Below are 143,822 nucleotides of genomic sequence, written 5' to 3'. Positions count from 1 at the left end.
CCTCCTCTGACGCTCAGGGAGAACAACGGCTCTGACTGGTTTGTTCCTTCATCACCTCTGTGCAAAGGAAGAACATTGCTTGGTGCTACCAAGCCAGAGCAGAATTTGAGCTGCAATGTCCAGGTAATAAATCTTCACTGGCAACTTGACCATCCCTGTTTTCTGCCCCAGAATTTACCCCATATGTCTCTGTGGGCAGTGAAAATGGGGCAACTATGAGCTTGGTATTTTTACATACAAGACAATGTGGGAAATGGCTATTTCTACCTTTTTTGGTTCCTTTAACTCCTAAGAAGAGGACAACTCTAAACACAAATTCTGTTTAAATGCCAGGGTTTTGAAGGGCTCAGTAGGATTCAGTAGTGTCAAGACAGAGATACACTAAGGCATGCCCCAAAGTCTCTTAAAATCTCTGGCAGTCCCTTTGGTAATCTCAAAGGGCCATAGGTGACTCCTCAGGTGACAGGAGAGCTTCCTTAAGACAATCTCCCTGGCACAGGAGCCCTCCTGTAATGATACGGCTCTCCTGACTCCTCATCTCCCACAGCTCCTACAGGCAAACACACAGGGCTGACGCAGGGAGGACTTAGAAAACATTCCCAGGTTTGTTTCTAGCTCAGCTCCCGGTGTTAGGGTGACAGTAACGGGGAGCCCTCAGAGCAGGGGCAGAAGGACACTACAGCAGTGCCTGGGAGGAGATGTAACAGCCAGTCTCTGTAGCAAGAGTGGCAAGAGCAAAGTACATTTAAAGTACTAGTGTGAAAAGCTGGTAGCAACCCTCTTTCTCATGAAAAATGTGCATTTTGACAGCTGCAGTCTGGAACAAAAGGGACTGAGGTGACTTCTGTGGGATCAGGGCAATGGCTGCAAAGCAAGGAGTGTGCAGCCAGGGCCAGCCCTCATGGGGATTGTGCCCCGCGGGGTCCTGCCCTGGCCAGCCGCACAGGGAGGACATCCCTTGGGGACATGTGTGCGGGCAGGAAGGTCGCAGACCTCCATCCTGGCCCACGACAGGAGGGACAGAGCCCACAGCTCTGAAATCAGTCAGCGTTTGAGACACCATTTATAATGTCTCCACTTGCAATCCCTGAGGAAGCCTCAAGCTTGCTTTCAGCATCTAGTACATTTTTTTTTTAGTTCTATTCTTTTTTGCATAAATATACAAAGAAAAGAAAAACATCCTATAAAAACTTAAAAATTTGAAGACGGTTGTTGGATGCACTTTGCCGCAGATGTCATTATCTTCCTTCCCTGACCTTAACCTGCCACCATTTCTATTTTGCTTTAAATGGACCTGTAATTTCACAATGTGAATTCAGCTGGAACTATTCTTTTTGTTTAATAAACTTTACCCTTGCGCTGACTGCTCCAGACTCTGAAAAGAAACACTTCTTGTTTGTGAGTGTTCCAAAACGTAGGTCTGAAATTCAAAAAGAAGCGTTGGTAAATGGGCTGTAATCACACTGAAGGCCAAGCGAGTATTCCTCCTCTAAGGCAGGAAAAAATAAAGGAAAATCTGCTTTGCTTTCTGCTGCCTCAATGCTGGTAATTTTACAGATCAGAGGACTTTTTCAGAAAGAAGCCTGCTGTGCTGCAGTGTTTCAGAGTTGAAATACCTATAGTCGTGCCTTTACGGCCACACTTGGAAGTGTAAATCGGGGCCTTGTTTCTACAAGCACCATGCACCTGGCAGAACCTCCCTCTGCCGGCAGTGGAGGGCCCGTGTGGTGGCACCCACCACCAGCAAGCCCCAGCAACTCCAGATTTACCATGGGGAAGAGCATGCAATGTTAATGGCATATCTATCCTCTAACGCAGGCAGCTGTGTGCGAGAGCTGTAGGGATGTTGTATGAGAGCTTGATGGCTATGACAAGTATGATTGAAACTGGACACAAGGGTCAAAAATTACCTCAGAGAGGGACCATAACACAAGCACAAGCCACCCGTGTGCACAGCAGGGTCGCAGTCCCCTCACTGCTTTCCGCATCAGGCAAACATCTCCCCCACTCTGACGTCTGTCTGGCCTCGGAATTAGTTTTCTTCCTGAACAGGACAACCACAAACCCAAAGGAGTTGGGCAGCTCTGCCAATGGTAAGTGCCACATCACTAAAGCTGAGCAGAGACTTAGTCATCGCCCTGAGCCCTGACAGCACATGCAGTTCTGTAGTGACTACCAGCGCACTTTTTGACAAACCAGCCAGTCCTTTCCTGCACCCCCTCTGTGCACCTACCAAAGCATCCTTCAGCTTACTGTAGTCTCAAATAACCGCTGTTCTTCCTGTAGGTGTGATTGCCACTGCAGCACTCCTAATTTCACACTCACGTAACTCAGAAATCCTTTTAAACCACACCAACCTCCGTGACTCAGGCTCAAGCTATTTGCTAACTAGGGCTCTGTACTTACTGAGCTGTGGCAAAGCAAAGGATCCTCGGGCAGCTGTCTGCAAATATGGTTCAGGTCAGTTATAAGTCTGTGATTAGTTAATTTTGTTTAGAGGATCTGCTTAAATTAAACATCTCTCTCCCATTCTCACCCACTGTTCTGTTTTTAAGAAGTATAAGGTGCTTAATAATCTCTGCCACCTGAAATAATCACTGCCAGGATGAAAGCTCTCCCCTTCCCACCCCATCATCTTGTCCCACTGCAAAATGCATAAATTAATCTCATGCTAAAATTAACATACATTGCTGAGGCAAATGAATTGGCATCTCCATGTATATCCATTAGCTTCCAGCATTTCCTGAGAGGGGCTTTCATTTAATTACCAGCTTGACAGGCTAGCTCACTCCAGAACTGCAGCCGCATTTATTACTTTTATCTCCTTGGACACCTGCCTCTCTCCATGGTTTATCAGATTTCTACTGAAGAGAGGGACAAAATATTTTCTATTGCACCAGGTTATTGTTCCTTTAAAAGGCACTTACTAGAGCACTGACCTCAAACAGGGGGTTTTTTTGGTTGGCTTTGGATGGTGGTTTGTTGGGTTTTTTCCAATTATCAAAGCAATGCAGCAGCATTAACCCCTCACTGCCTCACCACACACCTGCAGTTCAGAACAAATCAGATTACAGATAGGAGCTGAAAACCTCACCGCCAGCTCTGTGTGAGCAGCTCACCACCCTTACCACCGCCCATAAAATCCTTGCCTGCAGTGGGACTCCAAATTCTCAGATGCTGAGACTACTTTTCATCCTCCCATGTATGAAAACTTCAAGTGGAAACGCCGAGAGATGCCTAAGCACATGGCTCAGTGCCCTCCATTGCAGTCCGGTGAGAGGGAGCTGCCTGAATTCCTCTTGATGGTTTAGGCCATGCTTCATATTGTCAATGATGCCTCTATGACTGGTTCATAAAAAGCTAATGTAGATAAAAGGAACATTATTTTAAAAAGCTGGCTACATGCATTACCAGCATAGTCACAGCCAGAGTTATGGGTTATAAGTCACCTGCATGACTACGCACCACTCAGTAAGCGGTGAGTAAAGCAGCTCTTACCCCTTATTGCCTCAGGCAGCAGCTCAGGACATTGCTAGTTCAGGTGTTGGCTGTGGCCACAGGGCTCATTCAGCCTAGTTCCAACAGATAAATACTTTTCTTTTGTTTTTCTCTGGGTCACACTACCTGAATTTGTGGATATGCACATGTCCCCTGGGCAGGACTCGTGTGAGCTGGTGTGTTGTGACAGACACGACACGTTCAAACCACTGGGGTGTGAAGCTACGTGGTGCTTCGGCCAGTGAGGCCTCCATGCGTGTGGACCTAGCAATGCATCTCGCGAACAAGGAGAGCGCAAGCTGACTCATTTTATTAAAAAGAATGGTTCACTCCTGACAGCCTAATTGTGTTACCTCAGAAGAGTCTGGCAGGAACAGGGCCTTGCTGATAGTGATGCCTTTGAGAAAGACACCTCATTACAGAGGAAAAATGAGAAATTTGTATGTGTTTAATTAATGAACCTTTTCAACTTCCTTGGGATTTCATCCCAGTTCCCAGCTCCATGCTGGCAGTTTGGCACGCAACAGCTGCTGGCTGTGAGCTGCGCAGGAGACGGCTGCGCTGCAGACGCTGCCCTGCATGGCTGGAGTCTCCCGCTCCTTCCTGGGCCGGGGCGGCAGAGGCACCCCTGAGCTGGGGGTGCCCTCTGCCCGGACTCTGACCCAAGCAGTCAGCGCTTAAGCACTTTCTGGGAAATGGAGCAAAAGGTGCTTCAGTGAAACATAAATTATTTTAACATAAGCCTTGTGCAAAAAGTGCCTCTTCCTTCCTGTCACCTTAGTCCTAGTAAAAACTGCTGCATCTCACTCCAGAGCCTTGGGGCTGAGTTACACACAGCACATGTAAAACTCCTGTTTATGTTTAGGAGCTCACTGTGTGCGGTGCCTGAGCAGGTGTGTGGCCTGACAGTGCCGGGAGGTTTGGAGGTGAGCAGAGGAAGCACCCTGGCTCACAGGGATGCACAAATACTGCAGCAGCCACAGTATGGCAGCACAAAGCTCCTCCAGGTAACATTTTTTCCATTGCACTCTATTACAAATAGAAATAAGCAGTATGCAGTAACATATTTTTGGCCAAAACTTACTTACTATGGGTAAAATGGCAAGTCGAGACCACCAAACCATGTCCCACGGGCTTGCAGAGTGTGACAGCCCTTTTCTAGAGAAGAGTGTAAACATTTTTTGATGAAAAGCCAACATAATTGATTTTTTTGAGCCAAAAACCTTTGTATTTGTATTCTTTTAAAATTTTAATGAATAGTTAAATTTATGTAGTTTAACCAAAACCGAATGAAATACATTAAACTATTCAATCTGCTATAACTCCATTATTACTTTATAATTTACCATTTTTAATACTCATTTTGCATCACACATCCCTATCACATATGAGCCAATGAGGTTAATTATGTTTTAAAATAAAATATTCAACAAGATCTAAATGAGACTCAAAGAACAGCAAAAGTAATGACTGTAAGACAGACTGTCATGGAATAATACATGAATGCAGAATGCTGGTATAATTAGTAAATACAAGCTGTTCAGGAGCAGCAGTGGTGTCTGTCATTCTGATGTGTGTTTGGCTCATATGTGATCTCAGCATGCAGGGAAACCAAACATCAGCTGCCAAAGCCTCAGCCTACTGACTCCTCGTTACTGTTTTGGGGAGCAAGTGTTGCTTTTTTAGCTGGGTAGGGCTGGGTAGTTCTAGTTTGCAGTAGTCGTCTCCAGGTATTCTAGGGTCCCTCATATTTTTAGTATTTTAAGAAGGATATAGCTTCTTATTTTGACATAAGAATATATTGGTGTTTAAAAAAGTGGCCTCAACTTGTGGTGAAATTGAATTCTTTCAAAATCCTCTTTCCACAGATAATATTACTGTGATGCAGAAAAGGTTGGGGTATGGGAGAACCGGAGTCCTGTGTGCTAAAAAAAAGCTGCAAACAGGCAAATTTCTTCCACAAGAGGAAGCAATACTTAATTTCAGAGTTGAATCAGTTAGTTGAATGCCACCCACCCGCAGCAATAGGTAGAGAAAACACCGGGCAGGCAGGTGCCCACCTGGCTTCGCAGGGGCAGGACGGGCTGCAGGCAGCTCCGGACTCGGGCTGCCCTCTAGTGAGAGTTTTTCACTTCAAAACCCAGCTTCTAAATCACTGACATTTTCTGAAAACATTTGGGCATTACCATTTGCCTTCTGATTTCTGTGCTATTAAGTTACATAGGATTTTTGTCTCCAAGCTTTTTCTTATTTTCTTCACGCCCAGAAAAGCTAGTCTTTTTTATTCACCCTTATATGGTATCTGCCAGTTGAGATGACAAGGAGCTGGGACTGTAAGGAAATAACGCACCTTCAGCCAAAAAGAACAGTTTATCAGCTGCCGGGGGGGGGGGGGGGGGGGGGGGGGGGGGGCACATCTCATCCTAATCCATGTGTTAAAGACGAGCTGGTAAAGCAGAAAAATTTATGGAAAATATATGGAAAAGAAGTATTTGTGAGATACAGGGTACATCCAAAGATGACATTCATTAAGCAACTACAGCTAAAATTGGTCAATCAAACCCACAATGCAAGAGTTTGAGCTTCCACACAAAACCTACCAACTTCAGCAAATCCAGAATGACATAAAATGAAAATTCAGGCTACTAATACCAAATACTCTACCCACCCACCTGGCTGAACAGCAGTTCTCACCCTGCCCGCCCACTGCCACACCCTAGCCACGACCCTTTCCTAGATGTTTTTTTCCAGGAACCATAAGTATTGAGTGCCTGAAAAAGTTCCACACAGGGCACACCAGCAACACCCCAACGCTGTGCAGCAGAGCCAGGAAGAAGCCAAGCGCGCAGGGTATAGTTAGCCAAGGCGCCCAAAAAATGCTGCCATGGAGTGGCTCTGCACTCCCGGCCAGGCTGAAAGAAGACGTCGGCAGGAGGAGGCAAAGGCAGCAGCAGAGGGGCAGCGAGAGGCAGGCAGGGGGTGGTGGGACAGCCATGGGCTTACACAGGCTGGCTGCACGCTGCGTCGGCACAGCCCTGGGAATGGGGTGGAAATTGCATTAGCAGCTTGATACTTGGGTAGCGGAAATCAGATCAGAGGGTTTTAAATGGAAATTATTTTCACCAGTACAGACTTCCCTAGGGACCAAATTCAGCTGCTAATACAATTTGGCCAGGAGGAATAAACTACATTGATCTTGAGAGCTCAAATGCTTGCTGAGACCGTCCTAGAGAATTACGGTATTTATTTCTTGTATCAACGACAATCAGCAAAAGTATACCAGTGAATGTAGCCCAGTCACTTTTTACACACATCAGTTAACTTCACATACTTCTGCTCATCTCATGCTGCAGTTCATAATTACTCTCTTTTTTTTTTAAAAAAAAAAGCACTGATCTATTCCTGTGTTACACAAATATCTTTAAGTACTGTCTCTGGTCATGCTGCATCTCATGTTTTAGCTTTCTGTGGCTGTCAATATAAAGCTTTTTCTATAATTGCTCCCACATTAACTCAGCTTTCCCCAGGACACTGCTGTTACCCAGCCTGGCCTGCACACGGTTTTTTTCCCCATCACTGTAATCCAACAGTACCTACAGGTACAGCAATATGGCCCCCTAGTGCACACAGTTAGATTGCTTCAATGTTGGGGTTTTGCATAGTTGTTTTGTTTTTTTTTTTTTTTTTTTTTAATTATTATTTTTAGAGAGCAATAAATAAAGCCATAAATAGATTTAATAGAATAAGAAATGCCAGTGTTGGCACCTATAACTCAGTATTTAATAATAGATATTAGGGATTTATATCACTATAAACCTATTTTACTTGAAGTAAAAAGCTTCAAAAGTCTAAGACACTAAGACAGGCAAAGTGGGTGATGCTGCACATTCAGAAAAAAGCATTATAATTACTGTGTCTGCGTATTTCCAGTTGATTTTATCGTCACATTTTTTTACCCATCTTTCCTCATCTCTCTTTTTCTTATCTACAAACGGTCTTTGCATATTCTCTGCTTTCTTGATTTCTTCGCCTATTCTTTTTCATGTTTATTTGATGGGAGTCTAGACTCCTGACACAGAGCCTTCTTGCTGGGACATACGCTAATGCGCTGATCTCGGTCCCTCAGACATTATATCTGAAGATAAATTGGGAAATGAAGATGTAGAGCTGTTGGAAGAGACTGGCTTCCCCAGGCACCAGTTTAGCCTGGATCATTGGATTTACAACACCAGCACCGCCAACACTGATTTGACTATTAATCCCTGAAGTGCCCTAGGAAGTGCAGCATAAATCCAGTGAAGGAGCATTCATATGGCCCTAAAGACCCATAGCGCTTATCCCGGTACTTCATTCATGAAAACTGATCTTTTCTTAGTAGCAATGACAACTCAAGGAGTCCATGCTTTGTAAAACCAAGAGATCTGCTTGCTGTGGCAATGTACTTAACTGCCAGGAGGTCTATGATACAAACCAACTAGTGCTCACACTTAATGCTCTGCAGAGTATTCTCTCCAGCCCTTTCTTTGTTACACACATACAGAGAGATCTACAATTTCATTCCCTCTTAGGGATCACTTTAGTGCCTTTGTGCTCCACAGTAGCATTCAACAAAATCATCATGTTTCCTATACCCTGTCTCAGTAACTTTCTCCCACAGTATCTTTTACCAAGCAGTGCTTAATTATCTGCTAAACTAATATTCCCCTGTGACAAGAATATAAACCTCTTTTGTATTTGGAGAACCATCGTGTCTGAGCAGAGGGTAGCATGAGTTGGGACTGAGCTGGCAAGGAAAAGGAATTGGCTGTTCTGGTTTCTAAGCACCTCTGTGTTGCACAGTGAGCAAGGCACTGTCCTATCCCAGAGAGGCAGTGACTTATCAGAGGAGGTAAATCCCACAGTGAGCAGCATCTTCCTGATTTTTTGACCTTGATTGCTAGAACGACAGGAACAGACTTTAAACAAAGATCTCACATTGCTGTGTGACTACAGTAGCGTTTGACACAGTGTTAGCTACTGGGAACAGCTGAACGGGAGTGTGTACGAGTCAGGTACCTGCAACAGCTGGAGAGGCCTTGAAGGACAGGCTGGGACTGGGAAAGAAACTCTCTCCCCTACCAAGGGAAGTGGGATGGGAAGCACTTTGGTGGGGGGCAGAGAAGGCCTGCACCTGCCCGCGGCCTAGGGAGCTTGGACAGTGGCTGCTTAGACTGTTCAGTCACCTAAGAGGAGTTAAAGGTATTAAAAGGTCCCCATCTAGCTTAATCTAAATGACTAATCTAACAATCTACCCTGCTGATAACTGCCCCCCCCCCCCCCCCCCCCGCTTTGTAGAACCTCATGGTTGCGATAAGCAACGTCACTTCCCTGTTTTACATTCTTTTCTCTGCATTTTGATCTTAGCGATGGCTTCCCTCTAAACCAGAGTCTAGCACAGTTTGTGATTTAGGCGGGACACTGAGCTCTTTGAGGGCATTAGTGTGCAGACCCCAGTGCCAGCCCTGTTAGGCAATAACCCAGAAAGGCGGCTATATGCAGGGAGGCTTCTCTTCCCAGGACACACAGGGGTCTTGGTTACCTCCAGCAGCGCAGCCTCTGAAATGTGAGGTTAAGGCTGGGATTTACTACCCTAACCAGCAGTGGGAGAGATGGTAACAAGATGCTGTTTCTTTTGATATACTGAGTAGTATAAACGCTCTATAAAAGCTTTTAGCAAGCCTTTGGCTCCCCCTTGCTGAAAAGGCTTTGACACCCCTTTCCCTTCGTCCCTTCTGACTTCGTTGTGCAAAGGTCAGGCAAGGCCAGAGGGAGAGGGCAGGGCTCCCCCTTACCCAGGGCCTCCCAAATGGCTCACACGGGGAGCTGAGGCTGGTGTGTTGGTTACGTGACTCGTGTGAAGGGCAGTATTGAGTGGGTTTCTTTAAATCTGAACTCAACCCGGTCTCAAGCGCGCCCACAGCCTGAGCTCCCGTTACGCAGGGCTGGACGGGCCATCGCAGCGACACCTTCACAGGCCTGCACGCGCGTTTGGCACCTGTGGCAGGCCCTACGAGCGTTGCACGCCCCGGGGACTACCGGGAGATATTTTTAGCACACAGTAATTACAGGGAAAACCTGGTGCTGAGTCCCGGAGCTCCCCCCCAGGAAGACAAGGTGCTTCACAAGGTACAACGCCCCCGACCCCACGCCCGCCCTTAAAAGGCGGCGCAGCGCAGGCGCCGCCTTGCGGCCAGCCCTGGGAGCCGGCTCTCTGCGCAGGCGCGCGTCCCCTCCGCTGTCGTCAGCCGCCTGCGCCCGCAAACGCCGGCGGCCGCCGTCATGGAGGGTGAGCGCCGGCGGGCGAGGGTGAGTCCGTGCCGCGGCGGCCCCGCCTGACGGCCTGCCCCGCTCTGCTCTGCCTTGCAGGGGAGCTGTACCGCCGCCTGCTGCCGGAGGAGACGGGGGAGCTGCGCCTCCAGGTACCGCCGCCCGCCCGAGGAGCCCCGGCCCGACGGGGCGGCTCTGAGGAGCAGCACCTCTCGGCCCAGGCTCCCAGCCCGGGAGCGCGGTTGTCGGGAGTAACTCGGCGCTGTCAGCTCTTTCCTCACCCGGTCTCGTAACAACCCTGTTCGGGAACATGGGGAGGGGTGCGGGCCGGCTCCTCGGCACTGCATCCCCAGTGCGCTCCGTTCGGCTTTAGTGTGTGAAACTGGACGGAAAACCTGCCGTTTCCTCCCTAATAGCCGCGTTGGTTACACCGACGTGAGGAAACGGCGGGCGGCTGCATGTTTGTACCTGGCCTCGGGTGTGCGAGGCTTCAGCGTGTGAACGTTTTCCACTGGCTGTTACTTTTGTGTAGATCTCTAATTCCTATGGCAGTTTTGTCAGCCTGATAAAACTACTAGTCAGTGGCGAGTTCTTCATTAAAATTTAATATTTTAAAGTATACTTTAAAATATCTTTAGCCTCAAGGATCAGAAGAGGCCAAAGCATTTGTAAATGCCTTCCTGAAGCGTACTATGCCAAAAAAGAAAGATGAAGCTATCCAGGATATACTAACTCGGAAAGCTGTAGTTCTTGAGCATTACTCCAAAAAAAAGACAAAGCCAAAGAGGAAGAAAACAAAAGGGTTTACTGCCAAACAAAGGCGAGAAATGTGTCTTTTTGAAATCGAGCCTGAACAGCAAAGGTAAGTTTTCAAATATTTTCTTTGTGTAGTAAAAGTGGGAGGTACATTGAATGTCTATAAAAGCAGCAGCAGCGGGAACATGTGGATAGTAACCCTTCAGTATGTAACATCAGTCTGAGACTGTGGCATTTCACCATTAGAAAACAATTATTTTGTCTGTATAGCTGGAAAATTCATTTCTGTTTGTTACTGGTTCTCTTTCCTTTTGTATAACCAAATATAAGAAGAACTCAAATCCAAATACCATCACCTCTGATTTCAATTTTTAAAGTTAGACTGCCTGTGACCAGAGAGTTGGAATTGTGCATCAGGTTCCCCAAACTAATGCATGTTGAAAAAAGCCCCTACTGCTGCTAACATCAAGTAAGTGGGGAGGTAAAAGAGTAGAAACCTCTTCGGTCTCAGACATAGCCCAGTCCTCTAAAACACATCACTGGTTTGGGTCAATAGAGAGGAACATACTTAGTTTATGATTTTTTTTATAAAGCAAACCAGTTTCTGGAGTAGATTACCACACAGGTTAAGTTAGGACACGAGATTACAAAAGTTACAAATGTTAGTCTTAACTCTGTTGTAAATATGGATTACTTCAGTAATCAACCAATAGATTTTTTTATAATTGAGTTTTATATAATACTTCTTGTCTTTTTACTGCAGATATGCCATCTTTCTACCACTACATGAACTCTGGAAACAGTACATCAGAGACCTGTGTCATGGACTTAAACCAGATGCGTAAGTTTGAGATATTTTAAAATCAGTGTGGTTTTGATTTAGTAGATATTTCTGGGTTTATTAAGTTACTGCTTGAAACATCCCAGTTACTTGATAAGGATATGTACTATTTCTGCAAGCTTTGACATTATTTCAATAGTCATGGTCACATTTTGGAAACCTGACTTTCTGTATAATTTTCTTTCCCTCTTCCCTGATCCCACCCTCTTCTTCAAGGCAACCACATATGGTTCAGGGCAAACTGCTAAAAGCTGATCTCCATGGAGCTATTGTTACAGGTATTCTGTTTGTTTTCTTTTACAAAATCATCTGAACTTAAGTAGACACTCCTGTATTTCAAGTGCTTATTTTTAAATTCCTTTCAGTATCATTACCTCTAGAATCACATAGTTGAAATCATATGTTGATGGATTCTTTCTCTACTTACCAACACAATTTACTTTTCAACTGCTCTTAATCATGTGTTTAGTTGCAAAGATTAACTGCAAGTTTTACCAGCAATTACTGTAAGTGCATTATTTCAGAATGTTGCAAATAACTTTTTTAGAATGAGGAGGCAACTGTAGAAGAGCAAAGAAACTGCCTGTGTCTGAAACTAATACATACATACTTCTGTTCTTTCAGTCACAAAATCAAAGTGCCCCTCTTACGTTGGGATAACAGGAATCATTCTACAGGAATTTAAACATGTCTTCAAAATAATCACTAAAGAGGACAAATTAAAAGGTATATAAGAATTTTTTTCAGTGCTTTTCACAATTTGAATACTCAGAAATTTCTTAAACACACTATTCATCTTCACCTCTTGAGTACATTGGTTTATACTGGTACTTTCAATTCTTTGCACAGAGTGGCAAAAGTCAATGTCTCTACTGACCATGTAACAGCCCAATATCTTACCAGAAAAGTATCACACTAGAAATGAGCAATTAAAAAAAAAAAAGCATTTCCAATGTACCAAACATGATTATGCACATGGCTCGTTCATCTGATTCACATTAGATGTTCTCTGCAACACTGACTGCAAGCTCCTGAAAGAGGACTAACTTTAGTAATTCCAGTTTAAAATTTTGAAGGTTTGGTTATTTTTGTTCTCTTGCTAAAACATAAAAACCTTGAAATATGGCAAACCTCAAGTCTACATGTGAATAATATCCTCTGGCATGTCAGCATATTTGGATAACAGGGATTTACATTGGTCTACTTTTGTTAATTTCTTTCCTTTTGAATTTTCAGTTGTTCCCAAACTTAACAATGTGTTTAGTTTGGAGATTGATGGATTCATTTCCTACATCTATGGAAGCAAGTTCCAGCTTAGAGCAAGTGAGCGATCTGCAAAGAAGTTCAAGTTGAAAGGAACTATTGACCTATGATTTCATGGAAAGTCAGAAGTATTAATAGAAATGTCTGCTGTTTACTTGCAGTTTAAAGACCAGGTTTTCTGGCAGATTGGAAATGGAATAGCTATGTGAAATATTTCTAAAGCATGTCTTCTCACTGAAGAATGATTAGTATCTGTTGTCTTTGCTTTAAAGACTTTTCAGACTGTTGGAGTTTGTTGTATTTGTTCTGTTATTTGTATATAACATTTGGCTTTTATTAAACTTATATGATTAGTATTGATTACCTGACTTCTGTTTCAAATAATTGTAAAAATTTATGATTATGAAAATTATATCTTGTAACTATGATAAATGTTATTGTTGCCTTCTGTACAAATGGGGCTTTATCTGCCTATTATAGGCTTATGAGACTGCAGGTGATGATAATTGCTTTTATAATCATTGTTCCTGGGCCAACATGATCTTTGCCTGGTGAAAGCATATGCAAGTTGTTTCAACTGATAGGTTTTTCCTTGAATATCTCCTTCCTTGTGGTTAATAGTTGCAGATAACATATATATGCATGAAAATATATATATATACTAAGTATGTAATGCAGCCCTGCAAGCTGTTAGCTTACCAATAACATACTATAAAATTAAATCAGATATGTAGATATATATTGTCATGCTAGAGCACAGGGAACGCAACACATTACATAAGAGGGAAGCACTTGAAGCTAGAAATTCAAAGATGGAAACAACTCCCATTCAATCTGTACTTAAATTACAAAAAAAATGCTTTATAAATATTTAACCTCTATTCATAGAGCTTTAACCTATTTTGTGTATATTTAGTCATAGTGTCTGTTCTACACTTAAAAAATACCTTTCTTACTAAAATACATGTTACACAATTTTTTAAAAAGGCTAGTGTGGACAGCACTTAAGTTTATATTGGTTATTTGTGAGCACTATATCAATGGAACACAAGAAGTCAGGTAGTTTTATAATGTAAGTCTTCTAGACTCATCAACCACCTGTAATACAGCACCACTTGTGAAGAAGCTTCTAGTGTTTAAACCATCTATAAATACTTTTTGCAGCAGTCTGCAACAGTAGTTGTAATGGAGACCCCATACTTGCACCAGTGGAGACTTGCTCAGCTTTGAGTGCACATGCTTTTCATGTGTCCTCAGTCTCTTTATCTCCTTTTTTTCATAATATTTTTACTATACATAGAATGGTTTGGGTTAGAAGCGACCTCAAAGATTATTTAGTTCCAACCCCCCTGCCATGGGCAGGGACACCCTCCACTAGACCAGGTTGCCCTTGCCTCAAGGATCCTTTTTTGACTGCCCAGATTATAATCTCTCATCAACTAAGCAAGTTGGACTTGTTTGGGAGGTGGTAGTGACCCCTGTATTTAGATCATTTAACATTTTTCTATTATAAGAGAGACTCTATGGTATTTGCATTATAAATGTAGCTTTCAGAAGCTTTCAGTGTAAATTACAAAGTCAATTTCAAGATCAAACAAAAGGCCCATATCTAGGAAGAGGAGTTTTTCCCACCACCATTCAAGTGTTCTTAGCCAACCAGGGTAATTTCTTTAAAGACAACATAGCTGTTCTCTCACATGTACTACACACCAAAGCCTAGTTAGTACTGGGGTTAGGAGTACAGCTCTAGCTAGAGCTCTTAACTGCACTGCAGGGCATATAAGCCATTTATCTGCCATGAGAGAGCTGAAGATCATCACCACCTCCAAGGCTTCCCCATCCTAAGAAAAAACTGGCTGTGCCAGCCAGCCCTCAGTCAGTTGGCCTCCAAAGCTCCTACTTCTCTCTGGACCTGGTGCTGGGAGAGGTTACAGGAGAGCTGCATTTCCCTGGCACGATCCCTTGGACACAAACTGGATTCAACATCACTGAACCAGGCTCTGATCAGGTGAAATCACAGCATAGGCAATACTGGTTTTCAAGAAGAACAGACTGCTACTCTGCCCACTTTGAAGTCAGGAAATAAAGTAGTTGATATAGAAATAAATCTTTGTTGCAATTATATGAAGTACTGCCCTTGAGGTGGGGAAAAAGGACAGTGTTTTTGCTAGAGATGTATGTTTTATACAGGAAAATACAGTCATTTCACACCAGTGGGAAATGAAGAGAAAAAATACTGGGGAAGCTTTTGAAAATCCAGATAAACACACTTGAAAATGCCAAAGAGTAGAAGCTTTTTTCAATGAATTTCTATCTGTGAAGTAAGAACAAGATGTGTTAAAGTTGTTAGACCTAAGTTATTATTCTACCTAGTACAGATTACTCCTCTCAATGTTCCCTGAAAGTAAATCTCTTTGTTTCCTGTGAGAGGTCAGAAGGAAAAACAAACAAAGTGGTAGAAAGCATAAATCATAGCAGAAACTTTCCTTTCAGGACAATGACCTAATTTTAATTTTCCTCATAGCCTTCAGTGTAACATCTAATTAAGACATCTGTTAAATGCCTATAATATTAAATTAATAGGGGGAAGCTAATAGAACTTTATTGGCATAGTCCGGTTAATTAACATTAAGGGCTTTTAATGGATGTCTTAAATAGACATCATTAATGGGAATGCCATACAAATTGGAATTAGGCACAATCATGTTTCATTGTGCTGTGAAGGACATACCATATTCTACCATATGGACACTCAGATGAACATGATACAACTTCCCATAGCTAATGGCATTTCCATTTTTAAAACTATTTCAGCAACCAAAAAAAGACAAACACTGCCTAGCAGTCCCTTTTGATAAATAACAGCAAGGTATTCATTATTTACAGTGAAGACTGCTGAAGAGATGTTCAAAGGTCTCCTCAAGGTAATCACATGCTAGTAGCACATAAAGACAGATGATAAATGAAGACTAACAAGACAGCCAAACAGCCAGCGCATTCATGATGCCTTTACTGCAGTTGGTAAACCACCTGAAGACGCCTTTTTGTAATGACTCAGTGAGGTGTTCCAAACAGCCCCCATAAATCACTTAAGCTACATCGCTCCTGCAGACCACTGGTATCACTGTCTACCCATCAGCTCCTTGAACCAACCCCCTGTCCCATCAGCTTTCTCCAGAACACAGTTCTGTGTTCATCTTTCACTAGAACACACTAAACTCCCCATTGCCTGTGAAGAAACTTCCTTAGAAACTGGATCATGTGAAAATGACTGCTCACCAGTCCTCCCCTGCTGATTCATGACCATTCCCCATCTCTTCATTAGCTGAGACAGTAAATACTTAATGGATTTAATATTAGGAAATTGGAGAACTAATCACAGCTGTCTCTAATATGCCTCTTCATATGTTCAACTCTGAATTGCATGCAGGAGAGATATTTTTCGTTATGATTTTTATACCTAAACTCTCACTAAAGAAAAGGCTAACCAGGGAATAACGAATAACAACAAGCAATATACTGTCTTACTGCGTTACACACATGCTTTCCTATTACTATGTATATATATTTATAACCAACCTCAACTGACACAATTGTAAATAATCCAGTTACTGAATTTTGAATGTTTAAACAAGAATGGGAAAACAAACAAAAAACCCCCCATAATTTCTGTTTGAAACTTCAGAATAATTCATTGTAGAGAATGCTTGCAATTAAAGCCAAGATATATCCAAGAAAACACACACAATTTTCTATTTGAGGTTGGTTGGGTTTTTTTTATACTTCATCTAAAAGATGGATTACACAGCAATACAATGGAAGCCCCAAAATACCTCCTGCGACTCTTCTTGGAAGACTCATATTACACCACTGAAATTGTGGCAGCACGTAGCTGACATTAACTCTTTATATTCAAGCCACCCAATGTTTTAGAGAAGCATGAGAGAGAGCATAAAATTCTGATCCAGACCAGAGCATTTTTTAATGAATTATCAAGTCTTGGACAAGTTCATCCCTCTGGCAGACCCTCTTTGTCCATTTTAGTATTTCAGATCTGGGAGGACTTGTGTCAATGCAAAAGGTTAGAAATCATTTCTAAGCATCTTACGACCTTGGACCAAGCAATTCTTGTTAAACAAACCTTAAAATAATTTGGGACAGTAATACATAGTCCTTAATAAGTAGCTGCATTTTGCAAAGGAAAAGTCCCAGCAAGGACAGCTACTATTTTTTACTAGAACAATGCCTCTCTTGAACTGGAAAAGAAAAGGTCAGGATATGGCTATGCCAGGCTGGTATGATCTGGAAAAGGAGGTTTCTTGTTCTGAAGTGTGTACATAAAAGGTAGGCAAACCTTGCTTAGCCATTTTCACCATAATTTGCAGATCATAGGTTTAAAAACCTTGACTGGTTTCTAAATATTGGTGGCATTTCCTAATAGAAAGGGAACAAAAATATCATGGGGTCAGAAAGAGTACAGAAGAAAAAACAGGATGAGTCAGGAGTTCAGACTGAGTAACAAAGGGAAGGAAAATCCGTTTGGTAGGGGAAATAAATCCTGCAGAAAAAAGCTGCAGGTATTCATTGGCGTGACACTGGTAATTCTGTGCAACCTCTGCAGGCTTCCACTTTTCTAGGGAAAAAGATACTCCAAATTTTCTACAGACTGCATGTGTCACACACTAACCAACTGGGGGCTACTGGTCCTTCTCCACATCAGCACTTTTTCTTTACTTCTGGTATTTATAAAGCTTTTCCAAAAGATTTAGAGATAACCTTTAATATTCTAAAAGTAAATACGAAGCAGTCCTTGAGAAGTTAACAAAATCCACTGCATAACATCTAGAAATTATCAAAATTTTTCACTTTCCAAGGAAAATGGTGTCTCTGGGCATTCAACAGTGTGATTGGGAAACACTAAGCTTGTGACAGAGCTCTTACAGCAGCCCAGGACCACACTCTGCCGGGTGTTTCTGTTGGTGTGCATGTGCCAAAGAACATTGACAGGTTTGCCATCAAATAACTTACATCTTTGCTTATAACTCCTTTCTTAAATAGCATTTTTTGCCTTATGCAACCAGAACAGTTCACTTATTTTTTCTACATTTCCTTCTACTCTTTTTAAAATCCACTTAAAACACAGCTGTGATGTTGGGCAGGACCCACTATACTGCATTAGACCTGAGACACCATCTTGCTTCTCTGCATCAGCAGCATGTTTTCAGGAAACAGGGACAAAGTCTTCTCAAAACCCAGGTGGCTTTTAGCTAAACTAGGCAATTCCTCAGCCCCTTACCTGAGCAGTTACATGTGCTCATTCCCCAGTTACAAGTCCCCAAAACATACACAGACAAGTTTTCTAACAAAAAGTTCTGGTCATCTGAAGACCACTGGATGACTAATTCCTAGCTCCTGCTGTTCATACTCCTCACTCAGCACACACTAATTTCCCTAATTAATCTCCCTTTGCCTCCACAGTGACCTTACCATAGGCAATGCAAGTGCAAGGCTTCAACAATCCACAAGCTCTCCCTTCTGGCTCCAACAGCCCCATGTTCTTCAGCCTACACACCATGTGAGGTTTGAGCCATGCAGCAGGATAGAAGATCCCAAAGAGCCAGTAACAGCTATATATAAGGCCAGTCTCCTGCACTATCGTAACTGAGGTAAATGCCCAACTGACCTTTTTATCAACATCAAAACTCCAAACATGCTCTCTTGAGATGGGAAACACCTGAGTACTTTGAAAGACTAACCCTTGTCAGCTGTGCTTCTTACCCCAGCTGTATTGCATCAAAGGTGAGCTCCTTAGCATGCAGGGCCTTGGTGAGTAAAGCGCTTTAGTTGACCTATATAACAAATGCTCACCTTCATTCACCTTGTTAGCCAAACAAAAACTGGATTTACAAGGCTTGTCATGCTACAACATTCACTGGACCACGGTCCTACGTACCAGGTCAAATTATACGTCAACAGTGGCCGATTCCATGGAATTTCACAGAGGTTTGACCTACCTTTGTCTCACACTCCCCTTCCTTAATTCTATCATTCCTATGGTATCTAACTCCAATTCTGAGTCACCTTCTCTACAGCAGGTAACGAAAATGTGTTCTTTTGGTAAGGCAAAAATCTCCCTCAGTGTACTGGTTTAATTAAATTAACAAGCGAATGTGAAAAATAGAGGATCAAGCATCCACTGCTGCTGAGAGGAGCAGTTACATCTGGCAAACACAACCCTCCTGGGCTGCAGAACAAACAGTACCTGGCACTCTACCTACAGATGGGTTTTGACACCTAGCTCTGCACACTCTGCCTGTTGGATAGGGATTACAGAGAACTACAGAGAACCCAGCAACATTTAATACTGAATTAAGAGCTCTCCCTGTTAACAGACTTCTCTGCTGCTTTCTATTACTGTATTAAGCAGATAAGGTACAGAACCTTATAACCATTAAGAAGAGAAAATATTGAGTATACAATTGACCAAAATAACATAACTGATAGTTTTGAGCCAGGATGCTGAAGGAAAAGGCACAACCTAACCTTTATGGTCTATCCTGACCTGCTCCCCAGCCTATTTTTAGGCTATTACTTTTTTTTCATCCTGCTAAGAACTATTCCCATAGCACCTAACTAGTGCCAAACAACACTGATTTAAAACATGTTATTTTTGTATACTTTCAGGCACTGACCAATCTTCTAATAACCATCACCTCCTATAGGCAGCTGAACAGCACATTAAAGATTTGTAGTGCAGGCCTCTTAATAGAAATCTGTTCCTGGTGTATTAGTTAATAAATTCAGCCTTACTTCTTTCAGCTCTCAGAATGAGCTCCTAGCCTCATGACATACGTGCATACTTTTGACTGAGGCACTAATCTTAAAATAAACAAAAATACATAAAAATATAGATAGAAAATTAATTATAATATTCATATAATATTTTCTGGGAAGTACGATATTACCAGAAATGCCAAAGGACTTTGGCTTGACCTCACAAATTTTAAATCAATAACCAAAATTGAATATAAATGCTAAAGTCCTCATATGCTTGTTAAAGGCAAAAGTTAAGACTTCAAAATCAAAACCTCAAGCATGACTACGCTCACTTGTCTGTGAGTCAGGGCTTCTCAGCCGAGCCACATGGCTCTGAGGCCCCAGGCTTGTAACAGAATGTTTAGGGAAATGTGCTTGTTGTGTATGCGAGTCCAGCTGCCAACACAGGCAGAATCACAGAATGGTAGGGGTTGGAAGGGACCTCTGGAGATCATCTAGTCCAACCCCCTTGCTAAAGCAGACCTCTGACTACAGGCCCCTTGGCCATCCTCTAGTGTACACACAGTCTCAGCCCCCAAATGGACTCCACTTAATAGCACTGTTATTCTGGGGTGGAGGGAAAAATAGGATTACGTGCTTCTTATAAATGTTAGAATAATCCCATAAATCTGAATAAAATGAATTTTTTTTGGTGAAATTGTCTGCAACACTCTGCCATGCATATTCTTCCTCTAAAGGATTATTTCAAAATTATGGACTCAGAAATGTTCAGCTGGATAGTTCTTGGGTGGCTGAGGTGCTCACTGAAGAATTTAAATGATGTAATAGCTATTGAACACCCCATTATATGGCTGCCTAATTAATGTAAATGATAGTTATGTCTCACTCACAGAGGATTATTTTACACGGAGGAAAATCTACTCACTGCCACAGTAGCCATTTCGATAGTTTTTATAGGAACAGTTGCATTATGGCTTCATTGAGTAAAAGGCAAGTAGCTGTCCTAAATAATGAAGATTGAAGGTTTAATACTCCCAATAAAGAATCCTGCAGGTTTTTTATTTCAAAAATTAGAGTCTGATTGCAAGCGTATGATAATGAGAGGGAAAAGAGCATTGGCACGTGGAATCCTTCTGCAGCCCAGGCTCCTTAGGAACTTCCATTTCTTCTGCACAGAAATATAGAAGAATAAGGAGAGAAAAAAAGAAAATAAGCTCTTTTTTTACTTTTCATGACCGCATGTCCAAGCTCCAAGCCTCTCCCTGTGGCAACATTTCAGTGGATAAGGATATGCTGGATTGTGCCTGTTATACTTAGAAGGCTGACATTACTGGAACAGCTGCATATGGCTGATCACGTACACACAAATACCCTCAAATAATGTGAAGAACCCAGCTTAGACCCATTTGAATGATGATATGCAGACATAAACCAGCCTTTCAAACTTGTCTCAGAACTGTAGCCTATTACAGCAACTCTTTTTTGCAAGGCAATAGTCAAGGGACTCGGCATTTCTGTTACGAGACCCTATTTCCAAGGTTATATATCAGAGATTATAACAGCTATAAAAATTCAAATGAGATTTAAAACTTGGCATAAGCATTCTCACTTGGGATCTAGTATTTTTAAGCAAATCTTTGCAGGAAAAGCTAAAAGTTTACTTGTTCCGCTTGTTATTTTAGGTGTCTATTGCTACATAATTCTCAATCTAGATTTTTACGTGCTCCCCATCGCAGTACCCAAGTAATCTCTTTTCACAGCTGCATTTTCAGAATGCCAGTTCGTAGCTAGGACAATTGATTTGACATTTGTTTCTCCAAACAGCAAACTTCCAAGAAGGGTTTTAAAAGAACTTCTGTTCCAAGGCAGACACTATTTTCAGCAATAAAGCACCACATGCGTTTTAGCAAGTAAAAAGTGGCAACAACATTAAGCTGAATTATGGTAACAATGCCTACAAAACAAGCTGGCTGGGGATTTGCAAATGCAATCTCCAAATGTCTGCAAAAGATCTGATTTATCAAACACACTCCAGGCAGGATTTGTTATAGGTTTGCACTTCCTAATAAAAGAGGTCTGTAGTATTTATTTACTGTTAGTGTTGGTGAAAGGTGCTACCCTTGTGACATCTTTCAGAAAGGTGAGTGGATACCTTCAGAATAATCCACAGGATACCACAGAGCACCACAGACCCTAGACATCAAAGCCTGAAATCTCCACTGAAATGAAACAGGATGAAGCTGAAGGTTAAATATAGGGAGGGAAGAAAAAAAGATTGTAGGAATCATAGGCAGCCTCAACAGGAAACCTCAGATAGTGCCAGGGGAAAGTCCAATGCACTCTGGCTGCAGGGACAAGTTAGAAACGCTAAATGCAAACCATGGAGGATGCAACTGTATATCAGCACAGCCTGTTGCCATTTAGAATGCTTCCCTCTGTGTGGGGCCTTACTGAGGAGTAAAGGCTAGTTCTACCTCTGGTTTTGATCCATAGCCTTGCTGCTGATGCAATGATGAGAAACCCTAGCTAGTGCTTTCTTTAAGGAAGATTTTTATTATATGATTCCCTGATACACAGGAGCTGGACTGACACAAACACACTCTTTCCAAGCAGGTCTCCACACAACCCTCCCCACAGATAAGTGCTGCATGCAAATAACTCAGCATTTGTGTTAGTGGAAGAGTGGCACAAGTATGGGCAGAAGCAGTGGGGCCATTAAATTTATGTTCTCTCACCTTCATTCTTATAGTTCTACCATGCAGTAGTTTGGACTGAAAACTAATGCTTCATACAAAGAATACACGGTCTCTTATATCCTAGCTCAATATCCGGGGGGGGGAAGAAAAAAAGAGACATACTTACATATGTACATGGAAGTAAAATAAGTAAAATACATGATCCATATTTTTAATTTTGCATTTACAGCGCAATACCTCCTATTTGCAATGACTTGTGAACAACACTTTTAGGACAGCACTGCATTAAGATAATTACCTTTGTTTCTGGTTAACAAAGAAACAAAGTTTCTTGTTTGTTGGGGTTTTTTTTAAAGCAACAAAGTTGGGGCAATTCTTTAGGATTACTTAGAAAACTCCAGGCTTTCCTGATGATAACATCTTCTGGTTTTGCACAATGACTTCTGTTTAAAACAAAATGAGTTACTAAGGTGAACAGATTGAGTAATCAAGCTCAATTAAACATGCGCAACATGCACTGTAACAACATTCACTGTTTAAGGAGTGATAAAACACCTTTATTTTCTTTTGACTTCCGGCAGACTACCTCAAAAACCATTCATTCCTACTCCAACCCAGCTAGTGTTTCCATGAAGATGTATCATCATTTTCAGCTACTTTGCCAAAGATGTTGTTGGAGAGGGTGAAACAAAGACAAACATCCTACAGCTACAAACAGGAGACAATATAGAGCACCTACACAGACATCAGGCTTTGCTGGTACAGTCCATACTCTGATCAAACACTGTTTTCTTGCAGGAGAGCAGTGTCGTGCTTTGGAAGACAAGCCACTTTTGGGGCTACATGCTTACGAGAATGTTTCAAAAGACAGTTTTCTTCCCATGCAGCAGAATGGTTTGCAGATTCAGGAAAAATACATTAATAACTTGTGGCTTGGCTCTGAGGCACAGGTATTTCAATTTATTATTATTGTTGCTGTTGGTTTTGTTGTTGCTTTTGTTGAAGCTAACATAAAAATGCTATAGAAATCTCACCTCCTTTTATTTTGCTTTGTTGCCAGAAGATGGAGCCACATGCTCACAGTTTTAAAGTGATTTTTTTTTCCCCCTGTTATGACAGGAAAAAACACCATGAAGCAGACAGTGCCTAGAAACTGCTCCCTTACCTTACATGAACTTGCCTTTTTACTGTGTCTATGTGTACTGCTAATCTGGTGCATGCCTCACCCTATGTCAGCTGCCTTTCTCAGATGTTTCCATAACAACTGAATTTTCCTTACTGCAAATATATTTTCTGAATTGCCTACTGTGTCAAAATGAAATCAGGAAACAGAACCAAACTAAGCCAGGCATTTCCAACTGCTAAAATATCACACTTTTCATTTCCTTCATAAAAGGATATACTCTTAAAGGAAGTCATACAGGTCTCAGAACCATCAACATAAGACTCAACTCCTCGTCTTGTTTAAAGGCCAAATAAATGCAGATATAATATAATGTTTAATCTGTGTCCTAAAGCTTAAAAATACATGCTCAGATGAAACAGTAGGCTAGATTTGTACTCTGCAAACCCTTCAGCACTGCTGCAGTCACTCAGAGCAAGCCATGTGTTTGATGCAACTGAGGCATGCCTTTGCCCACGCCAGCAGTACCCTGCTGCACAGTGTGACTGGTTGCCACAAGGTAGGGCACAGTTGGTTTTTCTGTTGAAGGGAAATAAATGCCCTGTTCTGCTTCAAAGCCTATGTGCCAAAAAAAACCCCCAAACCAACCAAAACCCAAACCCTGGGAGATGCTTTACCATGGCAGCTCCCTCAGGCCTTGCTCTGGGCAGCTCCCACCCACTGACCTGCAGATGCAGCCAGGCCGTGGCAGTGCCAGTGCCAGCTGCTCCACAGGCCAGGCAGGCAAGGAGCATTGCTGACCCCTCCGCAGCTCCATGCTGAGCGGTGGGACAGGGCCAGTCAAGTCTGACAGCGAGTCTGCTAAACGCTGCCCCTTAGCCAGAGTGCGTGCTTGTCCTACTGCAGCCAGCCATCTCCATGACACATTAAGATGAAAAGGGCCTTTGTAAAATGACATGCATCCAAGGGGAAGAGAAACTCTTCACTACCGATATTAAAGCCTATTAGGGCTTTCCTTTGTTGGCTGCTTGCTCCATGTCAGCCAGTCCTAGAGAGTTAGATCAAAGCAAGATAATGGCATTCCTAGTAACGCCAGCAGACATCTTTCAGGTAAAAATGTTTATTGTTCAAGAACACTGTCAGGTCCTTTCATGTCCTTTCCTGACCTGGCAATGTCCCAAGTTACTACAGAACTGTTTTAAATACACAGAGTTAATTATTCTTTTTGCCACTCTCTCAGACTGATCTCAGGCAGCAGCAGGAGGCGACTAGTTTTACTCTCATTCACTTCCTTAGTACAATGCCATAACCTCTTTCCAACAAATCCTCCACCACAACACTTAACACCTATCTAACAGGACATTAAAAATGAAGTCAGCAAAACATGCTAGCAAAGTGTTTCACCAAACAAAAAAATCATTTATTTTTTTTACAAAATCTAAATATGGGACAAAGTATGCTGCCTCTATACCCTGAATGCTGCAACTTGCTACCAGCAGTAGATATTCACATGTGGCTCAGCTCCCACTAGTCCTTGGGGAACCACCATTTGATGGTGAAAACCAGAAGGGTGTGTCTAACAGTGAGTGGAGCCCACAGCAGGTGAGATTGGCACAAGTGCCATCCTCTAGCCAGAGCTTGTAGGAACCACAAGAAGGCTTCAGCATGTGGAACAACTAGAGTAATAGTTACTATTAATTCTCAGGTTTTATTCAAAAAACTGTACTTGCAAGCTTATCTCTACCAATTCATTAAAAGCACCCTGACCAACAAATCTGAAGAAAATATCATACTGACCCTTTCGCCCTCCACATTTACTTCAGTGCTGTGGCCAAAAGCTCAATTACAGCTTTGGCTGCCAGGAGGGTGGATTGAGATTAGATACTAGGATGAAATTCTTCCCTGTGAGGGTGGTGAGGGCACTGGGACAGGCTGCCCAGAGAAACTGTGGATGCCCCATCCCTGGAAGTGTTCAAGACCAGGTTGGATGAGGCTTTGGGCACCCTGGGCTAGTGGAGGGTGTCCCTGCCCATGGCGGGGAGGTTGGAACTAGATGGGCTTTAAGGTTCCTTCCAACCCAAACCATTCTATGATTCTATGATTTCAGAGCAGTGTCTCTAGCATTCCCTGTACGATTTTTGGACAATCACTTAAAAATTTGGATTTGCTTCCTTTGCCTGTAATATATGAACAATACTCAAAGGCCCCAGGGGAGTATGCTAGATGTATCTGAAATACATCACCTGCACTGATCGTGCTCTCTCTGCTCAGAGAGGAATGGATATCCCAGACAGAAATACAGGATTCTTATTGAAGATCTGCACTGAAATGCCAGCAAGCTGAGGAAATCTCCAGGAGAAAGCTGAAAAGGCCACACTATTGATTGACTATTGTGTCTACAAGATGGACAAGAATTTTAACTCCTTTGTAAGGAGATCAAACATATCACTTAATAAAAACAAGGCATCCTACAATGAACCTCTCTTTCCCATATTTATTCCTCTCTAAACACAGCAGTGCACAGATTATAGGAAATGGTTTTACATTTAACTTCAACCCCAAGTGGTAAAGAAACGAATTGTATCTCACAATGTAAATTTGCATCTACCATCATTTAATGGATGTTTTATACATGCTATGTACTACTGTGTTTTTATGGAAAGGCAAAAAAATTACTTGGGAATTTGTTTTTAATTAAGCAATAAGGCTCAATGGGGTACTGCTATCATGCAATAAAACCACTCCTGGGGTGTTGTGAGGCATTTGGTCCAGATGAGTGCTTCAAATCACCCCCAGATTGTGATTAGATGATTACTCCCTGGAGTTAATATTAGATGGTTCTCTCTAGAGTTGTCTTATTGCTATTATAAAAAGTCTTCAACATGGGGAAACTAAGTAGCTTTTGTGCTTGAAGAAGATGAAGTTCGCAGTTTTGACTGTTGAGTGGCTGTCTGAGCTGTGTGGGTCCCATAGATCAATTTACCTATTTAGCATGCGTGAAAGATCATCTCAGTGCATTTCTTTGACCCAAACAGTTTTACAATTAAGTGGCTTTCTTTTTCTAGGAGATGGAAGGATATAAAGAATGAATAACTCCAAAATAAAGGAATCCCAAGACAAGGCGCTGAGGAATTTGACTCTGAGATATGTATTACTGGCTTTATCTTTTTGTTGGGAATAATGAATCCTAATCGCTATTATGCTAATTGTATTAATGAAGGCTAATGCATGCAACAGTGTTAAGAGATTCTCCCAAGTTGGATGCATGAGGAGGTACACAGCCTGAGGCAGTTGTGGGGGCTCCCAAACTAATGAATTCAAACAGCCCAAATGGTACAGAACCAAACTGCAGTGCGCTCCCCAGCCTCCCCTCCAGTCCTCTTCTGGGTTGAGGTTAGAGAAGAAACATTTCATTCTGAGAAAAGACAAAAAGAAGGGGGGGAAAAATAAAACCCCAGAAAACAAAAAAACCAAAGCTTCCTGCATATTTCAGTATACCAGTAAGAGAGAAATCTCAGGAAAACATTAACTCTTGCAGGTCCCTTCCACTCCCAAAAAGGCAGGACGGCAGCACACGCACGTGGACAATTTTTGCACAAGCTTGAGCTGAAGTACAAAGCAGAATCCTCAAGTTCTCCTTCAGATGTCCCTCAAAAGCCCACCACACACCTCTTATTACACAAAATCCCTCTGGTTTCCCAAGCAGGCAACAATTTTTTACACTTCACAAATTAAGGTGTGATCCTTCACACACCCTCTGTGCCCTTGCCTGTATCACATCTCATACCCTGCGCAGCCCAGGCAGCAATACACTCTCTAAAAGCCAATAAACCACTTCCACCCAGTAAGAAATCCCCATGGTTCTTCCTTCAGCTCAGTACCTCTCCATTTAAAGATCCAGCATGCCAATGGATGAGAATCCCAGCCAAGATGAGGTTTGCTCTCTTAATTTCCAGGATGTCAGCAGAACACTTTGGGGGAAAAAAAAAAAAACACACCACCTTTCTGTTTTCCCATATATTTGAAGAACACAAAAGGAAACAAGGATTTCCTTCTTTTTTCCCTTCCCCTTTCACAGAGCTCTCTGCAATACACACTTAGTGCATAAAACTTCCCTAGGCAATTGCAGCAGATGCCTTCCTGCACAAAAGGCATTGATGTGGGGCAAGGCTCGGATCCCTTACAAAGAGATGATTTTTTCTTTCTCAGCAACACACACACTCAGCCTGGGCAGCAGTTCCAAAGGAACTATAGAAGTTATATCCATGGGCAAAGCAGGGTTTATGAATGAAACTCTTTTATGTGTCTTTGACTAATCAGTCAATCATAGATGAACACATTTACATCTCTTTAAATTAACTGATGATTATCACACTCTTGTTCCCTGTGCTTCTTCTCCACTTTAATACTTGAAATGCCTAATCTACCTAAGTTTAGTGTTTGAAATACCTAATTGTTCACCATGATTTATCTTGTGCAATAAAAGCACACTCTGAATATGAGATCACTGTTTAAATAGAATAGCAATAGTAGGAAAAGAGTTCAGATGAAGAACATGCACAGAATGATGTTATTCTGGAAGGAAGGCTGAGCCCAAAAGATGCAGTACTCGCTCATAGCATGCTGCAATATATTTTCAGCAGCTTTTTTAAAAAGACACATCTCTTTTCCCCATTAATTTCCACATTAAAATGTTTTTCCTTTAATATTACACCCCTCTCCGCACTGAATACCCACACCTCGCAGTTCTGGTATTTCATACTCTCTTACCTCACCTCTTTCTCACCTCCCCCCTTCATATTCCGACTAGAACCTGCTCACATTACTGGGGAACACTACTCAGAAATAGCGGTCTGGCAGCATGCTAAACCTACTGATTGTTAGTGCATACTCACCCATTCCACTTCTCTGAAGAGAACCAACTTCTGAGCTTTCCCTGTTGTATGTCCCCATACTGGGCAGCTCTTGGGTGCAATGTAGAGACTCACAGCGACTGACCCACTTGATCAATCCACTCAGAAAACGAACACAAAGCTCACGCTGCTAAGGGTGAAAGAAAGCATGAGTCAGTGACACGTCCTGAAAAATCTGAGACGAGGTAACCTGGATTAAAAGAAAAAACAACCAACCACCTTTTCCACTGAAACAATGTAGCTCCTTTCTTGCTTGGACCTGCTCACTTTTCAGCTACAAAATGCCCTTGCTACCTTCAACCCAACAGCTCCATGGGAGAAGCCACAGAGCTGTCACAGGGCACGTGGCACTGGTGCTCCAGGAGGCAGGGAAAAGGCTGCCAGTGTGGGACGGCAAGGGTGTTTCTGTACCATAAGGTGAGGCACATCCACAGTCCTGGAGGCAGCGGCTTCCCACTCACCATTTCACACGCCCAGCACCAGAGGTCCAGCGTGCCCTCTGAACATCCACCTGCTCCTGCACACTCTCTGCTTGACCCCACGAGCATGAATCAGTGTATTTGGTTTGCTTGTGGTTTCAAGTTTTACCATGTCTCCTGCTCACAGTACACTCTACCATACAGAATGGTACATGCCGATGACATTACGTAAAGAACATTTCAGTGACAAAATACCTCAAGTATTTTACAGTTAAAAAGTGGGATATAAAATGGAACTACATATTACATGCTGATTCAAAACAAAAACTAAAACTTTTACCAAGCTTTGAAACAGATCTTCTACACACTTCTGTGATTACTAGAACCCAACCAAGAGCAAGTAATTATTATGTATCTATACACAGCATTTAAATTTAGCCTCTGCTGTTTACCTGCTTGGTCATTATCAGTTGGTCAAGACTTCAGTTCCAGCTCTACCTAAAGGCCACACACAGCACTGCACACACGTGACCAGGAGAACAGGGAAGGGCAACGTATAGCAAAAACATAAGCTCTTACGATGCAAGCTTGCAACTTTTTAGGACTTGGAACCATGAGTGGTTTTGTGCTCCTTGCACACCACAGTTTTTGCAATGATCACTGAGATATCTGACCTGGGACATGACCCTGCAGTGAGGCACATGGGGCTATGAGTCAGGAGCTCCAAGGGCTGTTCCTCAGCCTCCCAAGTGATTCACTCTGAGCCAGAGCCTATTGCTGCTGAAAAAAAATAGCAAATAACCCACTATTCCTATTTCAGTGATCAAGCTGTGTATGATCATATGTAACTCCAAGTTTCAGTTTTACTCTGTGAGGAGGGTACAAACCCCCACATGGTTATTAGAATTTATGCTGCACTTCAAGATCCTTAAAGTGCTGCACACATGCAAAGCACAGCGATGCCATTGTAAAAACAAAAGCACAGTGATTGTGTATTGCTTCCTTACGCACAAGGCAAAGGAGCAGGCAGGTCTTGAGGTTGCTTTCAGGAATACTTCCATCACTCTCTCAATCGTATTGTGGCCAGGCTCCCAGGAACAACTCAGGAAGTGGGTAACTTCCCGCACGTGGGCCAAGAGAAGCCCTGAGGACACAACGACCCTCTGAAACAGGTTTGTCTGGCAGCAGTTCCAATGTGTGTGGACTAGTGATATTTTGGAAACTGATGTTCTGAAGTTTCAATCTGTACTGACGGAGCCAAGCACGGCTCTGATTTCTGTGCCATCAGACTTGGAAGCACCTCATTTCTAAAGCATGCAAATGATGCTGGTAAGGCTTCAGAGTCACAAATCAATCATGGCAATTCATACATTTCTAAAATAGGCTGATTAGCTGAATCCACTGGGAGCCAGATCAGACAAACATTCATCCCTCCATGCACACCACACTCTCACAGAACGTAGGACAGAAGTTATTTGTGCTTACAAGTAACCCATATAACGAACACATGCTGATTTATTCTCTCATTAAATAATAGGTAATAGTAATAAGCTCAATTCAATAAAATCTCCATAGTTAAAAGCTGTCTTGTCCAGTGATGAAATACCCCATGTAGTCAATTAGTTAAAACCGCTGTCTCTCCTATGATCACAGTGGGTTCCTAACAGCCCAAACTGCATCTCAATATTGAGTTTTATTCAAAATAATTTTATCAAATGCCTGGTTTTTGTCTAAAACATGCACTAAACATACACTGAGCTCAGAATTTAACAGATGTTTTTGTTACTATTATAATCTAATCTTTTCCTGCAGGCTGTTGTAGTGATTTTGCCACTAGAAGATAATAAAAAGCCATTTTCTCCCCTGCAGAGCTTACCTTTGGCTGACTCAGCTGAGCAGCTGCAGTTTCCTTTACTTGCTTTGAAATTATTGCATCCCAGTTGGGCAAGATATTTCTGCTACTGAGAAACAAGTGGTTTTGGAAAAAATGCCAGAGGCAATAGATCAGATAATGCAACTGGAGCAAGGTACAGAGATTTTAAAAGCTGGTAAATTGGGCTGCAGCTTTTTCAAGTGGTCCCACAAATTTTTCACTTTTACAGCCAGGAAAAAAGAGCTCCTGAGCCTTCCTATCAAATATCTCTTAAGATTACTTGTTAAATGCTGAGTTTCTCTCAATAATGTATTCAAACAAGGATGTAACAGCTTTCAAAACAACCATCCAACAGTCAGCTCTCAAGTGCAACTGGTTAATACCGACTGCATGCCCAGTGCATACCTCGAGGCTTCCCTCGCCTCACGCAGAGTTGCCTGAACACACCTCCACTTCTGATTGGAGAGGGAGAAAGTAGAAACAACCTTCAAATCCCAGGCTATTTGGCTAACCCAACGCTACCTTTGGCCGACACGTAATGATTACTGCCCAGGGGAGCATATTGAGAAACAACAAGAAAAATAAATCAAAGTACTGCCTCTCAGTGGTAAAGACTACAATTAGGATAACATGAGAACAAATTCAGAATACTTTTAGCACATAAGGGAGAAAAAAAGTTTAAGAGTAATAACCTATGGCTGGTTAGATCTGAATTATTCTGGCAGCTAAGACAAACTGACAGATTTAGTTCAGCACTTTGTATATTTACAGTTAGCTTTATGGAAAAAAAAAACATTTTGTCAAGGATGAATTTCTAAGCTAGGCAGATCTCCCCAGACCTAGAATTCTGCTTGCAAGGCAGCCAGGACAGAGATGGCTGGTGTCCAGGCTCAACACAAAACAGCTCCCAGTTGCGAGAACTGGTCTGCAAAGGCTCTGCCCCTCCTTCCACCGCCAGACCCCCCCAGTCCTGCTCTCCCACAGGGACGGAAGAGACCCCACACTGAAGGACTAGCAATAACCTGAAAATCACTGCTCAGCCCAGCAGCCTGCCCTCTGTGGTGAGATCTCTTCTCCCAGGTGTTGACCTGCTGATGACCTGACAGCCCTCTCTGTAACCCTCCCTCACACACTGCCAGGGACTCATGGACTGCAATTAACTTAGTCCATGTCCACGCTCATCTGCTCATCTGACACAAAGTATAAAGAAATAAAGTCCCGTGGAAACTCTTATGACTGCCCAAGCACTTTAGCTCTAAAGCACGCCATGAGCTTCCCAGCCTACATTATTATTACCAAAGAAAACAAAAACCTGGAGAAAAAACCCCACATTTCTAATACCATGACAGGTCCATCAGTTCCCATTAAAAACAGAAAAGCTATTAGAGAAAGTGAGCAAGCACCTGAATTCTAGATCAGCACAGGCCCAGGTAGCTGGGGTTGTTTTAAAGCACCAGGCAAGGACCAGAGCTCTGCTCACCCACACCTCTGGCCCGGGGTGCCACAGCAGCTGCAGAGGGACACTCGTGGCTCCCGCTCACCCACCCCACCACCCTCACGGCAGTGACAGGCGGGAGAGGTGCTCGGTGGCCCGCGGAACACGCAGCCGCCGGGGAGGCACAGCCACAGCAAGAGACACCCCTGGAGTAACCCCGGGCGCCAGCCCCAGCGCTGACAGGGCGTCGGCTTTGGAGAGGTGGCAGGAAAGGCGCAAAGGCGCCCCAAGGGCCGCCCGGCCCGGCCCGGCCCGGCCCGCTCACAAACGCTGAAGGCCCCGAGCAGCACGAGGCAGCCCCGGGGAACGCGTAACGGCTCCAGCGCGAGGAGCAGCAGCGGCTCCAGCCCACTCCCACCCGTCCGCCGCGTAACCGCCCGCCCCACAGCGGGGAGGCCGCGCTCCGGCGCCCCCTGGTGGCGCGCCTCCCCCCCCGCCGTCTGCCCCGCTCCGCCATTGGCCAACGCCCAGCGAGGGGGCGCGGTCCCCCGCAGCGCCCTGAGCCCGAGCGGCGCCCATTGGCCGGCGGGCGCGGGGTGGGCGGGGCCGCAGGAGCGCAGCGGAGCGGAGCGGAGCCGCCTGGCGCCGGGCGGCCGGGGAGCGCTCGCCGGAGGCGGCCGAGGCTTTTCCGCGGAGGTACGGGGCCGGGCGGGGCAGCGGGGTGGGGGCGGCCCGGCGTGGCGGCCGGGCGGGCAGCTTGTGCGAACGGGGGAGAGTTTTGGAAGAGTCGAGGGTTTCCGCCGCCAGGCCGGTGCAGCGGGAGGTGCCGGCGGGAGAGGAGCGGTCTGGCGGCTGCGGGCCCCTGCTCCGCCCGCTGCCGGAGAGAGGGGTGGGCGAGGCCCTGCTCGGGGCCGGGAGGGTTCGGCCCTGCGGGCCCGCGGTGTGCCCTGCCCGCCTGAGACCCAGAGGTCTCCCGTCACGCGTGTGCGGTGCCCTGCGCACGGGGGAGCCGGTCAGCACCGGATCGCTGCCCGCCGCTCTGCAGCACCCTGGTGTCCGTGCGTGGCCCAAGCGCCGGTTAGAGTGACGATTTCTTGATTTTCTTTGGAAAGGACTCTTAAGTTACCAAGTTTGACCACGTACCGAAACCACACAAATTGATCCCGTTGTTCAGTCGCAAGTGGAAACCCCACCTTTGGCCACGCATGTCTTCTGACAGGCACTTCTGATGGCTTTCAGGCACTGGGACAGATGGGGAATTCATCTCGTCCCTTGGTGATTCCCCACCTCACCAGCAAGCCTGTGTATGTCATTTGTCATGAGTGCTTGCCCAGCCTGAGCCTGTAACCAGTAGCCTGACCAAATTCTGTTACGTTAGTTGTATCGCCTCCAACACCCAAGAGTTCTTTATGGAGGCCTTTTCCTTATGGCTGCTCACCAGGTTGACGCTGATGAGCAGCAGAGTGGGGAGCAGGAGGTGCACGTGGAGTTGGAGTACCACTTGCCGCACCGCCTGAGGAGGTGTGTGCGGACAGAGAGCAGGGGAGAGGGAGGGGGTGAGGCTCTTCCTTGAGTTTCAGGTTTTCCTTCCTTCCATACAAAGCTGCTTGGACACCTCTGAGCCTGGGTGGTATATGCAAGAGCCACAACTGAGCTCAGGCAACCAACTGCTGGTTTTGGTAGAATTAGTCTGAGTTCCTCAAAAGCCACCATTCAGCTGTCCCCTTGCTCTGGCCCTACATGCTAGAAGTCACAGAATCACAGAACAGTTTGAGTTGGAAGGGACCTTAAAAATCATCTCATTCCAACCCCCCCTGCCATGGGTAGGGACCCCCTCCACTAGCCCAGATTGCCCAAAGCCCCATCCGACCTGGCTTTAAATGCTTCCAGGGATGGGGCATCCACAGCGTCTCTGGGCAGCCTGTTCCAGTGCCTCACCACCCTCACAGAGAAGAATTTTTTCCTAGGATCTAGTCTAAGTCTTCCCTCCTTCAGCTTAAAGTGCTGGGCATGCTGAGCAACAGTGGCAAGAAGCTCAGCAGGTCGGTTAGTCCACATCCCGCCAGGACTGGTGGCATTTCTCAATCAAAGGCCTGTTGTGACAGTACTGAATTGGGTTCCTCCTGAGCATGGCTGGAAGGGGGCTGCCAGAGCCTGCCCCCCTTGTCCCCAGTGGCCCAGCAGTTACAGCATGCTGGGAAGGAGGGAGAGGCAAACTGAAATCCCCTCCCGCAGGAAAAGGAGAGGAACTATGTTTTACTTGCTCTAAATGCCCGTTCTGGCTAAAAGGGATCTGCATCCTGCTTTCCGTGCTGGGTGAGGAAGAGCTTATGCCAGCCCTAACTCCAGAGGAGACTTCTCAGCTGAGCAAAACAGAAAGAGGGAGTAATGGCAAACTGCAGAGAGATGAGGCTTGGGGCATTTTCTGCTGGTGGACCTCAGCAGTGAAATCTCAGTGCGCCAACAGTCACGGACCATCCCTTGCACGTGGCATGCAGTAGGTATGCGGTGGATACCAAGACTGTCAGTTCTGTTTGAGAGCAAGAATGGAAGAATCAGGTAGAACAGCTCACTACATTGCTATGCCTAAGCCTTACATACACACAGACTTGAAAAACATACCCCAGACTCGCTGACCCAGGAGCTTAAGTTGAAATGCTCCGCCTGGCATGCAGCAACATGGCTGTTTATAATCACAAGTGAACAAACGCTCATTGTTCAAAGACGTAGCTTGCTTACTTCTGGAGTGGAGTGCCAAATAGTATTTTTTTTTCTTTGAATATCAGTTGTATTCACTGAGTTATATATTCACTGCAAAATATTTGATCACATGCAGAACCAACAGATCTTGATGAAACAAACAACCCCAAAGTTTGCCATGCCAAAACCTCCCGTGAGAAGTAGCATGCCAGTAAATTACATCTTCCCACCCTCATCTCAACTGTGAAAGCTTCTGTTACACATGGCACACATGCAGACATATCACTTCATAATAAGCACTGTGGCCCTGCTGACCTGACAGGACAAACGAAGAAATGGGGAAAAAAAATTCACCAAAATTAATCAAATAGATTAGAATTTTTATCCTCATTTTTATATCTCATCACTGTTGTTCCAAAGGGAGAGGCTCTCACCTCCCAGTAAAGGAGACCATAATAACACTCAGCAGCTCGCTCTACTCACATCGTACTTCAATTCCACAGCCAAACTGAGTATTATTTGCAGTGAGTCACAATATTAACGTGAAATCAGTTTGTATGCGGTTACTCAAGCTGAGCGCTATCTAGAACTCGGGGCAGGATTGATCTTTCATGTGGTGGGATGAGGCGAGTCACCCTCTGCAGATGGCTGCTTCTCCCCTCCCTGACGGAAAAGGAGTGCGTAGATACAGTTAGTTGTCCAAGTCTAAAGGTAGGTGATGTGAATCCCACCCCTCCTATTTTTGTACTGCTTAGCATGTGTACGTGCTGTTCTCCAGTCATTTATGCCTGAGGGGAGAGAGATGGAAGAAAAATGCTCTGCTTTTGCTTCCCTGGGAAAACTCCTTCGGGACATACCCTGGGCTAGAGCAGCAGCTGACACTCTTAGTCTTGGCAGGGAAGATTTTCCCAGAACAGAGTTAGCTTTTCTTTGGTTAACTTGTGGCATTTTAACTAGATAACAAACCAGACTGTGGAGGAATAAGGACATACCCTGCAGGTGGAAGTGTGATGTGTCATGAGAGCCCGCTTTGATTTCTTTCACGTTGCAGGATTGTGTCCATTCCCCGTCCAGCCCCTTCTCCCTTTGCTCCATGCAACAAGTCCAACAGCTTTGTGGCCTATGCAGGGGCCCAAATCAATGCAACAGCTAAAGCTTGCACTGCTCTTTGAAAATGAGCTTATGTTTCCTGGCTCTTTGCAAGCACGGTCTTTATAGCTTACAAAACATTTTCAATTCCACAGGGATCCAATACATGGAGGTGCCTAGAAATAGAGTCGTGTCAAGTAGCATACTGGCTTGAGGGGCTGGACCATGTTTCTAAAATACATAAAATAAAAGCAAAAGCAGCATGCTAAGAGCTGGGGATCCATAACCCAGAAACACAAGGAAGCGAGACTGGTGGGAGCAGGATTAACTGCTTTGGTTTATCGCAGTTGGTGTTGCTGGTGCCAAAAATTCTTGACAGTATTTTGTTGCGTTCACAGTCTTTCCACACCAAACTTCCCAAGCTGTAATTTCAGGTTTTCTTTTTCCTTTATTATTTTGTGTGCTCATCTTGCTCTTTCACTCAAAATCTCCTCATCCAAGGATTTGTTTGTAGGAAACCTCAAGAGACCACATCCCACGATGGGTGAGTCTGGGTATTCGTAGTCAGGGAGTTTGGTGTTCAGTTGTGGACCATAGTTTGCCCTGCCTGTTTGTTCTTCAGCCTAATTTGTGTATATAAGAGGGAGAGAAAAACACACATGCTGCATTGTTTTCATTCAGAATAGATTTGAATGTACATCCTGCAGCAGACCAGCTCCCTTCCATGCACAGGTCCACTTGGGCTGACAGATCAAGGAGGGGAACGGAGCCTTTCTCCTCTCTTGACAAGTAATAAATCCCTTTGTACAACTTCTGCAAGTCTGTATGGAGGTTGGTTGGGGCATTTCTGCAGCTGCTGCTCATGGCATTGGTCCCCTGGATTCCCCCATCTGGCTGCAGCACGGCCCCCGGTCGGAGCATTGCGATTAATTGCCCTCCATGCTGGAGAAGACACACATGAGTGGATATGCTTAACACTGTCCAACTCCATCGAATCCATTCTGGTGCTTAGAGGCCCTGAAGACACATATCCTTCCAGAAGTTGGAGGCCTTGGGACCTTCCCTCTCGTTTGAGAGAGACCCTGAAGAAGCCAGCTCTTCAGGAGCACTGGCCACTTGACACTTCTCTGTGAAAGCTATTTCTGCAGAGTAGGTTGCTTCATTTAGGTCTCCCAGGGCTAAACCTGCATCTTAGATTTGTGCCTGCTCTAGAGAAGAAAATTCTGGGAACTCGGAGGAACTGACTGGTCCATCTGCCAGATAGCTCAGGCAAGAGGTAAACAGCACGCAGCAGCCTTGAGCAGCGGCTCTGTGGTTTCCCTTCTAGCATACCAAAGGGGTGATTTGGGGTGAAGGGCAAGGGAAGAATGTAAATCATCATTGTCCCAGACACACAGGACCAGGCATGTTGTCCTCCTCTTCCCTTTCCCCTCCAGCCTCCACAGCTGTAGGGACTCTGGACAAGGAGGACAGGGAAAACGGTGGAGGGCAGCTCTGCATTAGTGATTTGATGAACCGCTAACAGCAACCAGGGCGACACACATCCCTGTGATCCTGGAGCCGCCTCGTGATGGCTGAGCTACCTCGTTGGAGGAGGAAATGACTCACGTTCCCGTGGCCAGCCGGCCTCAGGGCAGCACCCTTCAGCGCAGGAGGGGCTAGGTGCAACGAAAAATTGAAATTACAGCATGGAGCGCTTTCCTTACTGCAAACTGCCAATAGGAAACATTTGCTTTCGCTTCAGAGTTACCCTTATCTAGGTTTTTCTATTAAAAAAAACCCCAACAGACTATCGAAACCCCAGATTGTATGAGAAAGAGGACACGGAGGTGTGGGGAGGGATGAGCATGCTGCCTTCCACTTCCCCTTCAGCAGAGATCTGACTGTTTTCAGAATGATGTGTCTTGTAACTGGAAGCACCGACAGCCCTGGCGTAACTGGGGTAATGGAGGAAGGGCTTGGCTTGTGTGGGTTTATTCACATAGCGGGTGTTTTTTTGGGTGTGTTGGGGGTTTTTTTTCCCCTTTTTGTCACGCAAGGAGGACCAGTGGGAACAAGTGATACCGCGCCCTTTTGGCCCTGCCTCAGCTCTGGCCCAAAGTGGCATTGTGGGGTGCGTGTGTCTGTAGGTAATCCTCAAGAAAGCAGGTGTGCAGTCAAAAATGGGAGGTTTGTTCCCGAGACCACACATCTCCCTGAGCCTGCATCTATCCCAGCATCTGTTAGCTCCCACTACCAAAAGGGACGGGGCTGTTGCAAAATGCAGTTACAAAGTTTGAAAATTAAATTTAAAAAGGTAACAAACTAAAGTGCGGAGTGGTAAGGAGATTACTCATAACTTCAGATTGCATTAGGAGCATATCACTTGTGCATACGTTTGCTACTCAGCCTCACCCCAGTGCAGATGTTTGCAGCTTCACCACTTCCCTCTTTATTTTCCTTTCCCAGAGCGAGCTGGAGATGGTGGACCATCTTGCAAACACTGAGATCAACAGCCAGCGCATTGCTGCTGTGGAAAACTGCTTTGGGGCTTCCGGACAGCCCTTAGCCGTGCCGGGAAGGGTCCTTCTAGGAGAAGGGATTTTAACCAAAGAATGCCGCAAGAAGCCAAAGCCTCGCATATTCTTCCTTTTCAATGACATCCTCGTCTATGGCAGCATAGTCATCAACAAAAGGAAGTACAATTCCCAGCACATCATTCCCCTTGAAGATGTCACTTTGGAGACGCTGCCAGACACCTTGCAGATGAAGAACCGCTGGATGATTAAAACTTCCAAGAAGTCCTTTGTAGTTTCCGCGGCCTCCCTCACGGAGAGGAAGGAGTGGATCAGCCATCTGGAGGAGTGCATCAGGCACCTGCTGACGAAGACGGGCCGGCAGCCCTCCACAGAGCATGCAGCCCCTTGGATCCCAGACAAGGCAACAGACATCTGCATGCGCTGCACACAGACCAAGTTCTCCACGCTCACCCGAAGGCACCACTGCCGCAAGTGTGGCTTTGTCGTCTGCGCAGACTGCTCCAGGCAGAGGTTCCTGATGCCCCGGCTGTCCCCCAAGCCCCTGAGGGTCTGCAACCTGTGCTACAGGCAGCTGCTGGCAGAGAAGAAGAAGGAGGCGGAGGCAGATTGCAGGCAGCCAGAGCCGATCCGCTCTGCCATCCCGGGCTATGAACCCTCCAGCGGCGATGACAGCGACAAGTCTGATGATGACAAAGCTGACCAGTGGCCAGCAGACACAGAGTTCTATACCTCAGAAGTATCCTGGTCATCTTTCCATAGCTGACCTTGGGAGTAGGTGACATTTAGACACCGGGAAGCCAACTTCTGGCCTCCAATGCATGTCCTTCTTGATGTTTTCTCTGGAGGCCATGCCTAGGAAGGTGGATCTTGGCCCCTGTGTGTGGTGTCTGTGTGGGGAGCAGAGATGGGCTTACTCCTCTGAGAACGTGTCTCATACAACGCAAGCACAGAGAGCAACAGCTCAGTGAAGAGCACGGACTGTGGCAGAGACCTGCGGATCAGCCTCGGCCAAAGGAGCTCACCCTTCAGTGCCTTAGTCTTCCTGTCTGCAAAAACAGAACAATACTAACTTCTTTTCTCAAATGCTTTGAGATCGGTTCTTGGGAGAAAAAGGAGCAAGAAATCCTGGAGTTAAACACACTTGACTTCCAGCAGTACGTTCCTCTGTCACGGCAAGGGGCACTGCGGATGCCGTTTTCCATGAGCATGGCATCTACACCACAGATTCTCATTGCAAGCGTGCCACCCTGAGGAGAGAGCCGCTCAGCCCTGCACGGTGACGTCGGCACGGGCTTCCATTTCTACAGCCAGGTCTCTCAACTTTGGAAACACTAAGGAAACGGTGCTCCGATTGCAGGGAGCTCATACGAGGCTTGGTGTGAGCAGCTGTAGCGAAGCGCTGGAGCATCCAGCTCTCTTGCATGGAGAGAGGCCATCGTGGTGTACCAGGCCAGGATGGAGGAAGGAGAGGGGAGAGGGACAGGTACAATTATACAGAGTAGTGAGATAAGGAGGGAGAGACTTACCGCAGTTGACTCCACTAAGTGCAGAGACCCAGATCTCAAAACCAGGCAGTTCCACGAGATTACCAGCAACTTGATGAACTCAGGCCTATCAGTTAAAAGGATAGCCCAGGGAAGACTTTTAACAAAGTCTTGAAAAATCCAGGAAAATGCCCCAAATTAAGATTCTATGAAGTACAGCACTTCAGCTTCCACTTCCCTCCTGCGCAGGCATTGAATGCTCACTAGTGGGCTCACTTCATGTCAGTCAGTCGCATGAGTCCAAAGTTAGGATCCTTTATGTACTTCAAGGATTGGAGGCCAAGACCGTACAGTTAACTTGAGATCAACTTTAAAGTTCCAACTAAGTTAGAACTAAATGGTGTTTATTCAAGTATTCTATCATAATATAGTGTGGAAGTAAATATACTGAAAAAATCAGACAACAGCAATTGTTTTGCAGCAGACATTTCTACAAAACTCCGTTATTACTTTTAGTATATTTTTGTATTGTGTATTTTATGCTCTGGAAAAGGAACATGGCTAGGAGTACGCTGCCAATGTCATAAACCGTTCCCTTACTATGACCTGTTCCAGTCAGTGCATTGCCTGCCAGATGGCCAGGCTTAGGGTTTTTTAAATTTTGGTTCAAAGTAATCATTCTTGCTGTCTTTTGTAAACTGCCACTGTTCCAGTGAATTTGTATCATTTGACTGTGTGTGAATAAAGATATGGCCGACAGGAAGAAGCCAGTAAGAGGACAATAAAGCATGTTGTTATTTAACAAGAGTCTGAAACAAGAACTGGAATTCAGGCCCGATCCGCTGGTGTGAGTTCTGACTCCTCGGCTGTGGGACAGACGCTCTGGGTTTCTGTTTACTGCTTGAAGGTAAGCGCGAGTGCAAAAAAATTGCCAAATCTGATGCTTCCTTTCTATTTATGCCATATTATCATCTGACCGAGTTTTCCCAAGTCTTGTGCAATCCCCTGCAGTAGTCTGTATTATTTGAAACGGTATTTTTCTGGTGGGGGCACAGCTTAGAGTAGGTCAACAAACCTGATGACCTAAGCAGATGTTTTTGGGTTTTAAAGCAGTAAGTACAGCGAGTTCTGTTTTTTCAATCCCTCTCCAAGCTTAGTTCATAACTCTGTGCAGCAGTGATTGCTTTTTAATGCCTCCCACCCACCAGAAGGGTGTACATGCTATGCAAACAGAAAGTGACCTTAAAAATAAACAGCCATTAGAACAGTTCACAAGCCAAAAATAGCCCAGCTGCTGAGTCCGCGTCCATAGCTGGCGTTCCAGGTCCCTGCTCCTGAGATGAAACTTCCAGTTTCTTCCTAGTAACTGGCTCCGGAAACGTATTCCAGTTCTGAACCTACTCCTTTGTTCTCTTAGAGATCAGCTTTTCTTTATCTTACATGTCCAAAGGTCAGTCTTACTATTATCAGCCCTGAAAGAGCTATGAACTGTTTTTATCCACTAATGAAGGACACGCATGCCTCTAACAAATGCCTTCTTGTTGAGCAAGAGCTTTTCTTAATCACAGCAGAGGAAAAAAACCTACACAAAAACCAAACAAACTCACTCCACCAGGAACAACCCAGCCCCTTTTTTCTGTGCGTGCTGTAGCTGACGGCCTTTCTGGAAACGCACACACCTTCCAGCAACTGGTTCCTTACGGGAGGTAGATACGGAAAAGGGTCAAGGGTGGAAAAGCTGCAACACTCTTGTGAATAATTGAGAATAAGGGCGACTTGCATCACATAGACCCACTGCTATTCTGAAACGTCGTGTTTCGGAGCAGAGGAGGTGCACACAAGCACTTACACTTGCAGAGGCTTCTTAACACGTCCGCTGCCTTGTCTGCGTTACCGTGCCTTCTCCCAGAGCTTTCCCTATTGCCAGACAGTCGCTCGGCGTTGCTCCCAGCTCCGCAGCCGCGCAGGCAGCGCCAGGGTATCGCGCCGCAGCTGCTGCCCAGGGGGGAGACCCGGCCAGGCTGGGGCTGCCGCAGCTTCGGGAGGACGTTTCACGTGGAAGCCCCGAGTAGCCTAGCGACTCATAAACTGTTAATGCCCATGGTAAAAGCAGCCTGGCCAGGAAAACATGGGCCTCTCCTCCCCCCCCTTCCTATCGTTTTATTAGCCAAGCTGGGGAGCTCAGCACTGGGATTAGAGCCTGGGGCTCCTGGCTTCTGGCCTGCTGAACACATGGGTTTTACATCACGGGCTGTGCTGTTACAGTCCAGCCTGGAGTTTTCCAGCCTGATTCTATCTGCAGTGCATTAATGGGGCATTTCTTGATGGTCTGGGGTTTTTTGGTTTTTTGAGCTAAATAAATGCCTTACCAGGGATTCATTCAAGTTTGCAAACCCATGGGACTAGGAAAAGCGGCAGCCTGAACGCTCACTTTGAAAAAACATCTGCAGGCTGGAGCTTTTTTGGGGTCACATCCTCCTCCTGAAAGGCTCCCAAACATGATGCGTGGGGATCGGTTGCCTGAAGGAGTTCCTTGCTCAGCCCCTGCCTGAAGGGCACAGCACCATGCAGCCATCCCCGCTGCACACCAGCCTTGGCACTGCCCGGCCCCGGGCTGCGCTGGTTCAGGAAATCAGATGTGCTGAAAACTGCTCCTTCTGCTCCCTTGAGCAGAAACTGGAGCCCAGGCACTTTCAGAAAAATGCAAGAGGTTTTTTGGCCCTCAGCAACACGATTCTGTTTCAGCTGAGCGAGAGGACAGTCCCTGTAACTGTCAGGAACAAGAACAGCAGCGTTAGTGCACTGGACACGGAACGCAAAACGTGAATGTTACCATCAGACCTGCTGAAACTGCTGGGGATTCTCCAGCAAAGACAGGAACCCAGAGTTAAGGGCCATGCAGCGAGGGAATCCTCTTCTCTTCTCCAAAGTTGGTAGGAAGGCGAGGAAGAGGATGGCACTACTGTAGCAGCCTGTGACAAAAGCCAAAGGAAAGGTAATGGGGAGATTTTCTCTGTGAATATGCTGAAAAGAGAAGATCAAAGAGGTTCAGTGAAACACATGTGCTCCGCCATCCCGAGGTGCAGCCGAGGCACACCACCAACTCCAGAGCACGGTGCTGACTCAGCAGTTCACAAGCATTTGGTGGCAGCAGGGTGAAGCGAGCCAGCTTCATGGTCACATTCTTGCTCCCAGTTACTCAAACAGTTTTTATCCAAGCAGGAGTTCTGGCGCTGCTGCAGCCCACGACCTCTTCCGACATGCTACTGCTGCAAGACAGTTTCTCATGTTCCTCAGCCAGGGATTTTTGATTAGCAGGAGGAACGCAGGCACAGATGGTCCCAACTACCGCTGAGTAGGTATCGCTTTAAAGGGATGTGTTTCCAATGAAAATACAGGCTTCCGTTTCTGACTCTTTCTGCTCCAGGCCGTGGATCTTTAAGAAAGGTGTCATCAGGAATGCTACTGTCACTTCCATGGTAGATACGATATGACAAAACAGCTCCAAGAAACCATTGCCTGAGACCCAAAAGCTGGAGATGCTCTCCAGAGCCCCTGGGGAGGAGCGGCGTGCTCCAGGGAAGCACAGGCTGCACACCATGGCGTAAAACACAGCGGGGGCAACACACAGCCAGGTCTGCATTACATCGCATGTCACAGGCAGGAGAAATCCCAGTGCCATGCACGTGTATGGGAAAGCGCCTTTCCTGCTCGCGCACATGTTCATAAAACCTCCGAACAGAGCCGGCGGTGCCGCGGTCCGGAGACGGCAGCTGGAGGAGGCGAGGCAGGCGGGGAGGAGGTATCGAGTACTGACCAACGCTGAGCGACTCCCTTTGAAGTTGGCGTTTGACTTCATTTCCCCTATGGCCCGGAAATGAAATTAAACCATTGGCAGGTTTTCCATAAACCTCTTGTCAAGAGGTTCACAGCCAAGAGCGAGTTACACAACCTCCCCGGTTTGCTGTTGTAGGAAAGGCAGAGAAAAAGGAGGAGGGGAGCTAGATACGAGGTTTTGCTTTAGCAGAGCGCTCTCATGTACCACCCTCTTTTGCATGGTCAAACCACCCTGGGGCAGAGCATCCGCTGCCAGCAACGATCCCGCTGCCCCTGAGCCTCCTGCCCGGGCTGCCCCACGCAGCAAGGGAGGGCTGCACCCCTGTTTGAGCTTTGTCTAGCCTCCGCTTAAAACAATGTCTTTTGGTGAGAACCTTAGAAAAAAATGGATTTCAGAAGAGTAAAGCATTAACTCAAGGCCAGACAGGCTTCTTTTCCTCCAACAGACAGCAACAGGGAGAAAGAGTCACAGGTAGTTTTTATCAGCAGAGTTACACATAAGGTAAAACTGGACCCTTAGTGGTTTCAAAGGATCTTCCAGAGACAGCAGAGGGAAAAGTGAGTGTGACACCGAGGCCTCTCTGCGGATTTGTTCCCTCCCATCAAAGCCCACAGGAGGAACCATGTCCTCTAACACACATCACATCCCCACGTAGCCATTAGCCTGCGACGACCGCCTTACAGAGCATGGGCCACCTGCGAGAAGGCAGCAAGGGCGAGCATCTGTGCTGGGGAAAACCTCTGGGCACCTGCCTGAGCTGCACAGAGAGTCACAGAATCATGGAATCATTTAGGTTGGCAAAGACCTTTAAGATTGAGTCCAGCCATAAACCTAACACTGCCAAGGCCACCACTAAACCATATCCCAAAGTGCCACATCTTAAATACCTCCAGGGATGGTGACTCCACCACTTCCCTGAGCAGCCCGTTCCAATGCCTGACAACCCTTTTGGTGAAGAAATTTTTGCTAATATCCAATCTAAACCTCCCCTGGCCCAACTTCAGGCCATTTCCTCTCATCCCTTCCATCACCCTGTGTGTGGCACGCTGGCTCTGCACGTTGCCGCAGAATGAGCCCTGTGCCCGGGAGCGCGCGCCAGGAGAGCAGCTTGCAGGAGCACTGTCCCGTCCCACTCGGTGGGTTAGGGTGAGGTTAACTTAAATTCTCTGCGCGGTAATCATGAGTAACAACAATTACTCTAGAGGTTCAAACAAATCACAAATTTACTTGAAACTCAGCAGAACTACAAAAAATAGAGGCTTGGCAAACGTTGTAACAATACTTAAAACTTAGCAGAACTACGAAAGGTAATGGCTTAGCAAAACTTGTGATGATATTATCTTAATGTGCTGAAAATGAAGTTAGAGACAAAGTATTGGAGAGGAAAAGAAAGAGAGAGAGAAAGAAATATAGAGAGAGATCCCTTGGATCTGGCGATATTCTCTGCTCGTAGTTGTAGCCCTCAGGTGGTGGGCGCGTGCCAAGAACTTGTGTTTCCCCTTTTTATACCCCAAAATGCTCCCCGCAGGGGGTGGACTGTCATCACAGAGCAGGTGCAGTATGTGCTCAGGAATGTTCCAGAAATGAGTCGGTGGGTTGGGGGGGTCTTGGGGGGGGTCTCACTGTCTCCCTTGCTCAGGGTTGACTGAGCGATGGCCTTTCAGGGGCACGCACAGGACACAGATGGTCTTTTGTCTACACGTTTCAGGAATAGGGGAAGGGGTGCACAAGATGGTATCCTGCCTCCACAGGTTCTGTTCTTGGCTGAGACAGATGTCTGCCACGTTCCCTTGTTATCAGTTTATCCCTACTTGGGTCAAGATGAATGTTTGTGACATTCACTTGTTATCAGAGCCTTACAAGCACCCCTTACAGTCGTCCTCAACTGGCCTGACAGAGCACGTGGCCTGGCCAGCTCAGATACCATGGTGTGAGCTGGCAAACCAAACTGTGTTGGGTTTATGTGGCAAGGTTTTGGTAGCGGGGGGCTACAGGGGTGGCTTCTGTGAGAAGCTGCCAGAAACTTCCCCTGTGTCTGATAGAGCCAAGGCCAGCCGGCTCCAAGACGGACCCGCCGCTGGCTAAGGCCAAGCCAATCAGCGCCTCTGTGATAACATATTTAAGAAGGGAAAAACCAGTTGGAGAGAGCTTTTGCAGCCAGAGAGAGGAGTGAGAAGATGTAAGAACATCTGCAGACACCAAGGTCAGTGCAGAAGGAGGGGCAGGAGGTGCTCCAGGCACCGGAGCAGAGATCCCACTGCAGCCCATGGTGAAGACCATGGTGAAGCAGGCTGTCCCCCTGCAGCCCATGGAGGAAGGATGAGGGGGTGGAGAGATTCCACCTGCAGCCCGTGGAGGACCCCATGCCAGAGCAAGTGGAGACACCTGAAGGAGGCTGTGACCCCATGGGAAGCCTGTGCTGGAGCAAGCTCCTGGCAGGACCTGTGGACCCGTGGAGAGAGGAGCCCACGCCAGAGCAGGTTTGCTGACAGGACTTGTGACACCGTGGGGGACCCACGCTGGAGCAGTCTGCTCCTGAAGGTCTGCACCCCATGGGAGAGACCCACGCTGGAGCAGTTCATGAAGGACTGTAGCCCGTGGGAGAGACTCACATTGGAGAAGGTCGTGAAGGACTGTCTCCCGTGAGAGGGACTCCATGTTGGAACAGGGGAACGATGAGAGGAGTCCTCCCCCTGAGGATGAAGGAGCGACAGAAACACCGCGTGATGAACTGACCGTAACCCCCACTCCCCGTCCCCCTGTGCCACTGGGGGGGGCGGAGGTTGAAGCCGGGAGTGAAGTTGAGCCCGGGAAGATGGGAGGGGTGGGGGGAGGTGTTTTCAGATTTGGTTTTATTTCTCATTCCTCTACTCTGTTTTCCTTGGTAATAAATTAGATGGATTTTCTCTCTAAGTGCAGTCTGTTTTGCTCGTGACGATAATTAGAGAGTGATCTCTCCCTGTCCTTATCTCGACCCACAAGCTTTTCGTTATACTTTTTCTCCCCTGTCTAGAGAAGGAGGGCAGTGATAGAGCGGCTCTGGTGGGCACCTGGCCCCCAGCCAGGGTCAACCCACCACACAAACCCACAAACAAGAGCCACCAGCACCCAGGTCACAACTACCTGGTTTCCATCAAAGTCTTTGACTTGAGAAGTGTTTGTTCAGCGGCCAGTTTCAGGCAAACAAAACCGTCTCTGGCTCCTTCCAAAAAATGGCCTTGAGCACACTTGTTTACTGGCCAGCCAGCAAGGTTTCGCTGTGCGTGGCTTTCTTAGTTGAAAGGTCTTTCATACACTCCCGTAAGACTTTGCACGCCCTTGGCAGGCCAGCCCTGCTCCCCAGCGGTACGCAGAGCAAGCACTCTGGTCCAGCCTCCACAGCAGCAGGGGACCTGCCCGAGCATCTTCCCCCGGCACAGCTCCGGCGGCGGGAGGGAGCCTCCCACCACTCCGAGCGGAGGCTGTTTTCACTGGCTTGGCAGGGCCCAGCTGCTCTCCCTGACACACTCCTAACAGAGCTGACTTTACTGAATCACCCCAGCCGGGCAGGGGAGGAGCGACGCTGTGCATTAACCCTGCAAAGGCCCCGGCTCCAGCCGCATTTGTCCACTCGACCAGTACCACGTTCGAGGCAGATGCAGTGCCCGTGCGCTGAGCGAGCCCCGGGATCTGTGCTGGGTCCTGACAGGCACTTGGGACGTCACACGCTGCAGCCATCTGTTTGCAAGGAAACGGCCTTAACGACGAGAAGTTCTACAACATCCGCGGGTAAAGAGCTATGGTGTTAATTTGGGGAGGATGACGAATGGAGACTGTCACACTTTGCTATTTCAAGCCTTCAGCAGTACCACTGCTGTCCCTATAATACAGCAGTTAGAGGTATGTTACCTTCATAAAATGAGGTGTGTCCTGCAGGTGGTGCAGCCCTCACAGCACGGCCCCGGAGCCCAAAGCCAGCCCTTTCTGGAGCAGCAGCGCTGCAAGAACCCTGGCAATCACTAAGCAACCATCCCTCAGCCAGCTGACAGCCTCTCTCTCCCCTCCGGGACATGCAATAGGCAGAGCCCAGCACATGGCTGTGTCACAGAAGGGATTCTAAAGGCTACGTTTGTTGGTTTAGACCTTACAAGTTAGAGACAGACTGGTAAAAATAGGGTTACTTCTCTGCACAGCTTCCGCCCATTTCAGCGCCCTCACCACTCAGGAGAATCATCTGAGCAAGCCATGAAGCATGGGGGGGGGGCCCAGGACTGCAGCTCCCCTTCCCTGGGGAAATGGGGGAAGGGTCCTGTGCTGGAAGCAGGCAGAGGAGCTGCTCATTACCCCAGCACGAGCGACGCAGCTCCCCAGACGCAAGCTTTCACAGGCAGCTCCAGAACCAGATGTGCTGTTAGCAGCTGTTTGGAGCTCAGCAGGCTGATCCATCTCCAGCACAGCTCTGCCTCCCAGCCAACACCACTCAAGCTGTCTCCTCCCTGCCCATCCTCCCCCACCAGAATTTGTCCCCTGTGTTTCGGAGGCTGGGGTCGCCTGGGGCCGCGGGTGGGACACGCGCTGCGACGTGGAGCACGCGGTGCGGGCAGGGCATCCCTCCCGGCTGAACCGGCCCTGCACGACGGGTACCTCTGCGAGCTGGGCGTTTGCTGGCTGCAGGGTCGGCAAGAACAGTGAGGTGGGGCAAGAGAGAAGGAGGGTTCTGGGGTTTTTTTAGAGAAACTTTAAATTAGTTCTGTGAGAACACTTAAACATGCCAACAGAAAACGTGAAGAACTTTTCAATCAGCATATGACCCATGCTGTCTCTCTCTGTAAAACAACTTTCCTTTCTGCAAAACAAAACAATAGCATGACCATATCTTAATAAAACTTCCACTGTACGTGAATGTGAATAAAGGAGCTTTCCTGCTTAAAAACACTGTCTAGTGATTTGGATTCTGGTGGCGGAGACATTTTCTGCTTGGTGCAAGCAATAAAGACACTTAATTTTTAAGCTGATACTGCAATTTCGAGAATACGAAATAACTGATTGCAACTGATGGACCGATAGAGGTTAGGCTGCCTACCTCTGCTTAATCACGTGTCTGTGCATGGGAAAGTGTGCAGGGAGGAAGGCTCCGCTCCTGAACGAGATAAGAGGCACAAAGGCAAACAGGCAGGTTCCCTGCCAACAGGAAAACCCTTTTGTACCATACAAAGCGTCCCACACTCTTTTCAGAACGTGATTGTTTTGGCAGCACATACATCATGTTTTGCTTGCACATATGTTGGCATAACACTGCAGAAATTGTGCGCTACATATGTTTGGGATAACATATGAAAGCAGTCTTAATAAACCGGAGCCAGAGTTCACCTACCCCAAAATCATGGAGGTCGGTGTGTAAGAGGCACCTGTAGAGCAGTCCTGCTGCTGCTTTAGTCCCTTGACAGTTTATGGTGAGAAACTTCGAGACAGTGGTTGATTCTGGACCAGTGCATTTAATAGTCCTCGCTGCCATCGATCTGCCTAATCGCTTTCTGAACACATTTTTGTTTGGGTACCTAGAGCATCCCGTGCCAACTGTTCACAATTCACCCTTACACTGCATGAACAAGCACTTCCCTTCACCTCCGCCAGTTCCGTGGGTGCACCCTGCCTCGTACCCCACGCTATTGTTCTCCTGTTCGCCTCTGAGCTGTTCACAGCCTCGACCAAAGCTCTTCCCACTAGTGTCTTTTCCAGGTTGAACAGTTTTAAACTTGCCTATCTCTCTACACAGATGCACTCCCATATCATGTTATCCTTCGCTGTATCCTTCCTAGCTCCACAATGCCCTTTTTGGCTCAAAAAGAACAAACCAGAGTGGATCGAGCAGACTGCACAGACTATTCAAATGTGTCTGTGACCTGGATTCATTCAGTGACATAACGACATTTACTGACTCCTTCTCGGTTTCCTTCCCCATCCGCCCTAACCTTCTCATTGCCTTCTGACCTGCTGCTGAGCACTGAGCTTGTATTGTCAAACACCCGTCCACAGGGACCTCAGGCTCTTTCCTGAGAGCAAATAGGTCACTCGGAGCCCGGCACTGTGACCGTATAACCAGGGTTACCTTTCTTCTGGGGGCATTTCCCAACGCTAACCAACGCCTACTGCTCCACCGCCTGCTGCCTCACATCGACGCTAGCAGCTGATGGCAGGCGCCGGAGCGCTGCGGGCAGGTGGCCTCGCTGCCCAGAAAGGCTTTGAAACCTTGCAGCTAAAGTAGAGCATCCACTCTACTCCTTGACGTGTCAGCACAGCACATGCACGCAGCGTGACCTCGTTTTCCTTTGCGACCAGTACACACCAGTGCGATACAGTCGGTACAACACGGCACCAGCAGCATGGAAACCAGGGCTCTCCAGTTAAACCCAGCAGTGCCCGGGTGTCACCGGGGTGCCAGCGGCACCGGGACCGTTTCCTCTGGGCAGGGTTCGGAGATGGGGAAGGCCACATGCACGGATGGAAACTGAGCTGCTGCAGGAGCCACTCTGTTAAACACTTGGAATATTTGAGGTTCCCAAAGATGTGCCAAGGCTAACCAAAAGACGCGGGGCAGCTTTGAAGCTGGCTCAGTTATCGGGGTGTGAGGAGCCAGCAGTTAGTCAATTGATTTCCTGATTGCTACCCAAGACACCATCCGATTTTGGTTTATTGCGTAACAATACAGTACAGTTAAATTATGCACAGTAGAAATACACACCTTTGTCACAAGGCTGAGCTTAATTAGTTAGTATCAGCAGAGCACTTGGAATATGTAAACCACTACAAGAGTGCTCCTTATCATCCTCATTGCTACTTAGCATCAGTGGCACAACGCGAAGGCTAATCTTCACCCTATTCTCAGGGGAGATGTGCTGCCACCATCGTCAGCAGCCCCAGTCCCACAGGGCCCGGGGCTGGGGACATGAAAGCCCAAAATTAGGATTAGACTCAGTGGCAGCACAGGCTCCTGCAGAGTTAAACTTAAGAGACAGCAGAAAGCCTCAAGTATGCGGGCGGCTGCCAGGCGATGGGAGGCTGTTTGCTGTGGTTACAGAACAAAAATTTTTATACACAGATTCCTGGAGAGAAGGGCTGGGAAAAAGCAAGCAAGCCCCTTTTATGGAAACCAGAAAATCAGATCCAAGAGCCTGCCTTGCCAGCACCCCATTTAGCTTTTTATTACTGACTTTGATCCTGCATAAGCAATTAATAAACAACAGTTCGGTCAAAAGTCTGCTGCATGAACTTCAGCTCGCAGACAGGCACAGAGCAGCCAGCTGATTCCTACTGGTACTCCAGCATGCCTTCCGCTTTAACACAGTATTTGTTAAACTGTTTTGCCCTGTCCCCTGCTTTCTTGAGTAACTTGAAACATTTGCTCTTGCATCCATCTCTCCCAAGCCCCAATATTACATTCAGCTGTTGTTTCTTCCGTATCCTTTGCTGCTCTAAAAGGGACCAAGGCTTTAACTTAGGATTTGAAAATCTGGTTATGTGGGGCTTAAAATTAACCCAGAAGGGTGAGGTAGAAGACTTATATGGCCCCCTCATTTTGGCCTGAAAAAGTAGGATACTTTGAGCCAGAGAGGTTTGAGTACATGCAGACGGCAGTCAGAAGTCAGAGCTGCCCTGACCTCCTTTCCTCTTGCAGGAAGTTTCCTTAGCATCGAGCAGAGCTGCCTGCCGGGGAGAGGGCAGAAATCGAGAGGAACTATCCACTGGCACAGTTAGCTGGGTGAGAACAAAAATTCACATTGGAAATCCATACAGTATCAGAAGAACAAGCTTACCTACAGTTCTGCACCCAGGACACGCTTCTGCAGGAGACGCAGCTCTCTTCCAGCTGGGAGCAAATGCCGGTGCGCGGGGGTATGGTCAGAGCTCCACACACCCCTGCCCCAGCTCCATGATCTCTCTCACCAGGAGCCCTCCTATCTCCTAAATGTTCAGGGGCCGATTCTGACTCAGCTGGGTGATTCTCCAATTATATTGTCCTAACATCTCCACACAAGGAGCAGCTCAGGGAGCTGCAGCAGGGTGAGGTAAAAATAAGACCTTCAAAGCCTTGGTTTTGTTAGATCAGGTTTGACCCCAAATTACAAAGATTATTCATCGTATCTTATTGACTGATACAGAAATAACAAACCCTTCATGGTGTCTTCAGATTACATGTACAAGGGAATATCTGAGAGTGCTTTACTTCGAAGCAGCACACCAGAGCACAGGATAGATTTCATTTTGCCCTAAATCACTCCTGCCCACTGAGGCTGAGCAGGAAAAAAGGAATACAAAACATTTGCATCCTGTTAGGCACTCCTCTGTGGGGTCTAATTAGTTAAGGTCAAACACCAGCGTAAATCTTTCATTCTCCTGCGACACAGTAGCTATATTTCACAGCCTAGCAGTTTCTCCATCCCCATTGCTGTGAACCTCTACTAACATTTATTACATTCCTCCTCCTTTGATGCTCTTGTCCTGACTGCAGGATCGGAAAGTGGTTAGCTGCATAATAGTGCTATTACATTTGTGTAACACACCATTTCCTATGGATAGATTGCAAAGTGTTTAACAAAGAATACATTGAGGAACAAGATGGGAAGTTACTCAAGGTCACCCAGCAATCAAGCAGAAGAGCCAGTGGAGGTGATGCCTCCTCCGAGGCCCGGCAGAACGGGCTTTCCACCAAGCCACGCGGCTTTCCCTGCTGACAGCTGAAGCGTTGTCTTTGTTGGGAGATCAGCAGTGACACTAGATGAAACCACACCACTCTGAGGGAATTGCAAAGGTACAGATGTTCAAACGCAGTGTCTTTACCAAACGTTGAAAGCCATAATGTTCATGTTTGCCTAAATCCTTCCTGCAGAACAGTCATCCAAAGAAATGAATGCCTTCATTTTTGCAGACTTCAGAATAATTTTATGTATTTACCTCTTAGGCTCTTCTGGAATTCATAAATCACACTTAATGAGAAGTATTAGCACACACTTACTGCAATTATGTGATGAATGTTTGATTTCTGGCTTACAGCCTGAAAAATACATAGATTTCTGTGATCTCTAGAAAGGTAAAGATGAAACCTCATGTTTTAATTAGGGGCTAATAGCTTTAGTTCACTGCAATGCAAAGGCCTTTGGTTTTTTAAAAGCTTTCCAACCCGGCTGAAAGTCTGCTATTCAATTAGTCTGGAGTTATACATCAGCCGGTCAAGCAATGACAGCCTTTCTAAGAAGCTATTGCTCTCTCCATAAGAGCTTTCTTTTACTCTGGGGGGAAAAAAATACATTGCTTTTACACCCTCTGGCTGCACGGGTGCTGCTAAACTGCTGGTGGAGACCAAGCTCAGCAGGTCCTACCGCTGCAGCTCTGCAGGATTAAACCCCTGAGCCTGTCACTGGTGAGCGCTACTGGAGCTGCTGCAACACTGCGAGGAGAAAATGGAAAAATGGAATTTCCACATGGATCCGCATAGGTTTTAACAGAAATATTAAGATTGGTATATATGACATATGACCGGAAATGTGTGTGCGTGGAAGCACCAGAACAATTAAGAGAGGCCCATGTGGCCAGTGAGGGATGTCGTTTCATCGAGCGGAGCGTGGCTGCTCTCAGCCCCAGGAGCCCCCGTGCTGGTGAGACCACAGCACCGGTGGCTCCGGCGGGGACACCCGCACTGACAGCAGGACAGTGGCGCAGGTTGCAGCAAATCACGTACGGCAGTCCTTCTTTTGACAGCCCAGTGGGAACTGTTCCCTGCCCTTACTTCAAGGTTTCTGTTGCAGTTCTCGTGCTCCTCCAGTGGATCAAGCCTGGGACCCTCCGCGATGCCACTGGGAATGGGACCTTTAGGAAGCCTGCGCTGTGACAGTCACCAGCAAAAGACAGAATTTGCACAGCCAAATACTCCTCAGCCCTGCAGGGTCCACGCGAGCAGCAGTTACACGTGGGCCGGTCGTACGCGAGAGGCGAGCACCACTCCAAAGGTTGCAGGGCTACTACAGGTGCAGACCTGAAGGTGAGAAAACTGAAGAAAGAAACGCAGCCCTCCAAGAAACAAGCGATTCCTCTTTGCTGGCTTGCCAATTCAACTGTGGTCAATCAGGCTTTGCAAACTGGCTGCTGCTCAGCTCACAAAATCCACTTGTCCTTCAATAATCACAAGGGTGAAGCTGCCCTCCTCTGCCTGATTGGGTATTTTCTCACCATAATTAAACGTGACATGCAGCTGCAGTAAATATTTGTGCAGCCATAGCTCACATATGATAATCACAAAAAAACCCCCCAACTTCAGCAGGGAATGTATATGAGTTCTAGTCTAGCCTGTCAGCTGGGCTCATATTTGTAATCTAATACAAATTCATTAAAGCCAGGAATTTAACAGATTAAGAGCAAAAAAAGAAGTTAACCCTGCTTTTCATGGGAAAAGATACCTGTGTTACCCATATACTGAGGCAGCCTTGATAAGCTGAATTTAAGAAATAATCTAATTGCCACTAGATGGCACATCTCAATTACTAATCTTTGAATTAAAAAAAAAAAAGATATTCCCTTTCTTTGCTAACATTTTATAATCATGCTTGCTTTCTATTTTAAAATCTGACAGCTTAAAAAAAAACACGTAAGAGGAAAAAAAAGAATTTTTAACTAAAAATACACCATCTGCCAGTGAAAACCTAGCTTGATTCTGTCACATCTACCACCAAACCAGGTCAATAACCAGCATCACAGATGGTTTCTTTATATAAATATGTACATCCCCCCACGGTGACTCTTTCAGCTGCTTCCCGAAACTGCTGGCACTGCATTACTACGTTTCCTAGGCGATGGCTGTGCCTTACGCTCAGCCCAGACGTTGTGCAGCTGGAATGGATGGCAGAGGATGCCGCCCCTGCCTGTGGCTGTCTCCAATACGGACAAGGAATGCAGCGGTGGACAGCCACGTCTCTACCAAAGAACGGCAACAGATGGCTATTCATACATTCTCATGCAGCTGGTCTTTTCCTCAGATGATCAAATCTGCTGAAGAGTTCTTCAAACTTGCTCAAATCCCCACATAAGGCTATATACCAACTATTGTGGTGACCTTGATACTATAGGATAGGGCTGTAGTCAGAGCAGTAAAGGTGGAATTTGGTCTTTCTGCAGCATTCAACAGTATGAACTGACAGAAACTACTAAAATACAAACAACAAAATCATTGTGGGGTGCCACGCTCATTCTCCCCCGATAGTTACGTATCAGGGTCTCCACACTCACAAATGGTCATTTCCTAATTCTTCTATGTCCAAACTTGAGACAGACACTTGAGCTGGATTCTGTTGTTCTTCTATCACCAGCAGTGAAATGTATTCAGACCAAACTGCAAACCTTGCTGCAAACCTATTGCTACCACTTTGAAGTTAAATTTATTATAATGACTAAGAGCACGCTACTCTGGCACAGAGTATAAAGCTTCTCAGGAGCTCAGCAGCAGCGGGGTTTAACGTAAGCTGGACTGATCCATACAGAACTCCGAGAGCACAGGATGGGACTCACATAATCTAAGGTCCATTTGTGACCATTACACTGATAAGAGTGATAAAAATCAATTCATTACCTATGTTTGGGCCCAAATTTATGAATACCTGTAAAATGGGAGTCATGATATTGATGTCTGAAATCTGCTAATGATCTGTTTAAATACTGGATACTATTATAAATTAATTGGAACCAACATCTTTCTTATGGCCTGCTTTACAATCAGATGTCAACTTCTCTCACGTCTGGGTTTGAACAGCTGATTCTAAGATGGCAGGCTGCATCCTACTGTATCATTCAATCATCTGCTGCTGTTAGCAGTGTGTGAATCAAGTTGTGAAATAACCAGAAAATTGCCAATAAAAGTAACTGCATTCATAAAAAGTAGTATTTTAAAATGGATATACAATGTAAAGTCTTAAAAAGCCAATTGCAGTGTGTGTAATCTGTCAACGAAACTGAACACTGATTTCAGGCTTGGCATTATGAACCTCTGACAGGGTAAGGAGCACGCACTTACCATTCACTTCAGCCTGTCTTTCACATCACTGAAAACGTGTTTTCAAATGATGAGAAGAACAATCACTGCCCTGCACTCCAGGAAGGAGTGAATTTATGAATGGCAAACTGTTCCTGCAGAAGTAAGCTGTACAATAGCAACTTCTGAGTTTAATGTTTCACCATTTAAAACTCAGCTTTTAGAAACTGCATTACACACAGAGGTAAATCTTTATTTTAGGGGAAAAATGAAATTATCAGAACAGTTTCACATGTTTTTACATACAAAAGAAGGCACACCTCCACACTTTTCTACTCACAAAGTTGTGTTACGAGTGCCCTGAAACAAACAGTGAACCACTGGCTGGCTGGGATATTTGGCAACACTGCATTCGGAGCTTACAGTGTTAACTGCAGCTAGCACGTCATGTCATCCCACGGCACCGTCACTGCTGCCAACTGCTGGCTATCCAGTACAAAGCTGCCTTCTTCCTCACATTTCAGTACCCAGTTCTTAAACAGTTCATTTACTTTAAAGCAAAACACGGGCCACTATGATGTTTCTTATGAGTATTTTAATGAAAACAGAGGACAAGCTGTTCAGTTGCAGTAAAGAAATCATTGATGAAATGACAACCCTAATTCTAGGGACAGTATAAAACCAGCAGATTCAGCCATTTCGGATTTTTTTAAAAGACTATTCTTGCCATGCCTTCCTATTCTAGGACAGCAGGAACTACTAATTGTACAGTTTGTTTACCTGTTGCTTTAAATCTTGTTTAGGCTTTGCCTTCACTTCTTACAGAAAGGAATAAATAACTCAAGAATTACAATCAGAATGTGACAAAGAATAAAGTAAAGATTGAGACTGTTGAGTTCACAGTATAATAATGTACTTTCTTATACCTTTCTTTTGCAGGACTGAAACAGACAGTAGGTAAAATTCTTCAAGGTGCCCCAGCTACTTTGGCACCTCTACGTCATTCACAGAAGAAAATTAAAGCACTTAAACAGGATTAAAGCTACTAAACAAAACACAATGACTTTGAAAGTTTTAACTAGCAATACATTAGCACAAGAGAAGCACAATTCCCTTCAGTGATTCTGAATTCAGTCCTAGCATAGAATAATTCAAAATTACATAGCAAGTCAGTGTCAGAATAATGCAGTAATCTAATACTATCTGTATAAAAAAACAAAACAAAACAAAAACCCCGAAACAAATCCCAACACCAAAATAATTCTTAGATCTGCCTATATTCATAATTAGTACTGATAACTAATAATTGCTATGTTGAAGAATCACACTTGTCAGAGTACAATTCATTGCACTAGAAAATGCCTGCTCTGGGAAGGTTTATTCTCCATACTGGATCTCTGCTCTTAGCTCTTTGGAGAAGTAATTTAGCAGCACTGCTGTCAACTTCTGCTGGAGACTAGCATTTCCCATTACAAGAGCAATCAGCTGAGCAATATCGGTCCAGTCTAAGTGCCTGAGAATAACAATGGCTTCATCATAGAGTTTCTGCTGCTCAGCAGGAGGCAATTCCAATAAAATCTGAGGGACCGGCCTGAACTGTCCACCAGTCAACCAGGCACCAAGCAGTCCACCAAATGCTCCTCCTAGAAAAGAGAGAGAAATGTTACTCTTTACCAGTTAATGTTAAAGTCTGAAATTCTATCCTCAGCCTTCATCAACAACGTTCCCACCTTTATTAGCAATCAGCGGAGAGTTGCGTATGTGTCTACTTTAACTAGGTTTATACCTGACGTTCAAAGCACCAAGAAGGATTTTTAAAGCTTCTTACATCCACAGCAATCACAAAGGAACTCTACACAATCAAAGCTACTAGCTCCAAGCTAGAAAGCAGAAACAAAATAACAGTCCTTAAGGCACTGGTCTCTTTAGGATAAGCTCCACTACTAAATAAAACCATGCCTAAGGAAAACACCTGACTGATAATTGCCTCATCAGTGCCAGTCACACATGCTCTCTTACTAGAGATTCCCAGAACGATTGAGCCAAGCTTTCTGGTTCTGCAGAAAAGCTTCTCCCATGAAGTCCACCCCTCAGAAAGTGCTCTCAGAGACCAATCCCACCCGCTTCGTGGGGTTAGACACACTCATGCTTTGGGATTAGACAGGGTCATGCTTTCACCTACCACCAGCACCCCACCTGTACCACCCACCCAGCTGGCCATGAAATGGTCTGGTGTGCAGGGTGGTTCCAGGTCACCAAGATAACAGCAAAGGGATCCTCTCTGCCTGACAAGATTGTGGCTGCTGCTGCTGAGAAACCAGCCTTACACTCCTACACAGTTGTTCTCTTTCAGTTACCAGTCTAACTTGCAACGCAGTGCTTTTCAACAGAAATTCACACAACTGACGTGGCTGCCCAGAGACACGGACATCCCAGTGGAAGGAAGGAAGAATTCTCACAATGGGGGGGCATCAGAACCAACTCTGCCTCCAAATTCCGACCCCCAGCACTGCTCCTAAAAAGTAATTTATGCACTCACAGGGATGCAGTTTTTCATTAGACCAAAATTTCTTAATTTGCACATTTTAGTCAGTTGGCAATTTTTCCCATGGTACCACAGAAATACTTGAGAGCCTACGATGGCTGAATTAATCTTCAAGGAACTTTTATGAGAACATCAATATCTGATTTAGGGGCCCTTAATGCAAAAGCCATGAGAAGTATTGATGTGTAAGTTCCTCGTCTATTGAGACAAGATTTGTTACATGACCACGCTTTTCCCCCCCCAAGCAACACATCCACAATCCATTCCTCTCAGAGCAAGTAGTCCTTAGAAAGCATGATACGCTGCAAGCTTCTCTGGTGACCACTGCAGATGGAAGGTAATTCATCCTCTAATTCTTGGTGCAAGGCAGCAATAAGGACAATCCCTGTGTTTGTGTAAATGAAAGTGCACTTAATTGCAAATGTCCCTGTAACTGTCCTAAAACCCACCAAAGACCCAGGGTCATTTACCTTCGCAATTTAATAGTTAAAGGAGGGTCTTCTGATTTAGTTGCACTGTGATCAGGACGCAGCTTTTGGTATACTTGGTACTTATTATATATACTATTATTGTATACTTTTGGTATGCAGTAATAGGTATACTTTTTCCAGGTTCTTCATCAGTGGCTGAAGAACACCAAGCTTGACTGGGAGACATTATGAAAGCTTAAACAAACACTTAAACAAAATGAGGAAACACATCCAAGAATAACTTCACTGCTTCTCATCGTCTCACTCAAGGATGGGGCCACGTACATTTTTACTTTTACTTCTGATTCACAGCTTACAAATTTCTTACAAATCTTAATTTCACTTTGTTCTTGATAACTTCAGCCATACATTTGTCAAAATATAACTTTTGGCTATCAATTAAGCTCTGTACTTGTAACAGGAGTAAATATACAGCTTCATTTTGCATTTTCTGTTATCGCTCCTCATATATTTTTTAGTTATTCTTCGTAACTCAGCCTTGCTAACCCTCACGCAGGCATACTGCAATTCACTCTTAATTCAAGAGGTACAGAGGAGAGACAACTCTTTCCTGGCCAGAAGACTCTGGCCTTCCTGTAATTTGCCATACATGGAATAAAAGCAAAGCAACAGGGAATAACAAATTCCAGAGGAAAAAACCAAGTTCACCAAGAAATGGATAGTAGGTACTTTTAAAATACAGAAAAACCCATCATTTTTAAGAAGATCATTAGGAAGATGATCCTGTCCCTTGCTAGGGCTGACTAAGAATACTTACTGACCCTCACTTTACACCCCAATTTTCTTTTTTCTGTGCCACCAGGTACCAACACCCCCCAACGGCTCCCATCGCCTCTTGTGCTCCTTTGCCCTTGCCTCACCCCCCCGCCCACCGCAGCGCAGGAGCAGAGCCTGCACTAGTGAGCTCAGAGCCTGTTAGTTTGCTCGCCGTTTTGTCCCACGCCTCGGACACTGGTGTACCTCAGCAGATGGGAACCAGGGCTCTACCCACCAAAAGCAAACAATTTGTTAAACGCTTGTTCAAAGGGTTCCAAAGGCACCACTATTGCAGCCTCAGGCCACCTTCTTATGAGCAGCACAGGAGCCAAGCCAGTGAAGTCACTATCATCCTAGAAGGAAACGCTGACACGTGCCTCCCTGATGCACACCTCGTTTCTAAAAAACCGACGTATAAAGTGGCATCTTGTTAAAGCCCTGCTACATGAAATCTCAGTGCTGCACGCCCCCGTCCTTCAACCCATACCTACTATGCAGACTTAATAGTTTCTTCACTCAAGGAGTTAACCACACTTACTGTTCCTGAAGTAGAACACACTTACCTACAGCGATTCCGGGTGGACCTCCCACCAGACCCCCAATAAATGCTGTTGCACCTGCCAGCAGTGCTCCTCGACCAGAGTGTTTGACAGCAGCTTTCATCCCCTTCTCCTGAGAGAGGTGGCAGAACAGTTGCATCACATCATCGACATTGATGGGCATCTTGGCGAGTTAAGATCCTGGAAAAGATATTTTAAGGGTTTTTTTGATCGCTGCAACAGGGACTAAATCTTGCTGCCAAATACCTTTAAGAAAAGAAGCAGAGTTCAGGATTCCGTGAGACTAAAAGGACAGAGGTACATACAATACAGGAAACAATAAACTTGCTTTCTCTTTTATTTCTGAGAAAAACAAACCCATTTGCCAACAGCTAAAAGTGACTGAAGCTGCAAATGAAACCACATGGTAGACGAGAAAAAAATCTGGTTTTATGACAAATTCTGAAGACCAAAGGAAGACACAAGTATCAGCAATGAAAGACTTAAGAAAGTTTCTAACTCTACAGTACATTGCCTTTGCCTTGAGCAGTTGCCACACACGTTCAGCATCGTTCAGAGCTCTGGGAAAAAGACAAAGCAGAGCCTCGAATTGACAAATCTGCCAGGTATTTTCTCCTTGTCCTAATTCTTGCTACAAATCAGTTGTTTGTTTTCACATTTCAGTTTTTCTCCCCATTTTGTTACATGCTTAAACAATTCCACGCTGATTTCTGAAGGCAGGAAGCTGTTTATAGCGAGTGAGAAGCGCTTGAGGAAGGGAACAGATTTCAGGAGTCAGAGGAGAGACCTGGGACTGGGAGTAAATGGGGACTCTGGAGACATGGCATCAGAAACACAGGGGTGCATGCGTACAGCGGTCGGGACTCAGAGCAGGCACAAGATGACTCTCATTTGTACGAGGAGGCAGAGATGGAACCTCAGCCCCCTCACGTGCTGTGACAAGTCCCCAGCATGGGACTGATACCTGCCCCCCAGAACGATCCCTCTGGGACCAAACCTTTTCCACCTCCTTCACTTTCTGCTGCTGCCCATCTAAGCCCACTCCTGACCGCAGAGGCCCACAGAGACCGTGGCTACCCACTGCTGCTGCCGCAGCCACCACCGACAGAAGGGGCAGCAGGACGTGCCTGGGTGAAGGTTCCAGCCCCCCAATCCTGCAGGCCTGGGAAGCCACGCTATCGCACTGAACGCAACCCTGAGAAAAGGCACATGAACATGACCTAGTTAAAACCACAAAACTAATACAGGGCGCCTTGTCAGAATTTCTGCATATGAAATATTCACTTCCCCAGGTTGCTTGCCTTGCCACAGCAGGTAAATCAGGAGGCATAACAGAAGCAAATGTGTGCCTCAGAGTTGCAGGTGCCAGCAAGTGCAGTGAGCAAGGAAGAGGCTGCATGGAAAGACAGTACAGCTTCTCTGCTTTAAAAAAGGGAAGATTCTACCTGAAGAAAAAGATTTTACCCCTTATTTCGCACCTAATGTTTGCTTGCTGTTAAGCCAGTCACTTGAATCAAACTTTTTAGAAACGGTTACTAGGTTCTAGCTTTTCCAGGCACCCATCCTGCAATCTCAGAGATATTTGCAAAAATGCTGACCCCTCAAAATAACAACTGAATTCAAATGCAATTCTGCTTGAGTTCAATCAATCTTTGGCTTTCAGTTAGGCAAAGCAAGTGGATACTTTTGACTTTAACAACTATTTTAATGACAGGAGAACAGAGATGCTAAAAATATTCTCATCTCATGTTGCAAAAATAGGTTCAATACTAACGAAAGACGCTGATTCAGACCAGTGAGATCACAGGAAAAACTGTAAAGTGAAATTAAGAAACTCCATCCCCATAGCAGAGTTGGAGGACTGTTCAGTAAGTAAGGCCTGAGGACTTAGCACTGAACAGTAAGACAAAGCTTGCTCATTAAGCAAACACCTTCCATTCTGCACACTAGTTGAGGAAAGGGCTTACAGGGAAAAACAAAATATTCAGTATGATTAAAAATAGAATCACATATACACAGAAGGCACAGATTTACTGTTGTACATGTAACGTTAGCACTATCAAACATATAAGTGTTCGGTTTTCCAGTCTCTAGAATACTTTTTATCCCAGTGCATGTGCAATACTTTCTCAGCCCAAGCCAATTTGTCTTCAAGTCTTTCTTCAGTGTAAAGTGAAAGTGGAGTTGTATCACGCAATTTTTCACATTACAAATTAACTACTGTGAAAGTGAAAGCTTTCTTTTACACTGGAACAGCTGACTTCAAATCATCGGTGCCACTGTAGTATCCAAGCACTGCTGACACTAAACAAAAATCTGGGTTTTGGGAAGGGACCACATATGCTCCATAGCTGCAGACAGGCACAGTAGGAAATTCATCAAATAGTTGCATTTCTCTCACTACTTCATTCATCTTCATGCCAGTCTAAGGAAAACGTCAAAGTTCTTCATTTTACCACCGTTGCTTTTGGGTTTTTGGCAGGCTTATGACACAGCAGTCTATCAGAACGGCAGCGCGTGCTGGTTAGTGACTGCAGAGTGACACACTCAGCTTCCAGAGTTATGTATTATTCAATCTGATTCAAGCTCAAAGTAATAAACAAATGGCTGCACTGTTTGTCCTAGAGCAGTAGGGGAAAAAAACCCAAATATATACAACTGGTACAGCTCACACTGCCAAGCCTGATAATGCTGGAAAATGAGAAGATTAAATATTTGGTTTTACCTTCTTGACAAAACGTGAGCAGATTGCCACTGAGAGTAACATTCACACCAGCACCGAGAAGCCTTAAGTGCTGCAGATTCCGTTCATCCCCTCAGTGAGACGGGAACTGATTTGTGCTTGTCCTGCACCTCCTTAGCACGACCTCGAACTAACCCAACTGCCTGAGTGCTGAAATGAATTTGCTGCTTCTCTTTGGTCTAAATCCAGCGAACATCTGATGCAAAGCTCTTCAGCATGAAGGCTCTGTGGCACGGACGGGACAACACAAGTTGGAGAGTTGACAACACAACACAGCTCTCGCCAAGCAGACTGACTGACTTCCACAATTTCCTAAACCAATCTAATTGTAATACATGTGCAATGATGTTTGTTAGTAAAGAAACCTGAAGCACCAGGTTCCTGCAGTGCGTAGAAGCTGGCTGCCCACAGAAAGCCACCCGCGTTACTCCATCCACCACGCTGCCAATGCTAGAAAGTTTCCTTATGGTGACATTGCGTCTCAGGCAGTGCAAAGCTGATCAGATACCCTGCAGTTTCTCTGAATAAATAAAAAACTCTTTCATGACTAGATTCAAAGTGTAATTGGTTTAAGAGTGAAAAAACCCCAGACCATAATGAAAGCAGGAATCACAGTGCTATCTGGTGGCTTACAAAGTGTGGCTAACGCACAAATTTGCAATAATGTATTAATCTTAAGGTCAAGCAGAAACATACTGGAACTCAAGCAAGTGTAAGTATTTTTTCCATAGTAAATTATTTTACTGCTTTACTCCCCTTACAACTTCCCCAAAGGGAATTTCCACTCACAAAATTAACATTTATTTGGGTTTTTTTTGGCTTGGTCCATGGAACAGCAGAGCTATTCCTGCTTAATTCTGAACCCGAGTGTCACACTCACAATTCTCAAAGACTTTACAAGGAGCGCTCATTTTCTTCCAACTCTTACAAGTATTCCTATGATCTCTGAGCATATTCACTATATTTTAAGTCCTGTACTGAACTTTATTGAATACAGTAGCTGATGCACGGCACATACAATTTTTTTTTTTTAAACTGTACATATAGAGCACTTATGGGAGCCATTAAAATATAAACAACGTATTACAACACACACACATAAAGTAATCCCAGAGATTCCTGTATTCAGCACAAAGGCACAGATGAGTGGATCAATGTTCCAGAGATCTTTTACTAAGTCACACCATTATGAATTTCTTTTACAATTTCACATTCTGATGAAAAAATCAAGGTTCTCAATCAGACAATTTTTCAGTGAGCATGTATTTTTTAACCATACACTACATGCCATGAAAGAAGGATATTTTAACAGTACATTAGCAAATTGCAGCACAGAGACTCCAGAAGAGTTTAACCTGCCACTAGGATAAGCAGCCACAAAAAAACCCCACAAAAGAAATCAAACCCACCAAAACCCCACCAAACCAGCACTTCCCCCTCTCCCCCCCCAAAAAAAATGTTAGACAGCCAGCTAGCTTTAAGTTGAGGAAATCAAACAAAAGGCTTATAAAGGTCTGCTCTAACACCTCACAGACTTGTAAGGTCTGCAGGAACCCAACTGCAAGAAGTTGTGGCTGACATCAACCTAATGATCAGAACCACTGGGCAGGCAGAATAGGAAGATAAAGGTATTTGAAAATGCCAGTGAACTACAAAGGATCAAGCATCCCACTCCGGATTAAAAGGACCCGTAAGTTTTATGTCTCAGAGGCAGAACCAGAAGACAGTCAAAAATATTTATAAATGTTGATTGTGTAACTGACCAGTAAACAAACACGCAGTTTGATGCTAGCAACAAGTTATTCTCTATGGAATCCACCCAGACCTTAAGAAACATGAGGAGTGTAAAATACTGGATTTGCACTAATGGAGGGATAGAAACGCCAATGACATCCAGAAAATGGGGTCTGGCTTTTGGAATTGCTGAGCCTCCACAGCTCCTACTGACTTCACATGGCACTGAGAATATTCAGCACTTCAAGAACAAAAAAAAAAAAAAAAAAACCAAGAGATTTGGAAACTGAAGTTGCTGAGAAATGAAGCTTTACTGTATAACAGACCTTCCTTTTTTGTTGCAATTCAGTGGCTCCTTCTCTCTGAGGTCTCCCCAAATACTCGTCTAAGATGTTAGGCTCTCTTCTCTCTCTCTCTCTCTCTCTCTCTCACCCCAGGGACTGGGGAGCAAAGTGAGCAGTGATCCTGCTCTACCTATCCAAAGAGAACAACATAATGTGTTTGTATCTCATCTTTGAGCCTACAACCAACAGAGTTTAGTAAAAAGTACATTCCTCTCAGAACTAGTTTATTACTTTTCAAGAGGAGAAATGCCATAGAAAGAATTAAAACAACAGAAGGATCACATTGTACCCAACTCACTGGAAGTCCTACTAATGCAAACAACCAGATGGGGTCCCCAGATCTATGGTGTGAGCATCATTTCAGCTCTTTCCTATTTAATGTTCCCATTTCATTATCCTACTTCCCCCTTCACAGAATGCGGACTTTAGACAGGCAAAAGCTATTTTATCCCCTGGGTTCACTGTCCCACTTACAGGTAAATGAACACACCCTCAAATGTCCACACGAGATATTCTAACCAGTACACAGCCTGGCCCACGGCTGAGCTGTCCTCACTGCTCCTCACAACCTCCTATTGAGTTAACGGAGTATACTCTTCAGTAAATGTCTCTACCATGTGCATGTACATAGAACAAAAGTCACCTACAGGACAAATTCCAAACCTACCAAGCAATGACGACATAGGTCCAAGTCCTCTTATCAGGAACTAACTTTATCTCAGTGGACACCATCCAGTCATAAGCAAGAACGTGGGGTGAGAATCTGCTAAAAAGAATACCACTGCTAGAAAGGAAACACATGAATTGCGTAGATCTTCGAAACTTCAAGACAACAGCAAATATTTCAGGCAGAGATACCCAGGACAATTTCTTCTGTCTCAATTGTACAGTAACAGCTCTGTCAGTGCTGCAACTTTTAATAATAAATATGAGATCAGCACTAGAGCAAAAACAAATGCAAAGTACCCAGCAACTGAGGCAGACTAAAGAACACAATTTCACAAACAACAGCATGCACAAAGATCTGACTTGATGATCAAACAGGCCAGAAGTCCATTAACTATTTCAATAACAGCTGACGGATGTGCAGGGAATCAAGATAACCCTACCTGCAAAGGAGGACAGTCTCATCACTGGTCCATCCGCATACCATTGGCTTGGGTAGCATTTGTGCTCCTAAATCATTGCTTTCTGAAAATCCTACCCTTACAGCCCAGCCTAGTATTTGAAATCTGCTAAGCAGATGGTTTGATTTAAATCACGACTGGCATCAGCAGCCAGTAAAACTTCATTTAAATGAAAAACTTCATTTAACCCTGCTCTGCATTTGTAATTTTCAGTTATTTTCCTAAGACAGGGTTCATTCCTACTTATTGGTGTAAATATTAAAAAGTGCCGATTGCCACTCGTTATCTCTGTATTTGGTACTCCTCTCTCCCAACCACAAGGATTCACTACATCTACAAATATTTATTATAATAATATAATCATGTTGCTGACTATACAAATCAAATGCTCATTTTTGTTTGAGTTTCAATTATATTAGAAGATGTTAAGAAACTCATCTATTTGCTAGACAATCTGAATTCAATTGAAATGCATAAAAGAGCATTTTAATATTGTTTTGTAAGAACTGCGACCTTAAGAGTGTTGCTTACTTTCTTCTTCTGTGTATTTATCAAAGCACTTAATTGGTTTATTTAACAAAAGAGGCAACAAATTTACTCATAAAAACAAACTACTTCTAGGAACCAAGAGGCTGATTGTACATGGCTCTCAGATGCTTGAAAATGCAGGTAAATATTCCGCGGGAATGATAACCTTCCACTGAGATTGAAGGAAATTTGGCGCCCAACCTGTCTACGCACTTAGGACACCCTGCTTACCTGGACTGGACCGTTACTAAGCGTCTGCGAAAGACTGGCTGAATGTCCTTCAACCCTTAAAATGTTTTTAGACCTACCTGATGTCTTTTAATTTATAAATTAAGGGTGGACTTTTTTTCATTTCCTAGCCAGCTTCTCCGTTTTGAAAGCAGTATTTGTAAGAGTTACAGGTCACTTGCATCAGCTAGCCGGCACTGAAGCCAAAATGATCAGACTTTCAGTTAAGAAAAAAGAGCTGACACTTGGAAAACACAAAAAGAGCAGAGCTGTTCCCCTGTAGAGATACCTGGCGCAGCACACTGCGGTGGCATCTTCAAAATCTGAACTAAGCTTGAAAATTAAAGATGCTTTCCCTGACTCACTACAAAAACGTGAACTTCAGCTCATTAAAATTAATCATGTTCTGAACGCTTTAAAATTTGTTAAAATCTTTATGACTAAAATAGGCTGAGCATAAAATGTAATTATAAACTCTTTCAAACAGCTGAAATCTAATTACGCTTCAGATTTTTAAATTTCTTTTCCTACAACGCCAATTTCAGGTGTACTATTGCTGAGACGACGATGCAGCCGCAATATAACTCGGGGAGAAAAGGAATCGGGAGCTAAAGCAGCGCAATGTAACTCAGGCAGAAAAGGGAGCTAAGGCAGCGCTCGATCCCATCTGAAGGTTTTCAAGGCCGTATCCGAACAACAAATGCAGGGGCGGCCCCGCGCCCCTCCCCACCCTCCCGGGGCGGCCCCGGCACCCGCCTGGCTATGGGCCGCGGTCCCCCGGGCCCGTTCTCCGGCTGCCGCTAGCCGGCCTCTTCTGGAATCTTCCCAGCCCCGCCGACACCGGGATGGGGTGGGAGCTCCCCGCCGGGCCAGGGGCAAGCGCCGCCGCGGCTCCCGGCCCCCTCGGGCAGAGCCCTTGCCCAGCCCGGCCGCGGCCCTTCCCTCCCGCCTTCTCCCGCCTCCCGGCCGCCTACCTCTGCCGGCAGCGCGCAGCGCCCGGCTCACGGAGGCCGGGCTGGAAACGGCTGCGGCGCCGGGGGAGGAGCGCGGCTCGGCGGGGCGACTCCCGCGCAACCCGGCCTCCTGCCCTGCCCGCCCCGGGGCCCGCGGCCCCCGTCCGGCATTGTCGGCCGCTCCGCGCCCGCCCGCCCTCACCTGGCTTGGGCCGGGGCCCCCTGGGAGCGGGGCGGCGGCAGGCCTCGGGGAGCGGGCCCGGCTCCTTCCGCTCCAGCCGGCCGCTACAGCAGCTCCCGCGCTTGCTCCATCGGGAAAGCGCGTAGCCCGGAGCGGCGTTAGGCAATCGGTGTGCCGCCTCCTCCTCCCGCCTGCCCCCGCGGCTGCACCGAGAGCGAACCCGGCCCAGGCCCCCCGAGGCGGGCGGTGCGCCCCGAGTCGCGGGATTCGCTCCCCGCCCGGCCCAGGCCCGAGGTCCGGCGCGGTGTAACCGCTCTCCTGGAGCTTTGTGGTGCTCACCGTGGAACAGCACAGCACACCCCAGGGAGCATCTGCTGCCCTGTGCGCGGACGCGGCCTTTGTGAAGGATGTTACAAACGTGACAGCGTTTGCAGGTACCTTGTTCTGGAAGAACACACCTCCCGGTCCCAGCTGAGCTACTGCAGGAGGAGGAAGAAAGGGACTGCCTGCCACAGAATGCTATTGAGACATCCCCGGCCCTAATCCGAGAATATCATCTGAGAGTATTTTTGCATACTTTTCATCCAGGTTTATTTCAGTCATCAGCTCAGTAAGGTGCAGCATGCTAGCCTGATACAGCACCATATGTAATCAAACAAGCTATGCACTGAAGCAGTGTTAAACAGCTGTGTCACATATGGCTCCTGAAATATCACAGTTTTTTAACACCAGTACAATCTTTGAAAAGTTACTGCCTAATGTTAAAAATGCGGCCGTTTCCCAAGAACAGATTATTAACAGAGGTGTTCGGTTTTGCCAACTAAGCCTTTATTATGATTTCACTTCTAATTTGAGGTAAACCATCTCCCCTCATTCCTTGTTGAGAAGATGAAAAAGCAGGATGAGAAAAAGGAGGAGGAATATAACTCACAATTTTTGTCCCTTTCCTGTGGCTGCACTGGGGACTTCTTAACCTCCTCATGCTTTATATGATCACATAAAATAACTCTGTGTAACAACTCAAAATGTTACAGGTCTACTGGTGCTCTTGATTTTTATGATTTGGATGTAAAAAGCAAATGTAATTCCTAAAATGAGCAAAGAACCAAAATGCCATGTACATTTTAAAAAGTAACACCCCACATTCCAGCTGTAAGCAGCTTTCCAAGGAGCAAAATTAAAAGCAATGAAGTCTGCCAACCATCAGAGGAAGGAATTTTTTCATTCTATCCCAAACTGAATCATTACTTGACTACTCCCATTAAAAATAAACACAGGTTATTAGGGCTACATCAGCAGGTATTCATTAGGCCTATTTTTTTCTATGGTAGAAGTTACTAAAATGAAAGTGTGAGATAACAGTGCAGAGTGTATCCTTTAAGGGGGTACATGCTGCTGTAAATCATACTACACTCAGAGAAAATTGACTCTGTTGAAGTCAATGGGAATCTCGTTATTGCAGTCAGATGGAGTAAGATTTGATTCTGTGCGTAGTTATCAGCCAGCACCTGATGGCTCGCCTGTATTCTCCCTGGGGAGTGTGAACCAATACACATGAATCAGCACGCCATGCTTTCCACCAAACATTCTGTGAGTTTGGGCTAAGTAACACACCAGAAGTCCTGTTCTTGGTCTTGCTGAAGCAGCAAGACCCACGATAGATTTTCTCCTGACCACATTTGCTACCCAGCGGGCTCCATCTGGTGGCTGCCCACACCTTGCCATCGCAGGGGTTCAGCTACACGCTTGCAGGCTGAGAAAAAGTCATCCTAAGCGCAAGAAGGGACAGCTCTGCTGGCTGTATTCTCCTGTACAGGATTGTGTATTCTGGCTGGATCTGTCACTGTAATTCTGGTGTATATTTATGCACATTTCAACACCCACTCTTAAATAAATAGTACCTGAGACAAATGTTCACATGCTTTTTAAGTTCCAGGAGAGCAGTTCAAGGTGGTTCTGCTACAAATCAGATCCTGCCAATAATCTCACTGTATTCACTGCAGTATGCTGGGCATACTCAATGTTATTGCTATAATACTCAATGTTATTGCTATTCCTGTATCATAAGTTCTCTTTGTCCCTTTTATCAGTATTGATTCACTCTTTAATTTCCTTTATCAGGATGTTTTACATCTCTTTCCTCTTGAGATTACTAGGAACTCTATACTTTTAAAAAATCAAGGGAAAAAAAAATTCCCTTTCACTCCCCAAAATCCTCAAGTCATCCATCAAAAGCAAGCATGAGAAATCAACTACTGCAATGGCATTCCAGTCTGGTGAGCCACTCGGCATATTTCTGTCAAGTCCTTCCCTAACATACCACAGAACCCAAAATAACAACAAGCCAGTTCAGCACGGCCTCAGCGTGCTGGGTTTACTGCATATTTTCACAGCTTTTGACATGCTAGGAGACAGGCCAAGGGGCACCAGGAACGATTTCAGCTGGAGATGGGCTGTTGCTACCAACAGAATGATTCACTCTGGCTTCTCCTTATGGGGTCTTGAGAAAATGCCTATCAGGAGCAGGCTCAATCTGGAGGAACTGCCCAGAAATACCTGACGCAATTTTCTGAAATACCCATTACCTTCACAGGAAACTATGACAGATTTTTTTAAGACAAGGCACTTAATATTGTTGGACAGAAAAAAGCTGTTTCTCTAAATTTTCTTCTGTGCCAGAGATTCCTGGAGAACACACAAGGATTATGCGACAATGCGACAGACTTAGTTTCATCATTTCATCTAGTTGCACTTTTTTTTTCCTCCTTTTTTCCTTAAAATCTTTAAATTTCTTACTATCACAATGGCAGGGAAAACAACATTCAAAACTTGAGGCATGTGCAAATAAGACAGATCCATTTGCCTAAGTTTGCAAAGCACCTAACAATACTCTTGAGATTTTCCTTTTGTGTCAATGTGTTAACTTGGATATGGATGAGGATGGTTTAATTTACAGTGTTACATCAAGGCAAGAAGAAAAGAGGAAAAAGAAACAAATATCATGTGTTCCCCAGAACACACGATGGGAGTGGTCCACAGAGATGAAAGGGGATGGGAGATGTAACAAAGCAGGTTTCTAATCATATCCAAGTTTAGGAAGGTAAGAGACTTTTATCAGTTCCCCAGAAGTCTGGGAAACCCTATGCTGCAGTGAAGAAAAGCTGCTTTGTTTATCCCTGTCTAACATCTAGGGCTCTACACAACCTACACCTCTCCCAGGATACTATAAAACCCAGTATGGGATGCTCTTACAGGGTCACGGGAATAACAGCATCTGTTCTCAGAGTCTGCCACTGCTGCTTCATATTGCATTTATAATTTGAACCTTCCCTTCTTGATGACAATACAGTTTTAGAACTTCTGAGTTCCTGATATTATACTCCAGATTACCAAGAAAATGGTGAGCCTCACAAGATCAAACAAGGCACAACCTTTATCAAAAGAGAAAATGAATATAAAAGTAATGCTATAGCATTTAAATCCTTAAACAGAGCCACTTAGTAAGGGAAGTTTTGCAACTGCAGAATGGCTGTTTAAAAGGAACAGTGCTTTCTCCAGAGCTCTGTGCAATCAGAAAAGGCAACAGTTCTAAAACCAGGAACCTAACTCCAATTTTCATCTATTAACACTCTTCACCTCTGTGCATGCAGGTGTAAATAATATAGTAAAAATGACCGAATTGCTACAGGAAGACACAATAGCAGGTTACAGAGATCCACTACAAGCAAAACATATGTTCAATGGCAAATCTTTTCCCCATTTCCTACATTAGATATTCATCAGGGTCTGACTTCTAATTGAATGCAAATAAAGGATATAACAGGTTTTTGCATATGAAGTGAAGATATAGAACATCTGTCTCTTCACAGCCTTTCAATGTACCTTATGTGACATTAAGCTAAGAGGTTTGCCTCATCAGCTTGTAAGAAACAGTTTGAATTTGAAGAACAGTGTGACTGAACTAAATCATTCCACTGCTGCTGTAAAAGGTGCTGCTTTGGTCTCCCCGCACGCTCTCAGGTGATAAAATGAGAAGTTGGACAAAATCAGTTTCAATGCCAAAAAGATGGACTACTGGTGCAGAAGGTCACAAAACACTATTAATTGTCTTATATCATCTCAGTCTTGAAAGATGATCCAAAAATATAGGCTGGTGCTTTGGAATAAAGCTCACATTGGTAGCTAGCACTATCCAAGCAAGCTGTTGAAGATATTTAAGGCATATCCTTAACTGCAAATGGTATACCTCTCTTCTGCTCTTTTAGACTCTTATTACAGTAGTCATTTATGCTGGTTTTCTACTTCCTCAGCAGCCTAATTCAGTAATTGTGGTTACTAGTGCAGTGTAGCCATTTTGTGACCTTTTCAGAAAAAGCTACAGCAAATCTGAAAGTAAAAGTCAGTGTCCTGAAATTAGCTTACATGTTTGTATTTTATAGCATGTACGAACACTGACATGAAATCAAATCCTGGTTAAAAAATAGCTACACAAAATACCTGCAAGGTTTCCAGAGCAGCGCTAAAAAAGAGACAATCTCCTACAACTACTTCCTCCACTCATTACTCTGTTACAGAATATATCTAAGAAAAGTGCATCTGAGCTTTCTTCCAACCTGTAATTAAAGGGCATACATAAAGTAGACAAAGTTCAAAATCACATCCAATATGTGTATGGTAGATTCAGGTAAGGAACAAAGCATTCCAGTATCAAGAATGGAAGGATAACATTTGAAGGTGTCTGGAATAACCACAGTGATAGATTTCCATGCTGATACTATTCAGTGGTGTGAGAAATCTGTACCATAACCTGGTGCTTGTGGAGTCTGAGAATAGTAAATGTTCAGCTACGTATAATTCTGGCCCCAAACACACAGTACTTTGGAGACGCAAAGAAGAAGCACAAAGTAGCTGATTTAAGTCCCATCAGCATCGAGGGTCCTGACTTCACTGGTGCTGAATGAAAGCCCAATTTTTACAAAGCTGTTAGACAAAGTTTCCTGTTCTTCTGGGAACACAGAAGACTCTTCAGCCTTCCTGGGTCTGAGTTCTGATAATGTGCCAGGCAAGAGAGGAGCTCACAGTTAGCTAGGTAGTAGGGTGGAAGGGCAGAGGCCAGCTAGTACAGATTGCATCACTGATTTTCTTCTCATGTGGAAAGTTGGAGGCAAGAAGATGGAAAGGTGAATTTGAATCACTCTCTACAATCACGGACCAGATTCAAAGCTTCCAGAAGTCACTGCAAATACCCAAATGTGTTACAAAGGGATTTTCAGATTTACACAGTTTTGTGTGTTGTATTTTAATACTGCCTCCAGGGCCACCTCTCTGCTTCACTTGCAACGGCAAGGGTGTCACAATTTAGGATCACATAATGCCTATGTGGCTACAACAGGGTGATCTAAATTGCTATTGCTAAGCTAAAAGAGCAGCAGGGCAGTGTTTATACCATATTTAGTTGTCCTATAACATGATCTGGATTTTGGAAACAAAAAGAACTGGAGTTTGCAAAGACACCCTTTGCTGGCTTTCTGCAGACCTCCATTTGGGAACCGCTGCCTTAACAATGCCATAAACGATTGTCTCAGGAGTAACAATGTGCATTCAAAACCAGTAACTGGCATAATCTATAAAGAAGAGCTAGTACCAAATGGTTTTACCTACAGCAAGCATATACACAATCACGAGAGACAAGTGCCACTGCAGTAGAGGGCACTGACCAAGCAGATGACTGAACGCTAGAAAAGGAAAGAACTGGGCAGCCCCTTCTCTATTTAAGTTCCAGGGGATCTTTCATTCTGCCCTAAGTAGACAAGCATTAAGTTCTTAAAAGTCTGTTGAAAAGACGCACAGCGGGACACGCCAATCTCTATACCAGGGAAGAATAAAAGGCTAAGATTTTGCTGCAATTAGAATAAACAACTGTCCTTAATTTCTGTCAAACAGTAGATGTCTCCCTTTGCCAGTATTTGAAATGTGTGTAAAATGTTGTTAGGGTACACATCCACAGCCAGTATTATTACTCTTTTTTTCAGCCTACATTCCCATCATGCCTCATAGAAAAATCCATGGGGGACGAAAGATAACACTGAGTCCCAACCCTGAGAACAGAGCCCCATGAAAGCAACAAATTATAAACTCTACTGAAGAGATTTTCTTCAGAAAGATCACAGGTCTCATGCTTTAGTCATGGCCTGTTCCTTTGCCAGCAGGTTCAGAGAGAGTGATCTGTGAGAGCTAAGTGATTTCTTTCAAGTAAGCTGCTCACGATGACTACAGAAACCTCAAGGATTACAGTGCACAAACAATGGGAGAAAAGCTGCTTCAAATAATAAACCCAGACAATGGAGTTGCCATTATGGTAGCAATGCAAAATATGGACAGGGATTTAAATGAAACGGGTGATATCTGTATACTTTGGAGGGCTCACGTGTGCCAAATTTGGCAGCATGAGTGTTCATATTGCTTGTTGCTCCACCCCTTGAACAATGAGGCTAAACCCCATATGTGCAGGAGTTGGTAGAGCACAAGCAGTTTTGCTAATCACACTGCATGCAAAAGCAAAAAGACAAAGGAAACTAGTAATGCTTAGACTAGCATTGGGGAAATAATTAAGCATGAATGAAATATTGTATGTGGATTTGAAATGAATGTTCTTGGAAACAATTGTGCTGTTTCAGTTGTGCTGCTTTCCCCCCAAGTTTCACAAAGTAATTTGCATGTCATTTAAATAAATACCATAAATTATTGCAAACTTTTTGTTTTATTTACATAAACCAAAATGCTCATTTCCATTATTGTTTGGATTACCTGACAAGAGTGAAATGCAGATGACTGAGAGGAAACTTGTCTCTCCCCAAAATATTACAGATTTCTCATGCGTGAGTCAGCCAGAAGACAGGAGCCCATCTTTAGCTTTACACAGGCAAGTAATGCTCTGTACATGTACAGAAATACAGGATCAGATCTTTCCGGTGAGGCAAGCTGGAGCTGCAAGCTAGTCAAGGGTGCTGGTACAGGCTGCCTTGCACTTGTCTGGGTTTCATGGCCCTTCATGAAAATAACAACAGCCTCAGCACTGCTTATCTGCCAGCCAAACCTGCGCTTTCTGGGATAGCTTAGTTCTTTGCAGCTTAAGCACACAGAGCAAACAACAACTGTACAATACTGAGCTTGCACAAGCCACCCGAGCGCTCGACAGCATCCGCAGTGGATACTCAGTGCAGCTTTCACATGCTGGGAGGTTGGGACACTTAACTCACATTTCTCTGATGAATTCTCTGTTTCTCTTTAAGAACTCATACGAGGGTTAACTTCAACTGCCATAACTTACAAGGCCTACACTCTTCTCTGATGCTCATATTGTTTTCACTTCCATTCAGTGGAATTCAGTGTTATCCACACATCACCAACTTGATTTCACCTCTGAAATATTTGCCTTCCCTCTTGACCATTTAATTACACTTCTTTCTCAGAGTCCTCAAACCTGCTTTCTCCTCTCACCCCATCAGGGGGTCAACAGCATCCAATTCGGAACTCTTGCTATTCTGTGCAGACAATTAAAGAAATCAAATGATTGAAATCCTGAAAAAGGTGAGTACAAGGTAGCCTAAAAAGTTCGGTAGAAGCACATCCCTCTGCAGGTTCATATGGGGCCTGTTGGCCACTGAAAACTAAATATAGGTACCATCACCTGAAAAACCAAGTGACCCAACCATCTGCAAAAGAAGGAATTGAATATCTAGCATAAATTTTAATGTTCTGGCCATAAGACAGTAAAGTATCATTCGGGCTTCTGACCTATGAAGACTACCTGCAGGTTTTCTCCATAATGCCTTATTTACATCTGGTTGCCCCTCCAGTCTAAATGGGAACCCAACAAATATTCTCTTCTCTCCTCACACAACTCTGGGCTGCTTTTCCCCATGGTCTGTTGTAAAATGCAAACCACATGAATTCATTATATGGATGTTCTTTCCACAGAAGAATATCCTGCAGTCTCAATTTCTAAGGCTGTTTTTTGTTTTATAAGGGATCCAGCCCAATCCCATCTTGGATACGAAGGCATTTACTTTCCCTAGACTTTGCTTAGCAGAGTCCAAAGTTTTAGCTTCACCACAAAGGAAGTAAAATTGACTGGGTCTAACTTCATGATTTGCAGATATCACTAGAGTGTGCTGTAGATCATGAAATTTCAGTAAAGCACAGTTAACAAGGAAAAATCTAGCTGCTATACTAAATATTTTAAATTAATTACAAACATAGAAGCAACTCAACACTGACTCAAATTCCTTTTAAAACAACATACACACTCAAGAGGTAACATAACAGGTTAATCACTTAAAACCATTTTTGTTACACAGGCTCAGTAAACAGTGTGGTACACAACAGAACTAACTAGAGTCAGGCAGATAATCACACCCCTAAACTGCATGTAGATAACAATCCAGGCATGCAGTCTGGTGGGAATTGACAAAATGGGACTAGAACCAATATCCATAACACACACATTGGTAACAAGCAATAAGGGACACTGGAAAACTTTGTTTGAAAAAAATTACGAGACTATTTAAGTCACTGGAACTCACAATGGTAAGGCCTGGGGATGCAGAGGCAGGGGCTGAATGGTAATGATTTATACCGATTAATGCATATAAACAATGGTGCTGAAATTCCCAGTGAGGATAACAGTAGAACTGAACCAAATTCATCACAGGAGACTGCACCTGTCAGGCATCAGCTCTTTGTGCAAGGGTGCCCAGCATGGAGTAACACTGGGAAGGGGATTGCAGCCTCTGCGGGAAGGAAAGCATCAGCTCCCAGCTCTGGGCTTCCACCCACTTCCAGCCCCTGCAGGAGGTGGAACCCTTGCTACAACCTGCACCCAACCAGCTGCTCAGCTCTTGGGAAGATGCATCTTCCCACTCCTGCACCTATAACCTTCAGCCTAGGAAAGAAACATATATCCTGGCACACTGTCCTTCAGTGCCCACCAACTCCCGGTATAGTCACAGTGTGGTGGTGGAATAACGAACCCAGCACAATAAGGATGCTGAATCAGAAGAGTTTAGGCACACCCTTAACTTTAAGCATATATTTACACTAACAGCCACAGACTCAAATGCAAATTTAAAAACAAGCACCTATTTAAACACTAACAAAAGCTTAAATGGTTTACTGGGCTGAAGCCCCAACTGTCAAGACACATCCAGTATGCCATAGTTAGTAGTAACAGCAAACAGAATTATCAAGTGATGCTTCAGCAGGCTGTATGAACTGAGTTTGGTAGCCTTACACCATGAACCACATATTCATTATTATAATAATTTGTATTACTATTTATAGCATCTAGGGAACCCCAATCAGGGCTCTATTGTGTTACAGACTGTACAAGCAGAGAAAAATAGGATGGCTCTTATAATGAGTACATCACAAGGCCCACTACCATAATTAACATTGATTAGCATCGATGCAAACAGCATGGGAAGACAAAGATTGAGCCAGTTTGGGAGCTGAGGTACTCTCTCACCCTTTAAGGTGGCTCCACTGGTTCCCAACTGCAGAACAGAGGGGAGGCTGTTTCAGTGGAGGAGGCTGCAGTCTCCAGCACTCCCAGTTAGCAGCTCCCATGAGCACATTCTAGGACATGGGATTCAAAGAGGCAAGGAATCTTTGTCACTTACTAATCCAGTCGCTATCACAGGCGACTACATCACGCAATCCTGCCCTTAAAATTGTCAAGAACTATTACAAACCAGCTAAGAGTACTTTTTCTTCCCACTCAGGGCATACATCTCTGTCAGTGTTACTCAGGTTGGCTGAAACAGTTGGACTATACTGTGTATCTTTACACATCAACCTAAATACTAAAGAAAGACTGCTATTTACTGTCACAGGTAAGTATCGGTCTGAAATGCAATGGCTAGAATTGACCTCAAATCACAAGAGTGACCTTAATGGACATGGAGCTGCATGTAATCAACTTCCTCCCTCCAACATACAGCCCTTGCTAGATCTGTAATGATCATATGCATCTTTTCCTCCCAGGCCCGTGGCATTTTCCCAGGTTTGCCTTGGATACTAAAGCAGTTTTTCCTTTGCAACTGTAGGAAAGAGTGTTGACAGTTCTGCAATGCCAACAAAAGAAGATAACATTGTGAAATATAAAGTGTGAAATTATAGGGTTGAATATTTGGATTGTGTTAATGAAGTTGTCTTCATTAACCAAATGACATTCAAGACACTAAACTTTACTGTGAACCACCCTCTCCCCAAAATGTTTTGCACATTTTTATTGCATAACCTAACAAAATACAGCCATCTTGAGTTTCACTTTCACATCCACTACTACGGAAAATATATCCACAGAAAATACATTCACACTAGAAATCTTCTTCAGTTCTCCATGACATCGCTCATGTCATAACCTAACCTCCAACCTGGTGTATCCTCAGATTCCATGCATGTCTCGAATTCTCACATGCATTAAAGTGAATGTGTAGGTAAATATTTTCAGGATTATACTATAGTCACAATTTCAAATGCAATTGGAATGGGTTTGCATGCTAAACTGTAGTTAGGTTCCAGTGTTTTGCTATTTTTTGCTGTTCTGATAAAGGTGTTTGGGTTTTTTTTTGTTTGTTTGTTTTTCTTTTTAAGATACTTCCTACAATTTCACTCACAGGGAAATGAAAGATAATTCTATAAAGCCTAAAAATAAGCTTGGATCTGCTAAAAAATTTCATCATTTCACTCCCAGGCTTCCACCAGCTGGGCTTCTCTGCTTTAGGTTTGACACTCCTAAGAGCTACAGGCATGACTTATAAAGATGAGCAAGTTTACATGAGAATAATGAAGAGATCCATTTTTTAATCTTTACTTTGCCAAAATACTGTCTGGGGCACTTATTACTGGAAGATAGGTATTTTTGGCAACTTCTCACTCACTTTTAATACCGTACTTGTTATTTGCAAATTTGGAGAGGTAATGTCCAAATACATACACTTATCTACATGTACTTCTTTCAAGTTTGCTCATTACGTTCATTAAACTATTTAATTCTCAAGGATCTACTAGAGATACAGTGAAGACCCCCTGAACACCAGTTAAGAATAAACCTGTAATGAGAATAAATTACACATACATATCTATTGCTACAAGTCCTGTAAAGAGTGAGACCTTTCTACATAAACATCTGCTGCAGAATTAAATCTGATACAGTAATAAAAGCCCGCCCAAATCAAACAATGGCAGTATAACAGTTATCCGATCAGTTAAGAGAATAAACCTTTTAAATAAATAAATTTGCGCTACACCAATTTATGTCACTGTGGTACTTAAGGCAAAACCTTTTAAAGGAACAGATTTACTGTGCATACAGATCTCCACTGGGTATGTGTAATTATGCAAAGGAAAGGCATTACTTTTAAAGTGGATGAATGGGTGATACTTTTTGATTTACCGCTAGAAACAGAAAAATGGTAATGGCATGAAATAAGCATTTGCAAAACCGTTTTGGCAGACTGAAAATGTTTGATTTACCTAGGGCATCCATCAGGTTCTACATTTTAGATCAAAGTAGATAAATGGAAAGGCAAATGGATATTTGGAAAAAATCTACAGCTTTTCTGTCAGCCCTGCAAGTTAAATGTTTGGAGGGGGAAAAGCCCAAGGCTCTTTGGATGGAAGGAAGTCATGATTCATCACTGCTCTGGCAACTACAGCTTTCTGTATTTACCTGGAAAGGTGAGAATTGCATGGAAGTAGTTGTAACTTGCTCATTCTGGGCCTGATTCTGAGATACGATTTGAAGGCAGCTGGCAAAGCTCAACATTTCCATCCGGCACTAGATAACATATCTGGAAATAGATAATGTATACTCTGGGTCGTATTTTCCTCTCAACTCCAAGTTGTTCACTCTTTTTCTCTCCTCTTCTGGCTTGAATTCACATTGGTGAAGAAAATATGTTCCAGTCAAGAAACAGAAACAGACACCCCCAAAATCAAGACCTGCTGCCTTCCCAGATCCTTTTGAAATCTACACAATAGGAAATCACACTGAAGGCAGGATAAGGTGATTTACTGAACAATTATCTGTGACAAGTCAGAAGACTGAAGAACCAAAAATCAGCTTCCTTCTATGGCAGAATTATTCCTAGAGGTTCCTAGTGAAAAGCATGACTTCTGAGTGTGCCATGATCCTGTTCTGAACTCCTCCGATACTGAAATACATCACCAGGAGCTGTGTAGTGTATGCATCGTGTCCAACCTTTAAAGTATCTTCAGACCTGTGGTACACGTGTTGCACAGATGGTCTGAAAATGCACCGTAAATCCAAAATGTTTGGGACACATCCAATTTGTTTTGCTCGTGAAAATCCACAGGAGGGCACATGCACAAGAGCCCCAGCCACATCAGATTTACCGCGAGTGTGCACAACATGTGCAGTGGGCATTTCCAGCATCAGATTTGCTACACATGCACAGTAGAAAGGATTTGTTCATGTGCCGAGAAAAGGCTGGGATTACTAGACATCTGGAAATCTTAACAGACATATAGAATCCTTGTATATAACCTCTCGACAAAATGTCTGGCTGGGGAAGGACACATCTGGAGAAATTCAACGTATGTCCCTCTGCCCGCTCCATCAGGAGATAATGCAGAGTGGGATATGGCCTTTCCAGCTCTCTCCACATCATTATGAACATGAACAGCAAATCTATCAGCTACTTTTGCATCCATTTATTCTATGGAACGGTTGCCCAGCTCTTAAGAAGCCAAAGAGCAATCAAAACTCTTTTGCCCAGATAGGTAAAAAAAGCCAGCAGGACTTATAATTAGACAGTAACAGAGAGCTGGCTGCTCTCTAGGATACTCATTTCATAGATTTATCACAACAAAATTAACAGATACCTGCTCCTGCTGATGTACATGGCCTGTGTTTTTAACTCAGTAGCTTATCCTTGAACACTGAAATACCAGAACAAGTTACCCAAAGAGGTTGTGGAAACTCCATCCTTGCAGATATTTAAAACCTGTCTGGACAAGATCCTGAGCAACCTGTTCTAGCTGACCCTGTGCTGTGGCTTAACCCATCAGGCAGCTAACACAACCACACAGCCGTTCTCTCACTCACCTGCCCCAGAGGGATGGGGGAGAGAATTGGAAAAAAAAAAGAAAAAAGGTAAAACTCATGGGCTGAGATAGACAGTTTAATAGGACAGAAAAGAATAATAATATTATTATTATAGAAAGAATATACAAAACAAGTGATGCACAGCACAACTGCTCACCACCTGCAGACCACCAGTGCCCTGCTAGCTCCTGAGCTGCAGTCCAGCCCCCGGTCAGCTTCCCCCAAGTTACATACTGAGCATTACATCATCGGGTCAGCTGGCCTGGCCTGGCAGCTTCTTGTGCACCTCCAGCCTCCTCGCTGGCGGGGCAGTACGAGAAGCTGAAAAGTCCTTGACTTGGTGTAAACATTGCCCAGCAACAACCGAAACATCAGTGTGTTATCAACGTTATTCTCATCCTAAATCCAGAACATAGCACTATATCTGCTACTAGGAAAAAAATTAACTATCACGGCCAAAACCAGGACACCCTGATTTGAGCTGGGGGGTTGGACTAGATGATGTTCATTCCAACCTCCACTGTTCTGTAATTCTGTAATGCAGATTTTTCCCTTCAGTTTTGAAGATGCACTTGCCTTCCAAGAAGTAATTAATTGATCATACCTCTCTACCATACTGTCTACAGAGAGTTCAAAGATGTTGCAGTTGTGGAGCAGGCCAGATCTTCTGCAATGATCAACAAAAACATTACCAAAAAATATAAAGTTTTACCAACAAGAGAGAGAACACAGAAACACCCAGAAAGACAATGCTAGCCCTCTGCTGCATTCCTGTATGTGTCACTGGTAAACAGCTTTTATGTAGAAGTCTTTACATACACAGCTCCACAGATGAGATGAAAGCCAATGCATCTTCAGACCAGGGTCAGCAGGCAGCATCCAGAGCTTTTGTGCCTATATGCCCTCCAGTCTCCTCAAGCTTATCTTTAGTTACGCCTCTCTGAAACCAACAGCAACCCTGCTACCGACTTCCACATACATAAACTCTCAACATCAAGACTGAAGACTAAGACCACCAAATGCAAGATGCATGTACACATATAACAGTCAATGCACTTATGTGAGCTGAAGATTTGTGTACACCCAGAGATATCTGAAAGTTATACACTTTGTCTGCAGAAAAAGTCATTGCAAGCTTTCATGCAAGGAATAAGTGTTAAAATACTGAGCTAGAAGTAAGGCCAGACTGTATTTCTGCTCCTGTAATAAATCAGCACTATATGTATATATTAAATCCAATCCCTTGATGTGTCCAGTTTCAGTGATAAAAACTTAGCAAGCAGGGCAAAAGTTATTGGGTAGAGATCGATATGCTTGCTTGTTGTCCTTGATTGGCACTAATGCGACATTTTCTCCTTGACTGTAAGAGGCGCTTTTGTGATTTGGGAGCATAAAGAAATTCTGTACTTGACAGATTTATATAGTAGGAATACGCTAATGTCCTTTGACCTGCTTAAGAATAAATACGACCTACCAAATTGTCATTTTTATGGGTATTTACAACTGAGGCACTTTGTAAACCTAAGAACTAATATTTCCCAAAGGAAATCTGTGCTCTCCAATCTTGATAAATTATTGAAAAATACAAGCCACTACCAGCCCTACAAATTTTCTCTTCTATTTCTCCTATTTTTAGTTACATAGGAGTTGTCAAAGCAGATTGGACCACTGATCTATTTCACTAGGTATGTTGCTGCAGCCATGGCTAGTGCTTCAGAGGAATCCTATAATGTTTTTGGCTATTTGATCAAGGCTGTGTTAAAAAAATTCTTTCCTGAAACTTGAAGGTTTTCAGTGCCCAATTGAAATATTAGTTCTATAATTCTTTAAGCTCTCAAATTACCATTAGAAAAATATTACAAACTCTAATTTCCACAGCCCAAATACCACCAACTGCATTTACTCTCATGAATGCTTCAGTTCATACTTTAAACAGATAGTGCAAGGAGTAAAATAAGCCATTCCAGTTTACCCAAACTCCAGTGCTCACCATCTCATGGGTATAGTGCAGATACTCTGCAAATTTAATAACTCATTACTGACCAACTACATCCCTAATTTCTTAATTCTGCTGGCCAAGTGACCCAGGAAGCATTCACTTGATTGCTGTATCTCAGCTCCACTTTATCTCACCTACCCACCCACTTGCCACATGAATTTCTTCCATCACCTTCATACTGCCTCTGCCCCTTTTCTTTTCAGAAAAGACTAACTACCTGCAGAGGAGATGGAAACTAATGAGATGAGGACCTTTGCTCTTCAGAATCTTCCTCTGGAAGATGACAACGCACAACTACACCTCTATAGTTTGGCCTTAAGCAAACAGAAGGTTTTGACACAAAACTGGTCATTAATATTGTCATCCATAACAGAATGGTTGAAAGCTATTTCCTTTTATCCTTATTCCCCAGCTGAAAGTTGATAAAAAGTCAACTCTATTCAGGACAGTATCTAAGACATGAGACTTGCAGTATTTTTCCAGCAGAAGCTCATTGTTTGTCCTCTTGGTTATGTCCCTTTACAACAGTGCAGATCCTCTCAAAGACTTTGAACACATCAGATTTTGACTAGAGCATCATGACGTAATGCTCATCTCTACTTTTACTCTATTTCTAAGGGCAGCTGCTTTTCTATTTTTCTTTGCACATCTGTGGACAACAAAATCTTTTCTCTATAACAAGAATGTCTTCATTAAGTCAGTTTCTGCCTTCAGCTTATTCTTAGTCTTCTGCATACTATAATCTATGTATATGCACAAGAAAGGCTTGAGAGGCAAACTGAAAAAGCAGGAAGCTGGAATAAACAATGAGGCAGGAACTGCAGGAAACTTGAGCATCTTTTCTTGCCCTGACTGTGCTGCCTTCCTTTTCATCCTTGTTTACTGTTGAATTTAGGATTCCTCCTACATTTGTATGAAACATGATTTCAATACCCTCTGTTTTGTGACCTCGTTCTGATAGCAGTACGACATGGCACAGCTAATACAGTGACTGCAGCACAAAGTCAAACAATTCTGAGTTTAACTACTATCTTGAACACTTAATTTCATATCAGACTTGACAAATTTAGATATTTAAATGTACATTTAACTTATACTTTTATGCATGTTTTTCACTAAGTAATAAAAAGGTCCTAAATACCCAGCAATTCATCAGCTCCCACCCCCTTCACTGGATATTCTATCTCCCTGTGCACAGGTAGGACAGGAGTTGCATTTTAACATACAAAACACCCAATAACCCAGCAATCCATGCAACCAAACAGCATCTCTGACCCACTCATTTCAAGAAGAGTGATGTCGTCTGGAAAAAGAAATTATGAAACACTAATGTTTGCTGTCTGACACTGAATTTACTTTGTGAAACAATGAAAGTCTGACAGTGACAGGAAAGAGGGAAGTTAAACAGAGTAGTAGTTTCAGCTCAAATCAGCAAAATCTCTTTTTGACATCTTGAAAAAGCCTACCTATTAATAAAATCAACAGATTTTTAATCAAGATAATTACCCTCACACATCTTTTCCTATCCTTAAGTGTTTAACAAGAAACATCTTCGGCTCTCCTTGCCTTTACTACTTTTAAAGCTTCAAACTGTAAGCAAAGAAACAGGCTATGTTGTGAATTGCAACCCTTTTGCCTCATGTGAAAGGCTTTCCTATTTGCAGTGCAGAAGGACTTTTTTCTCCCTAAAATTACCTGTGTGTTTAAAGATTGGTGTGAAAAAGCAACATTTTCAACTTAATATTGACCAAGTATGGACTTTTCAATAGAAGATTCCTAACCAGTCACCATATGAGAACAATAAAGTGAAAGGTATTAGCCCTAACACAGGTTTTTAACAGACATCCTAAGGGAAATAGGCTTTTTATCCCTAAAACAAGTGTTCAAAGGATCAAATAATCCTTGTCACTAAGAGTCAAACAACAGTTAAGAGGAAGGAAAAAAAAATGGAAAGAAGTTCCATAATGCCTGAACATGAACAATTTCTTGCAAGCCCCAGTACAAGCACTGGTTCTCACAAAAGCAAGAAGCTAACTGGGTAGTTTTCCCTGACTCCTCTAACACAGGAATCCAGCTCTGTCTCCCTCTGAAGGATTTTAAGTTCTAATGGTATTTCTGCAGCAGGGACCGTAGAGTGGAGGGGAGGGTCAATTCTACTACACACCATGGCACGTGAGCCCACAAAAAGTATCTCAGCCCAATTCTCCGCTCTTTCTGAACAACGTATCATTTAGGCTGCATAGATAAGTGCTGCAAGAGAAAAGGCACAGACAGCAAACACTGACTGGATGTTAGGGCCAAGGTGCAGAAGTAAGAGAGTATTTTGTAATACAAACCTTCAATGGTTTCTTTTTGAAGATACATAGATCTAAATCTGCTCTTAAACCAAGAACCTGTGAATTCCAAGCCTGGATTTTGCGACAGGTATCACCCCTTATTGCCATAATTATCCAGCAAAACTTCAGCTTTCATTTAGGAAAAAACGTCTCCCTTAGCACACATACCGGAGATGATCTTGGAAACATCACCTAGGTTGTGTGAGCTCTCGAAGTCTTAACTGAAGAGTCTGCAAACAACCAGAAACTACAGCAAACATCCGCATTCACTTCTCTCAAGAGAATCATGGACTTCGAGATTTTGCTAAAGCCAAATATTTTGGTTTCCTTCCCTCTTCCCACTCTGCCAGGACCTGCTGCAAATCCTTTATATTCTTCAGTTCTCCCCCAGTAAGGAGTTTGGTGGAATAGGTGCAGGAAACAAAAACCAGACTCCAATTTGTAATCAGGGAGTCTGCAGAGTCAAAATAATGTGATAAAAGAACAGCCTAGTGGCTGGATCAGCTGCCTAAATGACACAGGGAAGAAAAATCTCTGAAAGTTATCCATAAATCTTACAAGCTGACATATTTTCAGCACCAAAATATATAGAAAAAACATTTGTCTTATCAGGTCCAGATAAAAATACTTAAGTTTTATGAATGGAATAAGGGATTATTAAGATTTATACATTGATTTAGACCACAAAGTCTATTATTACCAGTGATTTTTATTTATCTATAATTTCACTAAAGAGATCCCCATTGTACTAGGTATCTTTCCTGTATTAAAGGTGATACTGAATCCTCACGTAAAGTCATTTTCCTGCACAACCTGACACTTACATTCTCTCTGCTGGTTCATAAATTAACAGTGAGAACCACATGTGAAGTTTGGGTGGGCAATTACTTTTGTATTTTCACAATCCATTGTTAAGTTTTTTCTGTTCAGCACAGAACGGACACCAGTAAGTACAGGAACTATACAAGAGCAAAACCTGAGAGAAAGAAGAGATCCAGCAGGAAAGGCAGGCCACTATCTGACATTTTAAAAGGGCAAATCGAAAGCAATCAACACCCAACAAAATGCTCAATGTAGGATGAGGTGATCGCTTAGGATATACTTAGGATACTGTAATGAGGCTAACAAGTGCTGTGTGTTTTAATGTAAATTAACACAAGATAATCTCTTCACATATTTAAGTGATGCACTTCAAATTAATTAATACATATTTAATAGAAGTCTTCTTGAACAGCTGTTATTTACTTCTGGAGTTTCTACACATTAGCACTGCCTGCTTTGTTCTGCTCTGAAGTTGTTCATGCTCCAAAGTACTTTAACAACTTGGGCTGTATAAAAATTGAACACTCTTCCCAAAAGAGACAGCCTTTCTGATAACTTAATATTTTTACATTAAATATTCAAACACTTTCTGAACAAAAGGTCAAATTCTACTTACAGCATCTGTGTGAAACAGGCAAGCAGATGCTTAATGCTGCTAGACAAACACTTTCAGCACAAAGAATGATAGAGTTGGCAATCAGTCACATTTCCAGGCTTTAAAATCAGCTTTCCTTTACTTCTGTTCTCTGAATTCTGCACTTAACCATTCGTATGTAACAATACAGACCCCTCTGTATTGGCCTCTTCCTTCCATAAGCGTTACACAGTGGTGTGTTAAATGAAATCCTGGCAGTGAAAGTGCTGTCTACAGTATTCATTGCATGTTACAAGTATTACCCCAACTCATTAGGGTTTTTGTCTTACAAAGACTACTGTGTCTGACATTATTTCATTTTGGCCTTGCATACAGCATCACTTACCACCCCTTATATTCAATGAAAGCCTATCCCAGTTCAGCCACTTCTGAGTTTTCAGGATGTGAATGAGTAGAAACCAAGTCAAGAAACATGTTGGTAACACATTACATTTTCACACTCAGTGATCAATGTGACTTTTGGTAACTGTAATCAGTTTCTTTAAAAATAATTATCATCACTGAACAATCCTTATCAGTGTATCAGTTGTAGTTTTCAGCTGACTACTTGATGTTTACTCTTGTTATGGCACTAGAGCACTGGCTAGTGCTCATCACTTACGTGTCAGCCTTTCTAGCTTACAGCTTTACTGAAAATAACTTTCAAAGTTGGAAACAATTGTATTGTAAAATATCTTTTGGGACAACCATCATTAAATCTTCTGCACAATGATGCAATGATGCAACTTGTGAAAGGCCTGAAAACAGTCCTAAATACACAAAGGTGAAAATATGTACTGATTTAAGCACACTGGTATTACTGATATCTAAATTCATTCTTTTTATTTAATGTGGTGTTTTTCACAATAAAGAGGACATAAGACAGCACTCATTGCTCAGGCTAAGAACTTAAAGACAACCAGATCAATGCTTTACCTGGTAAATATGCTGTGGGTGAATGAGTGTGTGGAAGACACATTTAGAAAGCATCTTCATGATCCTCAAATAATTCTGCACTGCCTATATGAGCAGCTTGGAGTTAGAGCTGCAGATGCAAGGAGTGAGGAAGATGATCTGCATTTCCCCTTCAGACTGTGGCCAGTACAAGACTGGGTTAGCTCTCAGCTAGAATCAGTTTCCTGATACCTGTGAAACCACATGAATGCTCCTGCTGGCATGAGAGAAACTGTGGGGACAAGTGGTTGGGACAGAACTGTTGGTTTTGATGAAGTCCAAACACGTGGCAGATTAAAATGCCTGTGTAAATGTGGACTTTGGAAAAAGTAGTGCTGGTGCACTAAGTAGGCACCTGGAGGGATTTCTGTGCATTGAAACTTTGTCAGTGTATTTAGGAGGAAAAGGGAGAAAAGCACAGGAATGTCAAGGTTGTCACAGGGTCTAAGGAATCTCTTTTCCAGGAGGTCAGCACTCCAAAGATATTTCACTGCTTTTGATGGGAGTCATGTGGGAGACAGACTAGTCCAGAAAGAAGAAACACGAGAAGACTTAATTCTCATGTGTGATGGTCTGGAATCACCATTATGTTAATGAAACTAAATTTCTTGAAAATCTTTTTGCCTTTGGAAGGAGGATGTATCTTTTGTTCAGAGAAGCAGGGGCACTCTGCCAGCTGACCAAAGAATGTGTTTGTATACTTGCTTTGATATCTACAATATAACTTTCATTAGCATCAGCAGAAGCCTGATGCATAGATGTCAAGGAAAGAGAGATCCCAGAAGACAAATTCAGCTCCCAGTCCCAAGAAATGAAAACATATGCCCACATTTTATACAGCCATGACATAACAGGTATTCCTTAGGTTACTTTAAACTTCCCTAGAGCTAAAAGATCAAATTCAAGGGGAATCTCTTACAACATACACAGTAGGACTGTCATATTTTTCCTCTACGTTCTACAGGAAAATTAAAATCTGTGTTTACCTGTCAGCTTTGGTAGAAAGGTTCCCATCATAATTACACCTTGTGTATTGGAAGGAACCTGGCAGTTTTTAACATCACTAATACTAGTCTGGAGAGGTACAAAGCTGTAGGAGTTTGCTGAAAAACAACAACAAACCTTTATTAAAATTTCCAATTTTTGCAAAAAAACCATTTTGACTAAATTCCAACTCTACTTAGAATGTAATTAAATATTTACATTTATTCTCTAGTAAGTATTGTAAGTAAATCAATTTCCCAATTATCTTAAATTTTTGTATGGTATACAATTACTACATTTTTGTAATAAATGCACAATTCTAATGAAAAAATAATCATCTTGAACTTTAATAGAGCCCTTCATTTGAGGAGATGAAAGTGCTGTACATTCATTCATTTATTATGTCTTACAACCCCCATGTGATGTAGGTACTATTATCATCATTTTACAGATGGGAAACTGGAAGGCTAATTAACTTGTCCAATTTACAATACTTTTAGCTGTAAACTTAGGGCATTCTATTGTACTCACAGGCAAAACAAAACACAGCTCACCTCTGATGAATATTTACTACAAATTCTTAAACTCCATAAGCATTTTACTTATAGGAGAGAATATGTTACACAAGCCTTCAGAGAGTTGGTTTTGCATTGGCGATGGCTTTCAGTGCCACAGAAATGTGCTGCCTAGAAACCAAACATCAGAGCACCAGTTTATTGTAAAGTGTCACCATGTTTCCCAGCTAGTTACGGAGATGATGGGTGTTTTCATTTAATGTTATTAGCCATTCAAGCACACATTTGTGCTTTAATTCTGTACGATGTATCAAACTGCACTTATACACACACAAAAAAATAGTTTGCTGACAAAATCATCCTCTCAGTTTACTTATGTGTTCCATAAATTTCTTTACTCTGTCAGGATCGACACCATTTGCCCAATAACCTTCTTTCTTGAAATACGAACCAATTATTAGAGCGTTTGCATCCAAGTAACTCCTCACATTCTCCAGAGTCACTCCAGACCCAATCAACACAGGAATCTTCACAGCATGTTTAACCTCTAAAGAAAAGAAAAGCAAAATTAGGATTAAGTCTCATCTTTGAAACTATCAAGACTAATTTGTGTAGTTTTTCAATGCTAAAGAAAGGTGAGTATCAAGAAACTCATGATCATGGTATTTCTTACTTGTACATAGAATGAAAAACTTCTCTAGAAAAAACACCTTTGGCTTTGAACAGCTGTTAAGAAAAATCTCACTTTTATTTTGCATTCTGTTGTTGTATGAAATGCTGCAAAAGAATATTCCTGGTCATATATCAGAGGATGGCTTCAGTGCTATGGAAGACATGAAAGTTGGCTCTTGGTACCACAGCTGTAGCCCTCTGTTCTCAAGGAACAAGGTTTAAGCAAGATTAAGTCGTATTGGCTGGTAGAGAATGTACTGCATTTTACTATATTCTCTCAAATTCATTTTTATTCCACATCACTGGTAAGAAGAGATGCGATGCAGGAAGTTTTTGCACAGCAGGACCAGACTCTTTCATTTACTGTGGCTGTTACCATCACGCTTAGAGGCTCCATTGTGCATGAGAAAGTAGCTATGTTTATTACTGTGTTGCAGTAGCACCCAGTATAGATTCCAGGCAGACCAGGTCCATTGCCTTGACAAAGGATTTACTGATGCTAAGTGACCATGTGGGCTCCCATGCTGCATGTGGTATCTTAACTGTGTTCTAGATTTCCCTCACCTTAAGTCATGAATAATCACCTCCCCCAATATTTCCACAAAGTAATCAAAATACAGCTACGAGGATAAGATACCATTTTTGTTTCCATTCATTTTATCAGCTCAGATTCTTTTTTGCTAGTCTGGTGAGATCATTACAGCAGCAGAACTATTCAGCAGAGCTGTGCTCATTACAATGCTTCAGTCATCAGTTTAAATCACAATAATGGTAGTTGGACTGGTGTGTATTTCTGTCAGGTCTCCTTGTTGAATTTATGCTATGTTGACAACTAGTAGAAAATCCTCAGCAAAGAAACAAGAAGGGCCTTATTCACAGGGAATGGAAAAGGAACATGCTCTCTACTTCATGATAAATTTCAGGGACATGGACATGGAAAAGCAAGCAGTGGTCTTATAGACTACAATGATTGCTCCGCTAGTTTACCAGAAAGCGGAAGACACTACTGATAAAGACTTCTTCTCTTTCTATGAATGGCAATGGAACAAAAAAGGCAATTATTTTTTCTATATACTGTATGTGTTACTTAATCATCTGACCTTTTACCTGGCTCCAAAAGGAGAAACAGACATATCAAAACCAGGGCTCAAAAAATATTACAGACCCCAAAATAACACTTCAGATTTCAGTCAATGGTTCAGGTGATCACATCCACTGTGAAACGCATGCATTCTGACAGATCTGACTGTGCAGCAGGTGATACATGGCTCAGTCACTGTACTTCACATTTTTTAGAATAAAACCAAAAGGGGATGGCTGTTTTGACCATAGAAAGGTTCCCCATTGATAAATAAAAGGTTACTAGAGTATTTTCTGCAGAACTCAGGTCAGTACTAGCTCTGGAAAAATAAAAGTTAAAAAAAATCCCAGTTGAAGAATTACTAAGCATCCTTCTCATCCTTCCATTTCACACTGACCATCCTAAGAATCACTCATAGGACCAGATGCTTCATCCCTTACTTAGAGAAATGTTGTGAGGCATTATTTCTGACCTTTAAAAACATAAATTGCTTTAATTGGTGATAAACTGATGTGATGTAAGATGGTCAGAGCTTGAGGTAACTAGGGAAAGCATATGCAACATACAAAAGTCTGCTTCAAAACACTATTTGTTTAAATGAAATTTCACCAGAACCCTAACTTATTAATTATGCTTCAGGGAAGACTAATTATTTATCACCTTCCTACTTCACTGAAGAAAGGGGATCAATTAAAATGCTCTTGAATCTCTTCTTAGGTCACATGCCCGATCATTTTTCCATCTAGGAACAATAATTCCTTCTTACAAACATTTTAACATGAAAATAAAACCATCCACACAATCCTTATTGAAAATTTTAAACAAAGTTGGATCATGCACATATGATTAAAGCTATAGTTATTTCTATGCATATTTTATATTCTTATAGTTGTCCTGCTTACAGCAACAAAATAATTCACCTTTAGTTATTTATAGCATTATTACTGAAATCCTGTTCTAGAAAAATCAGATTTTTATTTATACAGTATCTATGTGCTCTTAGAAATATCGTACCTGCTTTACATAGATACCAATGCATAATTAAGCTGCTATGACTGACCGCAGATTTGTGCGACAGTACTTTACTGTATTCCCAGAGGAACTGCATTCCAAGTCAATATTTGTTTTTACGACAAGTGCGTAAGGCACATTAGCAGGTAGTTGTTTTATAATTATTTTGCATTAACAGGAAAAAATGAAGAGCCAAATAATTAAACAGAGTGTGATCACATGGGTGAAAGACAAAAGCTTAGCCCTACAAGGCAAAGAGTAGAAACCAGTGAAACCCAAGACTGCTGTGAAACTATGAAAAACCCCAAAGCTTTCCAAAGTAGCAAGGTATCCAACTCCTGCTGAGATTCATACATGACATGCCGAGTCCACACACATCTCATGTGCTGGAGATTTATTCAGATTGATAATGTGAAGAATGGCAATGGGAGTGCTCAGCCTGCAATGAGTCTGGGTTACCTAATTAGGTATGCTTCAGATGCTACTTTTAAGTTGTTTCCAAGTACATCAAGGCCTAAAGTTGATTAGTAGAAGGTGATTTGTCTATTAGCTGTGTTACTACAAACTCTAACTTGTAAAAGAAAAAAGCAACAGCACTGAGATATGCTTTTGCATGGCAATGTTCAGTCACTGTCAAGATGTCTCTAAACACAGAGCCTTGCTTAAATAAAAATCTCTCAGCTTTCTTCTGATTATATTTTGACACAGAGAAAAGGAGACAATTTTGTGATGTTACAGTAACAAGATCCTAAAGTTTACACAACTTGCACATTTTTCTATTTCAGTAAACTGTAACTAGAGGGCACTGTGCTCTTTCTTGTGACAGTACATCTGCAGACATGTCTTTAATAAAATCAAATGAAATGGTGTTTGGTTGCAAAGCACAATGAAAGCATTTGAACTATGGTATGCACAAGTAACATGAAATAAAGGCCAAATGCTCCTAGCTTGAAAACAATGGCGAAGAGCAGCATAAAAATAAGCACCACTGTGCCAATAACTTGCTCGGCTACTCTTCTTTAACAGCTTTTTCATATGCAGTAATCACTGTACCATACACAACACTGTTTATGGTAATGCTCCACTGTAACACATTTTAGTTTTTTAATTCAAAGGACTCTGTCATTAAACCTAGGGCTTACAAGAAGTACAGACCAGAGACTCACATCTCCTGTTTATCTCTATGAGGGTACCACAAAGGCAGCAGCCTCTATTTTGACCTAAATGTACCAATGAAAGGTGCATCAGTCTTGATGCCCCTTTTATGAACAATAACTAAGGAGGAGACAGTCACAGCCAGCTGTTGGGTTTCGTGATGTACCCCATGTTCCACTCGTTACTCAGCCAAGGCCATTTGCCTTATTCACACAGGTAACTAGGCAGTCATGACAAAGCTTTGGTCACTAAAAATCCAGACTGGATGTGAAGCAGGTATTTCAGCAGTTATAGCCAAAGAGAAAACCCGATAGATTCGCTCTCCAACCAAAGAACATTTCACAGTGTAGCAAACTGGAACAAACTTCTATAACCTCTTAAAGGAAAATATGGTTTATTAAATAAATTAATTGTAATTCAAAACACTCGGCTATAATTCCTGCTCCTTAATGACCTCAAGTCTGATTTTAGGCCTCATACTCCCTCAACCACTGTTGCCCTGACATGCTCAGGGAGCCCAGGAGCAAGTCTGCCAGCCGCTGCGAGGAGTGATGCTGATGGTTGCCTACAAGAAGGCAACGACACAAACTACAAACAAAACCCTACTGAAGACAGTTCTCTGGCTTGACAGGGAAACACTCATTTCCCACACCCCATCACAAATCAGTCAGTTCAACACAGACAAAGGCAAAACCACTTCTATATTACTGCATGACAAAGCTGAAAAAAAAATGACAAAAATCTCACCTGTCTCTTGGTTCTGCTTTCAAGAGATGCTTTGCAGTGTGATGAAAGGTGCCCAATTGTGTATATCATCATAATACGGCACTTCCAGGGCTGCATAAGTTTGTGAAATGCAAAATTTCACTCACATCAACACCAACTTTGTAGACTGTAGATCTGATTCCTTTTAAGAATCTGCTGACATATATATGCCTAATCTGTCATTTCCTTATACTCTAGAATATTGATTCTTACATTCTTCTCTTAACTGTTTTAAGCCAACATAAGAGGGCCTGTTAACATCCAAAATGCTGTGACCTAAGTAAAATAAACCTATGATCTGCAGACTCTTGCTTTCATAGCATAAATCCAAACACAAAATTAATGTCTGTACTTCATTACAGCTGCCAACTGTGATTCATTTTGTTCTTCAGACCCAGAAAGAGAAAACAGCAGAGACGGACATGTTTGTTCATATGAAAGAAAAGCAGAAGCCATGGTGCTATCTGGTTGGAATCCTGTGATAAAAAAATGTGGGCCTAGAGGTCAGGTTTTGCTCTCTGATGCAGGAAATCAATGGAGGTTTCACATGTATATGTGAAAGCAGAGTTTAACCTAGGGTTTTGCCCTAAGACTTATGAAATCCTTACTTTCAGGGTCTCCTGTTCCATGTATCATTTCTAGTTGACTATACCAAGAGACCCAACTAATTCAAGAGCTCAGTGTTCACACCAAACCATCATCATCTTTTTAACATTGGTGACTGAAGCATAGTCATTTATAACCTATTATTTGTCACAAAGTTTAATATGTAAGTAGTAAGAACCCATTTTGACAAGTTCAACATTCATTTTAAATGCTGTTAAGCACGTATGATATAGATAAACCCTGAAAATGCTGAATGATTTCATGTTATTTCAAACGATGTTTCAGGTCCAGATATCTATGGCAAGTAAAGTATGTTTTTCATGCTGATCAGCTAACATAAGTTGTATACAATACACCCTACACTGGAACTTCAAAACATGTTAAGTTAGAGCATGTCAGCAAAAGTAAATTAAAAAAAAAAATTACACATTCTATTTTATGTAGTGAGACTCTCAAAATTCAAGCCATTAATCTAAATTAAAATTATTGATGAAAATTTAATGCCCCCATGACAGAACTTTAATTCTAGCATGGGAGCAGTCTAGTTTCATGAAGACAGCCCAAACTTACGCCAATATAAAAATATGAAAAATCATATAAAGCTTTTGCAAAGGTCAGAACTCATAGGTCAAATGATTCTCCCTTGATAAAAAGTCAACACTGTTTAAAAACTATTTTGATGTAATATCTTTCTATCTACCAACAAATTTGTATTTTTTTTTTAAATCTTCTAAGCAGTACTTTCCCTGGTATTACTGTTTGGAATGTTGCCTTATCAAAATGCCTCTTTTCTTGTAGGAATTCCGTTTTCATTGTGAAAAATAAAAATGCTTAACTCCTTCAATGAAACAATTTATAGTTAGACTTTTTTTGAATTAGAACAGGTGTTTTAACATAATTTTACATACTTTTTTCATTTAAGCTCCAGCATCAGTGTCATAAAAGCTTGAAATAATTTTCATTTTTGTCCCACCAAATTGTTGTTTAGAAACATATGACAGCCAATCTGAATAGCACGTCAATCACATTAGTTCTGCTGTATCAAATGAAACCCTACAGTGAGAGTTTCTTTTCTTCCCCTTAAGGAACAGCAGATATATAGATTTCTTTCTACATTAATCCAGAAGCTGATTCACTGCCTGTTGCCCAACCTTCGTATGACAGCTCTCACCTTTCAGTTCCTGGGGATCTGCAGGCAATCCGGTAGCCGTGCCAGTCAGTACAACCCCATCAGCCAGGAAGAGCTCGGCAGCCAAAGCGGTCTCAGCCACACCAACGTCTGCTGTCAGGGCATGAGCACTGTAAACAGTGGGAACATAACAGTGGTTACTGTCAGCACACACATTTGTTATCCATCTTGTTGAATGTTTAGACTGCATTTCTTCATCTTCCGTGCTGTCAGAACAGTCAAAGGCAGGCTTTGTGAGAGGGTAAGGGTCCTGTTTTAAATTGGGAAGTAAAATTGCAATATAAACAGGAGGAAAGAACCCAATCTTTTCCATCAGGGAACCATAATTGATCGGTCTATTGCTCTGGGTCTCCTGTCTCTAAAGAATGATTGCTAAGTGTGAACTACCAAGTGTCAATTGAGACAGCTGCTTACATGTCGAGCACCTGTATTTCAGAAGTGTTGAGCACACACAGCTCTCTGACTTCAAGTGGGAGCTGTGGATGTGCAGTCATTCATAAATCATACTCTGTTGCCTAGAACAGAATTAACACCCTTTACTTCATTTCACAAAGTCCAACTAACAGAAAGTATAGTTATTACCTATGATATAATCACAGGAATCATCTTACACAGCAGATATAAACATCAATTACCTCCAACCTAGCTTTTCAACAGCAGTCTTTGGTATATGGGTGACACACTTTGTCTGAAACCTATAGCAATAGCAGCTTTTAATTTAAATGGTTCTAAACTTTGAAAGAATTCCAGCCATTGCTGGTTTAACACCTGACTTTGTTGTTTCTCTATTTCCATTTAAGTAGAAAACAATGGCTATGGCCAACATGTTGCACTGATGAGTGGTGACAGAGCCAGCCTCTTTCCTAGATCAGACTAGATGGACAACACTGTTGGGGGTGGGCCATGCTCTGGCCATAGAGGCAGCACATGTGCACAATGCATTCCACTCATGGTGATGAATGCAAAAGGAAGTACACTAATTCCCTTTCTGGAGAAAGGCAGGCCTAAGTACCTAATGCGTACAATGAGGATGAAATGGGTCTTAAGAGTAGTAAGCACCCTAAAACTAGGGCATGGAAGGTAGTCATAACATAGCACATAGACTACAAAAATAGTTTCTCCCCATTTAAAGGAGGCTAGCAGCTCTCAGTGGCAGGCATATTTTTCTATATTAAAAAACTCAACCTACAAGTCCTTTAACACCTCCTTTTCAGCTTATGAATCTGCCTGAAAAAACAGCCTCTTTTCCTTTAAGAAGCAAATACTTTGAACAACAGTAAGTATAATCCAAATACCAATTCATCAATTGTCAAGACAAAGGGAAAAAATCATGATACAATCAATTTATTACAAAAAAGTCTAAAGCAATGTATTTTTTTTACATATATACCTAAAGAAATCATTAGAAATAAACTACCTTGAAAAGATTTTAAAACCTTAATTTGACCATGCTACGTTGTTTCCTTTCTATTTTGAAATTTATTACCTTTTATTAGGTATTTAAGATCTTCCAGACTTGGTTATTCTCATGATTATCCACATACTACACACAAACATTTTAATTAGGTTATTTAGCATGTATAATACATAACACTTGAGCAGTTCTTCTGGGGAAAAAAACAACCAAAGAGTGACATCTAAATAGCTGAAAGTACCATGTGACAGTTATGATAAAGTATCAGCAGAAAAGAGACTGGATTCATCTGTCATAAGTTCTTTCTGTTTGATAATCATAGAACATAATCCGTACATAGACAGCACTGATTTAAGTAGAAGAAACCAGTATTATTGGCATGAAGGAGAAAAAAGAGAATAGCTTTTTAAAATGCCAAAATATTATGATTTGGATGCTTTCATACGGCAACTGCTTGTGTAACTAAAAACAATGTTGGATGCCTTGCCTCTGGAAACAAAATTTCTTTAAACATAATAGGCATATACACAAGTATACAAAATCTCACCTAATACCAGATGCAAAACTTGTACAGTCTGTATTTATAAATCCTGAAGGTAAAACAACTGCAAACTTCACAGATGCAGCAACCTGCAGCTTAGAGGTGCAAATTTGGTTTTAAACATATACCTTAATATCACTGCGGGACTTTCCTTGAACTATAAAGTTCTCCCTATATCATTAAGTCTCCTGACACTAAGTAGGCATTTAAAAAAAAAAATCAGAAAATGGAAAAAATAAGATCATTATAACATTCATATTTACATAAAATATTGCTTGTAGTTACCTATGTTTCTTTTTAATATCAGCAAAAATCTGAATGTTCTCTGCTCCAACTTGTTTTCTGTACCGTAGCAGGCTACCTGCGCAGGCATTTATAATCCCTTCATCAGCAACATGAGAAAACACAAACCCTTCAGCCCGGATAAAATCAAGACCTAAAAAAAAATAATAGCAATATCTTAGTTAAAACTGAAGACTGAAAACCAGAAATACTCAAAATAAACAAAACCTCACCTTACTGCCCCTTTTATTTGATCCCAACACAAGTTGTTCCATAGGCTCTAGACTAACCAATCTTGGTTTTCCACACATTTAAGTTTTACAATCTTTATTTTCACCCATATTCTCTCAACTACTTCTTTCCATCTTAGTACTTTCAACTCCCTTCTCTCCCATGGAGCCCACCAGCCTTCTCCCTGTCCCTATGGTTCCCTTCTCTTTCTCAGCCCCTATCAATTTGTTCCTGTGCAGCACAAAACAGGTGGCTGCACACCCTGACCTGCCTCTTGTCATGACATGCCAGTGGGCACATGCCGACAGAGGAGCAGGTAGGTCAAAACACAGCTCCTCTGTTCTAATGAAGTGTCTTCTCTCCAAAAAGGGTCATTACATTGGGTCTCTCCTCTCTTTCCTGATACTCTTTCATTGCACTACTTCTTTCCCAACATCTATTCCCCTGTTAAACATGCCTGAAGTTGGCGACCAGGTCAAAAAAACCACCGAGGACACGGATGCAGAGGAATAGCATTAAGTCTTCTAATGTCTTAGCAACAGTTTTCGCCATATTGATTCACTTTTTGCACTAGGAAGGTTTTGTGGGGTGGATACTTTACAGGAAGATTATGAACAGCAATGACTTCACACAGGCCATTCATCTACCCTCAGGGACCCCCTGCACAGCCTTGAAATACCTGTGTTGAAATACTGAAGTCATGGGCCATGGTGTAATAAGCCCACAGCTGTGAGGCACAAGATTGAATTCAGACTCCCTTATTGTATTTCCCTCTTCTGTCCCGTCCTTCCTAGTCTTGAAGGTTATTTCACCTGTCACTTAACATACATGTAAAGGCTCTGCACTCATCTTGTGCAGCTTTCGTTTTAGAGGTCTCTTCCTGGCCCTTCTGAAGCTCTGCTGCTGCTCCAGCTTTGGAGTCAGCTGCACATTTAATTAGAGCTGACATCACACCACAGAAACCAATGCATGTGAAAGCAGCCATCAAGGATCCATCCAATCCCACCCACCAGAGAACTGCTTAGGCAAAGAGGCCTCACCTTATCACATTTCAAATGTAAACATAAACAATCTTTAAAATGTATTTACCAAATGATAAGGTGCCTGTTTATTTTATAATTTCAGTTTCATTCCAAAAGCCCTGAAGTTGCAGAAACAGAAGCTTATGCCTGATAGAGAAAAACCTGTACGGCTTAGCAACACAGGCTCCAGCTAACAAGAAACATCAGAAGGATGTCAAATCAAAAACGAGCTGTCCTGTGCCTTGAGATTAGGGGGTGGAAAGCATGGAGTCTCCTTGGGACCCAAAGACAAGAGCGTGCCACAAGTATAGTTACAGGTGCTAGCAGACATTGGGTAATAAACACAGTCCAAATAGCCAGATTGTGATTTCTCCATCTAGGAACAAAAACTGTATGTTCTATTTAAATCACCCAAGTTTACAGTACAATTCAGAGTTAAATAGGAAAAACTATTCCTCCTCTAATCATAACACTATTGATGAGTCCAGAGATATGTTCCATTTTTCACAGCAATCATAATGCCTAACTCAGGACAGAGGCTCTTCATTGAGTAATTTCATTTATTGAAGTCACTGCTTACATGTTGTTTGTTGATGCCTGGTTTGTCTTTCCTTAACTGAGGTATTTAAGACTTTCTGCTAAACATTAGGATTGCACTTAGTTTAACAAGGCTGCACTTTCTTTCTGGGTTTTTGGGGGCTATGAAAATACAAATTTTAACCAAGTGTAATAGGTGCAGGCACCAAATCATTACCCTTCTGTTTTATGAAGCCATAATCAGATTCCGCTAATGAATTCATTTTTTACACTCATAAAATTCTGAGAATGATACTATTGCTTATTTTCACATTTGGCAACTTGAAAAGTAATAGCCGTTGAATAGTTAATGGCTAGTTCCATTTCTGACTTGCATGGGAACAAAAAAAAATTTGTAATCTCACTGGAAAACAAGAACAGGAAATTTCCAACAAAACCTAATAAACAGAACCTCAAGACTATATTAAGAACATGGAATCAAGTAACCAGCCACTGCAGGGCCTGCTCAAGGAACTAGAGCTTGTCTCTTTTTCAAAAGTTAATGTTACTCCACTTACTTTAATCCTACTTAAACAGCTTTACCTAAACAGCTGTGAAGGTCTATCAATTGTAGAGAAAAGCTTTATTTTTTAGTTTCCTTTCCATGATAAGTTATGATTAAAAAAAAGGACAGACAGAAATGCTTTTGTTGGGTGAGAAAATATTGCAAGACTGAGTTGATGGAGGAAATAGTAATTTTACTTTATCCATCTTAAATGCTGCAAATATGCATATCCCTGCATTTTAACACCCCACAACAGGGCTTCTCAATGGTTGCATCCAATTCACTGTCTCAGGTATGTTCCCTCCTTCAGTTATAAAGTCAAGAGGACTAGCCAGGAGCTAGGATTTACTGCTTTCACAGAAATGAGACCTGGCCTCTGCAAGGCAGCAGCTCCTGGATGCTGCTGAATTTTGGACTTGAGGCAAACATCTTTGCCTTCACATAAAGGCAAGATGCAGCAGCTAACTCTACTGGTGGCATCTTGTTTTATACACACAGTAAATCCTGGCTCCTAGCTCTTCCTGCCTTCCTAATCCGAAAAGAATCCAAAAGACTGATTTTGTGCTGAAAATGAAAACTCAGAGGAGTAACGACTTTGCCTGCTATTGAAAATAGAAGCATACAGTCTCATGCTGCGAAGACCCTTTACTACTCAGGACACTGTCTTGCAGCAGCTCCTTCCATGCTCAGCATGAATAGCAGGCCTGGGAGAAGCATCTCCAGCAGAGCTCACAGCAGCCCACCGCGCTCACTGCCTTGCTCCACAGCACCTGCGGATGCTCCCAAGGCATGCACACCCCTGCTGCTGTTCTCAGCTTAGCTGCCTCCACACCACCACAGCATTAGTATGGTGGCAGTTAAAAAAACCCAAAAAACCAGCACACAATTCTGCCCAATTCTATCCCACCTTAAACAGTACCAAGGGCTGTAGCAAGTGAATTCCCATGGAGGATATCTCTGCTGGTGGTGAGGGCACAGAATTGTCTCAGACAAAGCTGTATTTCTAAAAGACATGGAGATATCTGGGTACCTGGTACATCTTCTGATATGAAGCCTCACTTAATCAGCTACCAACTGTGTCATTATCATTGATGAAGACTTAATTCATAAATGAGATTTCAGTAATGTGATCCTTAAAGGAAAAAAGGGCAGTTTCAGTCAGGTGGAGATACAGTCAGACTAGATGATTATTTTAAGTCTCTTCCAACTAACTATTCTATTCTAAATTTATGAGCTAAGATAAACTTAAAAACTGAGCGCTGATTCATGATGAGTATAACACAGGCTCACCCAGGTATAGGGAGGCTACACTCTACAGTAGACCTGACACTCCTTCCTCCCAGGTCCCCAGACTGAAGCTCTGACCAGAACACAAGAGCAGAACTTGATTCTGGCCCATGTGCTTGGGTTTCCACCCCGTGGAGTCAAGATACAACAGGGAGGGATACCTGGAATAGCAGAAGTGTTCAGAGATACAGCTGTGGGGACTGTTTTATGCCTCAAAGATCAGCAGATGGCCAGGCCAATATTCCACAATGGCAGTATTTCTTGAAATCCTTCTGACCATTAACTTTGTTTCCATTAGTTAATGATGGGTCAGTTATTTCTTTCACTGCTGTATGTTGGTAATGGAGAACACGCAGAAGTGCAAAATAGTAAAGGGAATATCACCAGCATATACACCCTCTATTATAAAGGCTCTGCATCTCCTCTGCAAAGACCTACACTGGTAGATTAGAACCAAGCAAAACATCTCACTAACACAAGGAAAAACACAAATAGCAGCTGAGGGCTTTTGGGCAATTCCTTTAGACACAACAGTCTCTTCTGATATGAATAGTGCTTCACAGTTAGCAAACTTTCAATAAAAGAAAAGCCACATAATTTGGAAGTAGATCAACAACAAACATGAGTACATGAAATTAACACAATGGTTAACTTCAGGAAACAAGACACACTGATAAATAAGGAAAACCAAACACTGTGCCTAAACCTGACCCAGACTTAATGAACATATTGTGGACATTCCCAAGCACTGAGAAATGATAACCAGTAATATTTGCTAAACAAAAATAAATTAGGGAGCATTCGTATTTTTATCTCCTCTACAAATGCTCATAGAAGCTGCTCATATACATCATTCTGTTTCACTCTCGAGCACATGTAGTTAATTAAATCAGAAACTACAAACAGGAAATTATACACCTCTAAAAAACACATGGTACACCTGTTAATAATGAACCAATTGAAAAGTAACCCTAGCAAACAAATTCTGACTTGCTTCTCCACAAAGAGCATTTGAGGAAAGAAAGAAAGATAATACAGTCTTTGGAGGATGTCATTAAAATGAACTGTTAAGAAGGGTCATTTTTCTGAGAATAAGTATTTGAAATTAAGATGGCTTCCAGTCAAAAATATAAATACAAAACTGTACTATTCTGTATTGCCTCTATGTTTTGCAGTCTATGGTTCCTTAGGGACATTACTGTATTTTAAATTAAAATGCCTACATTAGAAGAGTATAAAAATTGAGCAGCAGAGGACTTTAATTTTAAGAAAGATGTGACATGAATCTCCCTCACTATTTGTGTACACCCATTTTTGAGTGGGCTGACATTGCCACAGCTGCCCTGAGGAACAGGAGGAAATCTGGCAGCTTTCAACATAACTTCTTGAAGTCAAAAGCGAAAGCAAAAGGTCAGACACAGCGATGCCGGTTCGTGGGGCAGAGGGAGGGAGAACACGGGCCCTGCCACGAGGCCCACGGCAGGAGGAGGCCATGGCCTGCCGGATGGTTGCCCTTGGGCAACCGCCTCCTTCAGCCCCCTGTGGTGGGCCTGTCCATGCGCTGAACCAAGAGCATTCAGCACTGGTCTAACAGTCTGCAATAACATTTTGGAGCTGGGAGGATGTTGGCAACAACTGTTTTGGCTCAATAGTTCTTTTTTGATAACATGAGGAACTGCTTGTTTCTGTCAGAAGAGTAGAGACACAGCAGTTCCCTTTTTCCTCAAGATCCCCCACTATTTTCCTACCACTGCCCCATACCTTTGCTGAAGCACCCAGAATGAACATGTTCTTGCTGGCATTCCTCCCTTTAGGTGCCTAATTGAATAAATGTATGTCTCCTAAAGAACCAAAATAAATTAAAAAATACTCCACTTTCTCAGATGCCTCATCCCCTGATTTATTACTGTTATTTTCAGATTTATCCAATACCTTGTCAATATGCTAGGAAAATTCAGTAATTTAATCTCTTACTATTCGGCTACCCACAACATGTTTATTAGCATAATCACATGTTACTGTTGTTGAGCTCCTTCTAGCCACACTGTAGACCTGCTGACTTTTTTTCTCCCTTTACAAAATTACCTTCACATAGAGACCACTTACACTTTCCCTGTGCAGTTCTCTTCAGAGCAGTTATTTCTACCGGAGATAGGAGTTTCCACAGGGAAAATGAAATGACTGCATAGTAGCAGGAGATGCTACATATGCTTTTTAGCTAAAAGACCTTCAGCAAGTATTTTTTGTAGCAAAAGCATACAGGGCATGCTTTATTAATAGACACCTATTAAAATTGTATTGACATTAAAGCCACTACTAAGTTGCTAAAGAAAAACTACTCAAAGATTTGCTACCTACAGAGCAGCACTCATTTTACTATGGTTTTGCTTAAAGTGATTTTCTTTTCTTTTGCTTTCCTGTTCAATGAACTTGAGACAATCATTTTTAGAGAAGTGCAATGAAATGCATTAAGCACAGGCCCTTCATAGCTGGTGTTCTCCAGTTACAGAGCAAATAGTGCAGAACAGTAGTAGAGCTGAGCAAAACCCAAGCCCTCCAGGAATTTTCTCCCTCATTAATAATTGCTGAGAGGTAAGAGCAATACATTGTCCCCACACTATATCCCTTATTTAGTGATCAATTTTGCTCCTAAAAGGATGCAAAACTAACAGTTTGACTACTGCATTTAAAAATAAGAAGTGTAAATATTTTTGCAAATGCCTGTGTGCCTCAAGTATCCCACATGCATACAATCCCTAAAAACTAAAGCTTGGTTCTGTTAGCATTTTAAGTTTTCCTATAGGTTCTACTGCAGCAATAAATATTAGGTTTTGTCAGTTTGCCAAGTAGCTGGATACCTTGAAAATGGCAACTTCTGATTTTAAAGCACTCCAAACAAATTTGAATTCAAAAGACATCTACGAACAAGAATTCCCCCAAGAAAAAAGAAATTTAAGACCTATAGAACATATCCAACATAATTTGCAGATAAGTTAGCCTACATTATTTTACCTGAAGTATGGCTTTCAATTAACACCAGCATCTTTTAGTTTTGCATTCTTACAAAATTCTGCTTGTTTTTAAGATTTGTACATTCAAAAATGTGCATCCTTACTGTAATCACATATGCAATTTGGGTAAAACCAGGCATTAACCCTCAATTTATGAAGTGTTTAGGAAGTACAAGCCTTCCATATTAAACCAGCCTCCATCTTTAAATCATGGAATATTACATATGAAAAACTAAAATTGCTTCACCAAGCAGTAGGAGCAGAAAGGTTAGCAAGTCTAGGGTTCATGCAATAAAGATAGATTAATTTATATTTAATTCCCTCAAATGCAATTTAATTTTAAGTAGTTTGGCTAGCTGTACACTCAATTTTTTTTGTTATTAGATAAAAAGCTTAATTCCATCCATTCATTAAAAAAGGCAACGAAAACTTAGTTTTAATGGATAACACTAGTAGCAACAACATATAATTAGATGCTGAAACAGGATGCTCGACCACAGTGGGTTAAATTGATCCTCAAATATAATTTAACTGAAGTAAATAGAGTTACACCAAAGGTGGCTTTCAGACATGAGTAGGTTTAAACTAATCATTATATTTAGACAGGTTTCACCTAGAAAGCTGCAGCAGCGGCCTTGGGATTTTTAGCTGCCTCCAACTGAAGCAGTGCACAAGTATCATCTATTATAATCAAGCAGGCATCTTTCTCAAAATCTAATTTCTGCTTTTTCAGGGTACAGTGAGCTTTTCATGTCTCATTTTTCATGGTATCTATGTTAGTACAATGCACAATTTGCAGAGAGTAAATGCCATAGCAAACAACAGTAGTAACTGATGAGTCATTTCTATTACCTGCAGCAAGAGCAACTGCTATCGCCTCTTGGTTTGCAGCACACAGGATCTGGACACCCAGCGCAAGATGGGGGCACGTTTGTCTCACTGCAGCACTAATGACTGTCATTGCTGCGGTTACTTCAGGCCCAGGACACACTGTGTAAGGAAGATCATGCATATTTTCTACTATCAAGCCATCCTGTGGAGATTATGGTAAAGAAATATGATTAAACTGGGGAAAAAAGGAACTTAAACATGGCTAGTTTACCATTACGCTGTTTTGTATTAAAAGACACACGAGTTTAAAGGTTTTCCTTCAAAGGAAGGATTATCTACAGTAAATTGTGTTGATGCATACAACTACTTATAAAAGTGCTTTCATCAACAGCATGGTATTTTCAGGGAAATCATGAAGAGAAATAAATGTGATTTTAATTATACATTCATCAATTTGGTTTCCTTTGATCCCTCCTAAAATGTGAACTATGGGCAAATGAGTTAAATCTTATACCTCATTAAAAACAGTGCAAAGTCAAACTTCAATTATCCAAGTGGAATATAGGATATTGAGTATGTTTGGATAACAGAGGATTTAGAGATAATCAAGGCAATTTTCAATTCAATTAATGTCAGAAAATAAGTGTTATTTTGGATAAATAAAGGAATTTTTTGTTTGACTATTAATGTGCCTATTTGCAGTGTGCCTAACACCACAGTATTATATTAACTATTGATATGTCTCCCATTTTGGATTCAGAATTACTTGAAGGAAGATATTGCTATTTATTATCTACTATACCTCTCACTCCACATGGACATACTCTTAGCAAACAACAGAACGATGATAAAATACTCTGCTGATATAATTTATGCAATTTATTGAAAATCTTTGCACATTATCTGGTACATTGTACTTTTCCAATCATTGTATAGTATATACCAGAAAGTTTTCAGCAACTACAAGTCATACATAATTTTGTCAAGGAGTAATAACAAAAGCATAGCCTTGAAACATATTTCAAGCCTGATGTTTTGCATTTGAAGCAAGAATGTCAAAAGAATCTAGAAATTTCTCACCTGCTTCAATTTAAAAATACAAAAAGTTTAATAGACAAATTAACTACATATATAGAAAATAAATTCCACTCTCTGGAGATTTATCACACATCTTAATCCTTTAAAATGAGATCTTTACATTTCAAAGATATTGTAACTGAACCAGAATAGAAAGAAGAACATTTAGGGGAAAAAATACAACTAGAGATTAGACAAAGAAGTTTGGTTCATAATAATGTAGAGAATCACGAAGGCGGAAGAAAAAGTTTCCTTTTTAAAAAACTTTCATATGTAACGCTTCTTTAATCTTTGCTGTAGTGTAGAAGCCCTTTTGGCAGTAAAAGATAAGACAGTATATAAAATGCAGTCAGCATTTAATGGCTGAATTACAGGCTAAGCCACAGACATCATAAATGAACACCTAACATGGAGGAAAACTTGAGAACAGAAATAATCCAGTGGAACAGTAGGGTCAGTCCACAACCCACGTAAATTCAGTGCACCAGGGTACAGCTGCCTTTACCAAACGACTTATAGCTGAGTATTTAAATAAACAAAACACATGCTACCTTAAAAACAAAAGGATACAACCTCTCAATGGAAAAAGTGATCTAATATTATGAGCACTCAACATTAGACCTACACACTACTTGGTGCCATTCATCAGCATATTTAATTACACAATTCCAGTCCAAGAAAACTGCAAATAGGCAAAGGAAAGCCAGATATGGCAACTAACCAAAACATCTATCCTTGATTTTGCTTCTACGTCCAATTCAATGTATAATTTAACATCCACACTTCTCTACCTGTGATGGGAAGTAGCCATATGACAAAGACGACAACCAGTCCTCAGAAAAACCATGGCATTTTAAGGGGAAAAACCCATCACCACCTTTTAGCCAGTTTCTCTGGGATGAGGTCAGGACTGTTCCAAGAAACCTGAACTGACCAAATGGTGCTGTACCTCAGGCACAACTACTGAATCCTTTGTGGTACCAACAGAAAGAGAAATCCCTTAGCCTTTTGCCTTCTGTACACGTAAATACCTTAGGTCAGTTTAATCAAGAATGCAAAGTTGGTCAGTAGTAGTATGTGGCAAAGTGATTAATGTAGAACTATAATATTTTAACAAAAGAAAACAAACTCAAAAAATTATGATGAACCCTCAAAACCAGGTAATTCCTCGAGGCTACAAAACCTGGAAGCCCTTAGTCCTTGGCTCAAGAATGCTCTACTTGGCAGACTTCACCCAAACCTAGATAGCTAGGAAACGCCAAGCTTATCATAAGGGCAAGGAGCTGGGATCTACAAATCAGAACCCCCAGGCTTTCCAGCAGTCAAGAATCAACCTCAATAGGACAGGCAAGAAGAAAGGCATCTGGGAACAGGGCTTCAGATGCTCAGCTCCTGAAGAGCCGTGCTAGTAGCTGAAAAAGCAGGAGAACAGACTAGCAGAACTCCACAGGAATTCCGCAGTGAAACTAAGCTTTATCTGAGTTGCTACTACTTTGACACCTCAGGATTTGCATAAAGCAAACTATTCCATTAGATACATTAATGAAGTAATTCATTTAAAAATACTTAAAAACCCTAGACATACTACTGTGCATAAAAAGTATCTGATTGAATTCTAGTTCAAAATGCAGGCATATGGGAGGATTCCAACATTTCTCTCTTCTGCCTTAAACTTAGTATATTCACATTTCAGCAGTTGTCTCTTCCTATGGCCTTAACGTCCATGGTTGCACTGAATATTTTTGGTATTACTTTCTTTGGGTACCATCTGATAGACTATGTTCTTTTACATATTATGTTTTGTTTAATTAAAAGAGAATGACATACGTTCTACAATACAGAGAGCTGAATTACAGATGCATTAACTCAAGGCTTTCTTTCATATTTTATATAAAAATATAACACCACAGATTTCTGTGTTTACTGAATCGATATGTATATAAACCAGACTTCAGTACTATCAGACAGCTAATTAAAACAGTGGAAAGAAAACAGTTATGCTAAATTAAAGTTCCTGGAACTTAGGCTTATAGTTTAGACTATGGGAACAGCTACTGTATTACACCCTCCAAAGCAGAATTTATTTAGATAGTAAGAGATAAAACTCTAGCAAATACCTTTTCTGCTCCTTTTCCACTGAGTATTAAGATAATTTAAGTGTTGCTCATATATAATAGCCTTATTATAAGTAATTCTTAAACAATATATTTCCTTTTTACTTTGAATGACTTATGAAGTGCTACATATGTGCAAAGTGCCTCTTGTATCACAGTTAGCTACTGGAAAATAGGTCATTTAAATAGCTCTCCGATTATATAGAAAAATAATTTCCCTAGCTTTATTCCACTTACAGAAATGACCTCTTAAAACACTTCAGCCATGCACATACACATATCACAGCAGAAAAGCATCAAAAATAGTCACAACATTATAAACCACAATAGGTATAACAATCTTACAAGCTTTAACTCTGCACCAACTTTAACCCCAGTGTTTCGCCTAAAAGAAAGGCTTTACCTACAGACACATACATAATAATACAAACCTTTGCAAACTTAAAACAACTACCTTTTCCTACAGGAAGAAAAGGGGCTTTTGTACCACACCCATGATTATATAGGCTCAGGTGTGCACTAAGACAATTACAGCCTTTCTCACCACCAGTCACGTGCCCCTTATAAAGGAAATCAGGTGCCTTTGTAGAGTATTTATTTGCTATATTGAGGCACAGCTTCCTGGTACTTCCTTTAAAAACTCTACCTCCAGAGCTAAGAGATTACTGCCTCAATACAGCTAAGTAGGTATTACAGCTAAGTAGGTATTGTATGTTCTCCTGCATATACCATAGGAGGTAGTTGTGGGGAGGTATATCTGCTATTTTATTCTGCTGCAATAGAGCTAAGATTTGAAATGATAACTTCTGTAATCCATGTGATAACATGTTTCTATGTAGAAATACTAGTTTATTCTATCTCAACTGTTATTAAACTTCAAGTAATTTGAATGCTAACTATTATTATAGTTAGAAGAGTAAAAGGCTTAAAACTTTCCATTTCTTAAAAGCATCAATATAAAACATATACTAGAAACTCTCCTTCTGGGTACAGAGACTAAAGAAGGGTCAGGAGGATCAGAATAGTAAAGAATATATCTCCAGAGACAGCATTGGTAAAAAAAAGTAAACCTAAAACATTGTATGGTGAGAAGCACTATAATATTTGCAATTCAATATAGCTTTATAATTTTGGGATTTTTTTTTAAAGAAGTAGTTTTACTTATGTATGTCTAGTTGTCTTTAATGTCAACTAGTCAAGTAGCTACAGCTAGATAACAGCAACTAGCAGTAAAGTGATCTATATCAATGAAACTAGAGGGAACACGTGCTCTCTTTCTGGCTATAAAGTAAGTATTGCCCAGGCTGAACAGAATGAATTAAAGTTAACTTGAATATATATTTTGCATTTTTCTTAAACAAAAGCAGATATACAAATTGGAGGGATCATAATGCCTTATAGCTTGCTGCTTATAAAATCTTGTCTAGGGAATTTCATTGTTTAGCAACATGCAAGCACAAACTATATATATTTTGAGCACAGATGGCTTCCTAACTGAGCACTCACTTGTTTTCATTACTGTGCTGTAATATCACAAATCTTTCATATTTATTATGTTAAGCTGGTAATGTGCCAGACAAGTCACCTTTTTCTGAATATACTAGGATTTACTTCAAAGTGCAATGCATATTGAGTGAGCAAGACCATATACTTTATTTTTAAATGTTAACACCAATTCAAGCAACTTGAGACAATATGCAAACATCTAGTAGCAGCAAGATAGTTACGTATCTTCTTAAAGGCTACTATAGGCAGCATTTGGAAATACTGTCAGTGGATACATCTGTGGAAAAAAACCTTTAAGTTTCTAGCTCCTCTTCTAGAAGAAAAAGACTGCTTAACAGGTCACTTGGAGTACTGAGGGGAAACCCAAATACATCAGAAGTGTGACCAGCAGGCTGAAGGAGGTGATTCTGCCCCTCTGCTCTTGTGAGACCACACCTGGAGTACTGCGTCCAGCTCTGGGGCCCCTAACATAAGGACATGGAGCTGTTGGAGTGAGTCCAGAAGAGGCCACGGAGATGATCAGAGCGCTGGAGCACCTCTCCTATGAGGACAGGCTGAGAGAGTTGGGGTTGTTCGGCCTGGAGAAGAGAAGGCTCTGGGGAGACCTTATAGCAGCCTTCTAGTACCTAAAGAGGCCAACAGGAAAGGAGGAGAGGGACTGTTTACAAGGGCATGGTGTGATAGGACATGGGGTAATGGCTTTAAGCTGAAGGAGGGGAGATTTAAATGAGATATTAGGAAGAAATTCTTCATGATGAGGGTGGTGAGGCACTGGAACAGGTTGCCTGGAGAAGTTGTAGATTCCCCCTCTCCCTGGAAGTGTTCAAGGCCAGGTTGGATGGGGCTTTGGGCAACCTGGTCTAGTGGAGGGTGTCCCTGCCCATGGCAAGGGGGTTGGAACTAGATGATCTTTAAGGTCCCTTCCAACCCAAACCATTCTATGATATTCCCATTACAGAAGCAGGATGGTTACTTTGGAAGAGTGGTGATCTTTGAGCAAAAGCTGGGAAGCTCCTGAAGTACCTATCATGAAAACTTACACTTCTCTTAAAACACCAGGAAAAACTAAACAAGTGAATTACAGAAAGTGTTAGGCAACCATACTGATATTTATGGATGCTCTCCTGATTATCTCTGATCTTTACAGCATTAATAAAGGATTTGTTTGTCATATTGCTGTAACACTATTATGTATGGACCTTTAGAATGAAGATTGGTGTGGAACGTATACTGATGTTCTTGTGACTTCTACAGGAAATAGACTAAGCATAACTTTAAGCCCTGAGTTTGTCTAAATGTGTAGAGAAATGACAGCATTCACCTCATCTGTCTACCTGAGAGTGAGGTTTAAAAATATATTCAAGTTCAGAGACTGCAATGCAGTAGCAGAAAAGGTAAACCAGTTAGACCTGGAAGAGCAAAATTTATTACAACTGTTGAAAAGACAAAGTTTAAAACATAAATTTAAAATTTTGTGTTATTACTGATTTTAAAGCTTGCCTTAAAACTATTCCAGCTTTGTGCATGTCAGCAGTGAAAGTAACCGCTTCTGTACCCTCCCTTACCTTTAGGTATACTCGGGTGTTTTCTCCCTGCTGCTAAACGTTTCAATGTGTAATTATTAGTAAGGGAAATGAGTAAACAAGCACTGGAATGTAGGGCAATGGCTTTGAGTTACAGATCACTTGTGAACCACTTCCGCTAACACAGGAAGACAGACTAGTACTTGCTACTCTTCTGATGTAGATCAAATTGTGTTATACCTCATGTTGATGCTGTAACTGTAAAGACAAAATATAAAGTCACAGTACAGCATACAGAGCTGTCGCACACCTGTTCTTTCAGCAGGTATGAAAAGGAAGAAAACTTACTCATTCTGTCCAACTTGCAGTTAGAGATTATTCTAACTGTGTGGACATCTTACACGTGCTTATCTGTTTAAAGGCACTGAAGCCCACCTACGTAAACATGATTCTTCTGCACTGCTCTTTTATCCTTTCAACAATTCTGTTCTCAGGATTCTTTCCTAATTTAACCTTATTAGTTTCTGCCTGTAACCTACTTCATGTGACTTGTCTTGCGTTTTGACCTTTGTCTTCTATAATTCAGACTGAGCTCTTATATTCTGTTTTGCTCAGCCTGTAAAATATTGTTCTACCTTATGCCATTAAAAAGGTTTCAACTGGCCTGTTATTAAAGTTTTGCAGAAAACAGTAGTTCAGAGCAGTGACTACTTGTTCATTTAAGACATTTTCAAACCTCAGACATTAGGACACCACCTTACTGTTCCAGAAAATGTACATAATACCGTAGGCAGGTCAAAAGAGAAAGCACATCAACACCCAAAGACAAGGTGCAATGAAATATTTAAAACATATCTGACCTTTCAAAAGGCCATACGCCCTGTTAAAATGGACTGACCTATGAAGATTACTACACCACTTCAGGTCCAATTGCAATTCAGTCAGTAGTACCTGCCTCTTCTTGCCTCTGGCTGAGACTGGCCTTTTGGGCCTTCTCTTCTAGATGTACAACACAGGCATGCCTGCTGCCAGGGGGCTATGATAGAAGGGTTAAAGAGGGCAGAAAAGGGCCTAAGCTTTCTTTAGTCCCTGAATAATCTATGCTGTTTTGGCACAAACACAAATGTGGGGTGCTTCTGCACCCCTAAGTGACTGAGGTATGCATGCAGTGCCTCAGCTGTGCACATGGCATTCCTCTGTGACTTTGGGAACCAGTGCTGTACAGAGCTAAAAATAACGGTGGCCTGTCAGACTGGATAATGAAGCTTTCTACAGCTAGATACCTAGAATGCCAGCAACCATCCATGCTGCAGTCAACATTCCTTTTTTTTTTTCTTTCTTCCCCTTAAATTGACTTGATTATTAAAAATGGGTGGTAATCCAACTTAAGCAACTCAAATTGCACAATTAGAATCTAAGCTTTTTCAATTGTTCTGGGTGCATGTGATAGTTATTTCAGATTTTGTAATCTAGAAGACCTACTTACTCTGTTGAAATAAAAGATGTGGATTTAAACACCTTCCTAAACTGTGTGGTTTAAGATGCATTTGATGAATTACAGACTCAAATATTGGCATATGCAGAAGCAGCTCTGTGTAAACGCTGCCATAGGAGGAAGGAAATCAAAACTTACAACTCCAGCATCCTTGTAAGCTTCTGCCTCTTGACAAGCTTGATCAATGATCTGGGTCAGTGGAAGAGAACTTCTTGGTGTCCCTGCAAGAATAATGCTGCTTACCCCAGGGCACGCACAAACCAAAACCACATACAGTAATAGCTTTCAGGTAGGATAACTATAGGGATTGGCATACTGAAATAGGGAGAAATAGGGTAAACTTGCTAAAAGGCTGCTCTGTCTCCTTGTGATGTGGCTTAGTGGCATCTCTCACCTTAGCTGAACTTGACAGATCTGTTGTAACCATTCAGCTCCTAAATCTGAATCACAAAATTGAAGGATATCTGCTATAATCTCTTACTGCACCAGGTCTGCTCTCTCTCTCTCTCTATTATTCCTGTACTTATTATAGCTTGTCTTGCATTAGTGATGCTCCACACAATACAACCTATGGCAAGACTGACCTGTAGGTCTGCAGAATACCTACGCTAAACACCAGCCAATTTAAAATTAGTTAAAGCTATCTTAAACTCTAATCTGCAAGGTTGATTGTATCTGATCTTCAGTATAAGTGCTTCATGGCAGAAATGAACATGCATGGATTTTGAGTTCAATGAGTTTCCCTTAAGATCAAGTCCAAAGTTGTTCCTGATACTTCGGCTCCTAAAGCTAGGCACTGAGAGTCTGAAAGGGGGAGTGTGATGAGCCCTCTGACAACTTTCTTAGATGGTCTGATTTCACAGCATGGGGAGAGCTGGCACTAGTACCTGGAGACTGCTTCTGGGAAAGCTCTGGACACCAGCCTGTCTGGGGGAAGGTGAGCTGCTGTAATCAGCTCTGGTTATGCTGAGCCCCTGGGAAGGTGGATGGGGTCAGGGTGGAACAAACCCTGCCTGTTGTCTGAGCTTCTATTTGCCTCTCGGGACCCACGAGAACGCTACCCAACATCTACCCGGTCCCAACGTTCACTTGCATAATTTCCTAACCGTTGCCTCTTACAACACAGCAGTGGACAGCTCACCAAAACCAAACCCTTGTCTTCTCAGTCTACCTCCCTACACGGAAGCGTCTCCTGCTTCTGGCACGTCTAGAAAGGGGAGATGCCCAAACCTGTGGCACTTCATGAGGCGCCCGCGGCGGTGGCTGACGGGACGGACTTCCAGGGGAGCGGGCTTTGCCCCGGGGGCCGCAGCCGGCTAACGGGTGACGCCGACGACAGGGCGGCCGGGCCCGGGCCCGCCGGCGGGCCGTCTCGGCGGGCGCAGCGCCAGCGGGCCGCCCGGCCGCCGCTTACCTGGCAGCGCTCCCACGTGAACCACCCCGACGATCGCCGCCTTCAGCCGCCCGAAGAGCCCGGGCGGCCGCATGCCCTGCGCGAAGGGAAGGAGGGAGGGGATCAGTGGGGCCGGCCAGCGGGGCGGGCAGGCCCCTGCCGGCCATGGCGGCGGCCCGCCTCTCGCCGCGGACAGGCCGGGCCCGTTGCTGTTCCCGCTCGCGGGCGGGGCGGCCCAGCCCCTCCCGTCGGCTGCATCGGCTCCGGTCCTCTCCGGTCCCCTCAGCTCCCTCACCCTCCGCTCCGCTCACCTCAGCTCACCCCGCCGCCGCCAGCCCGGCGGTGTCCACCTGCGGCGGCCTCGCGCGCTCCTCCCGCCGCGGCTTCCGCGTCGGCGCCGCCGGCCCCGCCCCCGGCCCGGCCCCCGCCCCGCCCACGCCGGCCCCGGCGCGGGATCCCGCGCGCCCGCGGCGCCCTGCGCCGCTTCCCCCAGGGCCCGCCGGCGGCCGGCGGAGTCCCGCCGCGCCCCCCCCACCCCCGCCCCGCAGACCCCGCCCCGGCCGGCGCCGGCCCCCGGCGCTGCGCGCGGGGCCACGTGTGCGGGCGGGCGGGGAGGCGGCCCCGCGCCGCGCGTTTAAATGTCCCGCTCGGCGCGGGCCGCGCTGTGCGCAGGGACGGGAGCGGCCGCGCCGTGAGGCAGGAGGCGCCCAGCGGAGCCCGCCCGCGCCGCGCTCCCGCCCTGCCCTTGCGCCCCGCCAACGCCGCCGGGCGGGCACCCGCTCACCGCTCTCGCCCGGGAAGGTCGGGGGTGACCGGCGCGGCGGTGAGTGAGCGAGTGCGTGGGCAGGGGGCGGCGGGCGCCCCTGCCGCCTCCCGGGGTGCCCGGCCGCCGGGCGGGGGGGAGCCGGCGGGGCTGGTCCGCGGCTGCGGCCGCCCTTTCCGCACCGTGCGCCCGCGCCTCCGCCGCCCTTTGTGGGGGCTGGGGCCCGGGCCTGCTCGGCGGCTCCCCGCACGGCGCTCCGCCCGCCCCGCCCCGGCCCAGTCGGGCACCATGCGCCGGGAGAGGTGAGTCCGCCGGCCCCGCCGTGCGCGGGGCCCTGTAGGCCGAGGTCTCTGTCGGGCACCCCTGAGGAGGCTCCCCGCGGCCGGGGCTCCCTCAGCTTCTCCTCTCTTGGCAGCGACTGCGCGGAGGAGAAGGCTCCCGCCAAGGGGGACGGGGGCGCGGAGTGCGCCGTGCGAGCCCGCAAGAGGAAAGCCGATGTGGCCACGGTGAGTGCGGGCCCGGCCGGCGGCCCGCCCCGGTGCCCGCAGGCCAGCGCCTGCCCCTGCTGCTGGGCTTGGCCTCCGGCCCTCGCCTCCTTTTGTTGGGTGGCGGGGGCCATGTGGTGGTCTGGGCGTTGGGTGGTCAGCTGTGGGGCTGAGATCCTGAGGGACCAGGCGTGCGTCGTGGTGCCCAATGGCTGCTTGTCCTGCAGTTTGTACTACTGGAATTATATGTTCCTTTTTGTAGTTCTTACAGGATCCTGATGAAGAAATTGCCAAAATGGAGATGACTAGAAAAAAGCAGTATGAAAGCCAGGTAACCCGTTTGACTTTAGATCATACTCCTGTATTCTTACTTAACCCTACTATTGTTTTGCAGTACCTCGTTATTATTGCAAACATGGTGCAACAGATATGCAGCTACCGTGTGCTGAATAGCAATGGGCGAGGGGGACTATCAACCCTGGCTGATGAAGAGTGCGAAATGCTTCAGCTCATACAGGTTGCTTTGGAGCCTCTGCAAGAGATGAGGCCTATGTTGGTCTCAAACATTATGTTTGCATAACATAATTGCAAGGGTGCACCTTACAAAAGCATTAATATGCATTTAGGCCTATGTGGAGGGACTCGGCATTGACTTCCCTAGAGAGATGCAAGAGTACAGTCATGTGCTTACGTACCTTGCAGGCCAAAGCACAGGACACCTAAGTATACAAACAGAATCATCTTTTGCCGTGATTCTCTTTGCAGTCGTGTCTCTACTTGCATATTGCCTGGTAGAGAGGAAAGATACCCCTTTCTTTCTGCGTCAGCTCTGTTCCTATTGACAAGTGTCATTGTCAGACTGACAGAGAGTATGAGGCTCCTGATTAGAGCTTTGAAGTTTATACTAGATGCTAATGCGGTAGTACAATAGGCTTTGTTTCTCTGCGTAAAAAAGGGATAATTTCTGTAAAGCCACTTAGCTGTGGAAATCAGGCCTGCAGTGGAGGTTGGTGGCGACCATTGCCAGTTTTCTCACTAAGACATTTAGCATGATCTGAGTTATGAAATCAAAACTAACTTCAGTAGTGTCCTCTTGTTCCCTTAGTGCCCTTCCTTAGGCACTAGCCTAAGGCGATAGCTATTGGTATCTATATTGGATGCTATGTTGGTATATGGTATTGAAAGCATGATGCTTTTGTACATTGAGATGCCCACTCTAAATAAGAGTAGCCTGTTTTATGAAATAGGTTTATTCCCCTCCACTTTTTTTTTCCTGCACGCACACGTGCTTGCTCAGTCACTGTCACTAGGACTTCAGCCTGTTAATGCACGTGCAGGGTGATACTTAAGCTGCAAAAGTCATGATCAGGGAGCACAGACCGTATTCATTTGGTACGCAAGGCTATGCATAATGTGGCACATCTAACCAGAAGTGGCAGCTGGAAGTTCTAAGACTAAAGTGCTACCATAACAGATGGGCATCATTGTTTGGAATGGCCTCTGCTTGTTGCAACTGTGTATACTAGTTATCAGTCAACATATTAAGCAGGGCTCAAATGGTGAGCATTTAATGAGGGGATCTCTCCTTCCCTTCTGTCTTTCTTTTGTGCAGTATATTAAACTAATTTCTCACTTCTGACAAGGAAGAGCTGCCTGTCCTTCACCACAGCTCTCTCCTTCACCAAAAGATTCATTCTGTTTGAGCTAAGCAAGGGCTTCTTGTGCGTGTTTATTGCATAATAATAAGGTGGTGTTAAAAAAAACCCTCAACAGGGACACAATTTTACCTTCTTTCAAAAAGGCGGTGGAAAGAAACTAGAAATATATTTTGCATACATTGACCTTCAACTTTGAAAGTGGATAGACTTCCAGTTTTTTGTTCTTGTTTGTGTTCCTGGCCTGGTAGCCATTCAGTGTTACTTCAGGAATGATAGGTAAATTAAAATTTAGATAATTTAGACAGTAGGCATTCAAAATACGTACTTGAGAATATTTCAAGTTAAGCATAGGATGCTGCTGGGATTTGGCCCTTTGATTCTGTAAACCATAAAAAATGGGTACCTGTGTATCCATCCCTACATAGAGAAGGTTTTTTTGTTGTGACAAAGTAGCCAGATTGTTACAGATCTGTTTAAAAAAAGCTAACATTTGGCTGCACAGCAGCAGCTCTTCAGTCTATGGTGTGACACAAGCTATTCTCTGATATAAATTGCCATGGGCCGCTAATGAGAATATGTTTACGGTTCCAGCAGCAGTATAGCAGGCTTGTATGATAGCCAGTGAGATAGTTATTCTGTTGAGGCACAACAATTCTAAAATGCAAGTAGCTATAAATCCACTGCAGCCTGTACCACATGACTTCTGCATTAAATAAATTGTTTGCTGACACTAGTTTATGCACAAGGCAAAATATCATAGTCACATCCCACTTTACGGCATCTTCATAGTCAATTCATTAGTTTGCTTCTGTTGAACATAAGGCCTGAGTTCTTAATTAGGATGCTGTTACCCTTTATGTGATGAAAGGGTGGCTATATCATCAGGTTTGTGACAGCAGAATATTGCATAAATTCTGTGTTTGATTTTAGAGAACTGGCACTGCTGTAATTCTGCTAGCAATTCTCATATTAATTCTGGCTGCTTTCTGTGGATGGATACACTTCCAAGGCTCAGTGTAAAACAAAATTCATCTAACTAGATTAGAGTCATCCATGCAATTGTGATACAAATTACATGACCACCTCCATCTAGAGTGGAGAATTGAATCTAGAAGTTGGTTTCTTTAGATGAAACTAATGTTTTCAGGTGAAAAGAAGATGGAGTAAACTCTCAGGAAATATTTTTTCTCACTAGACATTTTTTCAGAATCTGGTCTTACTGTTGTCAAAATGTTCCACTGAACTTAACTGGTTTGAAAATATCCTCCCGAAAGCTTCTTTAACTGGTCTAGGCTATCTTTGGAAGATTCAATTTAAAAAAAAAAACAACAAAAAAACCCCAAACAACCCAAAAAGCAACTTGCAAGTCTTCAGACAAACAGATAAAGAATGTAAACTGTATCTAGGTTGAGAGCTTGACTTGACCTGAATCAGGGGTAAGTCAATATTCAGACTCTTTAGAAAATTAAAAATAACAGAAGCTTCTATGCTATTCAGAAAGAATTGGAACAATTGCAAGTTACTATTCTGTTCATTTATTAATTCTGGAATCCCTTTCTGATGGCGAAGAAAAACCCTATACTTCAAACTAATGCATCCTGTGAGTGAAAAATGGCTAGAATTATAGGTCTTATTATTTCTGATGGCAAACTAACACCGCAGTCTAGCAGTTGATATCAGCATCTGTTGTAGGTGCTGCTTTTTAGGGTGAGACACAGGCTTGTCCCCCGTCCTCTTCCTCTGCCTTCAAAATTTCCATGCTGAAAATCCTCTGACCTTGCTGTTGGAATGCAGTTCTGGGTCACCCTCTTCCTCTGTTTTCCTGCTGCCCTCCTTGCCCCAATCTGTGGAAGTCTGTTCTGGTGGCTTCTAGCTCATGTTGAGATGCATGACTGTCAGCAGCTTCTGTTCTTAGGTGTGGCTGCTTCACTGAGGGTTCTGTCTGTAACCAATAACCCCAATGGTCGCTACCTGCTCAATTTTGTCTGGCCTGTATGCCTGAAGGATGTCCAAAAGATCTGGTTAAATGAACATTATATCAGTGAATGGTGATGTGCTGCAGAAAACTGAGGTGTGGAAATGTTTGAACTTTTAAAAAAAATAAATCCAAAGCCACCACCTCTGAACTCCTGGGGTTTGGGTGGTTTTGGGGGTTTTTTTTTGGAGCTGTATGGGCTTGACTGCTCTGGACTCCTTTGGTCACCTACCTTCTGCCCTTCTTCTAATGAGTCTTCTTATGTCCTCAGTTCAACTTCTCCAATTTGTGTCTAGTTCTGAGACATGGATTTGTATCTCTGATCAATTGTTCTGTTCCTGTATCTAGATTATTACTGTGAGTGTCACCAAACTTTCTTGCTGGGCTCCATATAGATTTGAAGAGGCAGTTTTCCCCACTGATTTTTGGCTTGCATCTTACTCAGCTCCTGTTTGCCTCAGAAGTAAGCCCAGGACTGTAGTATTTCCTCCATTAGGCTGCACAGATCCTCAGTAACATCTGTCACTTTTTGGCAGCTCCCTACTTTTGAGTTGGCTTTGTGCAAGCCCAGAGGAAGCTCTTCATGGTTTCTTCAACAGCCTCCCAACCTTAAACTAGGGAGGTTTTTTTGGTTTGGGTTTTTTAGTGGTGGCTCCCATTTCCTTACAGTTAGTGTGATGTAATGCAGTTTCTTGATATCGTTTCTTAGTTTTGGTTGAATGTCTTGCTAAATCTGCTTTGAAGACTCAGGAGTCTGATTAATATGCTCATTCCCTCAAACAAAATCCATGCCAGAGCAATAGTGTTCCCTAACTTACACTAATTTGGATTCCTGTCTCCCTGCTGGTAGCCTTTTGCTTTCGAGGGCCCTGCGTGTTTGTCTCCCTCTTGTCTCTAGCTAAGCTATATCTTTTTCTGTTGCTTGCATCTTTTTCCCAGTTGTCTTGGTGAGTGATATTATCTATTAAAAACCTTTGTTTTCACTTCTTCAAACACCCAAGAGGCTCTTGACCCTTGCTTATATTTCTTTATAGAAGATTGGGTGTAGTGAAATCCCTTAAATCAATAGTGACATGTTACTGCAGTGTAGTATGTGAGGTATCTACTTTGGTTGAGAACTCTGTGGAGCAGATCCCTTGTCCTTCAGATCTGCTGGTATAGTAGGCACCTTTAGATATTATATAATCTACTGCTTTCCTGTGGTTTGCTGATTAACTGATAAGGTAGCACTTCTCCAAAGGGTGTTGGCAGCTGGGCTTGCCATGCAGTTTGGAGGACAAAGTGTGAGTGGAGCCTAGCTTTGAGGGAGCACAAAAATTAACTTAAAGCAATACTGATGTGACACTTTTATTCAGACTCTCAGTTTGTAAGGAATCTGTCATTTTTAAGATAAAGATACTATTGCCTCTCTCTGGCTTTCCCCACGCAAATTTAGTTGTGGCATGGCTGGAAATGTAGCTATGTTAGATTTGCATGTAGAACTCCAAGAAGAAAAAACTACCCATCTGTGTGTCAGTAACTCAAAGTACAAAGTCTTAGCTGTGAGTGAACTGTGGTTTTTGTTTCATCAAGTCAGTGGTTTCTGTTTCTGAAGCTAGTGCTAGAGGGCAGCCATTTTGCTGGAAAGTGATGTCATTTGTAGCAAGCACAGGACAAAAATCAAGTGTGGAAGCTTCTTTGCAAAAGGCAAAATTTAATCTAGAGCATTTTACTGTTAGCATCTAGTGATTCTCCTGATTTTTAACTTTTTTTTCTTGAAGCACATTAGGAATCTTGTTAGGGAGTTCTATCCTTTTAGTGCTGCAGAACAGATCAGTTTGCAGCAAGATGGCTGACTTCACTGTTAGGCAGAAATGCCAAATTTTAATTTGCTTAGGCATGGTGACATGGGGCTGGCTTTGTATTGTAGCAAAAATAAAACAAGTAGTATTTTCCTGGGGAACTGTGTGAAGTGTACACCAAGATCTTGTTTAACAAAGTTAGCCAGGAGAAAAGTAAACTTAAACTGAAATTCTGGTCCAGATAAAAGGATATGATGGATTGATTGAGTGTTGGATGTCTGATGTTTGCAGGCCTTGGCAAAATTCTGTATATGAAATGGTCAACTTGATACTTTAGCGGTAATTTCTTAACATGTACTTACTTTATTCTGAAAACAATTGGATCATAAGTGCTTTGTTTTTTCATCTTAGCACTGCAAGATGAATGAGTAAGAAAAATTTTATAAACTACTATTTTGCTGTGTTCGTTGTCAGGTTTGCTTTGCATGGAACCATGACTTCAGGCATTGCATCCACACATTCCTTACCAGAAATCCTGACCTTGTATTTGTATAATTATAATTACAATCACAAATTGGGTTTTAAAGTTCCATCTGCTTATTCTTTACTTGAAGGCAAGCATCTCCCTTTCCTGCAAAATATTCTTGGTAAAACAAAATGCAACATGACAATAGGAGACTCTGACTTGGATATTCTTCTGTGAAACAGTTGTGATCCTTCAAAAGGAGAACAGGGTAAATGTTAGCAACTAAAGCTGAAGAACTTTCTCTAGTGTCAAAATATGCAACACCCTTCTACTCAGTACTGGTGAGGCCACACCTGGAGTACTGTGTCCAGTTCTGGGCTCCCCAGTACAAGAGAGACCGGGGAGACATACTGGAAAGAGTCCAGCAAAGGGCCACTTAGATGACTGAGAGACAAGAGCATCTCTTGTATAAGGAAAGGCTGAGGGAGCTGGGACTATTCAGCCTGGAGAAAAGAAGGCTCAGGGAGATCATATCAATGTATATAAATACTTGAAGGGAGGATGTAAAGAAGATTGAGCAAGGCTCTTGTCAGTGATGGGACAAGAGTAGATGGACACAAACTGAAGAACAGGAGGGAAACACTTTTTTCAGTGTGAGGGTGACAAAGCACTGGCACATGTTGCCCGGAGAGGTTGTGGAGCCTCCATCCTTAAAGATACTCAAAAACCATCTGGACGTGGTCCAGGGCCACTGGCCCTGACTGAGCAGGGGGGGTTGCACAAAGTGACCTACAGAGGTCCCTTTCCATCTCAAGGATTCTGTGATTATGTGTGGTTTAAAAAGGTAATCATAGTTTATGTCACAGTTTCTTTCCGATGCCTTGTCTTCTATTTAAAGCTAAAATGATTATTTAAAAAGACACAGTGTAAAATCTTGTGTATTTCATTTAATAGCCATCCTGGAATAATGTTCACAAAAATGCCCACATGCTTATTCCTACTCCGGATAAAGATGATGATCCAGTTGGTGTTGATTACTCTCACTTTATACATCTAAGTGTTGTTCCAACTAGAGCTTCACCATTACCAGTTCTGGGGTAAGTGTGCCATTTTGCTGCTGCTTTTCTGCCTTCCTTTTGTCTTATGACTTGAGACTGAGCATATTAATCTGTCTTAGCTGGGCAAACAGAGAGGACGTATGGAAAAACATGATAAACAAAGAAGAGACATATGTGAGGGATAAACTTTATATGCAAAGGCACCCTCTCCTGCAACCTAAAATGAGAACAATCCTTCTAGACTGGCTAATGGAGGTAAGCTTTTCTGTGCTTGTGAGTATTTAAAGCCTGCTTTTGTTGAAGTGTACTAATAACTGCCATGAGTACATTTAATGATCTTTGCATAATCCATTTAGCCCTAGACACTTGTCTTTATGTTAAAGTTTGTCAGTGGCACCAAACTTAAAAAAAGAATATATAATGGATTGATTTAATGGTGTAGAAACTGACAATATGTTCTGATATTCATGTAGATTGATAGTGGATAATAATCAATTTGTCCCTAAAGCTCCATGATGTAAGTTTTTAAGGTCACACTGCAGATAAAAGCTGCACAAATGATTATGAAAGTCACTGTAAGAAGGAAGGTGTGGTGGCTTAGAGACCATATGAATCTCTCAGCCTCTCTATCTATTATTGGCATGTAGAATGTACTGCAGTTCTTCTGAGTCTTTTGCTGTTTGGATGACTTGATGGCATAGTCTCTGTTCTTAATTCTAAAGTATTTGTGAGAATTTTCTCTTTTGAGGTGTTGGAATGATGCATTTTTGCAAAAACGAGGAACTGACGTTCTGACACTGTTAGAACATGTGCTTGCATTTCCTAAGAAGGGTTTTCACTCTGATCTCTTTTTTTTTTTTTTTGGAGTTACTGTAGTGGCAGTCATCTTCTGTCAAAGGAAGCTGTTTAACTCATGCTCTTAGTTAACATGTTACTTCACAATAGTGGTGAAGCAGAAAGCCAATATGAATTTTATGTCTAGCTCTTGCTTTTTTAATACATCTGTAGCATCTGTTTTTGACTCTATAACACTGTTCTTGACCTTTGTAATCTCTGATGTCTCTCCAGGTTTGTGAAGTCTACAGGCTTCATAGAGAAACTTTTTATTTAGCACAAGATTTCTTTGATCGGTTTATGGCAACACAACAGAATGTTGTAAAAACACTATTGCAGCTTATTGGTATCTCTTCTTTATTCATAGCAGCAAAGCTTGAGGTAAGTGTCTCAGCTTTACTTAAAAATGTGAATGGACAGACAGCACGCTTACTGTACACTAGACATACTTTGGCAGGCTTTATGGAGTTTGTTGCTATGACTTTTCAGCTGGGGGACACAAAAAAATCCTTTTGTTTCTTTTCAAAATTCCTCCTGTTTTTAGAAGTGGCTAAAATTAAGGCTAGCTAACATCACAGTATATCTCTTTAATCTTGAAAGGATAGTCTTTTCAGTGTTAGAATAAATCTAAAGTTTTTAATTGTGGTTGCTAAATGTCTTTTTGGCTGGCTGCTGTATACAGAGACCACTTGTTGCAATTCTATTGTCAGTGGAGTACCTACTGGATGATAGTCTGAGCTATTCTTTATTTACTGGAACAAACTGAACTATTAAAATACACAGTGCTTTTTAAGTTCTTACTGTTTGTCTTTTAAGAGGGCTATTATTCTTCAATCTGTTCTTCTCAAGCAAAGGATAAAAGGCCTTTTCTTCAGGATGTATAAAAACATCCTGATGTCAATTACAATGCTGTCTCAGTGGTGCTGTAGTCGAACATAATGCACGTTGTACTGATCCATCAAAAGTGAAAGGTGAAGACTACATGCAGGAAGGTTGAATAAGAAATCTGCCTATATTAAACGCAGAGTTAAACACCATGAGTTAGGATGGGGGGGTTGGTTCTTATTTTTTCCCTCTTTTGAAATGCTGAAGTAGTGGTGGGTTCTTTTCCTTTTTTCTTTTTTCTTAAGCACATGAGACTAGTTACAACTTATTCCACAAATTAACACTTGATCTGCTATCTTTCAGGAAATTTATCCACCAAAGTTGCACCAATTTGCCTATGTTACAGATGGAGCTTGTACAGAAGATGAAATCCTTGGCATGGAATTGATCATTATGAAGGTAATATTTCAAAGTAGAATTAGTTCTACTTTAGTTTTTAAAAATGTATAGCATAATCAGACTAAAAGCAGAGAGCCTCAGTTAACTTTATGTGCTGCTAAGAGGCGCAATTTCTCTTTCTAATTAGAGAAAACAGTGTTCTCTAGGTAACAAGTGATTTAAAGCATCCACCAGTATGTGCATATTAACAAAACGAATTGTTCCCCCCACCCTGTCAGCAGGAGGAGGTACAGGAGAGGATTAGATTTGTGTGTTTCAAAGATGCCTTGATGAACTGGAATTACAACTTCTGATTTTGAGTAAAGAAAGTTGCATGGCTCTAAGTTGGGAACTCTTTATTAATCCTGAAGTCTTATGCATGTCTACTCTTTCAGGCTCTTAACTGGAACTTAAATCCACTGACAGTTGTATCATGGCTAAACATTTACATGCAAGTTGCATATTTAAATGATTTTTACGAGGTGTTGCTGCCACAATATCCACAGCAAATATTTGTACAAATAGCAGAGGTAAGACTGATTTCTTCCTTCAAATGCTATTTCACCCAGGGGAAAAAAGTGTTCTTGTGATAGATTTATTAAACATTTGTTGTCTTGTAGCTCTTGGATCTCTGTGTGCTAGATATTGGCTGCTTGGAATATACATACGGAGTACTTGCAGCTTCTGCTTTGTATCACTTCTCCTCATCTGAGCTGATGCAGAAAGTTTCAGGTACTGGCATTTATAAACTAAGTCTAATGTATTTACAAACATTAAGTCTTCATTCAGGCAGATAAGCATGTGTCTTGTCTTCCAGGTTATAAATGGTGTGAGATAGAGGAATGTGTAAAATGGATGGTTCCGTTTGCAATGGCTATAAGGGAAGTAGGAAGCTCCAAACTCAAACACTTTAGAGGTATAGCTCCTGAAGACTTGCACAATATACAGACGCACATAAATAGCTTGGACTTGCTGGTATGTATGTGCATAATGAAGACAAAAACTGTCTGCAAAATCTCTTACATCTTGTTTCTTCTTTGGTTAGGACATGCAGTAAACTGCAGTGAAGCATTACCAGATTGAGACTGAGTGTATGGAGATGATAAAAGGCATAAGGCTGTACTCCAGTTGCAAAATTCTTGGGACAGAGACATGACTTGTTCAGTATTTAGTTTAAAACGGTGATTGTGCCTTAAGCCTCTAATCTTAAATGGCAAATAATTACCCTAGAAATTAGAAGCCTATTTCCTCCCTTTGGGATGCTTCAAATGCTGTATGTTAGACCTCTCCCTATAGGAAACACAGGTAATACAACCTTGTCTGATGAAACAGAAGATAAAGACTGATCACTTGAGATCCACACTGACCTTGTGGGACTGTTATGTGGCGGCAGTGGCTGACAAGTTGAGCAAGAGAGGTTTTTAACATGAGAAACTTGCAGAGGATCAAAATCTTGTCCAACAAATTGTAGTTAATTGAGCTACTGGAGTTGTTTGGTTTTTTTATTTAGGTTACTTAGTTGTAGTACAAGTTAGAGCTCTTCCTGTTCTGTTGCTTCTGAAGCTTGCTTTCTTGAAGATACAAATACCATAATGCTGATCATCTGTTTCCAAAAGTTAATACTGACCTCTTGAGGTTTGTGTTCACTAACTATTGTGTACTGCATGAATTAGCAGTTACTGTTAGGGGGGTTAGATACAGATATGCATTTCCAGATTAGCAATCTATCAAGTTACAAACCACTGAATTATATTGATCTGTTGCAGAGATATACCAAAGTAAAGATACTTTTTTTTCCTGTGCTTTCAGGACAAAGCTCAAGCAAAACAAGCCATATTGGCTGAGCAAAATAGGACTTCACCTTTCCCCACTGGTGTCCTTACACCACCACAAAGTAGTAAGAAACAGTCTTCTGGACTGAAGCCAATATGACTTCAGAAACTGTTGACAGACAATTTTGCTGAAGTGCCTGTTCTGCTGGTTCTAACTCCTGCTCCATTATGGAAATGCTGCCAGTGAAGTTCATAAGCTTTTTATGGAATCTGAAAAGGAAGCCTTACTTTTTTTGTGACAGAAGAATTTTTCTATTTGAAATATTTTTATTGAACATTAAAATATTTTAAAGAAATTGATCAAGTACACCAGCCACTTAAAAGAACACCGAAGAGTGCTCCAAATGCTGCTATGGAGGGTGATGCTTGATGTGACCAACTGTTCAGAAAAAGGGCTTGAAGTTTAGATTAGTTACTGTTTGTCCTTTGGATAATCTGCAGTCATACTGTCCCCTGTTGACAAGTGGGCAAAAAGTGCTGTGGAAGACAATGTTTCAAAGCCTCTTTTTCAAATGGTTGGCTTATGACTAGATGCCTTTTTTAAAAATTCTTTATTGTAAATGCTGCTATGTCTGTGTATCCATTTTTAATAAAAATGCTGTCTAAGACAGCTGGTTTTATGTATATTCCTATTTTTCTTTTAATCATGGTCAGCTAAGATTTTTCAGACTGTGACCACTAGTAGTGTGGGAGTTGGGGATAAATAATGTAGTAACTATGGCTTTATTTATTTACCACTACTGACTTGTCAATTAAAACTCCCTGTTTGGATACTAAGATAAAATTGTCATGTTGGGCTACTTGGATTTCCCTTAGCCAGATGCAGGTGGCTAGGGAGGGGATAATAAACATGACAAGTATATGGGGAATCCTTCTACAACCCACTGTCTAATAATCAGTGTATTGGGAAATTCTTGAATTGGATTGTCTGAATTGTTATGCTTAATAGCAAGAAATGATCAGTAGGAAAAGCCTACCTTTTCTTAAAACATAATCATTTAAACTTTGGGATTTTGGCAGTCTGACAACTAATCATCTGCTGTGCAAAATTTAATTCTGGAATGGTGTGTGCCTTTTTACAGGAGGAGTTGTCCTTGACCTTTGCAAGGACTGAGAATCTGAGAAGTCCTAGCAAGGTGTTTTCTGAGAAGTTATGGTTCTGGAGAAAAGGGGAAATGGAGAAATAAATGTAAAAAATGGTTGCTTGTTTTTTTTCATGATGTTCACTTTGAAGGAGGACTGTTCAACAACACTGAAAACTTCTGTGAGACTACCAGGATTCATCATGTCCTTCTGTAGATAAATGCTACAACACTTGTATTTCAGGAAGCTCCTACTCTGCTGTTGGTTGATTTTTTTTTTTTTCCTAAACATTAGTTCCCAGTAAGGCTGCTTTTTACTATTTTTTAAGTTATTCTCCCTCTTGCTGTTCCCTGACCTAGTATTCTGATAAATGGTAAAGCTTTAAATGTAATAAAAATGTCTACAGTAACTAATAGTAAGAAAAATTATTTGGTGTTGCTGGCTTTTTTTTCCCCCTTGCAATGAATGGTTCTAAGTTCTGTGCTAACACAACAAGTGTAAATGTTAGCCGAGATGTTTTCATTTCTCAGATATAACATTCCTTTGTCTAGGATATGTAATTATTTGCCTATTTAAAAAGTTTGTAACATTGGAGGAAATGTCAGGACACATTTTGGTACTCTGTCCTTAAATTTACACACAAAGTGCGGGGGACGAGCAATGACATGATAACCCTCCTGAAAGATAGTCTCTGGGCTTAATTCCTAAATTGCCAGTCGAGCTTTAGTACTAGTCCTTTGCTGTTACTTTTCAGTGCTTAGTATGTTTCATCTGTTTCATAAAAAAAATTAATTAAAAATCATATTTAAACTGTAACTGGCCCCGTATAAATGGGGATTGCATATTCTTTGATTTCACTGTTCAAGAAAATATTCTATAATAACATTACAGATATGATGAACTCTAACTTTCAGTTTCAGCTAAATATAACTTGCCAGTTAATACCTATTCAAGAGTGAATGCAGGTGTTCTATGTGTTCTCAGCTGTGTGGGAAACCTGTGCCTGAGAGATATATATTTATCTATGAATGAAACTGTTCAGATAGCAGGCTTCTTTCTAAATTGGATCTGTGCTTTATGTAGTAATCCTGCTAATTTTGTAATTTCCCCTCTTCCTGAAAGGTCAACCTGCTTCATTTGATGGGAAAGCAGCCTGTCCAGAGCACGGGCATCGTGACTTTGCAGCTTCCAAGGTAGGAATGCAATGGTGTGCCAGAGATGTTGTGCTTTCCAGCTGGGGTGACTTACCTTAAGAGCTATTTTCTTAATTTCTCATCTTTGTCTTACACCTCGAAGATCTTTGTTTCTGGTTTTCTTGCGACACATGTGGCTACTTAGGTCCGTCTGAGTGTGCTGTGTTTCTAGGGTAGCTTGAAAAAAAAATGCGCTGGTTGCCACAGGTTGAAAACCATTTTAGGGCAGAACCGTGCAGCTAATTTTAAGGAAGATAGTTGTACCTATTAAAAAAACCAACCAACCAAAACTTAAGAGGGAGTTCTCTCCATATTTCTTTGCCTGAGGATTCTATTCTAAATTCTCTCCAGTCCTGGATCACTCTGGAGACACATTTATGGCAAGTGGGGAGAAACAAGCGGGCAGTTCTGCCTGACCAGAAAAGAGGAAAAAAAGGTTAGTGTGTTTACAAGTAGGCTGAAGTTTGTGTAACAAAGATGAGCTAATAGCAAATAATATGCTCCTGCAAGCTGTCTCTGTCTCTAAGTGTGTTACCCTGAGAGGTGGGGAGAGGGCTCCAGGGAGGACGATCCCAGGGCAATGTGTGAGGCTGCTGTTCCTGGGGAATGCCGAGAAAGCAATTTAGCTGTGCATTGCTGCGCACTCCTCGACTGGAAACTGTCTCTCCCTTTAATAGCTACAGACCCAGCATAAAGCATGCTGCAAAGTAAATTGAATTCTGCTGTAACCCAGGTAGCGTATGATTATCTTCCTCCTCCTGAAAGGTTTGTCATACCTATGCATCAAAACCTCACCTTGGTCTGAAAGCTGGGGGCATCGGGGAAACTTGGAACAAGAGAAATGAATCCAGTGCTAATTTTCTATTGCTGCTACTATAAATTTGAAAGTTGGTGGTAGCTGTGACTGTATTGAAGGAAATAACCCCAAATTAGTGAGTTGAGGCTGTAATTGTGAGCTGGGGTTGGGAAGGAGGAGCGCTGGTGAGCAGAAAGGATGAAGATATGGAGGTCTGCACTGTGAGTCTGCCAGATGCTAAGCTGTTAAAAATGCTGTAATTATCTAACAGTAGTTCGCAGAAATAGTTCTGCATAGCTTGTCCCATAAAGCAGCAGGATGGTCTGCCCGTGGCTATCAGTTTCTAGGTCTCAGGTCAGCATCTCCTCTTGGTTCTCAGGAATTACGGCATGAGGGGGTTTATTACATCCCTGCTTGCATGAGGTGGAGGTAAACAGCTGGCATGAGTTCAGTGGAGTGCTTGCACAAATATTCACCCAGTCATCCCATGGGAGCTGCAGGCCCTGTAAGCTCTTAGAGCCTGGCTCGAGTTTCTCTCAATTCCTGGGTGCCGTTTCCTTCACGTACAGTGCAGCTGGCTTGTCTCGCAGCAGCCTGAATTCAGCAACTGGGTAAAACGCTCTTCCTTTGACTAGGCTGTGAAGCTGGACCTTGGCGCAAGCGTACGAGGCTTCCTGCAGCATCGCACCTGCGTCAGGGCACCCGAACTATAGTTTGGGGAATTGCCGAAGGCTGCAACTGGCTTTTCTCTGGACTTTAATGGGAGTAACACCTAGTCAGGGCACTGCGAGGTTAGGTGAAGTGCGTTGGGAAATAGCCGGGGGCCAATGTGTACTGCAGCCGGGGAATGGGCAAGTGCACAGGTTGACATTGGATGGACTCGCTTTGCCTTGTTTGTTGGCATAAATCTTCTCTTATTTTGGGAATGTGCTTCCTCTAGGTATTCAACAACATGCATCAGATTACTCATACCCTCGTCTTCCCAACCTTCCTCTCCCACAATCCTCTCCCCCTGCCAAAAAAAGGGAGGTGCTAGCATATACTGTGAAATAATACAGGTTAACCAAGACTTTGTGTAGCCTTGAATTTGTTGGGGATTAAGCAGAGCTCCTCCTTGCTGTCAAGGTTGAGGTCAGCCTGACCTGGGCTTTTATAATCTCTCTGGAGATCTCCTGCTCAGACTTGGCACATAAATAGGGGGTGCAGCTCCACTGCATGATGCCCGTGGCAGAAAGCAGCACAGCTCTTCCTTCCCCTCCTCCTGCCCTCGCCCCTGCCAGCATCACCTGTGCCGCAGGGTGCAAACCTGCCGAGGGTGGGGTGGGTAGTCAAGGTGGAATAACCAATGGGTTGGCTTGGTTTTTTTAATTTTTTGTGTGTGTGCGTACGTGTCTGAGATGGCAGGAGGTGATGACTATATACAAATGGGGATAAGACTTTAATGTCCATTCCTTGCCATTACAGCACTTGATTTCCAGCCAATTTGTGAAACTTCTGTGCTCTGAAGTTAAGTCACCAGCAAAAAAGTCACTTAGCTTGGGTTGTCAAACATAATAATTTGGTGATGGGCTCTTCCAGCTGGGCTACTTGCAAACAAGTCACATTGTGGTGGGTTGACCCTGGCTGAGGGCCAGGTGCCCACCAGAGCCGCTCTATCACTGCCCTCCTCTCTAGACAGGGGAAAAAAGATATAACGAAAAAAAAAAACTTATGGGTCGAGATAAGGACAGGGAGAGATCACTCTCTAATTATCATCACGAGCAAAACAGACCGAACTTAGAGAGGGAATTCATCTAATTTATTACTAAGCAAAACAGAGTAGAGGAATGAGAAATAAAACCAAATCTGAAAACACCTCCCCCCACCCCTCCCATCTTCCCGGGCTCAACTTCACTCCCGGCTTCAACCTCCGCCCCCCCAGTGGCACAGGGGGACGGGGAATGGGGGTTACGGTCAGTTCATCACACGGTGTTTCTGCCACTTCTTCATCCTCAGGGGGAGGACTCCTCTCATCGTTCCCCTGCTCCAGCGTGGGGTCCCTCTCACGGGAGACAGTCCTTCACGACCTTCTCCAACGTGAGTCTCCTCCACGGGGTGCAGACCTTCAGGAGCAAACTGCTCCAGCGTGGGTCCCCCACGGGGTCACAAGTCCTGTCAGCAAACCTGCTCTGGTGTGGGCTCCTCTCTCCACGGATCCACAGGTCCTGCCAGGAGCTTGCTCCAGCATGGGCTTCCCATGGGGTCACAGCCTCCTTCAGATGTCTCCACCTGCTCTGGCATGGGGTCCTCCATGGGCTGCAGGTGGAATCTCTCCACCCCCTCATCCTCCCTCCATGGGCTGCAGGGGGACAGCCTGCTTCACCATGGGCTTCACCATGGGCTGCAGGGGGATCTTGCTCCGGTGCCTGGAGCACCTCCTGCCCCTCCTTCTGCACTGGCCTTGGTGTCTGCAGATGTTCTTACATCTTCTCACTCCTCTCTCTGGCTGCAAAAGCCCTCTCTAACTGTTTTTCTCTTTCTTAAATATGTTATCACAGAGGCGCTGATTGGCTTGGCCTTGGCCAGCGGCGGGTCCATCTTGGAGCCGGCTGGCATTGGCTCTATCAGACACAGGGGAAGCTTCTAGCAGCTTCTCACAGAAGTCACCCCTGTAGCCCCCCCACTACCGAAACCTTGCCACGCAAAACCAACACACACATTGTCTTACCTTCGAGGTATAAAACCTGTTTCTCTCAAGTTTTGAATTGTCCACTACTGACACAACTTACACGTAATCAAACATTTAATTAAGACTGCAGAATATTGCAATACAATGTTATCTGTCTCCTTTCAGTCTCTTGAAATAGTCAGTGCAAGCCAAGCCCAAAAGGGTAAGTTTGTATATGAAGATTTTTATTTCTGTTTATGGTGAATTGGAGATTATAAGAAGAAATAAAGTATTCTTTGCAGACTGAATAAAACCAAGGTTTTTCAAAACTCTGCAGACTGGCGTGTTTGAGGGCAAATTAGATCAAATGGCTATCAAGGAAGAAAGGAGAACCTTTTTGATCCCAAGGGGCTTTGGTCCTATGGCTGCTGGCAATTCAGAGGAGCAGACTGTCTATTGGAACTGCATATCTACTTGCAAACCGGTTTTGTTTTACCAAGCTGAACATGCTCTGGTGTAACAAGTATAGTAAGAAGACAAATGTATTTTAAAATGTACTGATTTTTGATGTTTCAGCAGGGCTGCAATAATATTCAAGGAGGAAAACATGAAAGGCCTATTTCTGTTTGGCTTAGGATATGTGATCACCTGGGATATAAGGCAAAATGATGCGCAGAGCCTCACCCTAACATTCCTTTTGCTGGTACACCCTGGCTGGGTAGATCTGTTCTTCCTCTTCCTGGGAATTTCAGTTAAATATCTGCTTGTTTGAACTGAAGAGACTGCCACCGACACCTAAGGGCTGTGAAAAAGCCCTGCTCCTCGGCATGAGACTAAGGCCTTTCTTCTGCCAACTGGTGCCTGCACTCCATCAGCCTCTGCTCTTGGGATGGAGAAAAGCCTGCGGTCACCCAGCAAGACCTCCTCTTTGTTTGAGGAAGAAGTATTTCCTTTATCAGCACACTTCCTGTGAGGGATTACAAGGCTCAAATGTTGAATTTCTGACTTGGACTTGGCTAAAGAAATAAAGGTTTAGTTGCTTTCTTTAATTTCCATGAAGATTGGAAAGAGGAGGAGCTAGTGTGTTCATGGACAGTGGCTGTGGTGGAGAAATGGTTCTCTAAATGCATTTAGTGTCTTTCTGGCAATATTTCAGTTGTCTTCACTAAAAAAAAAAAAATGTATTCAGCTGCATATGTTAAAAGACTCTTAAGCTATAAAGGCAAAATCAAATGATCAAATGTTTGGTTTTTTACAAACTGTATACAACAAAGTTCCTTGAAACTTAAATGATATTGGTTTTAATCATGAGCTAAACAATTTTGCTGATAGAGAAAATCAACAAGCCTAAACATTTTCTGGAAAATCATGCAGCTAAAGGCCCTGCCACAGACGTGACTTTCCTGGTACTAAAAGCATATCTTGGTATGTCAGTGGAAGAAAACATGGAGGTAGATTCTTTTATTTTCAGTAGGGTCAGAAGTCCAAAGTAACTTGTGTACAGATGAGCTATTTTATCTGAAATATGGCTGGAAGAGTCCTCATGTAGAACTGAAGATAAGTGGTTTGGTTGGAAATTAGGCACTCCCTGCAATGACAGTAAAGATGTAATATAGCTGTGTAGGGAAGGGTTTGAGTTTTCCACACACACACGCAAGGCATAAAGCAGACGGGGGGACAGCTGTGATTTGCCTGGTTATCGTGTTCAGACTCCAGTTACATGAGTTTACCTATTGCGTGCCCTGCGTGTAGCTAGGATAAATGGTTTGGGTGTTCTTGGATTGAATCCCAGAGCAACAACAACAGACAGAAAAGAGTAATAAGATGCTTTGTTTTATAATTCTGTGTAAGGAGTTTTGATTATTTTGGGGGTGAGTGGGTACTCTACCAGGATGTCAGCCTCGGCAGCTCAGTGCCTCAGCCCAGTTTTTCTGTATGTTAAAGAATTCTTGACCATGACAAGAACTGAAAGAAAAACTTTTTTCCTTCCCACCCCAACATTCATCTTCCAAGTTCTTACCAGATGTCAATGTAATATTTGGACCGTACAGCTCACAGTGAAGTTTGGTTGTTATGCTTCAGTTTAAGGTCGGTCTGAGAATAAACTAGTTTCAAGATCTGCAAAATGTTGCTTTCTGATGTTCATAAAACTGATGTTTCTGGGCTCGCAGGAGGCATCCGCTCTTAGCTATGCCAGGATGATGATGATGTTATTTGGGCACAGCAGAGGGCAAGTGAAAACCTTTTTACACCTTGGTTTAGGAAGTCTGGTTGTCAGCTGCAGGCTCACAAGATCAAAGAAAAATGTTTTCATTTTGGCCAAAATCTTGCAGAATGAAGAATGTGCCGAGGAAAGCTTAGCTGATCCTGTGTGGTTTTATTAGTATTCTGGGCTTCAGTCAGGAGATTAATAATGGCCGCAGACAGTGTCTCCTCAAATTAAAGTGTCTTCACATGAGTAGTTTGGGTGAGTGCAAAAGGACTGCAAGGCACAAGCAAGCTGTCTTGTCTCGCCCCAGCTGACAATGAGTCAACACTTTAATATAAAGAAGAGACAGTTGGTAACAGTCATTAACATAACAAAGTGTCCTATAGGTCACTCCAAATTCATCTGACTGTTTTTAAGCAAATGGTTTCCTCTGAAAAGTGGTAACAGGACAGTTTGAATGTTTCGCTGCCTGGACCAGCCTGTTCTGCTGGGAGTGGGAGAGGTGCTCCTGTTCCTGAAACCTCCTAATAGAGGATGGTATTTTCTTGCAGTGATGATGTGCTATTTTTTTATTTTTTAGCCTGATTTCCTATCAAAACTGGACTCATGGGGTTTTTTTGTGATTCTCCCCCCCTAAATTTTGCTGTCTATTGGCTTCTTCCATTTGACAACTTCAAGAAGATCTGACTTCTGTTGATAGAGGTAAGAAGAAAAAGGAGTCAGGCTGCTGATCCACCATGTGAGGGAGAGGTAGAGGCTTGGCCACTGTGCTCTGTGCTTGGCCGGACCCCTGGACGGGTGACAGCGGGGGCTCTGTGCTGGCAGGGCGAAAGGTGGGAAGCAAGAGAGCAGAGGGGAAGAAGGAATTGGGGGTGTAGCGCTGGCAGCCGTGATGTACATCTGGCATCAAAGGGGATTGAGTAGAGGCTAAATGTAGCTCCAAGGAGGGAAGATACGCCATGCACAAGAAGCAGGTCTGTTAGTCTGGTGCTCACGGAGAAATTTGCTTGACTTCTGTACGTACCATCACACTGGGATGATGCAAGAAATGCATTGGCTGAACGTACCAAGAAACCATTGTGCGTCTGCCCAGAACAACCTGGTTTTGTCATTGCTGTAACTTGCATGTGCTCTTGAACTGAGGTAAGACAACGGGTTTCTCCTGCGGTTTCCGAGGGCTGCCTGCCGGTGTGCTGGCAGCTGCGGCGGTTTGGATCCTCCTGCTGCCAAGTGGCCTTTGCTCCCCAGCAGCCCGCCTGAACAGAAGCCCCTGTCCTGGGACCGACCTAACGGAAAGGTTTGACTCTGGAGAAGGTAAATCGTGGGAGTCTGAGGCGTGTTGCTGGCTGGCACTAAGGGCAGAGATACCAGAGCAACCCAGGCAGGGGTAGTTTTGAGAAGCATCCATTCACAGCTTATAGTTGTGTGTCTGTCCTTGCTGCGTGCTGACAGACAGGCCGGCACCCCAGGGCAGCTGCAGGCACGGCGGGCGCTGGGTTTGGGATGGCTGTGTGTGTTTCTGGCACCTGTTGCTCACGAGCGTGAGAGAAATCCCCGGCTGTTGGTGTCGGAGGGGAATGGGACAGACCTCTTTCACCTCCATCTCTGCCCACGGCGGCCAGGGGAGCCGTGTGCGCCGGGTGTTCATCCTCCTGGGGTGCGGGGGGAGCGTGAATGCGTCCCTTTGTGCGGGCCTGTGCCGGGTGTCGTGTACTCCTTCAGGGATGCGGAGAGCGGGGTGGAAGATGTCTGGGTGGGGCCTGGCTGGGAGGGGGGCCGTGAAGATAGCGGGAGCGGCTCAGCAGCCCCCGCGCTCATTGGCTTAATTGGGGCTGCGCTGCGGGGCTGGAGGAACGCAAGATGGCCGGGATTCTCACGGCGTGGGGAGGCTCGCTGGCGATGACCGGGAACCGGCCAAATCATTAACGTCAATTAAGTATAGAATGTGTAGATTACTGACATGTTATTGTTAGGGCTCTAAAGGAAATATAATTAATAAAACTCCCCCACCCACACCAAGAGGCGGCCCTTTGTGTTCCCTGTGCTTTCCCCTGCCGGCAGCGTCTATCTCCTCCTGCAGCCCCACGCTCCTTTCAGCAGCCTTGGACAGCATTATCATTTGAATTAACATGAAATCACTTTCTGAAATCTGTTAACATTTATAATGTTGCTGTACTTTGCCTGATCATTGCATTTTTTTTCTGTTGGTTTGAGCTCAGTGAGTTTTTTTTTCAAATGATACCAAACATAGACCTATTATGCTGCAAAAATCGCGTATTTGTTTAATGATTTCCCATTGGTATCTTTGTTGCTATGAACCAAAGCATTAAATAGAAGCTAGCATGTTAACGCTGTGTTGTTCTACATAATAAATTTGAATATCCCCAGATGAATATTTTTAACAGGGATTTTCTGAATAAAATGCATATGTGCCAGGGTATTAGTAATTACTTAAAATCAGTTTTTGACATTTAATGTTGACATCTAAAATATTTCCTTTAATTTTTGGTTGCCTCTGCAAACAGAAATAATGGCATTCATCCTAGGGAAGGCTGGGTGGACAAATAACACTTTTACTCATAATGAAATGAAAAGCAATAAAGAAAATGTGCTAAATGTCAACAGTAAAGCATATCTTCTCTTCACGTATTATGAGGAGAATGTACCCCAAAATGTGCGTACATACACAAAAATCCTTTAAGTGACTTAATATGTTTGAATATTAATGGTTTGAATGTTAATCTATTGCTATGGTTCCCCTTTTTGAAAATTGGCTATTTAAATATATTATTACCTCAATAAATTCTCTATGGTCACTGTGGTAGCCATAGTATGAAAAATAATCATCATAAATCTGAATTTACAAAATATCTCCAAAATTGCACAGTTTTGCTGAGAGAAACAAAAGATGGAGTATATGTTACTTAACTCGATCTATTTTGTCCTTGCAGGAGTTGCTTGTCTAAAAAAACCAGCAGATGGAGTCTGTTGGAGGACGCGAGGGTCTGGCAGTAGCCTAAGAAACCAGCTGGATTTTGTAAGCGAGCAATGACTAAAAACCTTTGCCACGCGAGGCGCAGGCTGGAAACCTCTGCTAAAGTAGTCGGTCGATGCTGAAGCGTCCACGTTTGCAGAAAGCAGCTTTGCCGGGAACCTGGGTGAGTCGGTACGGGATCCTGTGCCCTGGTCGATGGGATTTGGCCGTGGACGATCAGCTGGCCTGGGCCCTGCGGAAGCTGCAGCCTTTTGGGGCAGCACCGTTGGCCTGGTGGAGCGGGGCCCCCGGTGGTTTGGGGGTGCGGGAGGGCTCCGGGAGCTGCCCTGCAGCACAGCAGGGCAAAACTGCTGAGTGGACTGAAGGGAAAATGAATGTCATGCTCTTATCTTTCCACAGAAGATGCTGCTCAGCGCTATGACGTCTGTCTAAAGGCAGGCTGCGGTGTTTCGTGGTGGAGAACATCTCTGTGGAAGCTCAGATGCAGGAGAGGCCAGGGCAGAGCCCACGTGCGAGGCTTGTGCGTGTGCTCGGGTGGGGTGGGAAAGCTCCTTATCCCCTCTCTTCTTAGTTTTTACAACTTTTTTGTTTAAATAATTATGAGGAAAATCATGCAGCACCTCCACACTTTTGCACCCCTGAGCGTCTCTTGTTATGCACAAACACACGTCTTTGTCCCTGAATTTCCTGGGGGTTTTAACAAGAGGAGGGTTGTTATTTGCAACTGTCAGTGATCGCTGGGATGGTTTTTTGCATGGAGTTGGCCGTTCGGACAGCAGGGTGGCAAAGCAGAGGGAGAGGACGGGATACCTGTGGTTTCTGAGTGCCCCCCTGACACTCTGCCATAGCAGAAGGAGGGCTGCGATCAGGGACTTTGCAGAAAGAAGCGGTCAGCGGGGCCCGCAGGAGAATCACGGGTATTGCTTGTGTCCCAGAACTGCGACATTTGGGGCTTACATCGTGGTAAATATAGGCAGAAGAGGGAAGTCTGCTCCACCTCTGACTTTATTCGTTCCCATGACATCTATTCCTCATCATCATTTTCACCTCCTTCCCCCTCAAGGCACCTCTTATCCACGCCTGAAGATTCTTGTGTGAACATCTGGAAATGTTACTGGCTTTTGAATGTTTTTGGCTGCACTCACTCAGCTAACAGTGTTCAACAACAGTAGACCTTGGTGAGGCAAAACTTGGTAAGGCTGATAAAATACTGACCCCTGTAAATCAGTGAGAAGTTTTGCCACGATTATCTTCTTTCATTTGAACTCTTGTGACCAGCAACCTGTGCATAGTGCCTGAGACAAAAGACGTATCCACGCTGCTCAGCCACACGTGTTGTACAAGGAGGAGGAAAAGCCAAAGGACTCTTCAGTCCTTCACGAGCCCCGAGAGCGGGGACGTAGCAGCAGAATTGAAGGAGCGTGCCCAGGCGGCAAGCGCAGCACAGGTACCCCCTTTCACAGGGTGCAGGGACCAATCCTGGGGTGCCCTCGCCTAGCTCAGAGTCAGGCTTCGCTGTAGGTTTAGGAATATAGCAATGGGATTATCTCCACTGCTAAACCCTCAAAAAGCTGAGCACCCTAACTATGAATTACAGCCTTTCCTTTCATATCTGCAGCTGAGTTTGACATGTGTAGCTGCAGCTGGCCCTACCTCTACAGTTTTATTTGATAAATTTGATTGATGAGGGTTTTTTAATTCCTCTCAATCTCTTTAAATTAAAAAAAAGAGAGAGAGAGAAGTTGAAAAGAGCTGTAATTGCAAGTGAGCACTATAGAAACCTACAGCCAGCAGGCATGCTTCAAAGGAAACAGGGCCAGCCCGGACCCTTTAGTTGCTGGCTAGCGAGGGCTTCAAATGCGCCTGCACCGTGACTGTGTTTTAATTTTGATCCATACCAAAAGAGCTTAATTGGAAGATACTGGGGGTTTTGGCACGCACGGCCTCTCCAATTCCGTGAGCAGAGGCTGCTGTTAGAGCGGATGCCAAAGGTGGTCTCTGGCGTGACAGGGTGGGTGTCCCGGCAGCAGGGAGCGTGCTGCCAGAGTCCCCCAGTGCAGGCAGGCGCAGCCCTGCCTCCTCTCCTGCCCCTGGAGCTGTGGTTTGTGTTTGATCGCTGTTGAGGAAAAGTTTCCTCCTCGAGGAGCGAGAGACCTGCCTGGTCTCATCAGGCATTTAAAGCCCGGATGCTTTCAGAGCAGCCTGGCTGGGCCGTGTGCTGGGCAGCAGGCAGGGGCACGACTCTCCCCTGCGCTCGCACGCAAGTAGCTTCTCTGCACCCTTGTGTCCGCTCGTGCGGCGATGCGACCGTTGCCCACACTTCTGGGCATGCACAGCCAGCTGCCTGCACACCTGCCTGCCGCTGCCTGTCTGCGTCAGCCCCATCCCATCCCTCCACGGCCCAAGGAACGGGGCGCAGAGCGCAGCAGCCTTCCTCTGCTTTCCCAGCGCCTTCCCTGCACGCTCCCCTGCCTGGCCAGCAAATTAAGCAACTAATTTTCATTAGCGTCAGCGCACCTCGCACCTAACTCCAAACTACCAATTAAAGCTATTGATTCTGATCAGCAAAGGTACTAAATTCTAGTCGGAACTGAAAAAGCAGGTACTAAACTTACGGAGACAATCTGTTTAATGCAGCCGCGGATTAAAGCAACTGATTTATCATCTTTGTATCTTTACAAACACTAATCCTCAGGATGTGGGTCTGGACCAACTCCTGTGTGTTTGGAGTCTCCTCATTTTGTCCGACTGGGACAGATTTGAGCTGCAAATCTCCAACTGTTGTCCTTGAATAGCTATCTCCTCAGAAACCAGTTGATTTTTTTCATTCGGCTCACTAATTCTACAGGATCATTAAATATTGTGTAAAGACAATTTTGTATCTATTGGTGTGGGACATGATCCTGCAAACACAGACAGTAGCACAGGGTTATTGTTTTTTTCACCAACTGCTGTGGATTCTCACGTGGCTTTTCTCAGCCTGCTCACTGAATTTGGTCCTTAGCTCGCGGTGCCTCCACAAGGCATCATCCATCCATACAGCTGCACTCTGGAGAAGGTATTTAACGTTTTCCTGTTCTAATTTCATCTGGCCGAAGGTTGCATCCAAACAGTCATTGATTGTTAGGATAATTTGTCCTGGAACATACAGAAAAAGATGCTTCATCCCCTGTTACTTGGTCTGAGTTGATTCAAGAGGCATGAATGTTGGCATTCCTCTGCAGCGGGAGTGACCTGTGTCTGCTCGATGCATAGCAGTAGTTTAAAAAGCTAATAGTATGTTTGAACTAAGAGTGAGAGAGAATATGAAAGAATATTATAATTGTGCATAGCAGAAATTTCTAGAATTAAAAATTGAGTTCTCTGGCATTGGAGCAGAAATAGCAATTTTCTACCCAGTGAAGCTCCAAATTATTTTAGAGGGAATTAGATGTATTCTCCTGGACTGTGATCACATTTTTTGATGCTAAACTGTATCTGAATATTGGAAAGAGCAAGCTGTGTTGTCCTCTCACCCGCTGCTAGCTTGGAAGTGGAAACATCAAAGACAAAAGTGTCACGGCTTTTGGATTTGTTACACAGTTATATTCTCTCTTTACGTGATTATAACGTGGGAAATACCTTCTATTACCACTGTGTATTTTCAGGCAAACATTTTTTCACTGTTTGAGCCAAGATGGGTATTGGATTTATGTGCAGTTGCATCCTGAGACGTTACTTTTATGGGTTAGTAGTTGAGAGGTGCAGGAGGTTCCTGCTGCAGGACAGGCAGCGCTGTGTGAGCAGAGACCTGCAGAGCAGGAGTGTTCAGGGTGTGAGGTACCCCTGTGTCCGGGAGCTGCATGGCCTGGGGATTCCCAGGGGTGCCATCTCTCAGTCCCTCCAATACAGCAACAAAACTGAAGAACTCCTTTTTTTTTTTTTTTTTTTTTCCCCCCCCTCTTCTTCCCCCCTGCCATTTGTTCAAAATCTGCTCGTGCTGTAACCAACCGTTTCAGCATAACCACCAGTACGTTTCTGGCTTCCCCAAACCTGATCTTCCGCATGCCGGAAGGCTGCCTAGATGAGCTCTGGAGATAACGGCAATGAAATGTTTGGGATACGTGCATGTGCTAGCACTGGCACTAAGTTGCCCTCTAGTTTTATTTCCTGTGCAGTTCACTCAAGGGGGTTGCCATCTATCCCAGGTTTGTCCGAGCAGTGCTCCTGTGCATCTTCCAGCCTGGGAGCCTCGTCTGGTCTCACATCAAGTATCAGCTCTAGGGTAAACTATACTTGTGTGATTCATTTTACTGAATGGGGGAAAAATCCAAGTGAGCGCTTGCTTGCATGGGAAAATATCGTGGCAGCCCGGTCGCATCGGTACGGGGTGCTGGTGTAGCTCCCCTGGGCACGGCTGAGCATCCTTGGAAAGGTGGCGGAGGGGCTGGCTCCTCCGGCTGAGCTTGGCTATGGCGCGTTCGGTGTAAATCATAAGAAAGCGATTGGTGTTTGCCTCCATTAGCTCTGATATAAATATTGCTGCTCTGCCCTCGCTATTGACAGCGAGTGTTTTTCTGCTCGGCAGCCCAGTGCCCGGCGCTGGCAGGCTGTTCAGTGCGGAGGCTGCCTGACCCGGCCTCTGACCCGGTGCTGGGGAGGAGGAGGTTGAGTTTGTGCTTAATGTACTGGGCGGGCACCCAGGGGAGCCTCTGCAATTCCCAGTTCTGCCACAAACTTCTTCTGTGACCTGGGATAAATCATTTAATCTCTCTTTCTGCAGCATCTCCCCTTTTGGGGAGAGAGGTGGGAGCAGCAATAATAGCTTCCTTCATCTGGTCTGCTTTAGGGTTATATTTTTAACAAAGTGTGGCACCAGACATCTATTTAAAGGGCTGCCTTCCCAAAACGTGTCGGTTTTCACTTGGCACTTAAGACTTAAACCCACACCTGGCCAGGGCTTGCATCCAGGTTGGGGCATTAGGGCTTCGCTGTGATGCGGCAGGTGACACAGCGCGTTGCTGCAAGAGCCCAACGGTGCTTCTGGTCCCTGCGCCTCTCCCCTCGCTGGCTGCGCCCTGCTTTCCCCAAGGACACTCTCCAGCTGTCCCCTGATGTCTGTGTTAAAGCAAGAGACAGCCAAATGCTGCCCTACCTAGCAGCATGGGGAGGTCAGGCGAGGGAACATATTTTACTTGCAGAGCTGACATAATTGTTTAAAGCAAACAGACAGCTCAACATTTTTGCTAACTTACAAAATCTGGCATCTCGGGAGAACGTGTTTGGACTCAGCAAGGCCATTTTCACAGGCAAAGCATTGTCATTAATCTGCGTGTTTGGCATTGCTGCTGGAGAGCCTCCTTTTTGCTTTGAATGAGATGTATATTCATGGACTGAAAGTTGCCTGGTTTTGTTTTTATGCCGGCCGCGTGGTTTTGATGGGGTGGGATCTCCGTGCGCAGGCACTCGGCTCTCCCAGCTGCACCGGCACAAAAGCTCTGGTCACTGCTGCTGGATTGTCGAGCAGAGAGCGAGCTGTGATTGTATCGAGGCTAATGCAATCATATCACCTGCCAGTCTGGGGAAAAACAGGGTCTAAATAAGATGACGAGTGAATGATGTGGTCAGAATTAAAAGGATGAACAGCATCTTTCCCTTAATGAGCTCTGTTTAACATGTGAGAAGCCCACACATGCTTTATCTGTATTCTGACCAGCGAGGAGCCTTACCCAGACTTCATACAACAATTCATCACGGCCGATTTGTGCAAGGCATATTTGAGATGTAAGATGTGTGACTCAACCTCTTTTATTCCCTCATTAATTTTCTATTCTGTCTGAAATGGGCTGCTAGAGTGCTCGTCACCAGGGCATGAGCACTGGCGAAAAAGGGGCATCAGGATTTCTGCTTTTAATTTTGTCGCTGCGGTTGGATAAAGGGGCAGATGTACAAACACCTGGGCTGGTGGGCTGGGTATCTGAGTCACCAGCGCCTACTTCCACCTGCAGCTGCTCCTGTGCCTGTGCAAATCTGATAATAAGGGCCAATTGTTGCTGGGTTGTTGGCAGCGTTTCTAGGAAAATTGGTGGCTGAACAATTGGAGTTTGAAATTTTTAGCTCATATTAACACTTTTGAAGCCCTCACCTGAAAGTGCTTGAAGATCTGGTGTATTTGGTCAACTTGCACGCACATCTGCTGCACTGTGTATCTTGTGCAGATTCGCTTTTCTGCTCCGGTTCTTCTCTCCCTTTCAACGCTTCTATATGTGCTTCTCGCTGTGTCTTTGTATTGCGTGCTTTATATATCTTTCTGCTGTGATACGTATTAGCTACTCAGACTCCCAAGGGCCTCAGAAGATGAATGGCTTTATCTATAAGATTCCAGTAATAATCCATTTGTGTATGAAATGTATTAGAGCATCGCAGA

General features: G+C 43.4%; 6 protein-coding genes across 27 annotated transcripts in view; 3 read left to right on the top strand and 3 right to left on the bottom strand.

Moving 5' to 3' along the window:
• The window catches only part of LOC142603684 (uncharacterized), a 45,057-nt gene extending 12,747 nt beyond the window's left edge, over nt 1-32,310 (bottom strand). For 4 of the 16 annotated variants that reach the window (XM_075765568.1, XM_075765565.1, XM_075765567.1 and 1 more), the window contains exons 1-3: nt 29,045-29,258; nt 28,156-28,303; nt 1,353-1,420 (exon numbers count right to left, since the gene is read on the bottom strand). In XM_075765568.1, coding sequence (XP_075621683.1) covers nt 1,353-1,420; nt 28,156-28,303; nt 29,045-29,056 — 228 coding nt within the window. In that variant the 5' untranslated portion in view covers nt 29,057-29,258. Of the gene's footprint in view, nt 1-1,352; nt 1,421-4,586; nt 4,657-28,155; nt 28,304-29,044; nt 29,266-30,468; nt 31,646-31,868 lie in introns of those variants that run through there. The other 12 variants (XM_075765577.1, XM_075765578.1, XR_012837578.1 and 9 more) reach the window with 11 other exon arrangements.
• Nucleotides 9,786-13,032, top strand: POP4 (POP4 ribonuclease P/MRP subunit). Its single transcript, XM_075765582.1, has 6 exons — nt 9,786-9,956; nt 10,443-10,666; nt 11,324-11,401; nt 11,618-11,679; nt 12,026-12,127; nt 12,638-13,032. The coding sequence occupies exons 2-6, from the start codon at nt 10,497-10,499 to the stop codon at nt 12,772-12,774; spliced, it is 549 nt and encodes a 182-aa protein (XP_075621697.1). The 5' UTR covers nt 9,786-9,956; nt 10,443-10,496; the 3' UTR covers nt 12,775-13,032.
• A 163-nt stretch (nt 32,311-32,473) lies between the features above and the next one.
• On the top strand, nt 32,474-40,478 carry PLEKHF1 (pleckstrin homology and FYVE domain containing 1). The gene is made up of 2 exons (XM_075765564.1): nt 32,474-32,596; nt 38,138-40,478. Exon 2 carries the CDS (start codon nt 38,150-38,152, stop codon nt 38,969-38,971), a length of 822 nt encoding a protein of 273 aa, XP_075621679.1. The 5' UTR covers nt 32,474-32,596; nt 38,138-38,149; the 3' UTR covers nt 38,972-40,478.
• Nucleotides 40,479-56,105: 15,627 nt separating this feature from the next.
• On the bottom strand, nt 56,106-60,040 carry C13H19orf12 (chromosome 13 C19orf12 homolog). Its single transcript, XM_010310241.2, has 2 exons — nt 59,881-60,040; nt 56,106-57,168 (listed from the first exon to the last, which is right to left on the bottom strand). Exons 1-2 carry the CDS (start codon nt 60,038-60,040, stop codon nt 56,903-56,905), a joined length of 426 nt encoding a protein of 141 aa, XP_010308543.1. The 3' UTR covers nt 56,106-56,902.
• LOC104631559 (hypothetical protein) lies at nt 59,924-114,825 on the bottom strand. Of its 7 annotated transcripts, XM_075765556.1 has the most exons (9): nt 114,690-114,825; nt 114,400-114,475; nt 113,124-113,206; nt 105,292-105,472; nt 97,811-97,961; nt 95,553-95,680; nt 89,543-89,638; nt 88,579-88,695; nt 59,924-60,057 (listed from the first exon to the last, which is right to left on the bottom strand). In XM_075765556.1, the coding sequence occupies exons 2-9, from the start codon at nt 114,470-114,472 to the stop codon at nt 60,050-60,052; spliced, it is 837 nt and encodes a 278-aa protein (XP_075621671.1). In that variant the 5' UTR covers nt 114,473-114,475; nt 114,690-114,825; the 3' UTR covers nt 59,924-60,049. The 7 variants fall into 7 exon arrangements, with proteins under 7 accessions (XP_075621671.1, XP_075621675.1, XP_075621676.1 ...); XM_075765560.1 differs by lacking the exon at nt 114,400-114,475 and having other exon boundaries at nt 114,690-114,768; XM_075765561.1 differs by lacking the exons at nt 114,400-114,475; nt 114,690-114,825 and adding an exon at nt 114,191-114,393.
• A 139-nt stretch (nt 114,826-114,964) lies between these two features.
• Nucleotides 114,965-127,119, top strand: CCNE1 (cyclin E1). The gene is made up of 11 exons (XM_075765555.1): nt 114,965-115,443; nt 115,557-115,647; nt 115,889-115,957; nt 122,461-122,603; nt 122,684-122,819; nt 123,633-123,779; nt 124,587-124,682; nt 125,057-125,191; nt 125,282-125,393; nt 125,479-125,636; nt 126,471-127,119. Exons 1-11 carry the CDS (start codon nt 115,430-115,432, stop codon nt 126,591-126,593), a joined length of 1,224 nt encoding a protein of 407 aa, XP_075621670.1. The 5' UTR covers nt 114,965-115,429; the 3' UTR covers nt 126,594-127,119.
• Nucleotides 127,120-143,822: the final 16,703 nt, after the last annotated feature.

The sequence above is a fragment of the Balearica regulorum genome, chromosome 13 (genome assembly GCF_011004875.1).
Source record: "Balearica regulorum gibbericeps isolate bBalReg1 chromosome 13, bBalReg1.pri, whole genome shotgun sequence".
NCBI classification, from domain to species: Eukaryota; Metazoa; Chordata; class Aves; order Gruiformes; family Gruidae; genus Balearica; species Balearica regulorum.
The sequence above is the reverse complement of the archived record's forward strand: the minus strand, read 5'-3'. Positions and strand labels throughout refer to the sequence as shown.

Coding starts and splice junctions, on each gene's coding strand:
- PLEKHF1 (XM_075765564.1), top strand. CDS start 38,150: ATGGTGGACCATCTTGCAAACACTGAGATCAACAGCCAGCGCATTGCT.
- LOC104631559 (XM_075765556.1), bottom strand. CDS start 114,472: ATGCGGCCGCCCGGGCTCTTCGGGCGGCTGAAGGCGGCGATCGTCGGG. Junction 97,962..105,291: donor AGCAGTTGCTCTTGCTGCAG/GTAATAGAAATG, acceptor ATTTTTTTTTAG/GTCTTGATTTTATCCGGGCT. Junction 89,639..95,552: donor AGATCCCCAGGAACTGAAAG/GTGAGAGCTGTC, acceptor TCTTTTCTTTAG/AGGTTAAACATGCTGTGAAG.
- POP4 (XM_075765582.1), top strand. CDS start 10,497: ATGCCAAAAAAGAAAGATGAAGCTATCCAGGATATACTAACTCGGAAA. Junction 10,667..11,323: donor ATCGAGCCTGAACAGCAAAG/GTAAGTTTTCAA, acceptor TTTTTACTGCAG/ATATGCCATCTTTCTACCAC. Junction 11,402..11,617: donor CATGGACTTAAACCAGATGC/GTAAGTTTGAGA, acceptor CTCTTCTTCAAG/GCAACCACATATGGTTCAGG.
- CCNE1 (XM_075765555.1), top strand. Junction 115,648..115,888: donor GGAAAGCCGATGTGGCCACG/GTGAGTGCGGGC, acceptor TCCTTTTTGTAG/TTCTTACAGGATCCTGATGA. Junction 123,780..124,586: donor TCATAGCAGCAAAGCTTGAG/GTAAGTGTCTCA, acceptor GCTATCTTTCAG/GAAATTTATCCACCAAAGTT.
- C13H19orf12 (XM_010310241.2), bottom strand. CDS start 60,040: ATGCCCATCAATGTCGATGATGTGATGCAACTGTTCTGCCACCTCTCT. Junction 57,169..59,880: donor TCCACCCGGAATCGCTGTAG/GTAAGTGTGTTC, acceptor TCTCTTTTCTAG/GAGGAGCATTTGGTGGACTG.